Source organism: Jaculus jaculus, chromosome 7 (assembly GCF_020740685.1).
Source record: "Jaculus jaculus isolate mJacJac1 chromosome 7, mJacJac1.mat.Y.cur, whole genome shotgun sequence".
Lineage (NCBI taxonomy): Eukaryota > Metazoa > Chordata > Mammalia > Rodentia > Dipodidae > Jaculus > Jaculus jaculus.
In genome coordinates, this window is record NC_059108.1 from 152,401,784 (window position 1) to 152,545,962 (window position 144,179).

Genomic DNA, 144,179 nt, shown 5'->3' on the forward strand with positions numbered 1-144,179 from the left:
TTAGGGCAAGACAAGCCAGGGCGTGTCCTCTGGGGGGGTATGGTCTCTTCCAGTTGGTCATGCAGCATCGGAGCCTGTGTGTGTACGGATGGGGAGGGTCGTGTCCACTGGCCCCATCCAGGGTGGACATTGGCCAAGCTGGATAGAAGCCCAGGTGATGTGGCCACTTTTCTTTTAGGCTCCGCTTCTCGACCCTTTTCCCTCTCCCAGTGAGACTTTTATTCCCACTGCCTGCAGTACAGCCAGTGCTGACACTGAGTGAGGGTCTCTTTGTGCCAGGACATAGCTCATCACCGCCCAGAACCACCGTGATTAAAATTTAGAGTGGGAGCAATGGCAGCCCTTAGACAGAGGAAGAAATTGAGGCAGAGCAACTGAGCAATCACTACCTCCCAGCTTTCAGGCAGGGAAGCTCTAACCCCAGTCCTGCCTGGAATATGCATTTTCTGACTCCAAGGTCAGAAACGTTCCTTTTTCTTACTGTCTTTCAAGTGCAGCAACAAAACACAATTCGAATGAACCCTGAATAAAAGAGTAAAGGACACACCAGCTGTCCAGAGATGGAGCAGGGGACGCTGGTGGTCGGACCTGTGCCTGCTACAGAGGAGAGCACACGGCGCAACGACACCCTGCATGGGTCTCACGGGCTGTGCACGCTCTTCCCTCCCGTGACCTGCCCTCCACCACAAAGCACGCAAAATAGTTTCATATCTGCATTTGTTGTATGAGCACTATTCGGTATTACCGTCATTATGTATTTTATTTTTTATTCTTTTATGGGCTCCTAAAAGTCTGTAGGGGACTTGGGAGATGGCTTAGTGGTTGAGGCACTCGTCTGTGAAGCCTGGGGACCCAGGTTTAATTCTCCAGTACCGACATGAGCTGAATGCATAGGGTGGCGCATGCATCTGGAGTTTGTTTTCAGTGGCTGGAGGTCCTGGCATTCCCATTCTCCCCCCGACCCTTGCAAATAAATAAATAGATCAATAAAATAGTTTTTAGAAAGTCTCCTAGGCCCTGGGCTGAGTGACCTTCACCGTAGTCACCAGCCTTGCTGAGACCCTACTGTGTACGGACTACCTAAGGGAATTGAAATGGACCACTCAGTGATGCCTTCAAAGGATTCCCATGCCTCGAGGGAGGAAAGTTATGCCCTGAGCTGAAAAATGTAGCGCCGAATCCAGTCCCTCCACAAAAGCTTACTGGATGTGAGCTTATTGGCTGCAATCCCAGCACTCGGGAAACTGAGGCAGGAGGATTGCTGGTTCCAGGCTGTACTGGAACAAAGTAAGACCAGAAACGTAAGAGTTGAGAAGGATTCCTGGAGGCAAAGGCCACTGTAGCCCAGAGAGCCAGCAGCCGGAAGTGTCCGTGTCTCCTGGCCAGTCGAGCAGGAAAGGCGGAGGACAGACACACTTCCTGTGACTGCATCGCACTGAGCCACAAACAGTCGGGAGACAGGTTTGTCTTCTCTGCTGCCCTGTTAGAAGACTTAGAGGGGGAAAAAACTGTAACAAGAAGGAACGAAGGAAAGGAAAAAAGAATGGAAAGACAGAGAGGGGAACTTGTGCTGGCACGGTTATCACTCATGTTGATGTCAACATCTCCACGGAGACAGGCAGTGGGAAAATACGGCCCGGGAGCCATTGAGGACGCGCAGCAGGGCCCTGCAATTACCGTGGCCTAGTTATTTCTCTGCAAAGAGGAGAAAAGTCCAGCACCCGATCTGTGTTTTTTCTTTCTTTCTTTCTTTTCTTTTTTTTTTTTTCCTTAATAGGTGAAGTTGAACCTAAGCACTGTAATTTTAATCAAATCTTCCCCATCTGCGTGGAGCGTCCCTGAGACGTTGAAGATTTAAGTGTATGTTGTAGGGTTGGGGGAATTGTCGCAGCGGGGAGGGAAGAGGGCAGAGCGACGGTAATTATGCTACACTTAGAGGTATTTCGGTTGCCAGGGAAAGCTGTTCTTTTTTTTTTTTTTTAATTTCCTCTTTTGCTCATTGAGGGCTTGGATGATGTCATGGACAGAAAGGGAAAGGAAATAAATGAGTAGCCAACGGGTGAAATAACGGGGGACAGATGAAACGGCAGTTTCATTTGGGGTGAAGGTTGGGACAATGAAGAGAAGAGGGGTGCGGCACTCAGAAGGACATGTGGGAAGCGGTGATGGCCTGGTTTTTTTCCAGCACAAGCACACATGCACACAAGTGTTCAAACACAAATCCTCACGGTGCACTGGGCCTCTGCAGCCCACTCGCCACACAGCGACAAGGGAACTTACCCAAGGTCTTCATACACCAGCAGGTTATGCCAAGTAGTGCGTCTTCTCTGTGGGACGTAAGTTGCCATATACAGAGAATCCATCTTTTTAAAAACAATATTTATTTATCTGCACAGAGAGAGAGAGAGAGAGTGGAAAGGGAGAGAGAGAGAATGGGCACAATAGGGCCCCAAGCCTCTGTAAATGAACTCCAGATGCATGGTCCACTTTGGGCATCTGGCTTTACCTGGTTACTGGGGAATCGAACCTGGGTCCTTAGGCTTTGCAGGTAAGTGCCTTAACCGTTAAGCCATCTCTCCAGCCCAAGAGTCCATTTTTAATACTCATTGTGAAGTCCACAAAACTTAGATTTGCAGGTATGCCAGCCCAGCATGAAGCAGGGTCTTAGCCAAAGGTACATTTGATCGGTAAAGCCTCCACACAGCCAGTCTGGTAAGCTTCCAACCGCAGCACCAAAAAAATGCCTGTGTCCAGCCAGGCAGGCTAGAAGACACCAGTGTTCAGAGACACTAACACACACACACACACGAAAAAAAAACCTCTTCAAAAGAGGTAGGAGAGCTCGGGAATTGGCTCAGTGGCTAAGAAAAGCTGTTGTTCAAGCCTGACAACAAGAGTTCTGATCCCCAGAACCCACGAAAAACAAGGTGCAAGACGCAAGTGTGTCTGTAATCCCAACACCCCTATGGCCATGGGAGACAATGTCACCAGGGTCCTGAGCTTGAGGACAAGTTAGTCCGGTGTTCAGCAAGGCCACACAACCAGAGAGATCCTGTCTCAAAAACCACAGTCAGAGGCAAAGGAGACCCTGAGCTCCTCTCCCCGCGCATTGTGACGTGGGAGCACACACACACACATCGCGGACCAGGAAGGGTTGAGCACAGGGGCTCAGGCCCATTTAGGTGGCTCAAGTATCTCACCCGCAGTTCAGGTGTTTGTAAGGGTGGAGCCTGATTGGTTGCTGGGCCCAAGAGGACCGCTGACTGAGGAGGGCCAGCCCATAGGTGTGTGAAGCCAGGGAAAGGTTGAGGAAGAGGCAGAGAGCTGCTGCTGGGGAGTGTCGCTTGCTGCCATCTAGGATGAGACTGGATCAGACACAGAGCCTAGTCCCGCCAGAGCAGGCAGGGGGCATCCACGGTTCTATGGGCCAGTCCCTAGCTAACTACCTACCAGCAGAAAGGCTGCCTCACTCCTAAACTGCATCATTACACACACACACACACACACACACACACACACACACACACGAAACAAGAATCTCCTGAGGGACCTTTTTCAGACCAAAACCATCTTCCCACACATGCATAACCCCAGCAGATCCACTGATCTGCCCTCTGGCTTCCTTCCCACTGCACACCGGAACGCTAACTGAGGAGAAACCGCAGTCACGAAGCCTCGGGGAAGCACAGCACGCGAGCTGAGGCCGCTGCGCCTGAGGTGGGAGAGGAGGCTCTGCCCCACCTTCCCACCTTCTGGAACCGAGAGGACTGAGGACATCCAGGCACCAGGGGGTCAGTGAATTGGCCCAAGACACACAGTGAGTCCTCAGCAACGCAGGCGCGCACATTCCGGGTTCGTAGTCTGTGAATTGGACCTCTCTCCTAGGCTGACTGAGGACTTGCGTGAGTCCTGAAGAAGAAAGAAAGCGGGCCCTGTGGGGAGAAGGGATTCTGGGGAAGGAAGTGGAGTAGGGACGGCAGCATGCTGCCTGGAAAGGAAGAGTCAGACCCAGGGTCTTGCTGGAGTCCATGGGCCTCGACCAAAACAGTGTCTACGGATTTGCGCCTTGGAACGGGCAAAATCAGAGCTCCAGGCTGGGACCTGGCCTTGCATTGCCCACAGCAAGCAAGTGGGAGCCCCCGGGACAGCACTCATCCCCCCACAGCCACAGGGTCCCGGCAAGACACGGCGCTTAGCGAGCTCTGAAGAGTTCTGTCCGAAACCTACCGGAGGTGTTGGGTCAAAGCCCAATTGACCACATACTCCAATAGGAAAAAAAAAAAAAACATTATTTTAGGGATGGAGAGATGGCTTATCAGTTAAGGCACTCGCCTGCAAAGCCTAAGGACCCAGGTTTGATTCGCCAGGACCCACATAAGCCAGATGCATTAGGAGGCACATGTGTGTCTTGGCATGCCCATTCTCTCTCCCTGCCTTTCTCTCTCTTTGTTCTCCCTCCTTCTATCTGTATCTCAAATAAATAAACAAATAAAGTATTTTTTAAAATTATTTTAAAAGAATTATAGAAGAGTAGGGAGATGCCTTAGTGGATTATGAAGACCTGAGTTTGGATCCCCGGGAACTGTGTCAATGCCAGGCAAGTATGGTGCCCACCTGTCACCACAGTGCTGGGAAGACAGACGCAGGGGACCTCGGGGGCAAGCTATCTAGCCAGACTCGCCACACCATAAAGCTTTGGGCTCAGTGAGAGAATCTATCTCAGGAAATGAAAAGGAGAGGATGTGAGGAAGACACCTGGTGTCAACCTCAGGCTCCAGGCACACATCCTCACACACATGTGCAACCCACACTCAAACACATATGTGTATACATGCACCCACACACACACTCAAAAATTATAGATAAAATGATTATTTTCTTAAAACATCCCTTCCATGGAATAGCCAATGCAGAGAAAAGGCCGTCCATGACTTCCCAGCAAATTGATAGAAACTTTCTCACCATTGACAGGGCACACAGCTGGCCCATTGTCTGTCTCCTTATAAAATCCAATATTTCCCCTTCTGTTATGCTTGGCACGAAGACAAGAAATGAAGAAATAAAAGTTCCCCTCTTTGATGAAGCTGTTGAGGGTCCTTTTCTTTATATATATATCAGAACTGACATGACCATTACCGTTTAGACTCCAGTTCTGACACAAGAGTCCCCTAGCAACATGGTCTCTCCATGGCAACCCCCACCCTTCTCACACAAAGGCCATCTTGACAGTTTAGCATTCAATAAAAAAGTAATTTTAATTAAAAGATGACTAAGAACTGGCAGCACAAAAAAAAAAATATTGAACACATATCTTCAACTAGTGTTTGTGGTCGCTTATAAAGGGAACAGCCTCCGAGGCGTCTTATGAAAGGAAGGTCACAGGCCTTGGATGAGGTGGGGAGAGGGCCCAGGAGTCCACCAAATGAAGGCATATCACATTCCACGGGCCTCTCACTAAGTGCTCTCCAAAGGCACGGTCCTCTCCCTGGTCCTAAGGGTGAATGTTTAAAGGAGGCCTTGACATTGGACTCTGAACATCGGAGCAAGGAAATCATAACCATCAGTGCCATCTAGAGAGGGCTCACCATGCGCTGCCCATCGCGCTGAGCCTGCCCCTCACAGCCTGCCTCCCAGAATCCCCCAACAGCTGTCACCGCCCTCATCTTGTGCACATGAAACTTAAGACAAGACACGATCCACAGTCTGCCCCAGGTCACGCACGGGAGCCCGGGCTGCCCCTGGGCATGAGCCCAGTGGTTGGCACTTCCAGAGTGCTGCTGCTCAGCCATCTGTCTCTTGAAGAAGAAAGAAGCCCAGGGAAGCAAGGTACCATGTCCAAGGCCTCCGACAGCCATGCTGGGGGCAGGCACCCAGCATACGTGTACCTGAGGGCATCTTCGGTGAGACAGGAAAGGTGGTAACTCAGCACAGAGGGTCCTCTTGGCTCCCCCAGGACCTATCTAAGTTTAGACAAGTACTCCCTCCTGATAACAGTCACCCCCAGCATGTGAGTTGCATGACTGTAGTCTATCTGGGTGACTTAGGGTGGTGCTGGTGCTCTGGAAGTAGGTCAGCACCCCTGTTACCTTAGCTACTAACCTCCACCCACAATGGTTTCGAAGACCTAATAATATCCTGGTCAAATTAAGAAATAAAGTGAAACCAGGCATCGTGACACGTTCCTATAAAGCCAGTCCTTAGGAAGCTGAGGCAGGAGAATAGTAAGTGTCGGCTCTATGGGTTAGCCTGAGCTACACAGAAACACCCCTTATTAAGTAAAAGAGGGCTGGGGGTGCACGACCTTGTATTCTATCCCCAGTGTGAAATTAATAATAATAATAACAACAGCAACGACAATTTGAATCGCTCATTTAAACTTTTCTTCTGACCCCAGGGTTTTTTGTTTGCTTGCTTGAACCCCCTCGTCCACACTGGGCTCAGGGTCAGGTTGCTCTGAAGTAAGTTCTCTGTCTTTGAACAGGGTCAACGTTCTAGGTGAGAGGAGCTGAGAATCCTTTTCTTTCTACATCCGGTGCAGGATTGGCCACTGGGATACAACAGAACCCATGAGCACCGCAGGTAGCTCGGGGAGGACCGCACGTTCCCAGGGTGCTCCTCGGTGAGGCCCGCAGCACGACTGCCCTGGCTCCTCCCATCCAGTTGGTTGGTGTGGGGATCTTCCTTGAGGGTCAGTGTGACCGGTCACAGGGTCACTGTCTGTGAGGGCATGTCTGGATATGAGGGAGACCCATCTGGATGAATGGACTGAGTCACGTGTGGATGGGCAGACCTCTTTCAATCTGTTGAAGGCCAGAAGAAAATAATTAGGCTGAGTCAGAGAGTCCTCTCCCTTTGCCCGACTGACTGACAGCTGGACGCTGCTCTGCAGTCTGTGGACTGGGGCTCATGCCACTGCCCGTCCTGGGTTTTCAGATTGCTGGCTATACATTTTCAATGCACAGTCATCATCAGGATTTCTTGTGGCTCTCTCTCTCTCTCTCTCTGACACACACACACACACACACACACACACACACACACACACATACACACCCTGGATGTATGTTTCATTGGAGACCCTGGTGTTAGCACAATCATATGTGTATATATAGCACTATGCTGTCTAGAGTTGACTCTTCTATAAAACCATACACTGCCCAGAATCATATAGATAAAAAGAAAAAAAAAAGGTGTTTATTAACTTTCCTTATTGTTGTGATGAAAGCAACATAAAGAAAGAAAAAAGTCATCTTGGCTTACACTTCAAAGAGACACGGTCCATCATCATGGTGGGAAGGCGTGGGCAGCTGGAGCGTGAGACCACTGGGCCCCACTGCATCTGAGGTCAGGAAGCAGAGGGATGGCTGCTGGCGTTCAGACCCCTCTCCCATTGTCATTCAGCCCAGGAGCCCAGCTCATAGGGTGATGCCTCCACAGTCAGGTCTCTTCCTACCTCAATTAACCTAATCTGGAAGCTCCTGACCGACATGCCAAGAAGAGGCTTGTCCCCACAGCGATTCTAAATGCCATCAAGTTGACAGTTTAGATTAACCATTACAATAGATGTTGTGGTGCCAAGAGTATTCAAGTCGCACACTTACAAACCTCATCATTGAGTCATGTTGAGGAGACTGGCCCATTCAGAGGACAAGAGTGTTTGACACTCAATTTAGGTGAATGGTTGCATAGCATGGGACCAGATTCAATGTCACAGAATATTACACTTTAAAATGGCTAATGGTATGTTCTATGAATATCCCTTTAAGTTTTCAAAAAAAGAGAATTTTTGAAAAATGCTAGTATGGCTTAGATACATTCAATCCTTTGAAAATACATAAACATGACAACAGCGTTGATGCTTTGCCAAGATGCAGGCCTGAGGCTCTACGGAAAGTGGACGTTGGAACGGTCACTGTCTAGGACTTAGCTGTGCGGTGATGGGGAGGGATGAATTGGAATGTGTCCTTGAGTCAGATGTGGGTGGACATGATTCTTATGCCCAGAGTAAACTGAGGCAGCTGGTAGATGTCTGACCTCAGCTCTGCCCTTAGAGATGCGGCAGAGTACCCACTAGCTCCTGGTGTGCCTCTTGGGGATGAAATGGCATACGACCTTGGCTTCAGGTGTCTCTGGTGTTTCTAAAAGAAACATCAAAGCAAGAGTGACTGTATAGTTTTCCTTAATAATCACCACAAAGCGTTTGACCAAGGCGGAGACTGGAGGCCGGGGAAGTCCTCTAGCACATGCAGCCGCACACGTAGGAGCACGTGCACACACCCAAGTGCCTCTGCAGGGTCATACCCCAAGTTCTCCCACACAGCCACGTTCAGAAGTGGCACTTTGGGGGAAGTGTTTGGATCATGAGCGCTCATCAGAGGCTTGACCCATTGGAGGAGTCATAATCTGATGGGGCTTTATTGCAATGTGATGGAAAGTCAGAGGTAGGACCTAGTTGAAGGGAGTGGGTCCTTGGGGGAGTGACCTTGGAGCTCTATCTTGTCCCGACCTCTCCCCGCTCGGCGCTCTCTGCCATGGGACTCTGCCTCCTCTTGGGCCCTGAAGCAACAATTACCTTGGATGGAAACCTCAGAAGTCATGAGCCAAACCAAACCTTTCTTCCTCCTTCAAGTGATAGATCTCAGGTGCCTTGTCACGGTGAGGGAAAGCCAAGGGCTTTCTGGTTTCTCGGCTGTCACCGTTCCTTCCCTACTGCTGCCTCACTGGACATACCAGATGGATGAAGCACAGCTCTGGGCTCTCGTCAGGAAACTGGGCCCCTACCTGGCTCCACCCATATCAAGGGAAGGAAAACGAACACCTGCTTAGTCCCCGTTGAGCTGGACAGCCAGCCTAAGTTCCTTTGTGTCCTGAGGACCCAATTATCATGATGCCTACAGAGATGAGGAGGGTGGTCTCAGAGAGGTGACTGCCCTCCCCTAAGTAACACGCAAGCTGTGTCAGAAGCCAGGTTGAAATCAGGTCCTAGAAGTCTGCATGTTTGGAGGAGGTCTGTGGGTTTGCTCTCGGACATCCCCTCAGGCCATGACTACACTCTGATATCCCTAAACTCACATGGCCTTTATCTTCCTTCCACAGGGCAGTGTCCCCAGGGCACAGCAGCTCAGTATGTCGGTCTCAATTAGGAGCAACAGCCCGGAGGCCAGGCTTGAACCTGCACCTTCCTTCCAGGCAGGAGACAGGCCTTCACCCTGCCCTTCCAATCAAGAGCAGCTGTCCGCTCCTCAGGGCGCCACAGCATAACTGACTATGGTTGGAGAGCATAGCCTTTATTGCCTTTAACGGCCCATCGCCACTGATCACCCCGCGCTGATGGCTAATTTAATTTCTGTCAATACAGCGCTGAGTGGCTTTAAAAGAGCCATTACCCACCAGGGCAGTGCTTGCGGGATGTGAGCGATGGACACACAGCCCCAGCTCGCAGATTTAGGTCATAGCATGTTCAACACTGCCTGACCTCAGAGGTGACATGACCACCCACTCCATCTGCAGCTGTCTCTGGTGGACCCTAGGCTCCAGGCTCCCCTGAAAGGCTCCCTGTATGGGGCATCCCGTCCTGCTATGATGAATGCTGGTTCCTCCAGACCCTTCATCCCTGCTGGGCTTACAGGCACCTGTGGAAAGTTCCTGCTTAGCAACCCTTAGTACTTCCAGATGCACAAGACGCAGGGCAGCCTGCAGGAGGAACCCTCATCCTCATGCCCTACCTGCCCCTACCTTCTCCCTCTACCTCTCCTGCCCCTGAGGCCCAAGCAAAGGGAGTGGTTGGTGGGTTGACTATGATACTCCCTGCGGTGGCTTGATTCAGGTGTCCCCCATAAACTTAGGCATTCTTAATGCTAGGTTCCCAGCTGATAGAGATTTGGGAATTGACACATCCTAGAGACAGTGCATTGTTGGGGGCAGGCTTATGGGTGTTATAGCCAGCATCCCCATGCTAGTGTTTTTCTTTAATTCTTTTTTATTCAGTTTTTATTGTTTATTTATTTGAGAGCAACAGACAGAGAGAGAAAGGCAGAAAGAGAGAGAGAGAGAGAGAGAGGGAGGGAGAATGGGTGTGCCAGGGCCTCCGACCACTGCAAACGAACTCCAAATGCATGAGCCCCCTTGTGCATCTGGCTAAAGTGGGTCCTGGGGAATCGAGCCTCGAATCTGTGTCCTTATGCTTCACAGGCAAGCACTTAACCACTAATCCATTTCTCCAGTCCCACACCCTCCTGTTGCCGCTGTCTACCCCATGTTAGTAAGGTGGTGTCCACCCTCTGCTCATGCCATCGTTTTCCCTTGCCATCAAGGAGCTTCCCCTCGAGTCTGTAAACCAAAATAAACTTTTCTTTCCCCACAATCTGCTCTTGGTGTGGCGATTTCTGCCAGCAATGCAAACCTGGCTGCAACATTCCCTTAGGTCTCTTGCACCCCACACCTCCTACGCCTTCTCTCTGCGGAGTCCTTGTTACTCAGCTAGTCTGCGCATGCTCCATGGACCCTTCAGCAGCCCCATTCACTGCATTCATTCGTTCATTCAGTCAACCCACTGTTGTCTACCACTGGGAACCTAGCCCTCTGCCAGACACTGGAATTGGTGCTGGGAGTAAAATGGCCAGCAAAGACAGACAGGGCCTGAAGATGTACACAGAGAGCAAACAGAACAAGAGTATGGTTGCAAGTGTGCAAAGATGTCTGAAGAAGAAACGGCCAAGACAGTCAGCAGTGGGGGTCCCAGCCCCTGCGCCTCTTCTCCCATGACCACTTGTGCCTGCTAGCTAAGTTGCTTCTGATCATACGTGAGCAGAGCCGTGGCCACAGACCCAGAGCCCATGGCTCAGGAAGGGCTTTTGACTTGAATGGGAGCTGTCTCTTCTTCATTGACACATCATCCAAATTGACAAGGACAATAATCAATGGCAAGATCAGTGGAGGCTTGTAGGCAGGACAGCTAGGAAAGTCATTCCCAACAATTGTAGCCTCCCTCAGAACTTGTCCAGGTTTGCCAGCAGCCTGCCATCCATACGTCCGCCATTCTTCCTTCCCTTCATTCTTTCTTTCTGCCATCCACTCATTCACTCATTAGTTTCTCTATCCATTCATTTAGCTACTCAACTACTCATCTCTTATCCACCCCGCGGCCCATCCATTCATCCATCCACACGTGTATGCATCCCTTCCAGCTTCTCATCCATTCCTTTAGCTACCCACTATCCGTCTTTTTAGTGTGAATTCATTGGTCCCTCACTTTATAACAAGCATGTGTTAGATGCTAGGAAAAGTAGAGATGAGAGCTAGAGAGACTGATTAGTGGTTAAAGCACTTGTCTATGAAGCCTAAGGATAAAGGTTCAATTCCCCAGGACCCATGTAAGCCAGATGCACAAGGTGGCACATGCTTCTGGAGTTGGTTTGCAATGGATAGAGGTTCTGGTTCACCCATTCTCTCTCTCTCTTTCCCTCAATAAATAAATAGTAAAATACTAAAAGAAAAGCAAATGTAGAGGTGAATCTTAAGTGGCTTCCCACTAGCTCCCTCTTTCTTGACCTCCAATTTCCCTCAGGGCACCCTTCCAGCAATCTCCCCTCGCTGCTGTGGCAAGGTTAAGTCTCCTATTCCCTCATCTCTGTGCCAAAGACTGCAGCTTGCATTCCTCACCTTGGCTCGTCCCCCCCACCGCAAGCCACAAGCCCCGCCCCTCCGTGTCTTCACTCCATTCCCACCCATGGGGTTTTATGCCTGAATGAAAAGCTGAGAGACAAAATTAGAGAAAGGAGCGGAGCCTCAGTCAGAACACACACACACACAGCACTAGAGCGTTAAGGGAGGGTGTATTCAGACGCTGAGGCTTGAAGCCCAAGGGAAGACCGCAGGGGTCTGCAGTGCTGGGGGATCGCAGCTCAGGGAAGGCCCAGCGCAGGGACGGGGTCACAGGACGCCCAGACTGGGAAGCTGAGCCCAGCTCTGGTACTCAAGAAGGTCGGTGACACACGGGCGAACATGTCCTCCAGCAAGCCAATGGCCTTGCCTTTTTTAAAATATATTTTTATTTATTTATTTGCAAGCAGAGAGGGAGAGAGAGATAGAAGAGAGACAGACAGAGATAACAGGCGCACCAGGGCCTCCAGCCACTGCAAATGAACTCCAGACACGTGTGCCACTTTGTGCATCTGGCTTTACATGGGGGAACTGTACCCATGTTGTTAGGTTTTAAAGGCAAGTGCTTTAACCACTGAGCAATCTCTCCAGACAGGTTTTGTCTTTTTACACAGCCAATTGCTTTTTAAAATCTCAGTTATGAGCCCAATTCTGTAGGAGGTTAAATGGGATGGTAAATAATTCATATTTATGATATATCTTATTTTTCATCTTATGTCAATTTTTATGATATAGATTCTTGAGAGGAAGCGAACAGTGAAAGTTATTTTGACTGACAAAAACCTGAGAGTGGATCTTATACATCAGTCTTTCATACATCTGCTCCCACCATCCACAGCTGAGAAAAACAAACCAATTCACACCACATAGGTGCAAATAGCTGTGGGCTGTTTGCAACTTCGGCATCTTGCCTCACCCACAGAGGATACTTCACTACATGGACCCTAAAGGCTCAATGAAGAGTAATGAGGCCTTTTTGTTTCAAAGCTGGACCACAGTCACTTGACACGAAAAGTTTTGGCTCACCGGGCTCTTGGTGTCGTGAGTGGGCTGGCTACCTGAGGCACACACTGGGTTGCTAGGCGAACAAAAGATTTGGAGGGCAGAGCTCTGGGCAGCATGGTGCCGACAGCTTGTCAGGCAAGAAACAGCTCCCAGGTTTCATGAAGATCTATGGCACAAACATTCCTTCCAGAGCTTTATCTCTAGGAAAACACAGTTTCAAGGTCAAGCCCTAAAGTCCAACTTATATAAAAACCTGTCTTATCACATGTGCTGAACATCCCTGTGCTCCCCCACACTCGGGAAGCTGAGGCAGGGGAGTTGTGAGTTTGAGGTCAGCCTAGGCTCCATAGCGAGACTCTGCCCTCCGTCTGAAGCCCGAGCCATGAGGTGGGGGAAGGAGGGCTGCGCTGGTTCAAGATTGTTGGAGTTCCTGCGAGCATTCAACCATCAGGTGAGTATGTCGGAGTCAATTACCACCTGCAGGTGGGTCTGGAGCTCAGGTGGGACAGGGCAATGGGCATTGAGGTTTGACAGTTTCTGGGTCAAAGATGTTGGAAGTAGATGATGCCAACCTGGGAAAGTTTCCTGTGAAACAAATGTGTGAGGACAGAATATCAGGGCAGGCCGGGGAGACACACCGCACCGTGTGTCCACAGCCACCCCACCGCGCTGTCTCCCCTGATCACACACGCCAGCCTGGGCCAGGCCAGCCGTCACCTGGCACATTGTCTCTTAGGACTACAGCTACACAAACGGGCACCTAAAGTGAGAAGGATTTTACAGCAACCAAGGTAGGGAACCAGCTTGACAACCATCAGTGGATGGACGGATGGATAATGGCAATGGGGAATGTAGGGGTGTGTGCGTGTGTGTGTGTGTGTGTGTGTGCGCGCGCGCGTGTGTGTGCGCACGCGTGTGTGTGTGTGTGCGTGTGTTCATCAGTAAACAAGAATGGAACTTGTAGGTACACAGCTAGCACTGGTGATAATCATGTGAAGCAAAATAAGTCAGACTCTTATGTGTTCTCTCACAGATGTGATCTACATTAAAAAGGGAAATAGCATGGAAGAAGAGAGACCAGGAAAGAAACAAGGGGACACTAGGAAGGGGAATGTGAGAAAGCAATAGGGATGAATCAGATCAAAGTAAACAATATTTATCTGTGATGATGTTACAATGGAGCCAGTTTTGTACAATTAACACACCTGTGAAAATGTTTAATTTTATTATTTATTGATTGATTGATTGATTATTTGATTTTTTTTTTTTTTTTTTTGGTTTTTTGAGGTAGGAGTCTCACTCTGGTCCAGACTGACCTAGAATTTACTATGTAGTCTTGAGCTCACGGAGATCCTCCTACCTCTGCCTCCTGAGTGCTGGGCTTAAAGGTGTGCGCCACCACGCCTGGCCTGAAAATGTTTTAAGCCTAAGCACTTATTCTCAAAGTTCTAGGGGTCACAAGCCCAAAGCCACAGTGTGGGTTTCTAAGGTCTAGGGAAGGATCCTTTCTCATCTCTCCCAGCTGCCGGAAACACCACGGGCTTGTTGCTATCCCCCCTGCCTCAACCCCTGTCCTTACAAGACCTGTACCCCATGTCTCTCCTTCATGTCTCTCTAGAGCTCAGCTCTCCTCCTTTATTTTATAAGGTCACCAGCCCCTGGATTTAGGGTACCCTTCAAATCTACACTGACCTCATCTTAAAACCTCAGCTCAGTCACAGCTGCAGATCCTCTGTCTCTGTCTCCTACTCAGACGGCACTTGGACCTCAGGTTCTGGTGATGGGCTGAGGGCTTGAGCCTGCTTCTCAGGGGTCATGATGAATCCAGTAAAGCCAGCGACTCCCAGACGGGTGGCTGAGCACACGGAGAGGGGCCGGAGGGGTGGGCTGTGACTGGGCCAATCCTAGTTTGACAACCCTTTTGGTCTGCCAGACACCTTCTTTCCAGACTCGCTTCTTGTGGAGTAAGCAAATTGGGACTTGGCTTTCACCCACATACTTCCTTCCTGCTATGGGGACTCTTGCAGGGAAACGAGGCGTTCGGTGGCAGTCATGTTGCAATCATGAGGTGAGACTGCGAGATGGAAGGAGAGTCCGTTACGGAGTCCAAGATGACATCACCGCACACCAGCACAGTGTCTGCCTCGCTCGCCTTCAGCTGTCCCCATCACTGAGCCGCTGCCGGATGAATACCCTTGGTTGCATGCCTAGGAGCTCTGAATCCCAAACAAAAGGGTCATAGACCAGCTGAATAAACAGAGAGCCTATCTTAGGACAAAGGAGAAAGGACTATTCCAGAAGCCAAGGGAAAACAGACCATGGAGGAGGAGGTCAGAGGCTCCGTGGAGAGACACCTATCAAGTGAGTCACTGTGCCCTGGCTATTACAATGGGAGGGAGAGGGGAGGGTGTGGGAGGTTGTAAGAACACCCAGCCCAGACTGGAGAGATGGCTTAGTGGTTAAGGTGACTGCCTGTGAAGCCTAAGGACCCAGTTTCCATGCCCCAGAACCCACATAAGCCAGATGCACATGGTAGCGCATGCATCTGGAATTCATTTGCAGTAGCTACAGGCCCTAGCATTCCCTCTCTCTCTCTCTCTCATTCTCTCTCTCTCTCTCACTCTCTCTCACTCTCTCTCTCATAAATAAATAAGTGAAAATGAAGCATTTTAAAACAAAAGGAAATAATGCCCCACCCACTGGAGTGACTGCTGGGACACTTCCACCAGCAATTCAGAGACACCATATATAATGGAGAGAATGAAGCCAGTCCTAAAAGAAGAATGAAGAAGACAGGATTGAAGGGGTTTGGGAGAGCTGCTTCCCAGGTGCACAAAGGTACCATGGCAGGGGCCCGAGGTAGTCTGCCCCTGGAGCAGGCACATCAGCCTTCACTTCTCCCTGTTTCCAGTACGCAGGTGCCAAGTAGAGTTTACATCCCCCTTTGTACCAACTTCTTGTCAGCAACTAACTATGTTTATATCTCCTGCACAGAGAAAGCAACATCACCCGGCGACTGACGTGTGTTATGACACATATCTTCACAGAGTGAGAGGGAGGAGAGCTCAGCAGTGACAGAGACCATCTCAATACCCCGTCTTTTCTCACAACTGAAGAAGGGTGTCATAACAGAGAATCAGCCATGGCCTTACGTCCGTGCGTGCAAACCCGCCATTCAGTGAGGCAGAAACTTTATAGATAACGGTTATGAAAAATAAAAGTGCTAGTGAGGGGAATTCTGCTGTCAGCACCGTTATGTACGGGGGGATGTTTGTCAAGGGGAAGTATCACCTGGAAACATCTCCTGTCTGATTATATATTGGCTATGTCTGTGGCTCTGGCGAACAAGGATGTCTTATTTATGTGCATGCATGTGCATGTATGTTTAATATTTCAGAGTCCAGAGGGGGACATGCCACCTCGAGATCACAGTCTGCTTTTTCATTGCAGACTGAGGAGCCACCGTGACCTGAAGCTTGATGGCGTTTCTTTTCCATTCCTTCCCCTCCACCAAGACACAGGGTAACAAATCATCCTGCAGGGAGGGGTGGGTCCCGGTGTGGCAGGATGGAGATGTACAACCAGGCAGCTCGGGGCTCCTAGGACAGTAATTTCCCGTGGCATGTGTGAGCCCTCATCAGCCTTCACTGAGAGTATCTGGGCAAGGAAGGAGGAAGCCAGTGACCTTGAGGGGGTGTGGGGGGCATTAGCATCCCATCCAGGCCCAGGTGGGAAGATGGAGAAAGTGAGTGGTCTTGGGTTTTGATGGCTTCACAGGACATGGCATCTTCTGTAGGCCTCTGAGAAGCCATCAGCCTGTTTTGTGTGGCCACCAGGATTGTTCAGGATTGTTCTCTTGGAGTGACCTGATCCAATGCAGCAGGTCCCTCACTAACCTGGAAATGGGCTTCCTACCTAATGCTCACAAAGTGTGAGACTCATCCATCCAATGTGGATTCTGTCACGCTCTGGAAGTTCCTGTTTGAGCCGAGAAGGAAGGCAGGCAGGGCTTCCCTGTGAAGCCTTGATGTGAAGCCATGGGGCTGGGAAATAAGGGCAACCCACTGTCTTAGGAAGTGCCAACCCCAAGCTCAGAAAACCAAGTTCCCCATGCTTAGGCAAGTGGGGCATCCAAAGATACCCCTCCTCCAAGGTGGGGCAGTGGAGAAGTAGGCAGCCTGGAGAACAGCTCGATTAGCCACAAAGACTTGAATGGGCCGGAAAGGTTGTGGGCATGCACACATGTGTCCTTCCACCTGGACATTCAAAGGCATCCACTTAAATTCACTCAACCGCCTGACAGCCCACCTCAGTGAATACCTGAACCACATCAGACCAAGTAGCTACGTAACATGGTACCCTGACAGCCAACTTAGTATACAGTACCATCATATTTGTTTGTATTATTTCTAGAAAGGATTTCAATTGGCTTATTTTAAATGGCATACAAATGGAGAGGGCTTGAGAGAAGGCTGGTCATACCAAGGGCAGAGAATTGCAGTAAAAATCTAGAACAAGTATGGCACAATGCACCAAACTCATGTGAGTGTTTCCTAGCAGTCAAGGCAAAGGGGGAAATAAGTCATAAAAGCTTTATGATCTGACAAAAGTTTCAGTACAGCCTTCAGTAGGAAAAAGAATTTTTTCTTCTTCTCTTTGGCTTGAATTCTTAGAACTGCAGGATCTTTTTTCTTTTCTGCTAAAGGCAGTTCACTGAATACTATCTTCAATAGAAGTCTCATGGACAACGTGAGAATGTGTTCCTCCCTCCATTAGAAGCTCAGAGAAGAGTCTCCGCTCTGTGAAAGCATTTCAGTGGGTAGCCTCTCTCCTGTGGCCGTGAACTGCTAGTTGATGGCTCTGCTGTGTCACTCTGACACACCTGTTGCTGAGCTGTACTTGTCTGGACGTGGCCTCTTCTGTCTTCGCTGTCAAGGTACTGTGAGTTTTCACGCTCAGATTTCTGGCCTTCGGCCCGCACAGTCTGTCGCGCAGCCGGCACGTCCTGGCAGATGCCGGGTGCTTAGAGAGCTCACAGCCCAGGAATGGCGGTGCTTCGCTGGCCGTCTCTTAGTCTGGCTGACCAGTCCTCCACAGGGGTATTCCCTGTCAACCAGCACCCACATCCCCTGGGGAGCTTTCAACACACAACACCCTGAACACTGTTCCAACTGCTTGGATCTATGGTGCCCCCGTTTCTAATATGTTCAAAACGAATGGCTGCTTAGCTGGCCTTCCTTTCTGTGACCCCTCTTCAAAACTTCTAAGATGTTGTTCCATTTTAAAAATACGTATTGGGGTGGAGAGATAGCCTAGTGGTTAAGGTGCTTGGCTGCAAAGCCTAAGGACTCAGGCCCCAGGTAGCCAGATGCACAATGACACAAGTGTGCAATGTCACACATGTGCACAAGGGAGCACACACATCTGGAGTTTGTTCACAGCAGCCGAAGGTCCTGGCATGCTCATTCTCTTCTCTCTCTCTCTCTCTTTCTCTCTTTCTCTATCAAAATAAATTTTAAAAATAATTTCTTTGTATTGACAAATAAACTTATTATCCTGTGTAATTAATATACTTTGATCATACCCCACCCTGTTACCCTCCTTGGGCCTCCCTTCCCCTATGGCCCTTTCCCAGTCCTCTTCCCTTAATAGCCTCCTTCTGCTATAGCACACATCATCTATTTTTTTTCTCCTAGATCCCACGTATGAAAGAAAACACAAGGGCTGGAGAGATTGCTCAGTGGTTAAAGGTGGTTGCTTGCAAAGTGGTTGCTTGAAGGCCTGGGTTCCATTTCTTAGTACCTAAATAAAGCCAGACACACAAAGCAGCGCATGTGTCTGGACTTTACAGTGGCACCAGTCCCTGGTGTGTCCTTTCTCATTCTCTCACTCTCTCTGCCTCTCTACCTGAAAATAAATAAATAAGCTTATTATTTTTAAAATTTTATTTATTATTTACTTGAGAGAGAGAGAGAGAGAAAGAGGCAGAGAGAGAGAGAGAGAGATTGAGAATGGGCATGCCAGGGCTTCCAGCCACTGTAAGCAAACTCCAGATACATGCACCCCTTTGTGCATCTGGCTTAGGTGGGTCTTGGTGAATCACTAAGCCATTTCCCCAGCCCAACATATTTTTTAAAAAAGAAAAGATGTAGCCGGGAGTGGTGGTGCATGCCTTTAATCCCAGCACTAGGGAGGCAGAGGTAGGAGGATCACCATGAGTTCAAGACCACCCTGAGAATACATAGTGAATTCCAGGTCAGCCTGGGCTAGAGTAAGACCCTACCTCTAAAAACAAAACAAAACAAAAGATGTGATACTTGCCTTTGTGGGTCTGACTTATTGCATTTAGCATAGCATTCTCAGTTCTATCCATTTTCATGCAAATAACATGATTTCCTTCTTTATGGCTGAATAAAACCTATTGAGTCCATATATGGCACTGTCTGCATCCGTGCACCCATTGACTTCCTCCACACTGGCTATTGTGAGTAGTGTTGTTAAACAGCTGGGCACTCAAGTGTCCATTGGCCTCCATTCACCTCATGTGAAGTGTCCAAGCACTTGACTTTTCCCATGGGGCCAGCTTCTGCGGTTGGACAGAGGCTACATGGCCCAGATGCTCACAGGATGCTAGTGCATGCTCACCTGAGGCAGGGAGTGGGGGCCTTGCTGTGGTTCTGTTGTTTGGGTGAGCTCCCCGGGTTGCTGGGCAATGACTGAGCCTTCCCACAGAGGATGCCACACAATAGCACACAGGCATCCTGCATGGGCTCTCAGAGCACTTATCTGCAGATATCAGAAGCACATTGGGATTCCCAGGTTCTTATGTCCAAGAGCAAGTCACTGAACAGGGACACAAGGATAGAGGTAGAAGCAGAGATGGTGCTCCCAAGGGAGGAGGGGGTGCAGAGCTGGGAGAGAGGGCAGAAACTCAGTGGTAGCCCTGCCTAGAAGACTGGAACCTTGGGGATCACTTGCTCAGTGTGACTCTTTTCTGCACGCCCTGTATCACATGGTAGCCTCGGTGGGGTGGGGGGGGGGGCTTTCAGCCTCCTCTCAGCCAGCTCCTCACTGTGACCTCTCTCTGTCCCGAGCTCCTGCCACACTGGCCTCCTTTCCTTCCAGCTCTGCAGCCAGACATTCCCCAGCAGCTTGAAACCTGCCAATGGGGTTGGGAGTGTGGACACCACAGGAAGCCACAGCCATTGTCCACCAGATTCCTGAGGCCTCTGTCCTCTACAAAGAGCCAGCTTGAAGCTGGAGAGATTGTTTCGTAGTTAAGGCACTTGTCTGAAAAGCCAAAAGACCCAGGTTCAATTCCCCAATGCCCATGTAAGCCAGATGCACAAGGTGGAGCATGTGTCTGGAGTTCATCTGCAGTGGCTAGAGACCCTGGAGCACCCATTATCTCTCCCTCTCAAATAAAGATAATTAAAAAAAAACAACTGGCTCAGTACACCACAGAGGATCAGGGGAAGAAACTGAACAGAGCAGTAGAGACTCAGCTCACGGGGCCTCTTCTCAGTCTTCCTGCAGATCTCCTCAGCTTTCACCTACCCACCTGGCCAACAGCTATAAAGGGCCCAGCCAGTTTTCCTAAAGGGCCAGTGATCACACATGTTAGCCTTGGCCAGGAACACAGTCCTGTCTCAACTGTTTCACCCTGTGATTGGATTGAGAACGATATGCCCACCAGTGCCCTGCCTATGTTCAATACAACTGCATTCATGAGCACAGACAGGCCAACTTTGCACCACAGGCATGGTCTGCTGACCCCAATCTAATACCTGAGCCTGATCCCTCGGGGTGACCCTCAAGGAGCCCTGGCATCTTTTCTTCATGTCACTCCATTGTCCAAGGAACATGAATATGAGAAAACTCACCTACCTCATCTGCCAGACTTACCAATTCCATCGCTCTGTCCCTCCAACAGAAAATCCACTCTTACGATTCCTTCAAGAACTCTTGCTGTCCCTCAGGCTCCCATAAGGCCGTCCTCCAGGTGCTGCGTTGGTCTCTACATCACCTTCTCCACACAGAGACCGTCTCCTTCCCCCATGAACTCCACATCCCCAGCCAGGCATCCAGTCAATCTCTTCTGCTTTGTGCCTAAATGTGTGATGTAGCCAATCCAGCCTCACCTCTGCAGTGTCGGTGTTGTGGCTGCTGGGCTGAGTGACCTCTGCATGCTGGTCCCAGCATCCGTGGGCACAGAACAGGTGCCCGGAATTGCATGGAAAATAAACTGAGATCACGTTGTTACATCGTAGATGTCCTTCCTAAGAGCAGCTTGGCAGCGAGCTGTCCCACAAGCTGTCCTTGGCACCTTGTTTTCTAATCAGCTCTGAGCCTGTCTTGGTCAACCTCTCATTTCTGGGACAAAATACCTGACAAAAATCAGTTTCAGGAGAAAGGAGTACCTTTCAGCTTATGGGTCCGGGTCACAGTCCGTGGCAGCAGGGAAGACGTGGCGGCGGGGGCTGGAGGCAGCTGCTCACGTTCAGACCACAGTCAGGAAGCAGAGAGATGAAGGCTGCTGCTCAGCCCTCTCTCTCTCCTTTTACACAGCCCAGGACCCCAGCCCGTCAAACACTGCTGCCCTCAGCTGAGGCTGGTCTTTTCATTTCAATTAATCAAATGTAGGTGATTCTAGATTATTGTTGTAATTACCTCTGTGTTGCAAGGATGGAGCACCTGACTACTAGCAGCTGGTGGGGGGAGAGGGTTTAATTTTGTTTACAGTCTCCATGGGAAGCTTTATGATGGCAGGAGAAAGCATGGTGTTGTAATTAACTTCACACTGGGGGGCTCAAAGCACCTGACCAAAAGAAGCTTATGGGAGGAAAGGGATTATTTTGGCTCAGAGACTCAAGGAGAAGCTCCATGATGGCAAGGAAAACATGGCATGAGCAGAGGCTGGACATCACCTCCTGGCCAATAACAGGTGGACAGAAGCAGAAGGAAAGTGTGCCAAACACTGGTAAGGAGAGGGTGACTGTAACACCCATAGGCCTGCCCCCAACAAAACACCTTCTCCAGCAAGGCTCCAATTCCCAAATTGCCATCAGCTAGAGATCAAACTTTCAAAGTACCTGAGTTTATGAGGGACAATTAGCTCAAACCACCACCTTCTGTTCCTCGGCCCCCAAAACTGATAACCATCTATATAACAGAAAACATCATGCATTTGGTCCAACTTTGAAAGTCCCCATAGTTTTTTTTTTTTTTTTATTTATTTTTTTTGTCAATCTCAATATTGCTGAAACATTCCCATAGCCAAAGGTCTCTTAACTGTGAGCTGTAAAACCAAAAGACATAATGACACAGAATAAACATTCACACTGCAAAAGATGACATTGGGCATATCAAGGAAGGACACCGAACCAATACAAGATCTAAAACAAACAGTGAAAACATCAAGTTCCATAGCTCCAAGTCTAACATCTCTAAACAGTAGAGGTCTAGAGTTCCAATTCCTGACCCCACAGACAAGTTGGGCTGTTCCCCGTGGACCATCAGTTCTTGCTACAGAATGTGGCAGATAGCAGCAACCAGTGAGATGAACTCTGGTAAGGGGGAGCTGGCTAAAACTCTCCAAAGCCTGATCCCAGAAACACACCTCCACCAGCAAAGCTCCACTTCCCAAACTGCCACCAGCTGGAGACCAACAATTTACAAGCACACGATGGAACATCGGATTCAAACCACAGCAGTCGTGACAAATCGACAATCAGTCAACCCTTTCACACTTCCCCAAGCCTGCCACCCACCACTGGGAGCCTCATACTGCACTAGTCATGCCACCCACCCGCTGCGAACTTCACTTGTTTGAACCCAAATAAAGATATATATAAAGTCTCTGGAATCCATTTGTGGTGTTACCTCTCTACTTTGACTCCATCAGTGGAAGCCATGGCCGCCTTCCAGCCTTCCAGTGCTGGCCCTTCACACTGTACCCTGTTGGCATTGTTGAGTCCAATACATTGCCTGACAACAAAGGTTATTACAAACATACCATTGCTATGTTTCCATAATACACATATCCAGCAATCTGTTAAATTGCAGATCAAACTGAGTTTCACCTGTGATAGTAGAAATGTCATGGCCTTTTTTATTTTCTTTACAGTTTGGGTTGGTTGCTCTTTCTAGAATTGTAGAACATTGAGATGATTTAAGGCCACGTCCTCGGGGCTCCTTTCAAGAAAGAAAGAAGATAATACACTTCCTCAAAACCGCGAGCTGACTCATGAGTTAGATTTCCAGTCGGATACCAACCCTGCACTACATAGTTTCTGCCAGCTGTGCTTTTTTTTTTTTAATGCTCATAAATCCAGAGGTTATAAATCCCTCTAGCTCCCTTTTCTAAATAAAATTTCCATGTTAAGGTCATTTTTCAGATAGGATTTTAAACTCTGTAGACAGGCAATACTGATGCTTGCAGTCACAACAATTTTTTTTCCAGTCAAGAATTCAGTAAAATTCAGACCAACTCATAACTTGATAGTCATATCAATGTATGTAAAGAGCAAAATAAAAGTGGCATTTGTTGAAACAGGCCGGGTGCTGGGTATGTGTTGGTGTGTACTTCCAGCACCAAATCCAGGCAGGGTGAGATGCTTCCTCATCTGGTGAGATGGCTGTGGGTGTTTTGGGGGGGGGGGGGGTCTGCTGACACTGTGCTCAGCCAGAAAACGCCCAGCTCTGCTCCACGTGTGAATTCCAGCAGCAGGGCGGGGTCATCCCCATCACAGGGAAAGCTGGTTGAAGGGCGGAGTCAGCTCCTCACAGGCCTGAGTGTTACCCTCCTCAAAGCACCCAGGGCTGTCGTTTCCCTTCTCTGCCCCTCCAACAGCCTCCTGGAAGAAGTGGTGTGCAGTGGAACGCTGTTTGTATCAGTCCCACTGGGCCAGTTAAATGAAAATCTAGATGGCCTCAAAAAAAATTTTTTTTTCTGTCTTTTTTCCTCTCTGTCCACCACTTAAAAACAAGTGTTAAGGACAACAGAGTTGGACCTGTGTGTAGCTGGGAAAGCAAAGGCAAAATCCACTAGAGGGTACGGAGATGCTTTAAATTTATGAAACCCCTCCCAGCCATCTTATTGTGTTTTATCAAAAAAAAAAAAAGAGAGCCCACAGGTATTGCGACAGGAGACCACACCTGGCACCCAGCAGACCACGGTCCGGCAGCTCTCGGAGTGCCAGGTGTGGCCCAGCTCTGGCACACTCGGAGAAGTGAAAACCTCCCACCAGAAGCATCCGTCCTTCTCCTTGTATATGTCAAAATGTAATTGGCAACGGTTGGGGTTTGTTGCTTTTATTGCTTTTAATAGCTGTATAGCCACTGATTGCCCGAGCTGATGGTTAATTTAATTTCTGTCAATACAATATTGGGGCTGTCTGCATATTCAGGCTGTGATTAACTGCTACCGAGTCCATAACACTGGTGTTATTATTACTGCATTTAACTACCTCTCGGGAGAAGACAAATTAAATTATGTTGAAAATGCTGTTGATTATCATTACGGACTTATTTGTAGAGCACAATTACTGATGTGTTGTAAAATAAATCAAATTTTTTTATCATCTTGGTATAAATTAACTTTACTGTAGGAGAATGGAGAGAGGAGCCTGCAAGGGGGCTGGCCACCTAGTGCTGGCCACAAATGCAATATTATATTTTAATGACGAGCTACTTCATGACCAACAGGGTCCTGTAGATCACAGGATCTCAGCCATAACGCAGCAAGCTCCAGTTGGGTCGTGGTCTGTTGACTTAATCTCAGGTTGAGGCCTGGGGACGAATTATTCCTGGGCTATGACTCTAATTCTATCTGAAATTACCACCTTGCTCATCTAAGGATGATGGTTTTAAGAACACAATTACATTAATATCTTACATGGGATCATCACTTAGCTCTTGCCATGTTACCATGCAAGTCAGGCCAGATCCACGGGATCAATAAGCCATAGCCCGTCACCTCTGTAACCCCAAAGAGGACCATAGACACTAGGCTGTTGGGTCGAGGGCCTTCCGTCTCATCACCACAGCACTGATCTCTAGCTTGGAGGCTGATCTCAAACTAGCCATTAAGTGCCAGTGAAAGGGGATAGAGAGACGGCTCAGTTAGTAAAGTTCTTGCCTCCCAAGCATGGTGACACAAGTTCCATTCCTAACGCTCATATGAACTGCCAGAAGTGTTGGCACATCCTGTCATCCCGGTGCTGGGGAGGCAGAGACGGGGGAGTCCCTGGGGCTTGCTGGCCAGTCAGTCTAGCAGAACTGGTGAATGCCAGGCCAATGAGAGACCCTGTGTCAATGGGGACATTCCTGAGGATGACATCTGAGGTGGCCTTCTGACTTACACACACACGCACACACACATACACACACACACACTGAGCTTGCATCCACCACACATGCACAGTGTGGGAAGAGCCAGTGAGGACAGTAGTATCTCATGCTTTTCTTTCTCTGGCATTTTGAGCAGCTCGTGCACATTTAAACAACTGAGTGGATCAATGACTGGGTAATTTGAATAAGAAACACATACCATATGTACCACAAGTTCCTTATGAGCGCAGGACTGCGGGACACACACAGTGATTCCCTGACAGCCATGTGGGATTCTGTCCCCACCTGCCCTACCATGAGCAGGTGGGTCTTGGGATGGGCCTCAGATTTCTTCTTGCAAATGGGGTGTTTCACTTTCATAGTTTACCTAACGGTGTCTCCATGACAATTACCACAGACTGCATGGCTTAAGGCAGGCTTATTTATTGGCCCATAGCCCCATAGGTCAGCAATCTTTTGGGCACATCTGCATTCTCTCTTTATACTTAAAAAAAAAAAAAAACCTTGAAGCCAGTGGGACTTTATTGGAGGTGGTGGGGAAACGTCTCCTAAGCTCAGTCAGCTTTGAATGTCTTTGCCTCGTTCCCTGTCACCAGCCCTTGGCCACTGGAGGCCACTTGGAAGTTTTGGTTCCCTCAGAAGGAGCAGTCACTTGTGAAGGGTTTGTGCTTGGGGCTCCTGACTTCCCCCTTAATCAGCCATAGAAAACAGATGAGTGGCTTTGAGTGCTGTGAGACTGGAGAAGCCCACCCAGAGTAGCTCGCTGTTATAAAGTCAAGTGATCATTAATGACATCTGCAGATGCTCTTTTGCTAAGTAAGGTGACATAATCACTGACTGGTGTGACCTGTTAAGAAGGGGACTGCAATGCTATGTGGGAAGCCATCTCAGGACCCAGTCTGCCCGACCACATTCTTATGGTTTCTTATTTTAAACTAAGTGCTATCAGTTTCTTTAATTCTAACAGGGCAGTCATTCTGATTTGGAGCTGGTCTGGGCTCTCTGTAATAATCACGGGAATAATAATTGTGAGCAGCCAGTATTTACAGAGCAGGGACTATTCCTGACCCCAGTGGACTGTGGAGAAGAAGCAGATTCCACAGACAATAGTCTGATGAAGCAAGCTGTAACTGATCTTACCTGTCCCAGGTGAACACTGAGGCTCACAGTACAGAAGCTGCTTGACAAAGCTTACGTGGTCTGTCGTGAGACCCTTGTTCTTATTCCTCAAACCACTTATGAAGACATGCCCATTCCCCATGACAACCTTACATCTACAGGCTCTGTAAGGTCACCCTCCAGAAAAGACTCACCCCCTCAGACAGCACTTGGGAACCCTGCTTTGATTTCTGATCTTTCTTTCAAATAGGGGTGCCCTCCTCTCTGTTTTGCTTTAGATCTGCTTAACTGCACATGAGTCCCTTCATTCATGAAAAACATATCTTAAAAGTTCAGCAACGTTTCAAAGGAACTTACCCTCTTAAGACAGAGCCAACAACTCAGACTTAGTTCACATGCAGGTGGCTCCTCAGGCCACTCAAGGACCAGGGTTCTTTCTGCAAGTGACTGTCTAGCATCTAGCCAAAGTGGCCTGTTCTCTTGGTTATGGGAGCTATCATTTACCTTCATTTGCAGTAAGTTTAATCACAGTTCACAAACATGAGGCTGGAGACATGGATTAGCTATTAAGGTGCTTGTCTGCAAAGCCAAAGGACCTCAGTTTTACTCCCCAGTACCCATGCAAGCCAGATGTACATGGTGGTGCATGCATCTGGAGTTTGTATGTAGTGGCTGGAAGCCCTGGCACACCCATTCTCCCTCTCTCTCTCTCTCTCTCTGTCTCTCTCACTCTGCCTCTTTCACTTTCTCTAATAAATAAATAAATAAATAAAAGTAAAATATTTTTTAAAAAGTTCACAAACATGCATGTGAAAAATAACCCATGCACTAAACAGTAAAGCCAACACTAGAGAGGGCCGGTGTGTCCTTTGATTGAGCTCTGTAAGTTATCACACAGACTTGTGAAATTTCCACTGGGACGGTTATGAAGAAGAGAAGCAAGGAGTCATGTGACACATGACAATGGGGTGGTCACGTGATGATATTCTGGAATTTCATACACCAGGGAAGTCCTGGTTGTTCCTCTAAAGAAGCTAAGTAGCTGTGAGTTCAGAGCTGAGGTTGGAGTAGGAATATGTCCATGTGGGTGCACTGTGGGAAGGATCAAGGCACACATGCATGGGGGGCAAACAGGAAGTGAGGGGAAGAAGGAAGGAAGAAGCTGGAGAGGGCATGGTTCCTTACAAGCCTGTAAGTCTCTTCTAGAAAACAGAAGAGACCTTAGTGTATCAAGTGACTCCGGCTGCACCAGGAAGGTTGGAATGGGCAGGATATCTGGTGGGAGACCAAAGCCAGTGCCCGGAAGATAAAGCTGCTTGGATGGGGCAGTGCATGGGACAAATGGAGAGAAAGGGGCAGATTTCATCTGCAGGAAGGAGCACTGGAGTTAGTAAACTCAGGGTAGGGGGCGTTTGTACTGGTTATGAAGGGACAACGGGAACATCTCGGGAAATAGAAACATTTGGTATTCTTATCTGGGTGGTAGTTACACTCTGTGCCAAAGTACAAAATCTCCTTCCTACACAGTTTCTACATGCTACCACATTCAGTAAACCTCAGTTTAAGAAATCCAAATAGCCCATGGTAGTCAGTTGACTCTTAGCAGATAGAAAGACTGACGGTTTAGGACCCCCTGGGGTTTCTGGATTACATTCATCTGAGGAGACCGGAAGTCCTGGGGAAAGAAGCAAGTTTGACAAAACAGTCTTCTCTCAGGTCCTCCCTATAGGAGGACCACAGTTGTCCATTACAAAGGACAACTTGGTTAACATGAGCAGAAAAGAGAGATTCACAAAGTTAATAAGCCAGCAGAGGCAGGCACAAACCTGGAAAGGAAGATACCACTAATACTTTGTAGGTAGCTAGTGAAGTTAAAATTTTTTTTTTCATATGCTATTGGCCATTTGTAGTTCATTTTTCAGTCCCATCTGTTCATTTAATTTCCCCAACTATTGATTGGGTTATTTGATTTCTTGTTCTTTGTATATTGTAGATCAAAGTGTCTATCCTTATGGTATTGAGACATGATGTAATCATCTACAAATATGTTCATAGCTGGCTGAGATACATGTGGCCTTCAGGCCTCATGTTAGACATTCCTGTTTTAGGTGTTGATCCTCTATCAGATTAATAGAGCTCAGAGTTTTAGGTACTTGCCCATAAAGCCTAACAACTGGAGTTCACCCATGTAAAAGCCAGATGCACAAAGTGGCACATGTATTTGGAGTTCATTTGCAGTGACTATTGGCCCTGGAAGGCCCATTCTCTCTCTCTCTGTGGGGCATGGTGATGCACACTTTTAATCCCAACACTTGAGATACTGAGGTAGTAGGATCGCTATGAGTTCAAGGCCAGCCTGAGACTACATATTAAATTCCAGGTCTAGCCTGAGCTAGAACAAGATCCTACCTCAAAAAAGCAAGACAAAAATATGTTTTCTCCCATTTTGTGGGTTGTCTTTTTCACTCAGTCAACCATTGCCTTTACTGTTCAGGAGCTTTTCAGTTTCAGGAAGCCCCATTTGACCATTATTGGGCTCATTTCCAGAGTGACTGAACCTTACTCAGATAACACTTGCTTTGCCTATGTCTCGAAATGTTTTCCCTCTCAGTTTCAAAATTTCACATTTGGCATTAAAGTCTTTGACCCATTTGTAGTTTTTTTTTTCTTTTGCATATATGTATGTGTGTATGTGTGTTACTCGTTTACACATGTATGTGTATAAACATGCATGAATGTGTATATGTGTGTGTAGGGGATATGTTGATTTGGGATGTTTTCCTTAATCACTTCATCACTCTCACCTTATTTTTTGTTGACAGGTCTGTCACTGGACCTAGTGCTAACCAATTTGTCTGGAGTAGCTAACCAAAAGTCTCATATACCCTGCTATGACTCCCTCCTGAGCACAGAAACTATGAGCACTTGTAACCACATCAGGCAGATTACACAGACACTGATTTGTGCATGTTGAACCATCCTAAATGCAAAATAAGATTATCTCTATCACACCTTCTAAGACTCAGGGAACACTGCAGAAGAGAGAGTGAAATGAGTGTAAGAGCCACAGGATGAGGATGGATGCTTTGAAAAGCTGCCCTTTGGATAGGAAGTGGTCATTGCCTTTATGACCCTGCAGTGACTGTCATTACTTACACCAGCCTGCATCATTTCATCTATGCTGGCATTTCATCATAGATGATGGAGGGAGGAAGATAAAAAAGATATTGAAATAGAAGAAAGATTAGCTGGAAAAAAAAAAGAGATTCAATGAAAGGAAGATATAGGAATGGTAACGAAAAAAGGTAATGGTCAAGGATTATGACCAAAATACATTATGTACATGCATGAAAATTGTCAAAGCAAGCATTTCTTTTAATTGGAACAAATAGCTTTGCTGAGTATTATGGTCTGAGTCAATAGCTATTGTCTTACAGAACTTGAAATATTCCATTCCAAGCTCCCCTTTTTTTTTCCTCTTGAGAAATATGCAATTATTCAGATAGGACTACATTTATATGTGACTTACTGTTTCTCTCTTGAAGCTTTCAATATACATTCTCTGGTCTGCATGCTTAGTGTTTTAAAAACAATATGATATATATGAGGAGGTTCATTTCTGGTCTTGTCTGGCTGATATTCTAAATGTCTCCTATACCTGCATAATTTTATTGAAAATATTTTCTATGCCTTTAGTATGAAATCTTCTCTTTTTATGCCCATGATTTGTAATTATAGTCGTCTCACACTGTCCTATAGACCTTGAATGTTCTGTTCATGCATTCTTCTCAGTTAACATTAGCCAAGTCGTCCAATTCCTCCTCCACCTGGTCTTCAAGCCCTAATATGCTGTCTTTCTCATGATGCTTTCTACCAGAAAGGCTTTCTTCAGAGCTTTTTATTTCACTAACTGACTTTTTCATCTTCAATATTTTGTTTGGCTTCTCTTCATTATTTCTATCTCTTTGTTCAATTCCCATCTTTGTTTTTTCAAGCTTTTATTGACAACTTCCACAAATACAGACAATATACCATGATCATAATCCCCTCCCATGACTCTCCCTTTTTCCCCAACATCACCTCTACTGCAAATCTTTCAGGGTCTACTACTGGTTAAGACCATTGATTACTTTTATTCCCCAACAGGCTACATAGCTCTTTAGAGCATTCTGACAACTAGTCAACAGGGAGGAGGCCTCCAGCTCAACTCCAGCTTGATTTCTCAGTGACTTGCATCCCAAATATGTGGAGTCTTCAGCTATAGAGTCATATCATCTAGTTCTGGTGAGAAACCAAGAACCTAGACAATATTCTGAAATATTTTGGTGGGCATCAGGGGCCTCACTAGCCAACAGCTCACTAGAAAATATTCCACCATGAAAACAGGAATTTTTCTAATAACAGCCTATGGCTTCTAGGCATACCATTATCCACCTCCATAGGATACTTCTGCCCAAAGTCTCTCTCTCTTTTTAACATATATAGTATTAGCTAAAAAGGAAATAGGTTTGCTTATAGCTTATTCATAATAACATATAACCGTCTTATTTCATTTAATTGTTTGCTTGTGTTATCTTAGATTCATGCAAGAGTGTGTATCTTCTTCGTTTTCTTTGGATATATTTGTAATTATTCTTTTGATTTTGGGGGGCAGGAGTTTTGTCTCAGTCACTCTCACTGCTGTGGGATTGGTAGTTGGGGCTCCATGGTTTCTCACTTCTTTTGTGTTTTTGCATTTTACTTGCACCTCTGGTGTTATGTCATTAGTTGAATTTTCAAGTTAAATCACCCTTATTCTTTTGGTGGAGGTGTTTACATTGTCCAAGAGGGCCTCAATTGTAGTAGAGTTGAAATGTCATTTTCCTCTGCTAGACTGACCTTCAGCTGATCAGACTTGATTTCAAGTAGTCCCCTGAGAGTACTGTCTTCACAAACAACTGCTTCCAAGGGCAGACCCACTGTTCAAATGCAGTAATAGTAAGATAAAGCAACCTCATAAGCATCAATCTTACTTACTTTAGGAAGAAAAGAGGCACAGACTGCATTGTGTTCCCATGTGCGTGGTATGTTAGCAGCTAGCTTAACTATCGACCTTGTCGCTATGTCTTCCTCTACTCCCGGAAACCTGTCACACCCTTGGGCATGCTTTGGCCATACAGGGTCACAGACGGTAGTCACATTTGTTTCAGGGGTTATGTTGGAATGTTGTTCTGGTCTCTGGACCTCAGTAGATTGAGTTGCAGCAGAAACCATTGCAGCCAATACACAGAGCTTCACAGATCATGCTCTGATACTGTTCTTGCCTCTGAGATTCTCCTTCAGAAATCTGACTGAATACTGACCCCACCCCTGTGGAATCCTCCCCAACATCTGACAAGCTGCCTGGAGTTGTTTCTAAGCTCCCAGGAAGACCAGGTTCCCAGCTCATTGAATACTGTATGACTGTAGCTCAAACTGTCTTCCTCAGAGTCTAGCTGTTCTCAAGGAGCCTTTTAACAGCCCTGCAGCTGCCAAGTGCTTATGGCTCTCCTTGATTTTTATTACATTTTGAACTCTTTCCGAAATCAATTTTATTTATTTATTTGAGAGAGAGAAATAAAGAGGGAGAGAGAATGGGTGCACCAGAGCCTCAAGCCACTGCAAACTAACTCCACCTTATACATCGGCCTTACGTGAGTACTGGAGAATCAAACTTGGGTCCTTAGGCAAGCACCTTAACTGCTAACCCATTTTTCCAGCCCACATTTTGAACTTTTACTTAAAAAAAAAATCTTTTATTACTAGTATTTATTTTGAGAGAGAGAGAGAAAAAAAAAGAGGCAGAGAGAGAGAGAATGGTTATACCGGAGCCTTCAGTTGCTGCAAATGAACTCCAGACGTGTGCATCCCCTTGTGTGCATGTGCGACATTGCACACTTGTGTCACTATGTACCATTTTTCCCACCTGACCAGGACTTTCCAGTAACCCACTGGCTCCTCTTACCACCAATCATCTGACCTTGGCTTGCCCAGTGAGAGAAATAGCCTGAGACCGTGACGTTAGCTTTGACCACTAACGAACAACCTATGAACTTGACCCTGACTTGGCCACTGAGGAATGTCCTGAGATTGTGACCTTTTCTTGGACACAGGATCAGCCTGAGTTGGTCACCAAGGCTTAGATATTAAAGGACAAGCTGAGATCATGAACTTGGCTTGACTACTGAGGAGCAGCTCGAGTTCATGGAACAGAAGCCCCAAACCTGCAGCTTAAAGGATGTGTCTGCCCGAAGGAACAAGTTATCCCACACACAAAGTTGGCCTACTTGAGCTCACATGGGCCATGAACATTTTATCCAGGCAGGGTCAGAAGACAGCCTATTCCCAGAGCTGCAGACAGCCTAGCTCTAGCCCCGAGGCAATGACCAGGCGACATTTGTGCTATTATGTTCTGGGATGTGATCTGAGTGGCCTTGTAAGGACTGGAGCCAGATTAATTTAGCTCCCTGTCACAAATTGGAACTGACACATCATCTGTGTGAGAGTCATACATGGTAAAGATTTCATTTGGCAAAGCCAAGTGTGATGTGCAATATTGCTTTTTTTTTTTTTTTTCCCTCAAAGGAAAGCTGCATTCATCACTCCAGTTGCCCCAGGTGTTGATGGGCCTTAAGCTTGGGAAAGGAGGTGTGACGTATTACGTAACCTACTGTTGCTAAACTGCAGAGCACTTGCCCTGGGAGAGGAGCTCCGGGGGCGGCGGGGGTGGAGAGAACCCTTGTTCAGAACTCTGATGTCCATCCCCAGTACTGTGAGAGAAAGAGAGAGAGAGAGAAGAGGATGAAAGGGAGGGATAAAGGAAGGAAGGAAGGAAGGAAGGAAGGAAGGAAGGAAGGAAGGAAGGAAGGAAGGAAGGAAGGAAGGAAGGGAGGAAAAAAGAAACAAATAAACAAGAAGGGAAGGAAGGAAGGCAGACAGACACACAAAGTACTTGGTTCTGGAACCATCGAAAAATAGATCCAATCTACTACTTTCTCTTGGAGCCCAGAACTAAGAAGGAGCTGAGCTAAGACTGTGGGTGCCTGCATTCTAGCCTTGAGTGGCTCCATGGCCCAAGTCTTCTTTCTTGGTCCCCCAAATACCTCTTTCTTGTCTGTCACCATGACCTGTTTGATTTCTTTGACCTGGTTGATGCCAATGCACCTCGAAGCATTGGCACAGGCATTCTGTCTTCGGCAGCACCTCTCGGATACACAAAGGCAGGGTGAGGGCTCCCTAGCCCCTCTGGCCCAGGCGCCCGGTCCGGCCCTCCCAGTCTCCCTCTCCCGGCACCCACAACACCACCGCCATGGCCAGCTCGCCAGCTGATCGTAGCAACTGTATGTGAGCTGCTGCGCTCCCTGCCATAGCCCGCGCAGAGGAACGACCCTGCCCAGAGCTCTCAGCTGGGAGCACAGTCAGAGACCCCAGCCCTGGCGACTCAGGCATCCACTCCAGGTATCTCTGTTCTCCCTCTGTAAGAGAAACACTTAACGGGAGACTGCCCTTGACCCACTGCCCAGAATCCCGATGCCTGCTCCCAAGCTCTCCAGCCCTGGCAGTGAAATATCAGCTGTTCACCTGACCCCAGGCTCCTCCCGCAAGGTCTCTTCTGCCTCTCAGGAGAATGCGCTTATACCTGGTTGCTAAGAAACCCAATCCCAAAGTGACAGGATGATGAGGGACTCTTCACGGATGATGGGGACAGCCCAGAAGTCCAGCAGCTCCAAGCAGGCTTCTTTTTTTTTTTTTTAATTTTTGTTTATTTATTTATTTGAGAGCGACAGACACAGAGAGAAAGACAGATAGAGGGAGAGAGAGAGAATGGGCGCGCCAGGGCCTCCAGCCTCTGCAAACGAACTCCAGACACGTGCGCCCCCTTGTGCATCTGGCTAACGTGGGACCTGGGGAGCCGAGCCTCGAACCGGGGTCCTTAGGCTTCACAGGCAAGTGCTTAACCGCTAAGCCATCTCTCCAGCCCCAAGCAGGCTTCTTTTTTTTTTTTTTTTTTAATTTTTTTTGGTTTATTTTTATTTATTTATTTGAGAGCAACAGACAGAGAACGAGGCAGAGAGAGAGAGAGAGAGAGAGAATGGGCACGCCAGGGCCTCCAGCCACTGCAAACGAACTCCAGACGCGTGTGCCCCCTTGTGCATCTGGCTAACGTGGGACCTGGGGAACCGAGCCTCGAACCGGGGTCCTTAGGCTTCACAGGCAAGCGCTTAACCGCTAAACCATCTCTCCAGCCCCCAAGCAGGCTTCTTAAGGATCACTTACTGACGTATGGCTGGCGAAGCAAGGTGTCAGGAGCTTCCAGTGACCGCTGAGGTGTTCAACGGCCCCAGACAAACCTGGAAGACCGACCCTGCTCCTCTGTCCGTGCAGAGGTGGGCAGCACTCCAAAGCACTGTCTGAGCCTCTCATTCCTGATGAATTCTATGATGATCTCAAGATGAAAATTTTACTTTAAGAGGAAAAAATACACAAAAAAAGAATCCAGTTCTTTCCTGGAATTTATGAATGAGCACTCTTTTTTCATGAAATTCTAAGTGCTACACAGGCCCCTCACACCAAATTCCCAATGAGTCTTTTATTTATTTATTTATTTTTATTTGAGAGAGAGAGAGACAGAAAGAAAGAAAGGGAGAGAAAGAAAGAGAGAGAGTATATGGGTGCCCCAGAGCCTCCTGCCACTGTAAACGAACTCCAGATACATGTGCCACTTTGTACATCAGGCTTTACATGGGTACTGGGGAATCAAATACTGGATATCAGGCTTTGCAAACAAGAGCCTTTAACTCCTAAGCCATCTCTGAGCCCCAAAGAGTCTTTACAGGCATAGTTCAAACAGAAAGTTGTTCTCCACAAAAATAGACCACAATTAAAAAAAAAAAAAAAAGCAGGGGTGGAGAGATGACTCAGCAGTTAAGGTACTTGCCTGCAAAACCTCAGGACCTGAGTTTGATTTACCCATGCAAAGCCATTGTACTAAGTGGCGCATGCTTCCAGAGTTTATTTGCAGTAGCAGGAAGCCCATATTCTCTCTCTCTCTCTTTCTATCTGCCTCTCTTTCACTCTCTTTCAAATAAATAAATAAAATTTTAAAAAAGAAGAAAAGAGCTGAACCACATATGACCATTTAAAGGCAAGGGATAATCTTTCACTCTTAGGAATTCTAGAGCCACATGGCCAGTGACAATGGATTAAAGCTAGAAATTGATTTCTGCTCTTGGGTTGACTTGTTATTTCTTGCTACTGGGTATTAAGCAGAAATACAGATACGCAAAGCGAGAGTGGGAGACTGAAGGGCTTTTTCCACGACAAGCCACACCAAGTGTCAGTCAGTATCTGCTTGATGCTAAACTCCAACGTCTTGCTTCTCATTTCTTCATTCAAAACCTTCTGAGTTGCACAATGGATTTGAGCAAAGTATAGATTAAAAGAGGACTTTGAGCCGTGTGTAGAAGCTTAAATTGGATGTCTTTATGATTTAGGATATGTTAGGTTATTCATAATTCATCAAGCACATCTTCAGTTATTTAGGAAAACCAGTACCACCCAAACCTCCTCTACATGGTGCAGAAAAAAAAAACATCCTGTCGTCTAAGGATGAGAGGAGGGAAGAGCTTGTGGGGCTTGCGTATGTGCATTTCTATACGTATCCGCATGTGTGGGCAGGCGTCACAAATGTCCCAACCCTCCAAATCCTGTCAGAATCAGTATGGGCGGAAGCAAAGGTGAGAGTTCACATTCTTCTCCGTAAATGTTCAAAACAAGATTCACACATGGTCATTTGCTTCCTTTTTTCATTATTTTATTTTTATTTATTCATTTATTTGACAGAGAAAGAGAGAGAGAGAGAGAATGAGAGTACTGGGGCCTCCAGCCTGTGTAAAAGAACTCCAAACACGTGCGTCCCCTTGTGCACCTGGCTAACATGGGTCCTGGGCAATTGAAGCAGGATCCTTTGGCTTTGCAGAGCCATCCCTCCAGCCCTGATTATTTGTTTTCTTAGGACAAGGAGCAGGGTATTGTGGGGTGCTTGGTGGCTTTGAGCCCATAATGGGTCTGATTCACCCTGTGGATGGAGAATCTGAAAGGCAGAGAGGAAAACAGCTTTCCCGGAGAAGCCGTCCCGTGTTCTCTCAATGTACCCTGGCACGTTTCTGAGATGCCTCTCAGGACCTGTACTTTTAGCTGTTAGCGACGTGTCGTTTTCACCCATGGAGCCTTTGACTCTGCCGCCCCCGCCCCTCGGCACCAGTCATGTCTGCGAGCAGCTCTACCTTCCTGTGGCAAAGCCCGGGTCTTTGCTGGGCCACGCAGTGTGGGTGTGCCTAGCACGTCCGCCGTTCTAGTCTGCTGCCTTGATTCTTAAGTGACTTGCCCCTATTTTCTGGCTGCGCTAACAATCCTGGCTTGTACCAGCATTTCCTTCTCGTTCCGGAGCTACTCCACTCTGAGCACCAGATCAACGCATCCACGTCTCCTGGGTTTGAACGGGGTTCCGTTAACAAAGAGAGACAGCATGGGAGCATCCCAGTGCAGAAGGAAAGAGGACAGAAGCCAGGGTATGTCTCTGTCCGGACAGCACTGCTGCGGTGACCACCGTGCTCATAGCCCGAGGCCACAGCTCTAGCTCTCTGCCAAGTCCCCGCTACACGGCCAGGCCAAAGCTAACAGCTCCCCACTACTCTGTTCACCTGTGTCCCTGCCTCCCGCTGCCTCCTTCACCGTTCTCAGAACTGTTTGTCAAGCTCTCAAGCTCTCCCTCCTTGGCCCTAGGGAGGAACACGCCTCCTGATTCCCTCACCATCCAGGAGACCATGGGAATGTTTTGTGGCACAGCTGTTGTCAATTGCAGGTAAGTACAAAACTTCTTTCTCTTGACCATTGGCATCTTATGGACAAGTTGCTCCATTCCCTAGCTTGGACTCCAAGAAGTAGGCAGGAAATGAAATCGGGAGCAAAACATGGAGTATTGACTAAACACAAGCAGGTAGTGAGCTGTGCTTTGGGGGCTGATGGAAGCGTGATTTCCACTCTCAGCCTGATTGGATTGAGAGACACCCGGAGCTGGGCTTGGGAGACACCTGCTTGCAGAGAATACTGCCTGGGGATTGGTTCCCCGGGACCCACACAAAGCCCAATGCACAAAGCAGGGCATGAGTCTGGACTTTGTTTTCAGAGTAAGAGGCCCTGGTGTACCTATTTCCTATAAATAAATAGATAAAGTAAATAAGGGTTTTTTTTTGTTGTTTTTTTTTAAGAGACACCTAGAGCTTTAGTGAGGTACAGCTTAGGATATGTATGCTAGGGTGTTTCCAAAGAGGACTCAATCAGCATCATCCCACGGAATAGGGTCCTAGACTGAATAAAAAGCAAGTTCAGAAAGCCAGCTGAGCACGCCCAGACAGGCCCCTGCCTCTGCTGCCTTGTCCACAGAGCTGTCAGCGAGCGGCCGCAAGCCCCTGCTGTCACAGTGAAGAGGCACTGCCCCGCCCCACGCCTGGCACACCTACTGGGCTTCCATCCTCTCGAAACATGAGCCAAAGAAACCCTTCCTGACCGAGTTGTTGTGGTTATTGTTGCTGTTTTCCTTTGTCAGGTGTTTGGCCACAGTGACAAGGAAGGTAGCTAACACAGGGGGCCTGGTTTCTTCTGTCATCCAGCCTGTCCTTGCTGAAGAGCTGCCCTTGGCCCTGAACCATGCACTGAACACTCTTCAGTCATCCTCTGAGAACAGCATCTGTTTCCTGCTGAGACTCTGTGTGATAATGGCTCATTTTGGGAGATTTGAAAAGTACAGAAAGTTATACATAAGCAAATAAGATAATCATAGTTCTACTCTCAGACATAACTAAATATGTTGGCATCCTTCCTTCCCAAGATCTCTCTCTCTCTCTGTCTGTCTGCTGAAAGGGGAAATGTGCATATGTTTCCATAAATAAATGAGACCAATGATAATTAATTTCCTCCCAATTTCTTTCAATGAGGTGAAAATTTAGAAAAGCAATGACAATAAGCTTCGCCAACAGGGCTTTGACCTTGTTTAATTGAATGGACTGGTGCCCCAGAGACAGATCACCAAGCAGGGCCAAACCACACAGTGATCTGATGGCCATTTCACCGAAGCCTGCATTTTTGCCAGGCTCTTACAGCAGGGGAAAAGAGTGGCAGAGGCCTTGCCAAAGGAAAATAAAACATGGGGCCCCAGGGGCAGCAGCACAATGGCCGCCCTGGTATGGAGCAAACCACGCGATGTCAACGACCAGAAAATGAATGGGGCTGTCAGGAAGCTGGAATTTGGGGAGTTCTGCTTTCCAGACACTTTATGGTGGCAGTGGAGGGCAAGGATGATTCACCGCACCCTGTTTGGTGGCTGCTCTCCACACAGCAGGTCTGCTCTGGCACAGCAGGGCGCCTAAGGCAGGCCAGCATTGCCTAGAGCCTGGGCAGCCAGCCTCGCCTTGCCCAGCAAGAGCTACTTGCTGGTTCTGAATGTTTGCGCCCTCCCCAGATTGCTAGGTGGGAAGCTTAATGCCCCAATGTGATGGTATTTAGAAAAGGGTCACCTGGAATGGTGGCTCCTGAGGTTTGAGTCCTTGTCACTTTGATTAATAGCCTCAGAAAAGAGGCTCCAGACAGCTCTCTCACCCTGTCAGCCAGATGAGGACAAACGGACGCAGGAAGGCACCATTCGTGAACCAGGGGATAGGCCCCCAACAGATATCAGACCAGATCTCGACTCCAGAGTCATGAACTATACACTGCCATTGTTGATATGGCATTTGCTGTAGAAGCTTGAGCAGACTAAGGAAGGCGGCTGTGGGCTACATGAAGCAAGTGCTGCATCAGAGTCCTACTCTGTTTAAAGGACTAATAAGAAAACTCACAGAATATCAAAGGATGAATGAAATGCAAGCTCATTCTCTCCAATTCCAAATCCGTGTTTCTTCAACGGGCCGTGAGGACCTGGAGACAGGGTAAGACTCTGCCTCAGAGAGTGAAGCTCACTTTCAGTGAACCACCTCATCCTTCCTCTTCTTCCTGGGAACGAGGAAGGCTGTATTTCCCAGTTTCCATTGCAGTTCCACGGTGGTCACATGACAATTCAGCTAATGGAAAGTGCCAGAAGGAAATATCTGTGCTTTAGAATTTCTCACTGGGAAACGCTCTTCTGGGTCACAGAACTATGTGATATCAGCATTTTGTTTTGGTTTTTGCCACTGTAACAAAGTGCCCAAGGTCAAGTATTTCATACCGAAAGGTGGTTTGTTTAGTTCACGGTTCTGGAGGGACAAGAGCATGGTGGATCTCAGCCCCGGGAGAGTCTTCTACCCACATCACACTGTAGTGGACGGCCTCCAGCCGGCAATGCACTGGACAGAAAAAGATCATATGGTAAGGCAGGAAGTGGGAAAGAGTCCAGGAATAAGCTTTAAAAAATAATAATAATAGCCTGTTTCAGTAGACTCTAACAAGGGTTCCAAAGTAAGTGCACTCATCTCTCCTAAGGGTGAAAGTTCCTTGACATAGGTACCTTGTATGAGATTCCACTTTTTTGTTTTTTGCAGTGGTTTTGAGAATTTTATTGATCTTTGTTTCCTTCCTTCATTTTTTTCTTTCCTTCCTTCCTTCTCTCTTTATATTTTTAGGGGATTTTTCAAGGAAGGGTCTTGCTCTAACCCAAGTGTACCTGAAATGTACTATGTTACAGTCTTAGGCTGGCCTCAAACTCACAGCTATTTTCTTCCTCCTCCTCCTCCTGAGTTGTGGGATTAAACACGTGAGCCACCATACCTGGCTTAAAACACACACACACACACACACACACACACACACACATATATATATATACATATATATATATATATATATATATATATATATATATATGATAGAGAAAGAGAGAGGGAGAGGGAGAGAATAAGTGCACCAGGGCCTCTAGCCACTGTAGACAAACTCCAGACATATGCGCCCCTTGTGCATCAGGCTAAGGTGGGTCCTGGGGAACCTAACCTGAGTCCTTTGGCTTTGCAGGCAAACATCATCTTAACTACTAAGCCCAAATTTTTAAATTTATTTCTTTTTAATGAAATGATTCTACCCTTTAGACCCCTCTTCCCAATTCTGCTGAGGTCTTTGGTGGGGTTACTGGTATTCACTGAGGGGACCAGGAGGCCTCAGTCAGTCTCTGCAGGGATGAGGGAAACATGGTCTCAGGCTAGTCCCACCACCCCGAGGCTCTTCCAGTCCTTCTGCCCCCTCTTCCACAATGTTCACTGAGCCTTGGCAGGCAAGACAGGGATCTGGTTTAGTGTTGGTTTCTCTGTAGCCTCGCCTCTGGATCTCCATTTTGACGTGGTCTGAGTAACCACAGTGCCTGTCACCATTTTCCTGAAGCTGGTTTTCAGACAACAGCGAGAGCAGCATTCGTGTCTCCGCTTCCCCTGTAATCACCTCTGGGGCATGGCCAGGTGAGGTGGCGGTGACCCGTCTCCTGGTAGGCAACTGGCTCTGTTCTTGATGTATTGTTCATATTCCCTTCCATCCCACACGTGCACCAGGCCCTACCCTGAGACTCAGGTTTTTTTTTTAATTTCTTAAATACATTTGTTTATTTATTTGCTCTTTCAATCTTTTTGCCCCCTCTTCTGCACAATTCCCTGAGCCATGGTGAGTGAGTTTTGAGTCTACTTCAGTGATGGGCTCTTGGGAGCCTCTGGATCTCTGCTTCGGTGGGCGTTGAGGGTCCTCAGGGTCTGTTTCCTTCACCCTGTGCTGAGCGTCAGGTTCAGCATGGAACCAGCACTTGTGTTCGTCTCCCCAGCTCTTCTCTGGATTCAGCTGGGCTTGGCTGAAGTGCGAGGGGTGGCTTATCTCCTCTGGTCTTGCTACCTTCTGAAAAAGAAAAACAGGTTTTCCAATATAGAGTCAGCATAGTTTAAATGGGATAAGCATTATTAATCTAGGGAGAATTTGAGGTATGTGGCACCTCTTTGGGCCAAAAACTAATGAGAGCTTGATACAGGAGAACAAAATCTTTGTCTCCATAGAACTTTGACCTGGTTCCCAATTCCAGATATGGGCTCCTTTATACTGAGTGGATCGCTTAGCCAATCAGAAAGCTATTAGTTACCTGCTAAGGCTGTGCACCACTACTGCAGAGGCGTGAACATCGTGTCAGGGTGTTTGCTTCTGAGTGCATTGGACCTCTAGTTGCTCAGGTAGTTGTTGGCCATTTCCCCCTAGTAGCTCATGCAGCACTTTCCACACTAGACGGGCTAACTATCTGGGGACTGGTTTTCGTCGAGTTTTCAGCCAGGTCTCTCCATGCTCTATGTCAGCAACAACAAGGTCTTATTTTTTGGTAGTCAAGTGCTTTGACAGAAGTCTGTCTGGTTTTGGGGACCTCATGGATCTCTCTGATCAACAGCTTATTGTGGGTAGCAATTGAGTTCTGATACTGGGAGTTACAAGCCAAAGACAAAAAAAAAAAAAAAAAGAAAGAAAAAGAAAAAGAATAAGCTTGGGCTTCATCCCACCTCTCCAGGGCCATTCTTGTCAGGTGGGCTATCTTACTCCTCTTTAGAGTTGTATCTTTCAGTCTATCTTCAAAGATAAAGGTTTTTATGGCACCAGTTCGTTTTGGATTTAGTTTGGTGTTTGTTTGCCCCACCTTCCTCTTCCTCTCCCCGCAAGCCCTGCCATCCCTATTGACTGGGCCTTGAGTTGCCTATTAGACATGTCAGCAACTCAAGCTGGTCCAGGTTAGGAACCGCAGATGAGTGAGACCATGTGGCGATTGTCTTTCTGTGATTGTGTGTGTTTGCTGAATATGATCTATTCCAAGGCCATCCATTTTTCTACAGATTTCATTGTATCATTTTTTTCTTACTGCTGAGTAAAATTCCACTATGTAAATGTACCACAACTTTGTTATCCATTCTTTCAATGATGGACACCTGGGTTGATTCAAGTTCTTAGCTATTATGAATTGAGAAGCTATAATCATGTTTAAGTAAATATTTCTGTAATGAAGTATGGAGCATTTAGGGTAAATGCCCAGTGAGGGAATAACTGGGTCTGTTGGTAGCTCTATATTCATCTTTTTCAGGAATTCCCATATTGATTTCCATAGTGGTTATATAAGTTTACTTTCCTACCAACAGTGAATAAGGGTTCCTCTTTGCCACATCCTAGCCAGCATTTGTTATCATTTGAGTTTTTAATGATGGCCGTCCTTACTGGGGTAAGGTGGAATCTCATAGTTGTTTTAATTTGCATTTCCCTAATGGTTAGAGATGTTGAACATTTTCTTAAGTGTGTGTTAGCCATTTGTGTTTCTTCCTCTGGGAACTTCCTATTCAGTTCTCTGCCTCATTTTTGGAGTGGGTTGTTTGATTTTTCATTTGCAAGTAGAGAGAGATAAATAGAGAGAAGAGAGGATGGGCATGCCAGGGCCTCCAGCCACAGCAAACAAACTCCAGATGCATGTGCCACTTGGTGTGTCTGGCTTTACTCCGTAACCAATGAACCAGCTTTCCAGGTGAGACTCTGCTTTTGAAAGTTCTCACTACCTCTCAGCGGCACCACAGGGGACCAAGCTTGGATCCTATAGATGTTTGGGACATGCAAGGAAAGTTTATCCCACAAAACCAGTCATGTAAAGGAAAAAACATCCAGATGCCTACATGTAACGGAAAACATCTGGATGCCTGTGTGTGACACCACACCTGGATACCCTCACAGAACAGAACCATGTGGATACCTGCACTGCTGGGAAGAAGGGGCCCAGGGAAAGCCACTGGATGCACACAGAGCTGGGAAATGAATGGGCAATCAATATAATAAGCAACTAGATTTTTGTTACGTCAGACTTTTGTGATTGTTTATCATCACATACTTCATGTGTTGCCTTCACTATTGTGGCTTGGCACCTAAGCCATTCACAGTAAATGTGTCTTTCACAGTGACAATATGTATGAATGGAGCTATAGGCCAGGAACATTCACATCCTATCCAGGAAGACTGGGAAGAAAGACATCTGTTGTGCCCCCCACACACTCTGAGTCCTGCAGAATGTCTTCATACTTGAACATCCTCTCATTGAAAGGGATATTTTGGAGTGTCTGCATGTAGAAGTTATCATCTCCCAAACTGGGGGCTACTTATTCAGCAGATAGTCATGAAGTCTCTACCATGGACAAGGCACCTCTCTTCGATGGGAGATGAGAAGTGGTGCGATTGAACCCCAACTGTGATTGAGATGTGTGAGGAACATGGTCGCAAGAGACACACACTCAATTAAACTGGATAGCGCGGGCAGTTACTAGAGAGTGAGGTATTCAAGTTGCAGGCCTATCTGCCCGGATTCCCAAATGGCTAGGGGGAGCACATGGTCCCCTACCAGGCACACCTCAGGTTGTCCTCAGTGCAAAAAATAAACTACTGCATTGGCTCGTTACATGGTCAGGGTCTAGCTTGAGCTTGTGAACATAATAATGTCAGTTAGAATAAAGAACTGAGAATTCATGGGGTTGAAGACGCAGATATCTTTGGACCAGAAAGTTCACCTACATGTGTTGTAGGATGACACTCCTTTATGTGCCAAGAAGGTCTGAGGATCCTCACCCATCACTTTAAAAGCAAATATGGAAAACAATCCCTCAACAAGGGACTGTATAAATATGCTGTGATAAGTCCCATTGGAAAATCCATCTTTCTATGTGTGCATAGTTGTGTTTATATGTGTATCCGTCATATACATACATGCTGCCGGGTGTCATATGTTCTCTTCTGAAAGCTGTTGTGTTCTCAACAGTGTGTTCTGTGATTCATTCTGGCTAAGGAAAATAGCTGCATTGTAATAAAACTCCTTGCCATGGAGAATTCTATTGTGCGCCCATGTCTGTGTGCATGCATGAATCTCAATACAACTATCAGAAAAACATGAGTTTCAGAAGAATTCTCCTCATGTAAATTTCAAAAGTATGCAAAGCTGGAACTCCATATGTTTCAAGGAATAATCGGGAAGAAGACAGTGGAAGCAAAAAAGGAGATTCAGCACAGTTTAGTTCGTGTCTTTGAGGAGGGAGAAGCACTGATTTGGGAGCAGCGAGAGCACGGGCGGGTTCTACAGGTAGTAGTGATGTTCTAACACTTAACCTCAGACCATGTGTTCAGCGGTGTTGCTTTTCCCATTCCTCTGGCAGGAAACATATAACCTTGCAGGAAATAATCCTGCCCAATATTGGAGAGAGCCAAGGGCTATACAAGCTAGGAGACCTTGGTCCTCGAGAGGAAGATGGCTAGACACAGCAAGCAGATCTATTTAGGAATGTCTAGAGGTAAATGTGGCAGGGGTTGCCAACAGGATGGACGTGGGGGCAACCATGTCTTACGAGTCTAGCATGTTCCCTCAGATGACCTTCAGTGTGACTTACTGCCCTAGACAAGATCTGGACAGAGTGGACTGTGGTGGATGTGGAGGATGAGAAGAATGCCGGCCATGAAGGCCTTCGCCAAACATTCCTTCACCATCTCTCTCGGGGAGAACAGCAAATCCTGCTGAGGGTAGGCCATAAGAGATTTAGCTTTAGTTTTTTCTTAAAGAAGAGAATGAGGTGAGGGTGGTCTCTGAGCAGAAGTGTGCCTCAACTTGTGAGGTTTGAGATCCAAGAAAATAGCAGGCAAAGCCGGGCCTGGTGGCACACGCCTTGAGTCCCAGCACTCGAGAGGCTGAGGTAGGAGGGTCATTGTGAGTTCGAGACCACCCTGAGACTACAGATAACTCCAGGTCATCCTGAGCTAGAGCAAGATCCTACCTTGAAACACCAAACAATAAAAATAAAAAAAGAAGAATCACAGACAACAGTTGCAAGGGGCAAGGTTAAGGAGGGAGAGGAAGATGAAAGATAAGGGGGCCAATCCAGGCTGACACAGGAGGCAAAGAAGGGAGGAGAGAAGAGGTGAGGTTAGGTGTGAGGAGGCCTGCAGAGGAGCATCTCCAGAGGTCATCAGAACAGCGGGTGGGCGTGGGGAGTACCTGGGCCAAGCAGAAAGCAGCGGAGAGCAGCTCCTGCAAGGGTGGGGTATGAGGGCTGGAGAGATGGCTTAGCAGTTAAGCGCTTGCCTGTGAAGCCTAAGGACCCGGTTCGAGGCTCGATTCCCCAGGACCCACGTTAGCCAGATGCACAAGAGGGCACACGCATCTGGAGTTCGTTTGCAGTGGCTGGAGGCCCTGGCGCACCCATTCTCTCTCTTTCTCTCTTTCTCTCTTTCTCTGTCTGTCACTCTCAAATAACTAAAAATAAACAAGAGTGGAGTATGAGGTGTGGGGATACAGACATGGGCCACTCTCCAGCCAACTTAAGCATGAGCTCCCTGGTGGGCATTTGCTCAAGAGTCTGGAAGGACAGAGGTAGAACAGTTTTAGCAAAACTAGCGGCCACACAGCTTGGCTCACATGGCTGGAGAGACAGACCACTGGTGGATGGCTACCGTGTCTGGAGTTTAACCTGCCAACAGCTCACTTCTGTGCTCCGTGGCCTCGAAGGAGCCTGCTTCGGAGGTACGGCGGGTCTAGGTCCCCGGTGCCTGGAACGCCTCTCTGAGAGGACACAGCGATAAAAGAAGAGGGTTCGTGGAACTCGCGTTCTCATCGCACAGGAATCCACCTACCTTCTCACGGTCTCAGCTCAGTGAGGAGGCTGGTCTAGTTCTGCCGAGCAGAGACAGACGTGAGCCGGCCTGACTGCAACCGGCCTCGCGGAAAGTTTCTACACAACAGAGCGAGCGGTTTCGCTGAGCAAGTCAGGCGGGCGCTGCCTGCACTGTCTGGAAGGCGCGCGAGGCAGCTGTCGCTCTATTTTGACGCTCCATCCCAGAATGCCCTTCTGTCATCCTGCCACCTCCGCGATTCCGGAGACGCTGACATTTATATTTTTAAACCCTTTTTGTCAGAATTAATGCTATCATTCTCAGGTGCAGAGAGGAGCACCTGCAATAAATTGTAAACAAAAAAAAAAAATCCTGCTATTACATAAGACATTAAAATTGGAACAAAAACTTGAATTTAAACCAGTTCAGCTCCATCTTTAATAGCAAAGGCTGAACAATGTGGAAACCTTTTCTCTATTCAGAGTCTTCCAAGAACAAAGGAAATTGTCCCCAAATAAAGCAATAACCTAATACCATATTAATAATAACCTTGCATTTGTAGAACCTTCTTCTTTTTACAAAGCGTTTTCACATCTGCCATCTTGTGGGGAGGTGACTTCAGGCACAATTGTAGTTATTAAACAAAACCAAGAGTTTATTATAAGGCTATATTTGAACAACCCCCAATCTGCCTTCCATGCTACCGCCACAGTCAAATTCTCTCAAAGGCAGTTCTGTTGAGATCACTTCTGGGTCATAGAGCCTTTGAATCCTCGCCATGGGAGGAAGTTGGAAGATCCTAATGTGCTTGGAATATGCTGTGACCTGACCTCGAACACTTTCTCAACCCATTCTCTTCTTGTGTTGCCAGGAGGTTAGGAAAAGTCCTGTGGCCCGAGGACAGAGCATGCCTCTGGATCTTCTGGGCCCTTCCTACCCTTTCCAGCTGAGTTGGGTCTTTCCCTCATGCCTTGATTATTCACCCAGAACAAGGCAAATGCAATGCGAAGTCCGGAAGGAAGTAGCTACTTTTGGTAGGCACTGGCCTCCTGCAGCCAGGCTTGGCAGGAAGCTGAAACGTGGGCGGGGGGGGGGGGGGAAGGAGGTAGAAATAATCGCATCCATGAGCCAAAGTGCTGAGCCCGAAGTTCCTCCACGGACCATCTCGCACACGCACCTAGCAGCCTCTGTGGCCATTTCGTTGAGGAAATAGACCCAGAACGAGGAAGGAATTGGCTGAGGTCCCCAGGCTAGTGAGCGTGGGCAGTGACACTTGAACCACACTCTGCCCACACTCAGTGCTGTCGCCGCCCACATACCTGCATCGAGGAGCGTTCAAATAGCACGTGTGTGTGCACCTGCACACATGTGCACATGCTCATGCGTGTACACAATGCCCACCCTCACCTAATGCACTACACACATCCATTCTCCAAGGGAGAAGTTTGAGCCAGGGACGTGGCAGGCCCAGAGCTTAAGTGTCTATCACTGGAAAGCTGGGAGAATTATTTTCCAAGGAGTTCAAGTCTTAGTCTACAGGAGGCTGGAGCATCCTGAGGTAGCCTCTGGGGTGACAGGACTGTGGGTCAGGAAAAAAATGCAGCACCTGCTTCCAGTCCCTTGTGTAGTGTAAGGATTCACTTGTAGCTCAGGACAGCTCTTTGTGGAAGGCAGAGTTATTCCAGGAGTTCTCTTAGAAAAGGGATGCTGAAGGCTAGAGAGATGGCTTAGCCATTATGGTGTTTGCTTGCAAAGCCAAAGGATCCTGGTTCAACTCTCTAGGACCCACATAAGCCAGATGCACAAGGGGATGCATGCATCTGGAGTTCGTCTGCAGTAGCTGGAGTCCCTGGCGTGCCCATTCTCTTTCTCTCTCTCTCTCTTCCTCTTTCTATCTCTCAAATAAATAAATAAAATCTATTTTTTAAAAAAGAAGAAAGATCATTAAACAAAGAAAAGAAAAGCAATGCTGAGGACAAGAGATCTGAAGAAGGCAGACATGTGGACCTAGTTAGGATGTGGAGGGACCCAAGCATCACAGAACACATCTTATATCCAAAGGAAGTTGGATACAGCACTGGTTCCCAAGCTCTTGGATCCTGGGGCACGATAATGCACTCATTCACCCAGTGTTTCTTCCCAAGAGCCAATGTCCCTGTCTGCATGCCAGACAAAGAAGGGATAGAGGCTAGGGGAAGATAGGCAGAGGAGGATGGCCATGAAGCGAGCAAGGAAAGCTATCGCAGAGCCTTGCAAAACCCAGGAAAAGAGTGGCTCCCCTCTCAGAGCTTAGGAGCCTCTTCTGCAAGGGAAGTAGCACCCACCACAGGAGCCCAGAAGGTGCAAATGAAACCAGAAGAAACAGGCACACAGTGAACACCAGACTTTCTCTAAGCCAGGCCAGAGATCCTCACGGAGCCCAGTGTAGTCTGGGGATCCAAGTGAAAGCACACCACCAGCCACAGTTCACATAACCTTGGCATCTGCCCATCCTGGAGCCGCTGTGGTATTTGTGTGCTCTCAGCCTTACTGATGAGAAGAGGGGAGCAGAGAGGCGAGAAGGTTGTTGCTTAACCCACCGCCACTGGTAACTGATACAGGCAGAAATGAAAACCCAGCCCTGTGTTAAATGAATGATTGTCTTTGGGATAATTTCAGATATACAGAATGGTTATAGAGACTGTACAAAGACTTTCCTGGCTCACTTTCCCCACTGTTAACACCTCTCATTGCACAGTGCATTTGTCAAAGCAGCAACTGCCATCCTCACATCGATATTAACAAACTTCACACTGTATTTGGGTTCTGCCAGGTTCCCTGTCCCACGGTCTGCCCACTCCCATGTTGTATTCACTTGTTCTATCTGTGTGGTCTCCTCTGGTCTGTGATAGTTTCACCTTCTGCCCTTGTTTTCTGGTGCAAAGTACTAACCTGACTCTAAAGAATGAAGTACTCCTCGAAACATCAGCAGCCACTCTGCAACCAGAAGAGAAAACAAAAGCAGATAGAAGGAGACTTGGCCTCTGGTTAGGTCATTAACCTACTATTGAATTACTTGTCCCTAGTTTTCTTATCTAATGTATACACAAAAAATTATTAGGCAGAGTTTTATTTATTTAAAAATATTTTAGTTATTTATTTATTAAAGAGAGAGAGAAAGAGCCAGGGCCCCTTGCAGCTGAAATTGAACTCCAAATGCATGTGCCATTTTGTGCATCTGGCTTTACATGATTTTCAGGCAAGTGCTTTTAACCACTGAGCTATCTTCCCAGCCCATTATCAGACAGACATTTCTATTCCTAGGATTAGCAAATGTCTGTTCTTTTCTAAGCTTACAAGGAAAATGTTTAATGACAGTACTCTGAGATTAAGAAGTATTTTTAATCGCTTTGTCATAGGCCAACCTCCCCCCCTGCAGGGGTGTTATGGTTTCAATGTGAAAAGTCTCTGTAGGGTCATGAGTGTGACCACTTGGTGTCATTACCTTCTCATTGTTGGGACAAAATCCTCAACCAGAAGCAGCTCACAACAGGAAAGGGTCTGTGTCCATCTTGTAGCTTTAAGGGGAGTTTCATCGTGGTGGGGAAAGCATGGCAGGAGCAGACAGCTGGGCATCACATATCCTCCCCAGCAGGCAGAAGGTAGTGACCGTGAGCCCTGAACACACAGTGGGACTGGATTAATAAGCCTCAAGGCCCACTCCCAGCGACAGACCTCTTCCAGCAAGGCTGTACCTCCCACAGGCTCTGCCAGCTTTGATTAAGTAGGAGGCTTAATCACAAAGACATGATGCTATGGGGGGACATTTTCCAAGCCACCACGCTTGGTCCCCAGCTAGTAGTGTTGTTTGGGGAAGTGATAGAAGAACTTTTAGGAGTTGAGGCCAACCTGGAGGATGTGGGGTACAGGGTTTGAGGGTGATAGTCTGGTCCCACTTCCACAAGGGATGTGGGGAAGTCCCAGCTACACACTTCTGCAGCCATGGATGCTGCATTCTTGAACCATGAACTGAAGTAAACACTTCCTCCCATAAGTTGTTTCAGTCATGTATTCTGTCTTAGTGAGAAGAAAAAGTAATTAATATAGGGGCTTATCAGTAAGAGAACATACTCAGAAGAGACTCTCATAAGATCATCAGCAAATTAATTGGTGGAATGGGAAAATAAACGCTCTTAATTCCCAAATCTGCACTCATTTAACTCATTTCAGCAAATATCTCCCAACACCTACCACCTTGGCTGGCTCCTCTTCTTCCAGCTTCTAAGTTGGATCCAGCTTGCAAGCGAAATAGAAGCCTAAGATCCCCAGGTCCCACAGAGCCACTGTATGCAGTATCCACTTCCTGCACAGCAGTGCAGTTGCATCCATACTCTTTTGTTCCCTGAGGGGAATTTGAACTTGACACTTCTTTATCTGCCCTAACAGGAAAAGCAAAGCCCCTGCCATTTACAAGCACAGGAGATCATTTGCAAAATCATGAAGACAGACTTTCGAGTCCTTCAGAGTATCTCCTCCTGTAGAATATTAATTTGGCCTACTTTGTTGGCAAGAGAGCTTTGGAAGGGTGCCAAAAATGTATGGCAATTAATCAACAGGAAATAAAATAAACACAAATTGCAGATTCTTGTCAGAAAAGTGTATGCCCTGACGTCTTGCTTTTCAAAGAAAAACTTGCTTTGTTAGCCAAATGGGTAGTCCTAGCTCCCGAGGGTCAATTCCAGCAACATAAGTCACAGTAAGTGGACAACCAGTAAAGGGAAGCAGGCAATGAGAAAAGCCCCATTGGAGTTGGAGAAGTGAGGGCTCTGACCTGGATGTCATGGTCACGCTGGATGCTGGGTGCTGTCTGCATTGGAGACCTCACTGGAGCGTCAGATCAAGGCGCCCCAGAATCTGCAGCCCAGTTCCTTCAAGTCCATTTCCACTGTGGACATTCAGGTCTTGCCCAGCCCCAAAGTCATCCCCACTTGGCAAGAGGCATTAGATGTCACGAGACATCAGGTCCACTGTTCTAGTCCCTAGGTCAGGAACTTGGGAAATACTGTAATTGTACTAGATTTGGATTCAAGGGAGCAGCAGCTATCTAGTGATCTCACCTGTGATATTTGCATTCATTTTCTAGGGCAACCATCACAAATTAACACAAACTTGACCACTTAAAATATGTATCCTTTCCAGATTCTGAAGGCTAGAGGTCCAAAAGGTGGCAGAGCTACACACTCTCTGCAGGGTCCTGGAGATACTGCTCCTTGAATTCCCCAGCTTCGGGGAGCTGTCAGTAGTGCTAGGGGATGGCTGCCTCATTCCATCCAGCCTTTGCCTCTGACTTCACCAGGGTGCTCCCTCAACAGTCTGTGTGCTCTGTGTGAGTTTCACAAGGCACCTGTCATTCAATTCAGGCTGCCCATATAACACAAGATTATCTCATCACAAGCTCCTTAACTTAAAATTACACTTGCTCTCGCTGTTTTCTTCTTGTTGCTGGGACAAAACACCAGGCCAGAAGTAGCTTATGGAAGGAAAGGATTCATTTTATTCTACAGTTTCAAGGGCAAGCCTCATTATGGTGGGGAAAAGCATGGCAGGAGTGGGTAGCAGACATTATATCTTCACTTCAACAATAAGGAAGCAGCCAGCAGCAAACAACCTATCGTGATGCTCACACAAGTGCAATAGTGGTGCACAGCTATGGTGGGAAACCAACTGTTCTTGATTTGGCTAACTGATCTGCTCAGTGGAAAAGAACCCATAGCTGGAGCTGTGAAACAAGCCAGAACCATATCCAAAAATGATCCTGCTCTCCACTATCAAGCTCCCACCAATCGTGGGCTACAAGAGGGCCTACACCTATTAAATTATCTCTAAAATAATAATGGTTATCCCATTTATCTGCTGCAGACTTCACTCTCCATTAGAGAATGTGCTCATCTTTTGCAGATGGACGCAGGTCCTAATGAGACAACCAGCCCATCTCACCTCACCAGGGCCCTGGCTGAAACCAAGAGTAACTGAGGAAATGAACAAGAGTGCTGCTTTCTTGGTGAACCTGGTACCAGCACAAAGAATACTCAACTCCTACCAAACCAGAGATCCAGAGACAGAGTCTCCCAAGATCTCATCACTGAAGCAGACCTAAAATGAACCCAATATGATTCAGGGAAATTGTGGAAGACAGGGCAGAAAGAATGTCAGAGCCAAAGGTTGGGTCATTATTCACAGAAACATTGCCTTTTACCCACAACTGATGGATAACCCCACAATGAATGACCCATATTCCCCAACGAGGAGGGTCCCTATGGAAGGGGGAGGGTAGGGAGGAGGCTAACGATGGTATCAACATAATTGTATATGCACTGTGTACATAACTAATAAAAAATGTTTGAAAAAATAAGGAAGGAGCAAGAGCAAGCTAAGTGCAACAAGTGGGACTGGTCTATAACACCCCACGGCCCGCCCCCAGTGACACACCTCCCCAAGGAGTACTCTACCTACTACAGGCTCCACAAACTTCCCAAACAGTGCCACCAGCTGGCCACCAGGTATTCAGACACTTGGGACTATGGGGGACATTTCCCATGGAAACCACCCACACTTGTTCAGACTCTTTTGTTCAAATAACCACAGGTCCCCAGAATTTGAAATTATACTATGTCCATGAGATCTTTCGATGGTCTACATTACTCCTCTCTTCTGTGTTGGGAATAAGACTGAGCTCTAATGAGCCAAGCTAGTGATCTGAAAGCAGGAGCCCACCCTCTTCCTGACTGCATCACAGGTATACACAAGAGAAAACCTTCAATGACGGATCTCCAGCCAGCTGTGTACAAACAACATATCCTTCAGACCAACGGGGATCTAACTAGATTCTTGGTCTAATTTGGAGATCTTCCTTGAAATAATTTTATCTAAAGATTCTTTCCTGTTTTCTATGGCCAGTCCAGGACTGCATTGGACATAGTCTTCATTCTCAAAGTGGTCCCTAGTTCCCAACCGTGGGAGTAAGACTTGCTGGTTGACATTCTGATTTCTCACATACCCCTTTAAAATTACTTAAGACCAACAAGTTTAGGGAAACATGAGGAATACAAAATGAATTTTGACTGTTTTGGGTAAGTGCCAGGACTAAAATAGACACAACCTAATAGTACTTGTTTTTCCCTATTGTTTAATATAATATCTAATGTATGCGCATGGTGGCTGTTTGTGGGGTCTTTGCAAGAATCATTCTCTTAGCTTGGAAGTCTCTTTTCTCTCCCCTCACAGGACATTGTTCTCCTCTTTATGGCCCTACTTTATGTATCTACTCTACGTTGACACATGTTCCATTGATATATAGAGTTAACTACCTCCTTTTCTCCCACATGTGTATGCATTTTAGTGTTTTCCTCCATCTCCTCTGGGATTATTTTAAGTTTCTGAATACTGGTGTTTGTGTAACTCACTAGAACTTCAGCTCTGTGCAGTCAGGAACTACTGTTCCAGTGGCTGATACTTGACCTGAGCCATACAGTAGTAGCAAGGGAATGGGCAGACAGGTGGAGTAGTGGATGGTTAGATGATGGACATGTGGAAGGACAGGCAATCATTTGACAGTTCAGGAAGTCTGAGGGCACTAGCAGGTCCAGATGAGAATCACAACAGTGTCTCAAATCCAGCCTTCTCCTAATGTCCTTATGTGATAGCTAATGGGCCTCACAGAGGGCAAGGCCTGGACTTTGGCTTAATTGACATGGAAAGGCAAGCTGCAGAGAGAGAGAGAGAGAGACAGACAGAGAGAGAGAGAGAGAGAGAGAGGACAGAACTATTAAGGCTGGGACCTGCTGTACTGCATGGCCCACAAGGGAGCTGTGGAGGGAGGTGGAAGAACAAGGTTGGGCACTGTATCCTCACCAACCTTGAAGTTGGTCTGAGTGTTCTGCCTGTATGCTTTAGAAAAAGTTATCTAGGGCTAGATGGATTGACTAGTGGTTAAGGCACTAGCCTGAAAACCTACAGGATCTAGGTTCAATTTCCCAGGACCCAAGCAAGGTGGCACATGCATCAAGAGTTCGTTTTCAGTGGCTGGAGGCCTTGACACACTCCTTCTCTCTCTCTTTCTCTCTCTCTCTCTCTCTCTCTCTCTGCCTCTTTCTCTCTAAAATGTAAGTAAAAATAAAATATAAAAAGTTATTTAGTTGTGTGCACATTATGCCCTGATTGTCCAAGTGCATGCGATTTATGACGGGACCACTTGAATGCATAGTTAATGAGGCCGCAGGCATTTGTACCCCAAATCAATAGCGTCAGTGTGTTTTCTTGAAGAGACGGCAACGTCTCTTGGCAGTGTTCGTGCACCCTCAGCCTGGGGCTTGGCAGAAGGCTTGGTGGGCACAGGGCTTGTTGAGAAGCTGAGTTCAGACCCCCAGCACCTGCGTAAAAGCTGGGCACAGTAGTTGTCCCCCTGTAATCTCCACTCTGGGGAGGTCGAGGCAGGAGGATCCGCAGGGCTTTCTGGCTTGCTAGTTTAGCCAAATCAGTGAACCCCGGTTCAATGAGAGACCCTGTGTCAAAATAAATAAATAAATAAGTAAGTAAGTAAGAGGGAGAATGACTGAAGGAGACACCTGGAGTGGAACTCTGGTCTCCGCATGCATGTGTGCACACACACGCCCAGGCGCCCACACACATATAAACATGTATACATACATTCAAGCACATCACACTCACATACACATACAAAGAAAAAAAAAATACTTCAGAGTACAGTGATAGAAACAGGCTTGTGACAGCACTCGAATCACAGGTAGAAGCAGAGATGCTTCAGACAGCTAAGAGAAAAAAGGCAAGAAAGGTGAGTGTAGAAGGAAGCAAGGAAACAGTGCACGTAAAACATCATCTCTATCGTGACGGTAGTGGCGGCATCAATGAGAAATCAACATGTGCATGATTTCTTTGGGCCCAATCTCGTTCTACACACATTGCATGCACTTGATCCCTGTGACACCTCAGAGTGGTTGAGCCTGAGGCCACGATAGGCCTAAAAGCAAGTAGGCTGAGTTCAAAGCCAAAGCTATTGCCCATTGCTTATGGATACAGAGGTATCTTGAATGAACTTGATTCAAATTTCTGTTTTCCTTGGGGAGGACTGAATGACCATAGCAGACAGCCAATCACAGTCCTGCACAAGTGTGAAGACATTAGTAGGACAATGCTCCCCAAGACTCCCCTTCTCTCCAGAAAGGGTCATGACTACCTAGCACCCACTGACCAGAAAAGCCAAGTGTGACATCCAGCATGGGTGAGAAGTAGATGTCTCTTCATGTTCTTTCTTCACTGTTGTGGCCCCTGGGAAAATGCAAGCGCTCCCTGTTCTACAAGCAAACATTTGGAAAATGGATTAGTTATTTTTATCATTGCTGTAACCAACCACCTGACAAGAAGCAACTTAAGAGAGGAAGGGTTTCATTTGGGTCACAGTTCAAGGGCATGCTCTGCGTCACATAGAGCAGGCATGGTGGCAGGAGAAGGAAGCAGCTGGCTACATGGCATCCACAGTCAGGAAGCAGAGAGTGATGAATGCTGGGGCTGTTTGCTTGCTTCCCCAGGGGCTCAAACCCATGGAATGTGCTGCCTGCAGTTAAGATGAGTCTTCCCACCTCAGTGAGCCTAATCTAGAATCTCCCTCACAGACATGTGCAGAATTTATCTCCCAGCGGATTCCAGATCCAATCAAGCTGGCAGCTGAGATGGACCATCACAGGAGGTTAAGCCATCAGTAGTACGAGGCCTAGTCATCATAGCAGCAAGCACAGTACTTGTGGGTCTCATTGCTGACCCTTTGCTTATGGTTTACATTTTCTACCTCTCCCAGGAATGAGCGAAGGATGAGTACCCCAAAGAGCTACCATCAGAATAGAATCTTCTACATGGAATCACAATTGGGTTGGACTATGTGCTCTGTGGGGTGAGGGTCAGAGGGGACATATGTCCTCATAATGTTAAAAGCACGTAAGAAGACATTAACTACTGGACTCCAGATTACAGAAAACACTTGTAACTGGCAGACACTATTGCATTTACTTTTTTTTTTTTTTACACCGAATACAGACAACTTGGTTTCAGTTCACTTTGGGTTTGAAGCGACCTATCCAAGTCAGCTTTATTTATCTAATGAAACATATGAACACACTTCTTATTACACCCAGGGTCTGTTACATCCAAAGCAATGGCTGGGTTGGGTTTCTGTTCCCATTCGACTCTGGGATCCAACGCACAAGCAGATGGCACCCGGCTCCCTTCTGGCCCTACGCTGAGAAGTAGGAAAAATGGGGAGGATTTTTTTCCTTGAGCCTTGAAGGAAGTGTCTGTGCCACCCACCATGGCTGCAGCCTGGCATTACCGGGGACCCAGGTTCTGTTCTCAAAGGTGAAGCAGGTGGCATTTCAAACATGTGTCCATGATTCTCAGGCAGAGAGACTTTGCTCAAGCCAAGAGCTAATGAGAGAAAAGGCATCATAGACACGTCTGTAGCCTAACAGAGTTGACTTACAAATAAAGAGCTCTGATAGGGAGGACGTTGTCATCTGTCCATTTATTCATTGACTGAACATTTGAGCAGCTGCTACTGCACTCCTCAGGTTCATTTGACGATTTCAAAGTTTTGACTAAATAAATAAATAAAAACATAAATCGACACTGACATGAAGTTGTGAAAATATTGCAGAGAAGTTCTGGGGGTGTCCTTCCGCTTGCTTCTCCCTAGGGTGATGTCTCCTCCAATTATGTACATCAAAAGCAGGAAATGTGTGTTGGCACAATCTATACATCTGACTCAGATCTCGTTAGTTTTTTTTTTTAAATCCATACTTGTGTGCCTGTGTGTATATGGGTATATGTGCATGCGTATGTGTGTGTGTACGTTATTTTCTCACATATGCACTTTTGTGTAGCTATCCACACCAGGCCTTTGGCTTCCATCGCATTCTGAGATGTATTCACATTCATTAGAGCAAGTGCTGAGAAACAGCAGAACCATCCTGGTGTTGCCTCTGAGTGGGGACCATGCCTCTTATCTGCATGCATTTCTTCCCGAGGTCTGTGAGTGGCTTTGTGATGTCTTGTGTGATGTTTTGCTGTTGCTAAGGTCCTTGAGCACCTACTATGGGATAGTTTTCAGCATCATTTGTTACCTTTGTACACCATGTAAGCCCCTGGAAGGGTTGGTGAGTCAGGGACAGGGATCTCTGCTGTGTACAAGACAAGATAAGTGACTAGCCCAGAGTCACAGCTTTCATGGAGAGAGCCCTGGTAGGACTTTGTAACCCTCTTCCCCACTCCAGCTCCTGGCTGCTCCCCAGTTTCTTCCAGCACTGCAAAGTCAAGGGGAAAGCCTGCAGACGCGTCATTCCATCAGTTCAGCTCAAAGTCATGTATAACAGTGAACCCAATGGCCATGTCTGGAGGAGAACACAACTTAGGTCTTGCCAGGTTACTGACCAACACCACACACCGCATAAGAGGTCTAGAAATTTCTGTCTAGAAATCCATCTGCTTCTCCACATCTCAGTTCAATATGTACTGCCAGACCAGAGAAGGCAGCAAGAAAGCCTTCCGGAGCCCACATCCCTCAGTTCCCACGCCTGTGTCCATGGAAACTTGGTCACAAACACTTGTCCTTACCCGTCTGGGATGAGGCTTGGCACCTTCTTTGCTGAGAACACCAGGCAGCCGCTCTCACACCCTCCACTCCCTAGCTTGGCATCCCAGCTGAAAGGTGTCCTTGCTCCCAACACGGTGCCATCCTGACCTTATCCATGTCATATGGCTCTAGGGAGGGACAAGACATGGGCTAGGTTCCACTTAAGTGTGCCTCGATGGCTTTCCATGGAGAAGAAAAATAGTCTTTAGTCTGTTATTTGTACAATTAAGAATCTTATAAAGGCACATATGAAAATTTGAGCAGAACCTTAGCAAATCAAAGAGCAGAATTTCAATAAGGGCACTGCATTTACTCTGAGCTGGTAAGAGCTTATAATAAAAGTACAGTAATGAGCAAGCTTTATGATAAAATTAATGTAATTAATTAGTGTTTGTAAAGGACTTCAGGATCACAGGGTGAAAGGTGCCAGCTAGAGAAAAAGTCATCTCAGAAATTACCACTATTATCATCTTAAGACACGGCATACATTATGCACTATGTGAGCATTTTCAAGCATATATTCATGTCCCAGCTATAACTACGTTAATTTATAGTAATTTGCAAATCAGGTCTCTGATAAGCCCTGGGAACCCTTTCTGGATCTCTAAGTGGATGAGGTTATGACTCGAGTGGTATTTTAAACCCTATCGTGTGATAACCTATTAGAGACAGCAGCCCCAGACCCCCACACGTGCTCAAGTTAGCGATTCAAATTTCAGCTGACATGCGTGAGCCCTGGTTGCCTTCCTGCCCTCTGGGCCATGTCTTCTGGGGTTTGGCTGGGTTTTATTAAAAATAAGACTATGAGCATGTCTTTCGTCCTTACTTTTCCAACTTTCCAGGAGTCAGACATTATTGTCTCTCTCTGATCCGATAACTTTCTATGAGATCAGGACCATCCATGTATTGACATTGTATCCTCAAAAGTCATACTGCTGAGCCTGGCATACTGAATATTCTGGGGACTTTGGGCTGATGGGAAAGGCTCACCTCAAAGGTTGCAAGTCCACAACAGACCTTTTATTTATAGCAATAGACACTTCCACTTGAAACTGAAGTACTGTATTTATTAAATGAACCACACAAGTTCTCTTGGGCTGTTGGGTACATTAAAGAAAAGCTGAGCTATTTGTTAGGTGGCAAAATCAAACCAAGAAGGAGTTTGGAAAATAAAGAGAAAAATAGACATTGCAGTGGTTGCTGCTTCTGGGCATCTTTGCTGCAGCACTGCCCTTCCAGCAGAGGGCATACACCAGTGTGAGTACACGGAGGAGCCCAGAGATGCATACGCAGGTTTGAGTACACGGAGGAGCCCAGAGGCGCATACACAGGTTTGAGTACACGGAGGGGCCCAGAGGCGCATACACAGGTGTGAGTACACGGAGGGGCCCAAAGGCGCATACACAGGTGTGAGTACACGGAGGAGCCCAGAGACATTTTGGTGGCAAGGAAATGGCTCTTCTTCAGTCACACATAGAGGTGGCAGTAAGTTAGCAAGTGCTCTATTGGCAGGGCTACTGAATCCAGGTTCTGATTCTGTCACCACCAGAATGAGCCTGGGAAAGTCACATTCTTTTTATCCATCTGCTTCCTCACTTGTCACAGGACAGTGGGGAAAAATGGACAAAGTTTGTACCAGATTAGAGATAACAAGTATGTGGCCCACGTGATGGTAACACACCCCTCAACCCATGGCAACACACACACACACCCTGCCTGAGTGTGCCATGCAGACATCACCAACCCATCACAGATCCCCTCACACTGAGCTCAAACGCAGCCTCAGACCCCTGCATATCCCCTGGCCCACACAACCTTAACCAGATTTGCCAGTTGAGTAGAAGCCCAAGTTCCCCTAGGCTGCAAAGATGTAAATTGTGCTGGAATTTTGCAAAATATCATTTCCAATAATGTTGTGAAAAGCATCAAAATCTAAGTAAATACATTTTTTTCTATGAAAGCTTTTCTGGCTGCCAGATTTATGAAACTTTATAGGAATTCTAATAACTTCAAAAAACAAGTAAAATCATTATTAGAGTGTTCAATTAGAAATGCAAACACACTTTGCTAAACAATCTCTAAATGTAATTGTTTCATAACAAAATATAAACTTAAAAAAAAAAATACGAAACAAGATGCCCAGGGAACAAGTCATGTTCTTGTACAGCTGGTGAAAGCAGAGAGTGTGTCTGGTGATTCGGACGCACTCTGGGGTGGCTCATCCTCTGCCTTTAGGTCCCCTGTGACACAAGGACCAGACCCCAGCTAAGCCATCTTTGAATCTCTTCTCAGCTATCAGCATTAGCATTTCATTTTGGAAAACTCTGATCTCAAAGGGGAAGCCAGTATGCTTCGTAGTTCTCACTGGTCCGTAGCATTTGGCTGTTTATGAAGAGATGGTATCATCACAACTTCTCTCACTAACCCTGCCTATAGTTGCAAGATGGGCTCTACGGGGCAACAAATCCCAGGCACAAGTCTGCTGACGGGTGAGTATGGGACTAGGATGGAAGCCAGGTTGCCTCACTGTACCAGATTATGAAGTCAGGACATGAATCTCAGGCCCTGAGCAGCCTCCTCCCTGTGAAAACACCATCTCCCCTGCTGTGCAGAAAGCAAACTTAGACTGAAAAGATCCCATGCAAGAATCAGTTTACTGAGCTGTATCCATCACTACTGAGCAATAGCTAAGCTGACCTGGAAGGAAATGACCAGTGCCGGAAGCAGAGGCACGCTAGAGAGGGCGAGAACTGGGAGGAAGTGCCCGGACAGTGCTCTTGAGGGAACTGCACTCCTGCCAGGGTGGCAGAGATGGGTCACGGGGGCAGGGTCTGCGTGGCCCTCAAGCCTCACATCTTTACCAACTACGAGTTTACATGCAGTTTGTAAACCCACGGGGAGAGAGTCTGAAGCCAGGGCTCCTTCCCGGCTCAGCTCAGCTTCAACTGTGAAGTGTGAGCCAAGGCAAGGCACCTCTGCTCCCAGGGCCAAACGCTTTATGTCTTTGTAGGGTCTTCTCTACCTCTCCATGACCCCCACATTTAACACTGCATCCATGCTCTTGCCCTGGTGTAGAGCACTGGTTGAAAAATTGATGATGGAGAACTCCACAAGTAGTTAGATAAATTATAGAATGTGGCCACATTCATACAAATTCCAGAAGCTTATATGTTATTGGAAGGGGGATTTTTGGCAAGATCAAAGTTTTGGAGAAATGTGAAAATTCCCCACCTTTCCAGTGGAAAAGAGATTGATAAAAAATGTCCACATTGTCTGCTTTGATGCCTGAAAGCATTATCTACGCTGTACAACCCAGACAGCTGTGGTCAAGAGCACGGGGCAAACCCGAGCGTGTAGGGGCTCTGGGACTTTCGGCCTACTGGTGTCCTGAGCCTGCCACACACCTGTCCTGCTCTGACCGATGCCGTCCACACAGTGCCAGACATACTTTCCACAATGGAATCAACCTGACCTCTCCAAAAATCGCTATTTTCCCCACATGATGCCGCACATCTTTAACCCCAGCATTCTGGAGGTAGAGGATCACTATGAGTTTGAGGCCAGCCTGAGACTACAGAGTGAATGTCATGTCAGTCTGGGCTAGAGTGAGACCCTACCTCAAAAAAAAAAAAAAATATTGTCGGGCATGGTGGCGCACGCCTTTAATCCCAGCACTCAGAAAGCAGAGGTGGAAGGATTGCTGTGAGTTCGAGGCCACCCTGAAACTCCATAGTGAATACCAGATCAGCCTGGGCAAGAGATCCTACCTCAAAACACCAAGAAAAAAAAAAACATTATTTGAAGTGGGCTACTGACTTCTGCCACTGAACTAGTGCCCCCCCCAAAAATGCATGCATACAGAGATGCTCTCCCAAACGCCCACAGTGCATTCACCAACACACAGCAACCAACCTCTCCTACGTGCTCTGCTCAAGATTGGTACTGAACAGGGTGGGACAGGAGACAAGGATCCAGGTGCCTTAAAGTTCATTGTCCAATGGAAGAAACAGAGGGGGAACTGCAAAGCCACAGGTGAAGATGTGTACAGAAAAGGGTGCTGATCACAGCATGAATGAGCTCCTGCTCTTCCACCCCCAGTAACATTGCCACCTTGCCCAGCAAGTCCTGACCACAGCTTCCTCAAGATCCTCCCAACTGCAGCTGAAAGAAACTAATCAGAAGCCAAGCCCTGGGGGAAGATGAAAGAATTGGTGGCCATATTTAATACCACAGATTTAGGAACACAGTACCTGTAAGCCCAGCTGCCTGGGTTCAAATCCCATCCTTCCACTCATTTACCATAGCTCTTCAGGGATTCATTTCTCTCCCTCTGCTTCATTTTCTATTAAGGGAGACAGTAAGGTGGGGAGATGCCTCAACTGGTAAAGTTCTTACCTCACAAGTGTAGGGCCTAAGCTTGATCACCAGTGCCCAAGTGAAAATGCCAGGCACGATGGTGCCTCTCTGTAACCCCAGGGCTAGAGAGGCAGAGTCAGCAGGATGCCCAGGGCTCGCTGGCCAGCCAGTCTAGACTAACTGGCAAGTTCCAGGCCAATGAGAGAGTCTGTTTCAAAAAGGTGGCTCATATTCTGGAAGATAACACCTTCTGACCTCCACACACAGGTACAAACAACCCCATCTGCACACACATACACAACACACACACACACACACACACACACACACACACAAATGAGAGAGTAGGGCTAGAGAGATGGCTTAGCAGTTAAGGGCTTGCCTGTGACACCTAAGGACCCAGGTTCAAGGGTTGATTCCCCAGGACCCACGTTAGCCAGATGCACAAGGGGGGGCATGCATCTGGAGTTCATTTGCAGTAGCTGGAGGCCCTGGTGTGCCCATACTCTCTCTCTTTCTCTTTCTCTTTCTCTCTCTCTCTCTCTCTCGCAGTCTCTCTCTATATCAGTCTCATTCTATCTTTGTCTGTCACTCTCAAATAAATAAATAAAACAAAGCAAAATGAGAGAGTAATGGCTGCTGCTTCTCTGAAGTGGTGAGAACTGATTAAGTAGTATTTTCCCATCAGAACCTCCGATTGTGTTCGCTCTGAGTGGACGCGGGCATGCGCTGGGCAAGGTGTCGTGAAGCAAGGCACCAGGGACTAGAAAACATATCCTCGTTCGTCAAGACACCCTTGGCTGAAACACAGATATGCAGAAACGTAACTCTCATTTCTTGTCTTATTTGATTTTTCAGAAGGTAAAGCTGAGTGACTTTCTCCAAAAGGTAGTTTATTTGCCAATCAGGACAATAGCTGGTGTCAAGACTCATAGCCCAGAGCTCACACACAGCCCCTCCCTACCTCTCTAGCTTTGGGGTCCTGGATCTCACCCCCTTCTCCACTGTGCGACTATGTCTATTTCGAGAAAGACTGCAAGGTTAAATAAAGACATATATTTTAGGAATGTTCATATATTTTATTCATACTATAATATTCTGCATATTATAATTGATCTACACATTCACATTTAAGATTCATAATTATTTAAATCATGTCTTGGGATGACCGTTTTATTGCATTTAAAAATGTTGCAGGTTACCCAAAATAGATGTCATTTTGACATAAACTTCCTGATTTCTAAATCTTGCTTCCATAAGGCTCCAGGCAAAAAATTTCATCTAAATATTATTGAATTCCAGTGCGACATTAGCATGCAGAGATATTTACAATAACAGAGCCATTACAACTCAATCAAAAGCTGGTTTCAGCCAGAATTATGCAGAATTAAATCTTGCAGGATTCAAATTATTAAAAATCAGAGACTCAATAAAGTGTGGTCTGGAAGTCCCATTTATCAAGGGCGCCGAAGTGCCTCCACAGTTCCAGTGACTTCTTCATACACATTCTGCAAGAATTTGCATGCATTTTAAAAGATCAGAGTTTAATTCTATGGAATTCAAGTAACTATGCTATATTTATAAGGCAATGGGAGCCAGCTCCGAAAGTGTTCTCTCTGTTTCCTTTCCCTGGCTCGCATTTAAAATGCACTGGGTTTTATTTCTGGTTCCCACTGGGTAGGGTGATGCACAGTGCAGCCTCAGATCTAGGGAAGGCTTGACTCTGGTGAGGGCCAAAGCCGGATGGCAGAAGAAGGAGCTGAAGGAAATGCAAGCCTGTTTATAAAGTTTCCTATGCAACGACACGTCGGAAGCACTCTTCTTTCCCTGTGAATGAGTGAACCAAGACTTAATACATGTAATATATATATATATATATATATATATATATATATATATATATATATCCTCCCTTTCAGAACATTTCCTCAGAACAGAAACAAGAAGAGAGTGAGGTAGAGACAGAGAGTCAGAGGAAAGGAGAAGGGAGGGAGGAAGCGGGCAAGGGAGAGAAGTCATCACAGAGCCTTAACCACCAAGCACACTGGAAGCCCTAAGTCCAGAGAATGAACACCATGGCTTGGTTGCAGGTCCACAGACCAAGGTGCAAAGGAAAAACACACCAGCAAATGCAGCTGGGGTGTAACAGGGCTTGGAGGCGTATGTCTGTTGCCCCAGCACTCAGGAGGCTGAGACAGAAGAATCACAAGTTCAGTGACTGCCTGGACTACAAAGTGAGTTCAAGGCCAGCTTGGGCAATTTATGGAGACGCTTTCTTAAAATTAAAAAGTGTGCTGAAGATGTGGCTCAGCATTTTCCTAGTACGTGTGAAACCCTAGTTTCAATCCTTATCACTGCAAAAATAGACAGACGATAGATAAATAGATGATAGGTAGGTAGGTAGATAGATAAGTAGATAGATAGATAGATAGATAGATAGATAGATGAAATATGGAAAATAGATATTTAGATGATAGAGAGATAGGTGATATATAGTTAGATAATAGGCAGACAGGTAGATGGAGCCCATGAAGGAACTTCTCTGATGAGGGTTCCAAACCCATCTGCCACCAGGAAGCTGACTGCTTGTGAAAACTAGCTGGAAAGTGAAGCCAAGGCAGAGCCCATGTGGGCCATCCCAGTGTCACAAGCCAGTGTGAGATATCTCAGCATCACAAACCCACATGGGCCATCTCAGCATCGCAAGGTCACAAGCTCTTGAGGCCCCAGAGTTCTAACAGTAGGACCCACAGGTGAGAACGTCTTTCAAGTCCACCTGTAGTTTATAAAAAGCTGCCTGCAATAAAACCTAAGAGATAATCGATTTTAGATAGAAAAGAAAAGAGGAGGAAGGAAGGAAACAAGGGAGGAAGAGAGAAAGAGAGGGATAGAGGAAGGAAGGAAGGGAGGGAGGGGGGAGGAAATGAATCCTTTAGAATTGCAAAATGACCTTCAATGGCTCCCCCACTCCTGTGTGCGCACACATCCTCTAAACACCCTCTAACCTCACTTACAAGGTTCTGGTTATCTGAAACTAAGCCTGCTCTCAACTTGTGATCCTAAGGCATTATGGCCTCCTCTATTTATAGCAGTGTCTGGGGTTTTTTTGTTTGTTTTTTTTTTTTTTACAAGGTTTGAATTTTCTGTCTGCACAAACAGTCACTGACTTGCCTTCTGCAGGTGTGACATTCCGAAGTTGATGGCTCTTAAACACAACCCTTCAGGTGACTTCTGTCACAGTGAGAGCAGATTAAATTATGAGCTGGATAGTTCCAGTATATTTTGTTGTATTAGACTCCTTTGAAAACTGGTAATTCATGCATGGCATATGTGAGAGTTCTCTATTATCCAGAGTACTTGATTAATGAGCCGGGTGTGGGCTTCCATCATGTTGAGTAGCTGACAGCGCCCCACCTGCGCAGAGGCAGCAACAAGAGCTCCCCTTCTTCTCTGTCTCTCATTTTGCTTCAGAGGCTGCGGCCTTCCCATGTCCCCCTCCAACAAATTGCACGGAATGTGGAGTCAGAAGACTGCCTGGCAGGCCCAGTTCTGAATCTGTGATTCTAGACAAACGTCCACTACCGTGTTAGATGTTTGAGTGGACAGAGTGCCATGACACGAGGGAAGGCCTGAGGAGACAGCTCAAGGAGTACTTGCTCCTCAAGCATGAGTTCCTGAGCTCGATCCCCAGTGACCACATAAAATGCCAAGTACAGTGGCAGGTTCCTGTAATCCCAGGCAAAGACAGGCCGACCACTGGAGCTCAGAAGTCTAGCCTGATTGGTGAGCCCCAGGCCAATCAGATAGCCTGTCTCGAAGGAGCGCTTGCACATGCGCACGCATGATACAAGTCGTCAAGTCAGGTCAGGGGGCCCTAGCATCCTGGATGAATTGAAGCTTCCTCTCTCTACTTCCGTGGGACTCGGCAGGACCCCAATAGTTCTGCTGAAACCCCATGGCAAACGTCCGCATCATGGGAGCTCCTTGTGCGCTGAGCTGCCCCCCGCACCCCCTCCATCTCTGGCCGTTCCCGTCTCTGTGCTTGACGTCCGGTGCTAAGAGCTTCTGCTCACGCAGCAGCACGTGCCAGCAGAGCGCAAGAAGGAAAGAGTTCCCATTAGCAGAACCAAGAAAGGAGCTCTGGTGAGGGAAGGCTGGAGAGGTGAAAGGGCCAGCCGTGAAAATGGCAGAAAGCTGGCGGGAACTCTCCTGCCGGATGGCAGTGGCTGTGAGAAGGGAAACCTGGGGCGGGGGTTGGGGGGCTTGGGGGTCCTCTCTGCTGCTAATTTGTGGTCCTTGAGGATGTGTGAGTATAAGAGAAACAACCTCACTGGAGCTGGAGAGAAGGCTCAGCAGTTAAGACACTTGCCTATAAAGCCTAACAACCCAGTTCGATTTCCTAGCACCCATATAAAGCCAGTTGCGTAAAGTGGCACATGCATCTGGAGTTCCTTTGCAGCTACTGGAGGCCCTGATAGACCATTCTCTCTACCTGTCTCTATCTCTCTGTGCTTGTAAATAAATAAAAGGAAGAAGAAAGAAAGGAAGGAAGGAAGGAAGGAAGGAAGGAAGGAAGGAAGGAAGGAAGGAAGGAAGGAAGGAGAAGGATGGAAGGAAAGAAGGAAGGAACCAAGGAAAGAAGGGAGGGAAGGAAGGAGGGAGAACAAAAGAAAGAGCCTCACTCCCCTGCAGGAGCACAGAGAGAAGGAGGAGTATGAAATGATGCCACAGTCAGTGTTCAGAGGATGGAGCATCTTTCCACCAAAACTTTGCAAAATGAACACTTGATGGAACGCACCTGCACTCCTCTTTCCAAGCAAACGTTACAGGGCTGCAATAATGACAACCAAGGCAAGGACAGAGACAGCAGCTCCATGTCCGTCTTAGCTCTCCTGGCTCCTCAGGAGAGTGGGAGAACAGAGTCCACGTGAGCATGTGTACAGTGGCAGGAAGTGAGGGAGAGGTTTGCTCAATGTTGCACAGAAGTTGATAGGTATTAAACAGCAATTGTGACTGAATCTAGTTATGGATACAAACTCTCAATGGCACGGACTTAAGGGAATCAAAGTGTCATCTTTCATGGAGGACCGATCTAGGACACAAACTCCTGTCCACTCTCACCTCTGTCTTCAATGCAATGTCACCTGATGTGCACAACAGGCAGAGGCTGGAACCGCAAGAGAGCTGACAGAGAAGACACTCTCGGGGCTCATTCTCAGTCCCCTGGGGTCCATGTTCTTCAGGTTTCTTTTCTATTTCCCTCCATATGTCACTGGCCAGATGTGTCTCAAGAAAGGTTGAAAAACCTTGCTCTGTACTCTGAGGCAAATGTGCCTAGCTTAAAACTGACATCCTGGAGCTGGGGAGATGGTATAACAGCTAAAGATATTTGCTTGCAAAACCTGCCAGCCTGGGCTCAATTCCCCAGCACCCACATGAAACCAATGCGCAGTGTGCCTCCAATGATGGCAGGTGGAACCAGGAGAATCTGAAGGCTGTTGTGGCCCAGCTATCCTGACAGTTTGCAGTCTGGAAGTTGGTTTTCAATGCCAAAAGACCCTGTCTCAAAAAAGGTGGAGCATGGACACCTCCAAGTTACAATGTGACATATACATTCTGCACCTCCTGCCAAATAAGTAGGTAAAATTTTAATTTCAAAACAAGTGAGCTCCTGTGCCTAAGTAGGAAAGGCAAGCCGGGTCTAATGACGAAGGTCTGCCGTCCCAGCTACTCAGAGACGGAGGAAGGAGGCTGGTGAGTTCAGAGCCAACTTGGACTAAAGAGTGGGCTCTAGGCAAGTCTGGAAAACTTAGTAAGGCCCTAGCTCAATAAATAAATAAAACTGGGGCTACTGTGCAGCCGTGCAGTGGCAGAGCACTGGCTTAGTGTATGCCAAGCCCTGGGGTCCAGGAAGGGAGGGGGAAAGGCAAAGAGTGGAATCTGCCAGGCACTATGTGGGCATAGGCCACCTGGCATGGGCCCATGGAGGATGGTTAGGCATCACTGGGCCGTCAACACTGTTAGAAGGTTATAAGCATGTAGCTGGGCTCAAGCTTGGTCCCACACTGTGCGTGGCCATCTGTGTTGTAGACACTGCACTAGACAGGCTCTTGTAATGCATTCCCTGCAGTCCGACACAGCCTCCTAGGTGGGTCCACTCTCCCATTTTGAGGATGAGAACATTGAGGCTGGGGCAAGGCTGTGATTTACGGCAGGAGCTCCATGGGGTCTCTACCTTATCAGGGTCCCCAAGCAACCATCCTCCCTACCTCTCCAGCAAAGGCAAGGTCATGTCCAGATACATGTTGAGTCTCTTTCCCACCTCCAATGCTGGCCTGTGCATCCCAACAATGTTGTCACCAGGATTCCAGACTCAGACACAATGGCCAGGACACAGAGAGCTCTTTGCAAGGAAAACCCCGGGGCTCAGATTCTGTGCATGAGAACGATCATGCGATCAAGGGATGCAGTTGTGAGCAGTGTGACCAAACTGGAACACTTGTCACTGACATTCAGCTTGCCACGCCCAGAGCATTTGTAAGAGCCGAAAGGCAAGCAGAAGCTCCCGGATGCTTGACCAGACATAAAACTGAAAGAGGGAAGAAGAAAAATGAATTGAGGCCACAAATCCCACAAGCGTTCCAGGTCTTTCTGTGGAAGCAAATGTACTTCTGATTGAGTTATCACAGCAAACCCAAACCAGCACGCCCATCCTTCCTGCTGCTGGAAGTTTCCAAGGCGCCCTCCCAGAGGTAAAACTGTTCATTTTCCCTGCACCACGGGTGTGTTTTTAAGGAAACAAGCTCTCAGAAGATAATTTTGCGGAAAAAATATAAAATCCATATAACATCCAGTTACCTTTTCTTAAAGGAAGACGAACGATCCGAGGGAGGGATAAATTGTATTTGCTATGAAAATTTGAATTTCAAGAAGTAGATGATGTCCTCCGGTATCCTCAATGAAAAGAAAATTATTTCTTTCTTGGGGAATACACTTCTATGGCATTTTAACTTTTATGACATTTCTGATTTGGAGGGATGAGCTCCTCCGCAGAAATGATTCAAACTTCCATTTTTGTAGCACGCATGTCCTTATAAATTATACTACCAGGGAAGACGAGGAGAGTGGCTTCCTGAAGTGGCAATGACTTCTCCGCCAACAAACTTCCTCCCCACTGCTGGGTGGTAGTTGCTGGTGGAGGAGTCGGAGACAAGGGAAATGAATTCCTCTCCATCGCCAGTCGCACGCACATCAGCTGAAACTCGTGTCGGTTCTTTTCTATGGGCAAGATCATTTCCCCTTATAAATAATGAACAAAAACACGTTTTACCAGATGGAACTAAATGTAATTGTGAGGGCCTATTGAGATATGATCCAGCCCTCACCTTGCGGGGCAGGCCCCGAGATGCTAACTACAATGGCCAAATACACCTCTTACCCACACAGAGGAGAGAAACTGCTCCATTGTGTTTCCTGAGCATGAAACACTGCGATCCAAGGGAAACTTGAAGCGATGATGTTTATTTAGAATTAGAATCGATTTTCATTTTACATAACACCTTTCATTTTCAAGGCTCCCAAAGTACTTCACAAAGCAATAAGCTCCCCAGCAGCATTGCTGGAGACGAGTGTAACCGTCATTACGCTCTCTGTAATAGCTTGCAGGCTTGGAAATTAGAAATCAAGGGAGAGAGATGGAGAGACAGATAAAGAGGCAGCCAGGGACGCAGGGAGGAGCTGGGGGAAACGTCCAGAGGGTAGGGTGGGAAAACCTGAAGAGGGCTCCGAGCAGGGAGAGAGGGGAAGATGGCAGGGAGCTCAGGACGGGCGTTCTATTCCTGCTTCGTTTGGAACTGCTGGAAGTTTCCCTCTCAGCCTCACCTCAAGAAAGGGACAAGATGGCCTTGGCTCTGATGCTCCCTTCACTAACATATCCCAGAAGAGTAAGCCTCGTCATTAGACAGCTTGGGACTCGTCTTCCTTGGTGACTTGTTGGACCTCTGGGAACTCTTGGGGGTCATGGAACCTACCCCCCAGCACAGGGGACAGGAGCCAGCGCTCACAGAAGGCTCAGGGCGGGAGCAGCCCTCAGTGGAAGGTGACGAGGCTTGTTGCAGTCCTTCCTCCCCAGAGCCCGGCTGGAGCCCAGGACGCGGTACCACTTCATAACCCGGCCTCATGTGTTGCCAGCTGCAGAGCCTGTGGCCTCACCTGACAAATGGAGCCAATCCAGCAGAAACAGAAGCATGACCACACCCTTGTCAGCCCCCCTCCCAGCCCTGTGACAACCTTGAGAGTTTATTGTCACTGTTCCCACTGCTCAGTCAAGATCGGGGCTCAGGGAAGGGTGGGGGTCCTCCAGGCGTCTCTGCGAGCCGTCCGAGTCCAGGCCAGAGGCCCGTCCGGCAGGTCACCCAGGCTGCTGCTGCATGAGTGAGGTCCCCTTGTTTCCGCCACCCTCCTATGCTGCCCTGAGAAGTGGCCAGAGTTGTTTTTGAAAACAGAAGACGGTCATTCCTCACAGCCACCAAAGCTTTCTGTCAGCACAGGGAACGTTTTCAGTCTGAAATATGGTTTTAACACAGCAGGACAAGTGCTCTTCCTCGAGTCCTCACAGGCAGGGTGGGGGCACCTGCAACAGATGCGTGTGATGTGTGTGCAGGAGTCACACACACTCACACACTCACACACACTCAGTGGCTGGTGCCATGTTGGGTTAGAACCCAGGAGCTGACATTGGAAGGATATATAGGCATTAAGTGGTCTGCTCTAGAGGTACCTGGGGAATGGATCCCACCATCCTTAGGGGAGGATGATGGATCAGGATGAGGGAAGAAAGGCTCCTATGATACAGAAGACCTGGAGGGGCTGTGGAAAAGTCCAGAAAAAATAAGATGACGGTGTTGGAGAAAAGACCCACGTGAGAGAGGTGTTGAACACAAAAGCAGCCTCACAGCCTGTGTACAGGTGGGAAGAGAAGGACGGGAAGACAAGATTTCATCCTCAGTATCAGACAAATGGAAACAAGATAGAACACCGGTCAGCACCACCCACCCATCCCAGTGTCTACTGGTCTCTAGCTCTCCTTTGCTAGAGTCCAACCCAGGCCCCTGTCCTAGGGGGAAACACCGCATTGCATGATATGTTACTTATTTTAATCAAATACGATTTTTTTTCTAATTGTCATGGTGCCGGCAGCCTCACGGGGGCTGGTCTGACTGGTGTACAGCCGTGACAGGGGAAGCGGCTCGGCAGCTGCTTGCGCCGCCCGCCCGTGTACGGCACCTCTCCCGTCTTGTCACTCACAGCTCCCCTAATTACAGAACATCTGCTTTCTGTGGCCATTAACACTCCGCCACCAGCTTGTCTAGTTTAATACCAATGACTCCTGACCTCCCCCAAGGAAGGCGCTTTCTGTCAAAATTTTCCCCCAAAGAAGCCAATTCTCCAAGCAAAATTTGCACTTTTTTTTTTATGCTACCTTACTAAAAGGAGTCCGTAAGGAAATGGGTTTGATTAGGTGTCACTGGTGGGGGTGGGGAGCACACATAGCAACTGGAAACCTGTCCCCACACCATTTTGTTTGCTGTGGCTTCTTTAAAAATTAAAACACGGAATGCTTTTTAAGGATCGGGAATGTAAATGTGTGTGGTCCCCAATCGACTCGCCTTTGGCCCCCATTCCTCATTCTTCCAGTTAGGGGATGGTAGGGTGTCACCTGTCTACCAACATACAGGCCAGCACAGTACATTCCAACTGTCTTTATTATTATTATCATCATCATTATTATTATTATTTTAGCCACAGGCTTCCACAGTGGTGGTTCTGCTCCCTGGCTCTCATAGAATCTTCAAATGTAGGACAAGAGATTCCCATCGTCCGGGTATGATTCCCAAGCAGCCTGCTCCTCGGGAAACACCCGAGGGTATTTACAATAGTCCGGAGCCTCAAAAACACAATGGGAACTCCAGGAAGAACCATGGGAGCAGTATTTCCTTGGAAGCATAACAAGCTGATCCCAGCCAAGGGCTGGCTCGGAAGATTTGCCCAAGTGACAGTTCCCATCCGAGGTTACGGTATAGCCACAGTGGTGACGACGAAATAGCCGTCCGTAAAGATATGCAGGCTAGTCCAGTAAAAATGGGAGTTGGGAAAGAGGTGTTTTCTTTTTTAAGTTTACCAAGCTTGATTTATGAATGGATATGGTTTTTTAATTGTTTCTCCCTGTTTTGTTTGTCAGTGGCCAATGCTCTTTCAAGTGGGCGCCTCACACGGCTTCTGCAAAGCGTGTTCACGGAGCACGCCGTGTCTCACAAAGCAATCGCAGGGCGCTTCCCAGATGGAAGGGACTGGAACAGCACTTGCTAGGGGAAGCTCTGCGCAGAGCAGAGCCGTCTTGAGGAGGAGGCGAGTGAAGATGGGAGGTGGGGCAGCTGAGGTGAGGGTTGGTTTGTATTTTTCACCAAGAGTCAGAAGTGATCACTGACCCACACGTGAGTGAAGTCCACTGACAACAAAGTAATTAAGAAAGAATCATCTAGAGTGTCAGTGCATTGCCCCACTACAAAACTAACAAGCAAAGCACACCCACTTGACCTCAGGGAATTTTCTCGGGCATCACCCCGGCACTGAGCATGGCTTCTCAGGAGATTGAACAGTCGAAGAGCAACGCAAGAGAGGAAGGTGAAGAGATAAATTGGTTAAAAAAAAAATTGGAGAAGAATACCTACAAATACATCTTTTAAGATGTGCATTTCCAGTATACAACACCATCTTAATTGTCGCCCCCTTCAAAGCAGCCATTGGAGAAAACGGTTTAACGAGGGGAGAAATGATCTTGTAATCTCCACAATAAAAGCGTTTCCATCCTTTGTATATGCTGACTTACAAAAAAAGTGCTTTCAACCAACAAAAGATGGAGCAGTAATTACATAAATCTCCTCATTCTTGATGAAGACACAATGAAATAGGAGCCAATCAATAGCACCGCCGCTGTAATTCTTGTTTTTATTATGAGACCAATGCAAACTTGTTAAAATTGAATCCTGCTTCTTGTGTATAAAAAAAAAATAGAATTTGCACAAATCCGAAGGAAAAGAACACATGTTCTGTAAATGTTTAATTTTTTCCCGTGCTACTTGGGAGATTTATGATAAAGCAAATCAGATTCAGAAATGAATGTGACACCAGTAATGTAACGTGGCTGCCTCGATCCCGAAAAAAAAGAGATGTGCCACCTTCCGACATCTCATTTTAGCTGCTGCACTGTGCGCGTTCAGAACGCCCAGAAATTACCTCTTCAATTTTTAATCCACGATTAAATAAACTAAATGTACCCTAAAGTCAAATATCTCCAACTTACTGCCAATAAATTGGCCGTAATGATTTTTCCCCACAACTTTCATTTATAAGATTTCTCATTCAAGAATAAGTAATTTTGTTGATTTTTTCCAAAGAAAAGGTGAAAAGTATTGCATTTAAAAATAATTAATAGATGGGCCTGCATACCTCAGAATTAAATTAAAGGAAAAATATTTCTTTTTTGTAGAGATGATTGCATTCATATCCTGTTTGGTGTGAAGAGTAGATTCCAAAAAGCTTTTAACTAATTTGTTCAATTTGTTTGAAAGCCAACATGAATAGGCTTGGTGCAAATTCAGATTCATTAAAACTTAATTAATATGCATCATTATGCAAATGAGGTTGCAGTTAATGAGTTCTTAAAAGAAGCTTTCTTTAATTAGTTCAGTTTTAATGGCATCATCATTTATCTGACTTGTTTTTAAAGCCACATGACATACAAAAAGTGACCAGCCTCCACAATGGGCTATCTAATTGTGTTTCAACCTAATTATTTAATGTCGAAACTTTGCAAAAGTTAAAAATGTTTTGATATTAACTTCTATTAAATGGCTTTCACAAACTTTTCCATTCTGGTAAAGATGTTCTCCCACTCCTCAGCAATTTTTTTGTGACTGTTATTTTTAATTATTATAATTTTTTGACTTTGCCATTTTGATCACACAAACATGACGCTCATGTGGGGGACATTCCCACCAAGGAAGTGGTCCACACAGGTACATGAGTGAGGCTATGGATACAATCACGAGACAAGCATGCCTGATTGTCACGTGCATGCATTAGAGTGGATTGTTATACTTATGTACTTGAAAAATTAAAACGGGCCTTTCTTGAGGCCATCTGCTAACTTCAGGAAGCTTGGTAACATGTTTTAACAGGCGATTTTGAAATGTAGCAATTTCACAAGAATTACAGCCACTACCGCCAAGGACTGCATCAGAGATGCCTGCCTGGGAGATAAGAATGCTTAATAATTATTGGGAAATATGGAAATCAGAAAGAAAAAAAAAAAAGGCAGGCTTAGCACAGGAAAAAAAAAATACTACCCAGAAAATGACTCTCTGGAAGCTTTGGAAATACAATGGGTTTTTAAATATTTTCAGATTTATGAAAGATTGGGCTACACAATTACAACTGTGTTTTGACATGTGGTGCCGAGGTAATTCTTTGGGGGGGGGCAGGGAGTTCTTTCACACCATCCTAGAGAGGAACTCAGCCAGCCGTGTTACACGTTTTTACACCACTGTCAGGAGTTCCATAACTGAGACAGACAAAGTACTTGCCTTTGGAGCTCACAATTCCAGATCTGTGCTTCACGTTGCTTGAAGGGAAGTTTTGGGTTCGTCTGGGCAGAGGCTAGGCTGTGTGCACACGACCCTAATTAATAAAGACAGCCACAGACTATATTGTCTAGCACACATAGAAAAAAAGAAAGAAAAAAATGCCCCAACCCCTTCTTGAACATTTGGCCTTTAGAATACCACCAAGAATCTACCAATTAAATAAGTGGGGGGAAAATACACCCCCCGGAGGAGAGAGTGGACACCTCGTTCTTGGGGAGGATGGTTATAATGAGGGTGTGCCGTTCATTGGCTGGGAAGAAGGCTTCCTTTCTTTAGAGTCGGCTGGTTTCAACAATGCGATCGGCATGGCACCGCCATATGGTGATTGAGACCTTATTAATAGAATTACACGAACATCGACGGGGGGGGGGGGGGGGGGGCTCTGCTCCCAAATACGGCACCGTGTGAGAGAGCGGAGCCAGGCCGCCGCGGGACGTCTCTGAACAACAGGGTTACTCCAGGCTTTCCTGTTCCCGGCCAAGGTGGCGACATCACCTTACCTTAATAAAACAGAAAGTGTAAGGGAAAGACTGGAAAAAAAAAAACACTTTTTTTTAGCTTATTAAATTGAAAATGCAACTCTTAAGGGTAGGGTGATCAATCTCACACTGTGTGCAGAGGGGAGTGAGCAGGGAGAGCGATGGAGGGGCTCACAAAACGTTCACGTGAAGGAATCCCCTCAACCCGGTCAGAGTTCTCTGACAAACCCTTTCTCTAACATGTTACCATAAAACTGAGCCTTCGCAGGAAAACAAAAAAATCATGGAAAAAGCGTAAATACATACAACCCTGAATTCCACAGTGGAACCATGAAGTAAAACATTTCTATTCCAGAGAAAATAAAAATCAACCTTCGGGTTGTTGCTGTGCCTCAATTTGTAGAACTATTTTTGCGTACTAATTTCTTTGTGATTTTCATGACATCCCTTTGAAATGGACAGTAACATCTTTTGTTGTTTTTAAACAAGGGTAAAGATCAGCTCTCTCTCAGGGAGGGGGCTTTGCTCAGGGACACAGGACAGGAAGCCGACGTCCCACAGAGCCCGGCCCGGTTCAGGCGCGCTTTCCCCTGCCGGGCAGGAGCTTGCAGGAGGTCCGCTGGGTCCAAGAGCAAAGAGCGCAGAGCCCCAGGCCAGTCCAGAAGGGCCTGGAGGCAGCACGGCTGTCTCAGCTCCCAGCTAGGACTCCTAATAGAGAGGATAAATGATCCAAATCTTCGGTGCCAAGAAGCACTTGCTGGAGTTTAGGGCTTTTAGGGATAATATTCAAAATTCAAGATAACGCTAGTGACCATCAATCATAATTATTTTAAAATTCAATAAACATTTAGTGAGTGCTTTCTTTGTGGCAGGGCATGGTGCCAGGTGCTGAAAAAGCTTTCCTTGATGTAATCCTGTCAACGCTGCTGTTCGAGAGAGGCCTTCGTGTTTGGAGGTGTGGGAGCTGGGAGAGGGGTGAGGCCAGGGCAAGAGGCCAGATGCCTCCATGGGCTTGCAAGTACGATGCTCCTCTGATTATGGCCTGGGGGTGGGGAGGGAAAGCCCGGTGCATTCATTTAAAATCGATTAAGGGACTGGGGAGATGGCCTGGAGGATAAAGCGCTTGTCACACCACTTTGAGTACCTGAGTTCGGATCCCCAGGCCCCATGTAACCGTCAGAAGCTGCAGTAGACAAGAAGGGGGACAGAGGCCAGAGGACGCCCTGGAAGCTTGGGAAAGGAGACCCTGCCTCAAACTAGGCGGGAAGCAAAAACTGCCTTGAAAGTTGTACTCGGACTTTCCAACTCACACGGCGGCGTGTCTGCACCCACATTCACACACTCGGACATGCATGAACACACTGAACAAAGCTAAAAGGAAACATTAAAAATGATTAAGGGGGGCTGGAGAGATGGCTTAGCGGTTAAGCGCTTGCCTGTGAAGCCTAAGGACCCCGGTTCGAGGCTCGGTTCCCCAGGTCCCACGTTAGCCAGATGCACAAGGGGGCGCACACGTCTGGAGTTCGTTTGCAGTGGCTGGAAGCCCTGGCGTGCCCATTCTCTCTCTCTGCCTCTATCTGTCTTTCTCTCTGTGTCTGTCACTCTCAAATAAATAAATAAAAAATGAACCAAAAAAAAAAGGTGTGCGCTAATATTATTAAAAAAAAATGATTAAGGGAAGCCGGGAGTGGTGGCGCACGGCCTTTAATCCCAGCACTGGGGGGCAGAGGTAAGAGGAGCACTCTGAGTCCAAGGCCAGCCTGAGACTACATACTGAGTTCCACATCAGCCTGGACTAGAGCAAGACCCACCTCTATATATACACACACACACATATATAATATTATATTATATATTATATTTATTATATATAATATAAATATATATAATTTTATAAACATAAAATTATATATATAAATTGATTGAGTGGCAGACATATAAGCAAATGGCATTTATGAAATAGAAAATCCGCTTCATGTAAAGAAGGGGCCATTCTTCCATACATACACACAGTGCACCCTGATCATAATCCCCTCTTACCACCCTGTTTTGTGAATTAGAGCATCAGGCAGAGGCTGCTTTGTGGCAGCAGCGGCAGATCGTCCCTTCAGCTGGGCAAACGACAGTGGTTACTGCAAACAGCACAGGCCAGCCCCTGACTGCAAGCCGGTCAGTGCTGGGTCTTTTCCCCTGTCGCGCTCTCACACAATCCTCTGGGCAGTTAAGGAGTGACCACTAATGACCCATTCCATGGGTCACAGAGACAAGCCCCGATGTGACAAAGCACATGACCCAAGGCTGAGCGTCAGAGACACCGCGTGATGGCTTCCCTACAAGCCAGAGGAAAGTATTGGCTCTCAACCTCTGTGGACCACGTCTTTGCTGAAGCACGGTCATTCTTTTTATAATTGATTCACATTTGTATCTTGGTTTACAAACACATTTATCTCAGAAGAAACATGTCTTTTTGTTGTCTTCTCCAAATGCACAATCATAAGATCATGATGGTGTGGCACATGCCACCCCATATCCTCATCTTGGGGCAAACACAGTTGGTGTTATAAACCCCAAGGCAGACAGGAGTAGTCAGCGCCCCATCAACTGACCACTCCTGCGAGATCTCCTGATGGGGTATTGGTAGAAGTTCTTGGGAGCCTTCAGTGAGTACCACAGAAACCACAGTGGCACTGGCAGCATGAGGCATGCCTTAAATCTTAGCACAGCGGAGACAGAGACAGGAGGACAGTGAATTTGAAACCAGTCTGTGTTATGCTGAGAGTCCCTGCCTGGACCGGCTAGGGTTTACAGGAACTCTGAAGAAAAGTAAGAGAGAAAGAAAAAAGAGAGAGGGAAAGAAAGAGAGAAGGAAAGAGAGGGAGAGGGAGGGAGGAGAGAAAGAAAGGAAAAAAGAAAGGAAGAAAAGGGAAATTAAGGAAGGAATACACAAACAAGAGAGCTCACTTCTTCTCAACACTTTGACCAGCCCTACTGCTCTGCATTAACCTCTGTCCACCAGAAAAAGAAACTCTGTTATCAAGGCTAAAAGAGCATTAATTTACAGGTTGAAACATAAACACTTAGAAGGACAGCTTCAAAAACATGCTTTCAATAATATTTAGTGTTCTAGTCATCATAAAATAATTGACTTTCCATTTCTGATAGGTAACACAAAACGTGGAAGAAAGGAAGGGAGAAAAAGAAAATCAAAATGCCCTGTGATCTCAACACCTAGATATCACCCTCCAATGTATAATGAATACATTGCTTATTCTTCTAGATTGCCGCATCATATGAAGAGAGAGAAGAGCTGTGTGTGACAACCGGAGACCACTGTGGAACCAGCCCACTGTCTGTCCCCAGTGAGCAATATAGCGCCAGCACTTGTCACCCCCTTAAATCTCCTTAAAACTACGAAACTGAAGGAGTTATTTTAAGCAAGGCACTTAGGACCATGCCTGGCACACAGCAGGTGCTCGATAAATGTTGGAACATAGCTCCCATCATTATTATGAGCTATTATTATCCTCTGAAAACTTAATGTTTAATAACAGTATGATATTTGATGATATAGATATTCAGCAATTAATTTCAAATGCCTCGTGTGGTTGGGCTTGCAGGCTGTTTTTAATTTTTTATTCCCATAAACAATCCCTCAATGACTTTCCACATGTATGTATTTATGTCTGTATGTGTGCACATGTGCATGCAAATGTGTAGGAATGTGATTGAAAAGTTCCTTGACATCAGCCTCTGACTTCAACATGCATGCACACACATGCATGCATGCACATACAAATGCATACCCACACACATATATAAGATTTGCATGCTTGCTGCCTGGCTACTTCCAAGAGCTTACAGGACAGCCAACTGAACTGGAGGCTAACCATAGTGAGTGAGGGGCCTCATTATGTTCTGACCAGCTCTAGAGATAGCCCTCACCCGGGCTGGAGAGATGGCTAAGCAGTTAAGGCATTTGCCTGCAAAGCCAAAGGATCCTGGTTCAACTCTCCAGGACCCACGCAAACCAGATGCTCAAGCGGCACATTCATATGGAATTCCTTTGCAGTGGCTCAAGGCCCTGGCATGCCCATTCATTCCTCCACCCCCCCCTCAAGTAAATAAATAATATATATTAAATAAGATAGCTCTCACCCTAGCTTGAGTACCAAAAATGTTCAATAAGTTTAGTAGCAGCAGCATGACTCAATATTTATCAAGCACTTATGAAGAGGCAAGCAAACTCTCTTAAACCAGAAAACAAGGCTATAAGAGGAGACTTGGATTATCCCTGTTCTACAGATGGGAAAGCCGGGCTTAGATATCTGGAATCCATTAATGGCAATATTGAGATATAAACCTAAGCCATTTTGTTCCCCGTGTTCCCCAACATGACACCCTTGGGCTCTTCAGCAAGAAAGTCCCTTTGTTCAGATCAGTGCCAAGCTGTGAAGCAATGGTTCACATGTCTTCCCTGCCTTGATCTTTCTGGACTCTGCATGAGGCTGCTGAGGGCTGCGTGTTGAATAAAAGAAGAGAGAGGGAAGGCAACATTGCTTCTCAAATGAAAAGTTGAGGTAAGGATATTTTGAGGACACTGGATCACAGACCATGACCCATCACCACAAGTCACCCCATGCACTGAGCTTCCCATAACAGTAGGCACAGGACATTCCCAACAGATGAGGCTCAGAGATGAGAGAAACTAAAGGCTTTGCCCAGCAGGACGGGGATGATTAATTAGAACACCTGGCCTGAGGCCCCATCATCAGAATGAGCTTGTGGCTCTAGACAAGAGAGCAAAATGGTGGAGGCAGGAGGCCTGGCCCTCCAGGCGCTCAGAGCTGAGGAGGAGAGCATTGCCACTCACAGCACAGAGGAGGAACCCAAGGAAGGGTGAGTGTAGAGGCAGGTAGATCAGAAAATCCTTCCCAGGTCATGTTTCTTCTACCATACCACAATGCCACAGTCAAACCCAAATGGGGAGAGCTATTTGCTGGCTTCAGGAAGCCTTTCTGGAGCTGGGAAGATGGCTCGGTCATCTCACACAAGTGTGAGCATCAGAGTTTGATCCCCAGAACCTACATTAAAATGCTAGGTGTGGTAGTGTGTCTATAACTCCAGAGCTGGGGTTCACTGACCACCCAATCTGGCCTAATTGGTGACCTCCAGGCCAATGAGACCCTGTTTCAAAAAATAAAGAAAAGTAGATGGCATTTCTGACAAATGACAGCTGCGATTGTCCTCTGGCTTCCACATACACCTATACACACATTTATACACACATGCACACACGTGCACATGAATTACAACAAGCCTTTATGATGGATTGATCATGCTATTCTGAGCCTTGGGAGCCCTCACTCTTCACTTACCATTGAGCCATCTAGTCACCTATCTACTAATCAGTCAGTCCATTTGCTCATCCATCCACCCATCTGCCCACCCAACCACCCATCCATCCATCCACACACCCATCTACCCCGATGTGTATTTTTTTCATTCCCTCATCTCATAGCTCATTCATTCCTTCATTGATTTGTAAAACATACATTAAGTTCCCACTGTAGCAGAAATTGGTTTAGACACCAGGGAAAATGTATAACGAAAATTAACATTTAAACAAAATGAATTCCAATATAAAAAGTTCCTGTCGGCTCCTGATATACATGGCACAACTCTCTCACTATTCCATCCAGGAAATTAAGACTAACGTGATTTCAGACACCATAGCTAAATCAAATCAAAGAAGTGTTGGCCCAGCAAATTTTCTCATCAAATGACCTCCAAATGTTAACGGTAGTTCCATGCCCCACTCTCACTTTCTTTGATGCATGTGGCATTCAATTGCTTAAACCTTTCAGGGGCCTTGATACAGTGGGCAGTGTACAAACATATTTTACAAATAAATGTTGATGACCCACCAATTTATGAATATTTAACATGAGGGGTTACCATGTTTTAGATAATATGTCATAACATAAATAAGAGTATTTTGAGGTTGAGTTTCATTGCTCTTACATTCATCTTGGCACACACCAGCATTAAACTGGGTTTTTCTAATTTGAGGAAGGAAGAAAAGGTTCAAAAATCTCTGATACTCCCTCTCAACATAAATTGAGAGGAAAATGGTGTATCATCCACTTTTAATTGATATCTCGTCCCTCACTTAAATTACATGTCAGAATGAACTGTCAATTGTAAGGGGGATATTGATATTTTATTCCCATCACTTTTTTTTTTTTTTACCTGTGGAAGGAATAAAACATTAAAACAGTGATTATATATGAATCACATCTTATACATTGGAGGTAGAATATAATTAGAAAACTAAGTTTTACCTCTTGTAATCCAGTCTTACAAAACAGTTCCTTCTTGCACGGGAGGCTGTGTTTAAATCAAATAACTCAACTTGATGATTTGTGGAAGAGAAGCAGGAGAATTCACCTCCACAATTTCCAGGAAACTCACTTCTCATGGCAACTCCAAGTTGAGCACAACATCCACACTCACCTCCACCCCGCTGTCCCTGGGCTTTCGCCATGACGGGCAAGAGGTGGGTCAGCCAGAGGCTTGGTAAAATTCCCTGGGGCCAGGGGAACCCTGGAGAGGGTTTGGGATGAATGGAAAGAAAAGAGCTCCCTACTGGGGTACCATCTCTCTTTTTTTTTTTTTTTTTTTTTTTTTTTTGAAGCCACATAGGAGGAAAAGTAAATGTAAGAGATGCGGTTGCCATAGTGATTAGACCCCCTCCCATTCACTGCTCAAATTGGTCATCCGCCACTGCCCCATGAAACTGGTGTGCCTGGATCTTCTGGGATTCCCGTGGTAGCTACCTCACTGTCCTGCAGGAGATGAGCAGTCGGCCTATGAGGAGAGCTTCTCTGAGGCCACCACCACCAAGCAGCATAGGCTGAGTAGCTCTGCCAGCAAAAGGGTCCAGAGGTACAGCCATGGAGGGCTGAAGTCAGCAGGGGTCTGTGAGGTCGGCCACGAGGGGATCTTCTATCCAGGCTTCCGGGGTTATGGCAACCTTTGGCCTTCTTGACTTACACAAGTGACCACAGCCTCCATCTTTACATAGTGTCCTTTCCTTTCCTTTTCTTTTGTCAAAAGCTTGGGTCTGGGGGTGCAGACTGTGGAGGGCCAGAGGACAACCTCAGTGTCATTCCTCAGCAACCACATCCATGTAACTTTTCTTTGTTGAGGCAGGGGTCTCTCAATGGCCCAGAGCTCACCAACTAAACAAGACTGGCTGACCTACAAGCTGCAGGCATTCTCCTGGGTCTGCCTCCTCAGTGCTGGGATTCTAAGTGTGCGCTGCCACACCCAGCATCTTCACGTGAGTTCTGGGGGCTGAGCTCAGGTTCTCACCATGCAAGATAAGCACTTTATAGATATTGAGCTATCTCCCAGGCCCTCTGTGTCTTCAGGCCTGCCTTCAAACGTTCTCTTTCTTTTTTATTCTTTTTTTTTTTTTTTCGAGATAGGGTCTCACACTAGTCCAGGCTGACCTGGAGTACACTCTGTCATCTCAGGGTGGCCTTGAACTCACAGCAATCTTCCTACCTCTGCCTCCCAAGTGCTGGGATTAAAGGTGTGCGCCGCCATGCCCAGCCAAATGTCCTCTTTCAATGAGGACATTAGTCGACATGGAGTACTCCCACCTATACCATGGCCTCACTTTAGCTGGAATATCTTTCAAAGATCCCATTTCTAAATAGTCACATTCGGGGCAAACATGGCTGAGGTATGCGCATATGAGCTTGGGGCAAGGGGGCAAATACTGGAATGACACTTCTGTGAAACAGTCCTCCGCTTTAACTCTCTTTGGCAGTGAAATGACCCCACTTTAATCAGATTTGCCAGAGATTTCTTCTAATGACACAATAGTTCTAACATTCATCTGTACACATGAATACTCTAGAATATAACACAAAGTTAAGGAAAATAAAGGACTAAAGAAGAATTATGATTCTCCTTTTTCAGGCAAGGTCTCATACTAACTCAGGTTGATCTGGTATTCACCTTGTAGCCCAATCTGGCCTCAAACCCAAAGAAATTTTCCACCTCAGCCTCCAGAGTGGAAAGTTGGAAATAAAGGTGTGAACCACCACATCCAGCTCATCTATTTTTTTTTTATCATAAAACTTCAGTATCCAAAACTATCATCCAGGGCCAGAGAAAGAAATCATTGAGGAGTAGAGAACTGAGAAATCCAGAGCAACCCAAGGACAAGTGCTAATTTTCACCCAGGAAAGGTGACTACATTCTAAGGAAGAGGAGACTGGAGCCTTGGATGGGCATGGTGGTGCATGCTTGGGATCCCAGAACTCTAGAATGTACATGAGGATCAGGAGTTCAAGGCCAACCTGAGCTACATGAGACCCTGTCTCAAAAACTAATATATATATATGTATATATACACACATACACATACACACACACACATATATATACACTTTCCTACCTCCAAGGGCCTATGCCAGGCCTTCTACTGATTCCCCTCAGCAACCAGTCCAGTCCCTCTGAGCAAGCCCAGCAGTGCCCGAGACTCTAACCTCACATTTGTGATAGGTGTATTTTTTTGGGGGGGGGTACTTTTTTGAGGTAGGGTCTCTCTCTAGCCCAGGTGGTCCTGGAATTAACTATGTAGTCTCAGGGTGATCCTCCTACTTCTGCCTCCCAGAGCGTAGGAATTAAAGGTGAACACCATCACTCCCCAGCACATTTGTGATAGTTTAATTCCTATTGTGAGCTCACCTACGTCAGTGTGGGCCTTAGCATGACAAATGCCCTCCCCTGTCCTATGCCTGAATGGGAGCTGGTGGCACTGTTTCGAAGGTTGTGAAATCTTGGGAAGCTAGGGTCTACTTGGAGGAAGTAGGTCACTGGGGAGGGAGAGTTGAGGTTTGTAGCCCTGCCCTGTCTCCTCCCCCAACCCTGCTTTCCTGATGTCCCAAGGTGTGACCCAAATAGCCTCACATTCCACCCACCCACCCACCAACCCGCCGTGACCTCCCCACCACCCCCACGATCACCATGATAAACGGCATCCTCAAACCATGAGCCAAAGTTGACTCTTTTTTCCTTGCGTCGTTTACCAGATGTTAGATCACCGTATTCAGATAAGCAGCTAATGCAATCCCACTGCGCCCTGCGCTGACCCCACACCGCGGCCAGGTCTCCTGAGCGTCTAGGGCTCCTGGGCATTGTTGGGCCAGCTCCTTCCTTGACCTGTTGGGGTTTCTGTCACTGTCATCCAGCAGCGTCATGGTGACACCTAGCCTGCCTGTCTGAAGGTTGTAGTGAGAATCCAGTGAGGACAGCAAGCATGTGAAAACACTCGACATGACAACGGGTGCCACAGCGCTTTCTTCCAGGGCCTCTTCTCGCTGTTCCCACCGGAAGCCCTCTCCCCAGCACAGGGCCTCGCATAATGAAGGTAAGCAACAAATGTTTGTTGAATTTAGTTGGCTAAAGATTGGATTGAATTGCAAAACCTTCAAAGGATGCAGATTTATGCTTTCTTTTCATTCAGTTTTTATACCTCCCATCAAAAGACAGGCTTACTGCATATTAAGTTCCTACACCACAGGCTAGGAGGTGCTGGGAATGGGGGATGTCAGTTCTCGCCTGACTTCCCTGTGGCTCTTAGTCTGTTGTAGAAGGCAGATGGTGTGGCAGGGACGGTTCATGAAGGGCAAGCAGGGCATGTAAGAGTCAAGGTTCAGCCAATTCCTTCCCCAACCTCCTCCACCCAGGACCAGCCTGAGAGTCCACTGCCACACTGACCTCATTGCTGCTCTCAAGGGCACAAGTAAGAAGTCACCTCAGGGCCTTTGCCTCTGTCATTTCCATGCCTGAACCCTCACCTCCTCGGTCTATTTGATATGCAAACATGGCTGTGTTCAAGTGGCACAGACATCTGACCAAACATTATCCTGTGTGTATTTTTTGGATGTTTCTGGAAGAGAGTAGGGTAACATTTGCATCATCATCATAACACAGGGTGGGAGAGAGAGATTTGAGCCTGTCTATCCAGGGCGATTGCCTCCCTAGGGTGGGTGAGCCTCATCTGGTGGAAGAGAATAGAAGCAGAGGTGAAATGCCTCTGTCTCACCTAGGCTGGACCTTGTCCCTCCAACTTTTAGACTCAAGACCTGGACAGCATAACCCATCCATTAGAGGCTCCTGGGTCTCCACTTGCTGACTGCTGATCTTGGACTTGACCTCTGTCGTCACGTGGACACTTTGCTTAGGCACTTGCTTTGTTCTCTCCCTCTCTCTCCATACATACAAATGGCCTTCAAATTCCAGTGGTCTAACTGACTATTCTTTGGCTGTGTCATAGCACCAAATAGAAACTCATTCAAGCAGAAACCATCCTTTGAACTCCTAGGGAGAGCGCTATGTGGCCCATCCTTTCTCAGGGTGCTGGACAGTGGGTGACTACAGCTCTCGGCCCGCAGTCACTGGGGTTAATGCTGGACACTCTCCATCATGCTGCGGGACTAAGCAACGATGCTTGGTAGGACGGGGCAAGCACCTCCCCTCACTTCAGCTCACAATGGGTTTTATAGGGATGTGAACGTAATGATCAGCAAGGACTGTGTCTAGTCCTACAGCTACACCTGTGTGTCTGAGTTCCTGCCTCGTGGGCTGTTTCTATACAGCTCAGGACAATACCCTCCTTCATTCCAGTCTCTGTGGGACCTCACAATGGGTTTATAGGGGAGCAAATGTAGGATCCGCAAGGAGTATCTGTCTATTCCAAAGCTACACCTGTATCTTCATGTCCTGTCCTACAGGCTGTTGCCCCACCACACCCCCCTTCATTCAGGGCTCTGTGGGGCCCCATGCTATGGGAATGGCGGCTCCTTCCGGGGTCTGCCCTTGCGCATGCGTTGTTTATCAGCCACTGTCTGGGGCTCCCACTGCAGTATCAGCTTCCTGAAAGCGGGTCTTTGTTTGGCTCATTGATATGTTTACCGCCCTCTATCATCCCACTGCACACGTTCACACGCATTGGATGGATGGATGAATGAATCAGTGGGTAACTGAACAGATGAGCTGGTACAGTGAGAGCTGCGACCCAAAGCTTCTTTCTCAGTTTAGGGTACAAAGGCCATGTGAGGAGGACGAGGTCTCTGGCAGTGACTCACCTAGCAAGGCTTGTTCCTCGGCCATAAAGGAGGGTACGGCACTTGGAGACATGCTTCCTCCTGTCCTTAGAAGCTACAGGAGTTGCTCATTGAGCATGCCTCAGGACTCTAGAATGGCTGAACACAGAAGAAGGGAAGAGAGCAGAAGACACCCTCTACCTACCCAGCCTCCACTGGACCCTCTCAGCATTTCCTTGGGATAAACCCAGCGGGCAGTGTGGGCGTCTTATATACACCCACCAGCTAACAAGACTCTAAGCTAAGAAGAAGCTCAAAAGAGGCCTTGACAGTTGGATTGTGGAGAATGGGCTCAATCATGGAAGCTTGACTCTTGGGAGAGTGAGGCTCAGAGACCTCATCCAGGCTTGGCTTGTTGGCACCCTTGCAGGGCCTGGGAAGAAAGCGTTCTTGATGGAGTAGGAGGCCTTTCGCATCCTAATTCTGACTTCTAGCTGCCACCATCTCCTCACTCACAGCTTTGGGACTTATGAGCTCCCCTCACACGCAGGGTTCCATGGGACCTTTCATTTGGTACCTCTGAGTTTGACACTGTTCCTTTGGAAGGACATGTCCTTCACAATATCAGGGTTAATCCTTCCTTCGACACACTCAGCACAGTCCTCCATTTCCCCCAGGCAGCCTCTGCCATATCCAGAGATTGTTCATATCAGTCTGCCCCCCGTACACGGGGACTGGTGGTCATGCCGGGTCTGCCTCCCGTACACGGGGACTGGTGGTCATGCCAGGTCTGCTTCCCTGTACATGGGGACTGTCCACACAGGATCTGCTTCTCTGTGTAGAGGAATTATTTATACTCAATCTACCTCCCTATGTACAGGGGTTGGTCACAATGGGCCGTCTATGTTCTGTTTTCTGCAACAGAAATTATCCCTCTGGCGTGCCTGCCTCCTTCCCCATCCCTGCTCCATCACAGACTACAAGCTTCTAAAAGCAGGCTGTGTCCAGTTAGCCATGCCCTCTTCCAGGCCACTTAGAGCAATGACTTCTCATGCCTGTGAGCGCTTGCTTAATGCCTGTGGAAGGCATTCAGTGGGATGAAAAAATTACATTTTAATAACTTGGCCATGCTCACTGGACGAAATTGCCCAAGTTTTTATTTAATGTAATTATGAAATAACACCTTCAACCAATTTAGCATATAAGAAGTTCTGGTGGGGACATTTGTCTTCATTTATGTGTTCCTTAAATATTACTTGTCCCGCTTCTGGAAGAAAAATATTCAGACGCATGCATGTTTTTGTGTTGAATATGAGATGGAACTCCTAAAGACTAATTTTCCAGATTACTTATTTTATATTTAGTGTCATTAATTCCACATGTGTGAAAAACATGTAATTATAGCCACCCTATTAGTACTGAATAAGATCCTGCATTTTTCAAATGCAGTAATAGAGAAGTTGGCACTATGCTCATATGCACAAATGAGGTTTCTAAACTTCAGTGAGACTTCAGTGATCTCACTTAGCACTAGAAGCACCCAGTGACATGCCAAGGCTCTGGATGTGCTAAATACCCCCTTTATTCCAGTAAAGCACCCATAGGAAAAGTCTCTGTGGCCCAGGACCTTTCTGTAACTCGTGAGAGATGTGTTTCTTCTGTTACAAGGACTGAATGACAGCAGAGGGGGATTTCCAAATGCTGTTCCAAGGAACCCCAGTGATCATCTTGAGAAAAGACCTTTAAGGCCAAGCAGGGTTTGGTCCGAAGCCTGCGCTTGGAACCTCCCAAGGCGTGTAAACATGCTAACAGCTCGGAGAAGAGCTGCTGCAAAGGAGACCAGAGGATTCCTCCCAGCCAGCTTTCCTCACGCTCTCTAACTACGGGGCTGTGCTACCGTCAACAGGGTTTGAGTGACTTTGCCCCTCACAAGGTGATACTAGCTCAGCCTTGGCCTCAGCTGACACAGAGCAACCTATGGCTTCTGGAATTTCTCCATCTCCTCCTATGTTATTTCTCAGATGACTAAGAGTGTGATTCATCCATCTGTCAGTCTGTCTATCCTGGGAGGCACTTCAAGGATCCTGTGAGGAGCTCTTCTAGCCTACCGGCATAGGACAGTTTATCATGTGTTTTCTTCTGCTGTGAAAATAGATAATGATCTATTTCTTGAGCTCTCCTCCTGGGCCAGAGGGTGCTGATTTCCATGGTAGCAGGCTCCCACCTTCTGCTCTTGAATTCAGAGAAACCACCCCCAGCCCTGTGTGCCCCAGCACACCTCCTCTTTCTCACTCTCAGTAAAGCTTCCCCAGAAGAAAGAAGAACAATCCCACCGCAGGCTGCCACAGGGCGGTGACAGAGTCAGATGTGGCCAGAAGCGCTGTCCAGAGCTCACAGCTCTCTGGCAAGGAAGGCTTTGGGCTATCAAGACCACAGCATATAACATAAGGAAACCCCAGAGAGAGCCCACCCCACACCCGGGCAGCCAGAGGTGTTTTCTCCTGCCAGGCCACCCTCACTGGGCCTGAATCTCAATGGAAATGAGAAATGTCCTCATGGCTTTGATCCTGTAGGGACAGTGGGGTGGAGGAACACCCAGAGGGAGGAAAATGGCCCAGGACCACTGGCAAATCACTTTTCTGTGGCTGGGTCACCCATTGCTCCTGGATGGGCGAAGTTGCCGTCATAGGAGGAGACACTTGGAATACTGCAAAGTGTGTGACGCAGCCAGGTGCGGGTGCGGGTGCGGGTGCGGGTGCGGGTGCGGGTGCGGGGACGGGGCGTTGGCAGGAGAAGGCTTCACTGCGGCTGCCAACATCACTCCTCTCGCTCTCACTTCCCTCTGTCCCAGATGAATCTTGCCCACAGTTTGAGCTTCAGAAAGGGGAAAATAGGGCAGGGACCAGTGGGAAAGGATGAGTCCAACCCACAGAAGGCACACCATAATTAACTTGGCATGGCAAGTGGGGACTACCTATAACCTGAATATTTTCTGTCCCCTCATCCACAGCGGTCAGTGGTCTGCTGTGTACACTCCTAGGAGCTAGGAAGTGGGTGCTGGGATCCAGGCTCTTGAGCTGGAGCAGATGCTCTGACGTGAGAGTGGGTGGAAAACGAAGAAGATGGGGCCCTCGAGGGTGTGATCCATCTTTGCTGGATCAAAGAGAAAGGAGTTCGTGTTTCTTGGGGAAGCTTTTGTTCCCCCTACTACAAGATCTGTAAATCTGGACAACATTCTCCCACTGTGGTTGAAAAGTAATCCCTGGCAGTTTCATCTCCCTCCACAGAGCAGCACTCTGAGGTTGGCCAGACTTGTGAGGGCCAGTGCTTGGGAACCCCTCGCTGTTCCAAGTCCCTACTGACCCAGTTCTGCGGCCCTCTGACCTCATCCCCTATGCTGATGCCCAACTTCCTGCCCATCACTCACCACCTCTTACTCAGCAGCTGGCTCCTGGAATGTTCCAGATGGGGCCTCGTCAGCAATTAGTGTGCAGTCTTTGGTCCTGCTTCCTCCCTCCATGCCCTCAGCCTCCCCCTTGCTCTGGCTGCCTCTGATACCCAGTGAGCGAGAGAGAGGGAACGAGAGAGAGGGAAAGAAGGCAGTCTGACAACGCTCTGGATTGAAAGGAAGGAGAGGAGGGACCCAGAGGTAACCCCAACCAGGAACCAGAAGCACCCAACCAAGCTGAAGGCCAAGACATCTCATTAAAATCCTAAAATTTTCATGGACCAGGTCAGAAACCTGAACAATAACAATAGACTTTTTTTCCCAGAACATAATCAACTGTTGGTTGCCTCCAATAACAGAATAAGGCTGGTGTGGTGAAAGGGAGGCTTATTCTGAACAGGAGGGAAATAAAATTCATCGGTGTTCTCCATCCTCTTCTTGCAGATTATTTGAGATACAAAAAAAAAAGAAAGAAAGAGAGAGAAAAAAATGCTCAAATGTAAAAGCTTCTGAAAATTATTCCAAGGCTTTTTGTGCTTCCACTCAAAAAATAGTTATACCATGCCATATATCTTCCAAGTACTGTAATATTCATAGTCACCTGTGGTTCTGGGCATGGCGGGTACTGGAGGAAGGTGGGTCACATAGCCACAAACAGTAATTATTATGAATGCCACCTACTGTAAAACAGTCTTTACCACTGAAGTAGCACCATGGAAAAATGAGACATCACATCTATTAGCACAAGACTCAAAGCATAGCATGATTCAGGTGAGTCTAAAGACCCAATTTTGGGGGGGGAGGGTTTGAGATAGGGTTTTATTCTAGCCCAGGCTGACCTAGAATTCACTTTGTAGTCTCAGGGTGTCCTCAAACTAATGACAATCCTACCTCTGCCTCCCAAGTGATGGGATTAAAGGCATGCGCCACCAGGCTCGGCACAACCCAATTCATTTTTTTATTGACAACTTCCATGATTGTAAACAATATTCCATGGTAATTCCCTCCCTCCACTTTCACCTTTGAAACTCCACTCTCTATTATATCCCTTCCCCCTCTCAATCAGTCTCTCTTTTATTTTGATATCATTGTCTTTTCTTCCTACCATGATGGTCTTGTGTAGGTAGTATCAGGCACTGTGAGGTCATGAATATCTAGGTCATTTTGTGTCTGGAAGAGCACATTGTAAGGAGTCCTACCCACCCCTTTGGCTCTTACATTCTTTCTATCACTTCTTCCACAATGGACCCCAAGCCTTGGAAGGTGTGATAGAGATATTTCAGTGCTGAACACTCCTCCATCACTTCTCAGCACCATGGTGCCTTCTGAGTCATCCCAAGGTTACTGCCATCTGAAAAGAGAACCTTCTCTATCCCAAAGTTAGAGTAGCATTAATACATAGGTGTGAACATTAATAGAAGTACTTACTGGGCAGTTTTGTGAGCATAGTATATACATTTAGCCAGATAGCAGCAGATGTTATGCCCTTAGGGCTCTTAACTTCCCCTGTTGTAGTTTTCAGTATCAGGGATGTATTCCTTCCCATGGAATGGGTCTCCAGTCAAATTAGAGGGTGATTTGTTTCCCCCATAACAGACATGCCACTATTGCACCCGTTGGCTCATTTGGCCTGGCTGGCCAAATATAAGGCTTGCAGTGTCCACTGTTGAGTATCTTCACTGGTGATTTCTCTCTCTACCATTGAACTGCATGCAGTGTGGCTTTTTCCAGCTTTCTGTCAACTGGTCTACATGGAGCAGGTTTTCAACTCAGCTCCAGCAGGGTTTCTTAGTGGCCTTGCAATCCAAGCATGTGGAGTCTTCAGCAATAGGGTCTTACCATCTATTCCTGGTGGGAAACCAAGGACCTTAGCAATGGCCTGTAATGTTTTGGAGGCAACAGGGATTTAATGAAACGTTTTTCATTCCATGGATTTCTTATTCTGATATTGACCTATAACCTCAGTGGCCTCAGGCCCAGTGACCACCCTGCAAGACTTCCAAAGCACTTGGATGATCAGCTTGGAAGATGGCTCAGTTGGTAAAGTGCTTGCCACACGGGCAGGAAGACCTGAGCTCACATCCCTAGAACCCACTTACATTACAGATGCAGAGGAACACGTGTGTAACCCTAATGGTGGGGGTCCCTAGGACTCACTGGCCAGCTAGTCTAGCCAACTCCATTAATGCTAGCTTCAGCAAGAGACTGTAAAGTGGAGTGTGACTGAGGAAGAAGACACCCAGCGTCAACTCCTGGCCCCAACACTCACACTCACTCACACACTCACATACACACACTCACACACACTCACACACACATGCATGCATACCACATACACATTCACACATGTGCATATGCATCTACACACACATATGTATCTACATAAACACATGCAAAATAAAAAAAAAATAAAAGAGAAAGTTGAATGCAAAGCTTCCAGAAAGTTCTGTGAGAAAAACTAAAAGAAGTTTGAGTTTTGGTCACATGTTCTAAGCATGGAAGATAATAGCAGGAAAATGAACACAAATCCTATAAGAAGCTTAAAAAAGATCCAAGAGGCAGACTCCATGCCTCTGACCAGCTCACCCTTCCCTGTTAGAGGGGAGCCCCTTCCGGCCAGTGCACTGAGAGCTAGCATACCTGTCTGCTTCCTGGCCCTAAGTGTGGTTTTGTTGTGAGTCCACAAGGCCAGAATTTATTCACCAGCAGCTGGTCTCCAATGCTTGTCCATGGGTGTATTAGTTTTCTCTGGCTCATAACACAAGTCACTCCTTAAGATAACACAAATGTAATACTTTATAGTTCTGAAAGTGGTAAGTCAACCCTAAGTCTCATGTGGCTTAAAATCAAGGTGTCAACAAAATCATAGCCCTTTGGGGCTCTAGGGATAAATGTATCCCATGCCTTTTCCCGAAGACTCTCTACTGGCCTTGGTTTCAGGCTACATTCTTATTTGGGGTTTTTTTTTTTATTTTGGTTTGGTTTTTTTTTTTTTTTTTTTTTTTTTGGTTGTCGAGGTAGGGTCTCACTCTAGCTCAGGCTGACCTGGAATTCACTATGTAATGTCAGGGTGGCCTCAAACTCACAGCGATCCCCCCACCTCTGCCTCCTGAGTGCTGGGATTAAACACGTGCACCACCACACCCGGCTTTAGGCTACATTCTTGCACCTGTGTTTTGCCCTCACATCTCCTCCTCAGACTACCTTCCCACTTGCAGAGATCCTGTGACCTCACTTGATCCTGAGGATCACCCAGGACTCCCTCTCCATCTCCAGTTCCTTCACTCACTCTGGCCATGCAAGGTGGCTAGCTCACAGGCTTAGGAAACCAAGATGGGGGCATCTTATGGTGAAATGTAATCATATTTTCCAGACCACAATGGAGAAGGAAAAGGAGCTAGATCTCTTGCTCCTAGAGGTCCACCCTTCTTTCTGCTATCCATCACACAAGCAGACCTTGAACTGTCCCCCATGTTCTCTCTATGACCCCGGCACTTCCTCTTGTAATCTATGGGCCTCTTGCACTTGGGTGAAGAAATGTGACTGGTTGTGTCCAATGAACCGTACACAGAATAATATACTTTACTCCCTGAGATCTTCCTGAGCCCTGTTCTTCCACTACCTGGTGCCCATGTGACTGGAGCCCCATGAAGGCCATGGCCCATCAAATACACCATGTCCAGTTCCATCTGCATTTCAGGAAAAAAAAAAACAAAAAACAGTTGCAAATGTTGCATGGGCATACTCATAATGCAAAACATGTGTTTCTCTGAAACACAAATGTAACTTGAGTTTGCTCTGCTCGGCACCTCTGAGATAAGGGGTCGCCTGTCGCCATGCTGGGGCCCCGGCCTCCCTTCCTCATGGCAGCTGGCCTTGCTCATAGGCTCACTAGAACTGTGGTGACTGACAGCGTAGTGAGGAAGTCATGAGAAGGCGGCAAAGGGTGAGATGTCCTCAGCCCTTCACTTTCCAAAGAGGCAGTCACCTACTCAGTGACCGGGTTGGCAGATCCAGGCGCTAAGGTCCATCAGTGATATGCTTGCCTCACTTTACAGGGACAAGGGAGATGGGGGAGCATGCTCGGCACTCAGCATTTCTTCCACCCTTTGTACTAAACCCTCAGCTGCTCAGGGTGACTTGGCCGTGCTGGAATCACACAGAAGACTGAATGCAGTTTAGTGCAAGGGGATAGACCATTTACTATATCAATATTTGGTGGCGTGTGCAAGAAAGCCCAGAATCGTGTTTTAAATCTAAGAGTCCTTTTATATGCACGACGTGACAAGCCCTCTCAGCGAGAGGGATGGTGGGGCATGCTTGTCATAAAGTGCTCCAGAACAGCCACCAGCATGCCATCTGGCCTTTAACCAAGTTAAGTTACAGCAGTTGTGGCAAAAAGTAAGCATGCCACAACTGGGTGTGGATGGCAAGTTTGTCTGCTATTCATTTACCTGGAACTCAGAATGAGGTCCACCAAGCATTCTTACTCAAACCATAAAGCCCCACGTGCATGTCTGGAAGGCCTCTCATTCAAGCCATATGCAATGATTTTTTTTCCCCAATAAATGGGTCAGTTCTGAAAGAGGATGTGTGGCCAGCAGTCATGGAGGACGAGAGTCCAGTTAACAAGCACGAAGAAGCAGGAGGACCTTGCAGGGTGTGGCCAGCAGCTGTGCGGGACTGCCCATTGCATTGGTGCCTCGCTTAGTCTTTGAATGTAAAGAAAGCGGGTGTCAGAGGCCCCTGAAGCCCCTCTCCAAGCCTCGGTTATAGAAAATGGACTGTATCCATCTAGAGCAAAGGGCTTTCACTAGCATCATGCAGGCCATTTGTGACAGCAAATGAGATGTTTGACAATAATCCTCTCTGGGACCTAGCGTGAGGCAAATGGTGCAGCGTCACGTTCTGTCCCCATCAAGACAGTGTGCAAGGAGAGCCGGGAGGATGCTCACTGGGATAAAGTACTTGCCGTAGAAGTGAGTGAGTTTGGATCCCAGAATCCCCATGAAGCTGTGCTTCAGCACCCGTAATCCCAGCACACACGTGCCAAGAATGGAGACTCCCCCAGACGTCATGAGGCAGGTAGCCTGGCAAACTCAGCGGTATGCAGTGAGAGCTCCTAAATTATCCTCTGAACAAGAGTTTCTCATCACATATGTAGTTGCCCATGTCTTTTTGGCCAACTCTCTTTCCCCAGTTAATCAGAGATAGGCTGCATCTGTAGTGGAGCATCAGGGGAAATAAGTAGACTGCAGATTCGGATAGAGTTTGGATTCCAGGTCTGCCAGCTTGACACATAGGGGGGATGTTTGCATGGGTGTCTGTTTCCATTTCTCCATTGCTGAAGCTCACGTGGTACTGCCTAAGTTACAGCTAGTACAACAGTTTAACGAGACCATGCATGAAGAGACGCAGGGTGTAAGCAAGTCTGGTATTTGATGTCATACCACTCTGCACATTCAGTCCTACTAGGGACATCTCTTCAGGACAGATAAAATGGCACTAACTTTCCCAGACACAGCCCAGCACAGCTGTGCTCTTGGACCAGATTCTCCTTTTCTCTGCAGTTGTTTCTTGAGTGTTTTTCTCACTTTTTTTTTTTTTTTAGAGAATGAGAGAAAGAATTGGCACACTAGGGCCTCAGCCATTGCAATCAAACTCCAGACGCATGTGCCACCTTGTGCACATGTGCAACCTTGCACACTTGCATCGCCTGTGTATCTGGTTTACATGGGACCTGGAGAGTCAAACATGGGTACTTAGCTGCTAATCCATCTCTCCAGCCCAGGTATGGGTACTTTTAAGTGTACACATGCAGTGATTCTGATAAGCCAGAGTAGAGACCCTCTCCCCCCGACCACAGCACTTCCATTCATACAGGCTCTGCCCTTCCTGTGAGGATCACACTGGGCCTGCAGTCAGAGGTCAGATGGAGAAAGAGATAACCCAAAAACTAAGGTCCTAGAATGGCTTGATAAATATATCTGCATAAACAAACAGAAGTTTATCCAGTCTCATTAAAATACAGTCACATGCTGTGTTTATAACGACAGAGTTGCCAAAAAAAATGGGCGTCAGTAAAACAAATCGTATTGTCACAATGGTTATTATTACTGTAACAAAACTTGAACATTTCTTACCCTTCTGCCAATGCCGTCACAATGCATAATGCATTTGCAATCACGTCCAGCTGTCTTCCACTCTGTGAACGGGGCACATTGGTACACACAGCATTCAGAAACCTTGCACACTTGTATGAGAAGCAGCCATCTCCCTGTTCATAAGGGGAGGCTCCTATAGGGAGTCCTAGGTAACTGGACCTTTGTTGGCCACAGTGGCCTCACAGTTGGAAGGGAGCCTTTCTTCCTGAGCCTGACTGGTCTACATTCTTGCATGACATGTGAGGCATAAACCAAAGCATAAAAGATGTCAACTCTGAAGACCTTGTCTCAAGTTCTTGTTATGCTGCCCAGGTCCTAGAAAGCTCAGAAAGCTGTGCCCTCCCTTGCAGTAGCTAGAACTGTCCTGACTATACTGAGTAAACTGAGGTCCCAAGGAAACAGTGCTCAAATATGAGTCATACCATAACAGAGAACTTCAGCAACGGGGGGCGGGGTACAGTCAGATGCCAAAAATGTCACTATCAGTAGTGACAACAGGCATATTTCTACCGTAGAGAAGGGAAAGTATCTATGTGAAGAATCTTTATATTTTCCTGTTCTTTATCAAAAGCAAAAGAGTTGGGTGAATGAACGGGTAGAGGTAGGGTTGGGTGGATGAATAAGTGAAGAAGATGGGGAGATGGATGGATGGTTGAGCAAGTGGACATGTGGGCAGACACATGGATGGGAAGGTGGGCGGACAGCAAGGTGGGCGGATGCATGGGTGCAGGCGAGATGATGGGTGGGTGAGTGATGGGTGGACACAAAACAATCTAGGCATCTTGGCATGCACCCTGCTTCCCAGCCTAACCTCTCAGCCTCCCATGGTTCTAAGCCAGTGATCGGAATGCCTTCCTGCTCTAGTACAGACACTCAGTCTGCCCTATGATGCCTTGCTTGTCATCAAAGCTATCCTTTTGTCCTCACTTCTGTTGATTCTGCATGCTTTCACAGTGCCCCATGCCCTGCGCCTTCCTACCCTGTTCCTCAGCTCTTACTTTTGTTGGCGCCGTGAGTCTAGGTACCAAGTCCAACTCGCGTCACTTCCGCTATTTTAATCATCCAGATGGATTCATCCTTCCCATCATAGCCGTCTACCTTACAGAACGTATCTCTTCCCACATCTGCAATTGTGCTCCTTTTTAAATGGACAGGGACAGGTTAGTATTCATTCACCATCTACCTGCCCACTTTCATGTCATCCTAATATGTCCTACCCAGTGTGGGATATGTTATTGTCTTGGCTTAGCCAAAAGTAATACAGGCTCGTAAAGGGGGCTCACTTCCCCGAGGCCTCCCAGGGGTGGGACTGTCACTTGAACCCACATCTTGTCCTCTGACTCCGCCTCTGTGGGCATTAGGAACTGTCCACACCCAAGGGCACTGTGTATGCTGTTGTTCGTTCATGTAAACATGGGGTCCTTCCAGGGATGGGGCCACACAAGCTGAGAGGAATAGCTGTCCAGTGCTTCTTCTTGGAATCCATGTTACCCTTGCGTGTCTTGGACCCTTGCCAGGCCAATGCCCTTCCTAGGATAAGCCACCAACAGAAGCTAAGCATTATAAATTTGGAAATTCAGGTCAAAGTCCTGTGATGTGATTGTGCTGTGACAACTCCCTCGTCAGGAGAGCCTGTGAACGTACACAGCAGTGCAGGCCTCCCCAGCATCACCAGTGGGAACGTAGTATGTGTCTTGACTTACCAAACGTTTGCTCCAAGACCCTCAGCTTTGCTTTCAGAGTGGAGGACACCCTCATCTGATTTCCATAAATGCCGCCATCCTTAGTCTCTGTGGCGCCCAGCCTGGCTTTCTTTCAGGGGGAGCTAGCACATGAAGACACTCAGCCAGCCACCAGCCCAGGGCCATTCTCCCGAAGCCTTCAGCAACCCCTGGTTCACACCGCTCCTGCCCTCCCTCATCCGCTGAGAGCCTTCAGCTTGAGTTTCCCCCAAAGCACTTTTTCTTTGGCTCACTCGAGATGTGTAGGGTTTAATTAAATAGCTCGTGGCAAGAACCGGCACCCCTGGAGCTAGGAGGATTGAGATGAAACTCTGGGTAGGCAAACACATCCCCTGGTGAGGTGTGGGAACAGAGGTGACAGCCCCGGCCAGAGCGGTTGGAGCCCTCTGCAGCTGCTGAGGTGTTTACGTGACAGAGAACATGACCAGAATCCAGTCAGTGGGGAACAGTTAACAAAGCAGCACCTGTAATTTATTGGCATGCAAAAGAAATAGCGCTGGCTTTAGATTTCTTTAATTCCACCAGAAAGTGCTGATGCAAAAAAACAGCATGTTGGGGCTAGAGAGGAAGTTTAGCAGTTAAAGGCACTTGTTTGCAAAGCCTGGTGACCCAGGTTTGATTCCTCAATACTCATGTGAAGCCAACTGTACAAAGTGGCACATGTGTCTAGAGTTCATTTACAGTGGCAGGAGGCCGTGGCATTTCTATTCTTTCTCTCCCCCTCTTTCTCCTTCCTCTCTCTCTCTCTCTTTGTTTCTCAAATAAATTACTAAATATTTATTAGTAAACAAAAATAGAGTCTACAGAGATGAGTTAGTGGTTAAGGCTCTTGCTTCCAAAGCCAAGGGACCCAAGCTCAATTCCCCAGTATCCAGATAAAGCCAGATGCACAAGGTGGTTCATGCATCTGGAGTTTGTTTGCAGTGGCTAGAGGCCCTGGCATGCCCATTCTCTCACGATCTGCCTCTCTCTCTCTCTCTCTCTTTCTCAAATAAATAAAATAAACTTTAAAAAATATGACTGGAAATGGAATTTCAAAGGGGAAAGGGGGGGGGGAGGAAATTACCATGGTATTTTTTTTATAATCATGGAAAATGCTAATAAAAATTTTAAAAAAATATGACTGAAAAGATGACTTAGTGGTTAAAGGCATTTGCTTGCAAAGTCTGAGAGCCTGGGTTTGATTCCCCAGATGCACAAAGTGACACATGAATTTAGAGTTCATTTGCAGTGGCAGGAGGCCCTGGCATGCATACACTCAGTCTCTTTCTGTCTCTTTCTCTCTGTCTGTCTATCTGTCTCTCTCTCTCATAAACAAATGAATATATGTATATTTAAAAAAAAAAAAGAAAGAAAATAGGACACCAGACATAGAAAGAGACCCACTTGAGCAGTCTGGGTTGCTATCTCTAACCCATCACTTAATAGCTGTGTGACCTTGAGCCAGCAAAGATCAAAATGGAGATATCAACAACCTCGTCAAGCTTCCAAAACGTCTGGATGATGCAGAGGAGGTGCCGAGAGCCTGGTGAAGCCAAGGCTTTGCTCCTCTGGCTCGTGATACCTTCTTTCTTTCAGCGGGTTGAGATGGAAGCTTCAGCTCTCTCCCTCCTTCCTCCCACGCTAAGATTTCTTGGAACACCCTTTTCAAAATTGGCATTTACAAACTCCACAGATCCTTAAAAAAAAAAAAAAAAAAACTGAGTTACCATGTTCCCTGTTTGCACTTGCAAATAGTTTTCCTTTGATATTCCAAAGAAATCGAAGGAAATGCTCACAAGCACACAAGTCCACTGTTAGGACCTGTTACCACGTACAAAGGGAAGGTCAAACTCCAGCACCCTTCTTGGTTTAGGGCAACACATTCCAATTTCAATTGCAAATCCACTGGCCTCTTTTGTGTATTGCATTTGGTCTTTAAAGGAAAAGAAGTGTGAAAGTCACAAGAGCATTGATGTGAGCCACGTCCGGGGGACATTTGCTGGGCACATAACTTGATCCAACCAAATAAGTGGTGAAAACCACTCTGAAACCTTCAATAAGATCTAAATTACAATTGTTCTAATATTCATGATTTGTAGAATTTCTTAGCCTAAATCACACCAAAGTGCATTTTCCTTGTGCTTCATTTTGGCAGAAACAGAGAGTGGCTTGCCGCTTCACCTTATAAAAGATGTTTGACTGCAGCAAGTTGTAATAAAATATGCCAGATATGTACTTAATAAAAAGTAACACCTCTGCTATAAATTGCTTCATTGAAATAAAGAAGCACATTATAAGCCATAAAACACATACAAGAAATGCAATGAGATGTGTTGTCTTTATTGTCACTTTCTATTTCTGAAATGGTCTAATATTGAAGATAATGATGACTCATGGAAACAGAAAAAAAAAAAAAAAACTTCATCAAATTCAGTCCCAACATTGTTGGTGGCATTTCTGACTCATGGGTGGATTTGTGGTACTGGAGAGGTGCCTAGACAATGTAATTCACAAGAATTATAATTAACAAGGAAAAAAAAACTTACTCATTTATTTACATTCCCTTTTGAACATCAGATAAATTATTTGCTAAAAACCCCTTAATGATCCCAAAGTACGTAATTATCTAGTATATTAGTCCTACTTTCAAAGGATAGATACTATAGCAAAATGACTTTTTCCTCCCAAAACTATTCCTTTACAACTCCTGCTAGACATTTCTTTTATGGCTTTTAAAAGTTATATTGGTTTTTTTTTAAATATCAAAATATTTTATGCAAAATATTTCATTTAAAAAAATTCACTCTCGCTCTTGGGCGAGTGTACGTGCGATTGTTAAAGATGTACTTACTGCAGATTGCAATAAATTCTGAAATTAACACTGAATATATTTTCATATTATGTTTACATATGGGTAGGTTTTTTTTAGACTCCCTATCTTTTTTAGATTTATGAGATTCTCTACAATAAGATTTTGTGTGAGTATATTTAAATTTCTTATGTGTATATATTTATACACACAGAAAGCAAGATTACATACTTGCTTTAATTTCTTCCAGTCTTAAAAGCTCATAAAATATTTAAGCTGTTTCTGAACCAGAATAGAAATGCCCCAAACTGTTGTTTAAAATTACACCCAACCTCCACCTGCCTATGCTAATGAATGGGGCCAGGAACCATGAGTATCAATCAAAGGCAATCGATGGGTAACCCTGTGATCTGCCCACTCCCACCCCTCCCCATCCTTTGACCTTAACTACAACTGCTGAGCAAATGACTCATTGGTCTCTGTCCACATAGCCCATGTCCCACTGCTGAAATCTCCGGTCCAGAGTCAAATGAACAAAGGGTGAATAGAACAGAACAAACTCGTAAAAGCTCAAAGGTTCCTCTGGCTTCATTCATTCACTTGCTCAACAAATATTTATTGGAAACTTACTATGCAGTGCTATACGAGCCCTGATCAGGACAGGGACAAAAGTGAACATTTTCTCTGCTCTTATGGAGTCCAAGTATAAGGAGGGCGCTAACACATGGCTGCGGGGTGAGCTAGCCACAGCATCAAGAACAATGCAGGGGCCCCACTCTGGCCTTTGTTAGGGGCCGGGGGGGTCATCGAACATCATCCCCAGGAAGTGACCCTTTGCTGAGTAAAACAGGTAGTGACTGAAAGCAGAGGGTTCACAGGTAAGAGAAATATTATTGTGGAGGCCCTCAAAGCAAAGGGCCACTGGCTGACTGGTGGTGGGTAGATAACCAGACAAAGAGATAAGTCATGTCTCGTGAGGGAGGGGGACAAGGCAGCTGGATGAGGAATCTGTTGGAATTACTTATTTTGAGAATTTTGTTTTGTACTTTCAGACTGAAAGGGAGTAAATCCATAGATAGCAAAACCACAAGTAAGGGTGTGCAGTAGTGGTGACTGAGTGAAATTAAGTCCGTAGAACAGTCACCTTCTCATTGCTGGGACAAATCACCTGACCAAAAGTAGCTTATGTGAGTAAAGGATTTATTTTAGGCTCACAGTTTTGGGAGGAAGCTGGCTCATTTCATCACACATCCACAGCAGAGAGAACCAGCGCGAACTGGCTCTGAACACACAGGAGGTCTGGAATCAAGGTCCACCCCAATGACACGCCTGCTGTAGCAGGAGACTAAGTAGGAAGCTTAAATACAAACACTGGGGACTGTGGGGACATTTACATTCAAACCACAACAGCAATCTCTTAGGGTGGGATCTAATCCGGTCTGGTATCCTTAGAATATTCAGGCAGACAGACAGATGTCAGGGGAGCATGTGCACAGGGAGGGAACCACAGAAGAGGTGACTGGAAGTCAAGTGTCTGCAAGCTAAGGAAAAGAGCCAGGAGGAAACCAACCCACAGGCACTTGGTTTTGACCTTCCAGCCTTCCAGAACTGTGAGCAAATCAATGTGTCTTGGTTAAGCCCTGAGCTGTACCACTCTGTGGTAGCAGCCTCAGCAGCCACGCAGCAGAGTACCCGAGCAGAAGGTACAGTGAGAGTCAGAACACAGGGCAGTGAGGAACATGGCTCCACACACAGTCCCATGCAGGATAATAAAAGCGTGCTTATCAAGGCTGTGGCCTTTCAAATATAAACACCTGGGATCAACTGTCTTTTGCTTGTGCGTATGCGTGTGCGTGTGTGTGTGTGTGTGCATGTGTGTGTGTGTATGTGTGTACGGATGCTTGTGTATAGCACATGATTATGCAAAGGTGTGCTTGCATGTGTGTGCATGTTGAGGCCATGGGTGGACAGAGGGTATCTTTCTCCATTGCTCTCCCTCTTCTCTTTACGTCTCACTGAGCCTGGAGCTCACTGGTTCAGCTAGACTGGCTAGCCAGCAAGCCTCTAGTGTCCTCCTGTCTCTGCCTGTCCCGCACTGGAATTAGATGCACCCAGTGTCACACTTGGCTTCTACATGTGGGACGGGGATACAGACTCAGATCCTCAGGCTTACACAGCAAGTGTTTTATCAACCAAGCCTACTCCCCAACTCCAGCGGCTGGGGTGTCCATAGTAACCTATGAAGATATTATAAAGGGGCCCTGACCAGTGAGCTAGTGGGGCAAGTTCTCTGCATAAAATACTAACTAAGAGGAACCACAAGGAAATACTGGCATGGCTGGGGATCTGGAGGAGAGCTGAAGGAAATGCAGCCTGCTGTGCGGGCTCCACAGACCTGCTGCAGCAGTTTACTTTCTCAATGTTGAAGTGGAACACTCAGTCAGGGGCAGCTTACGGAAGGAGAAGAAGTCTTCTCAGCCTAAAGTTTACAGAGGATGTTCCCTGGTGCAAAAGAAAGCATGGCAAGAGCAGACAACCAAGTGTCACATCTCCACCCCTAAGCAGGGAGGAAGCAGGGAGAGAGAGTTGAGTATGACAAGCAGGGCTGGGCTCTAGCGCCCCAAGGTCCACTCCTAGTAACACTGACCCACCTCCCCCAGAAAGGCTCACCTCCTAAAGGCTCTACTGCCTGGGGATTCAGTATGAGGCTTAGCCACAAACACGTGAGGCTATGGGGAACGTTTCATACCTACACCATCTCGTCTACCCACTGGGCTAAAGAATGGTTTCACCTGCCAGCATCTTCGTGGACAGAAGGGGGCAGAAATAAGTGATTAACACAGAAGTCAGATCTACACTGTGTTGCGTATTTACTCATTTATCCATCCCTCTGTCCACCTGCCAGTCTTCTGAACCTTCTGCTGTTGTGCCACGCAAATGACACTGTAGCTCTCCATGCTTTTTGTCTCCATTCCTTCTTCATTGCTGCAAACAAAAACCCGACCAGAAGCAACTTATGGAAGGGAAGAGTTTCTTCTGACTTACAGTTCCAGAGGATGGAGTGCATTATGGCAGGGAAGTCATGGCAGGTGTGGAAAGACAGCTAGTCATCTCATCGAGCAGAAAGCCAGAGAAATAACAGGAAGCAGGGACTCCCTCCAGTGGCTCACTTCCTCCAGCAAGGTTTCATTTCCTAAAGGTTCCACAACCTTCCCCAGCAGCACCACCAGCTGGGGACCAAGTGTCCAAACACATGAGCCATGAGAAATATTTTACATTCAGACCACAATATGCTTCACCCCTGAAAGAATAGCCTGATCTAGCCTAGTTGAAGCATCAGTATTTACTTTGGGTTCATTTTTTTGTAGATGAAGTTTACATATGATAAAATGAAGAAACATTTAAAATTTTTAAATGCCTTAGATTGAAGTAACATTATCATGTAAAAATATATTTAAAGGCTGGGCATGGTGATACATACCTTTAACCCCAGTGCATGGGTAGTACAGAGGCAGGAGGATCTCTGTGAATTCAAGACCAGCCCGAGACTACATAGTAAACTACAGGTCAGCCTGGGCTAAAAAATAAATTACTTAACTGCAAGCCTTATATTTTGCCAGCCAGGCCAGATGAGCCAACAGGTGAAAGAGTGACACATCTGTCATGGTGGAAACCAACTGCCCTCTAATTGGATAGGAGACCCATTCCATGGGAGGGAATACATCCTTGATACTGAAAAACCTAAAACAGGGCCAGTGGGTATAACATCTGCTGTTGTCTGGCTAAATGCATATACTATGCTCATAAACTGTCCAGTGAGCACTTCTCTTAATATCCATACCTATATATTAATGCTACTCTTTCTTTTGGTAGAGAACCTTCTCTTTTAAGATAGCAGTGACCTTGGGATGACTCAGAAGGCATAATGCTGCTGGAAAGAAGTGACAGGAGTGCTCAGCACTGTAATTTCTCTATCATGCCTTCCAAGGCTCAGGGTCCATTGTGGAAGAAGTGGCAGAAAGAATGTAAGAGCCAACAACATGCTTCTCCAGACACAAAATGGCCTGGATATCCATGACCTCACAGTGCCTGACACTACCTATACAAGACCATCATAACAGGAGGAAAAGATCATGACATCAAAATAAAATAGAGACAGAGAGAATGAGGGGGTATGGCAGAGAGTGGAGTTTCAAAGGGGAAAGTTGGGGGGGGACATTACCATGGGATATTGTTTATAATCATGGAAGTTGCTAATAAAAAATAAATAAATAAATATTTAAACATATGGCATGCAGTCTCAGTTGTATATATCTGTATGTTTTTATAGGGATATACAGTCATGAGACTCTGTGTAACATGATCAAGATAATGAACTCCCAGAGGATCCTTGTGCTCAATTCTTCCTCCCCACCCTCCCTGTTTATGTTTGCTTTTATTTTTTAGATTTTTATATCAATGGGACCATGTGTTAGTCTGGCTATATGTTTGATTCAGCATAATTATTTGAAAATTCAAAACACTTGAATTTACAAATTAAATTTTAACATATTGGTTTTTCAAATTTTACTATAGCACATAGATTTAAACAAAATTATCTTTGCAATTTCAAATAACTTTGAAAGTGCATTTATATGTCACCAGCATCATGCAATGTTGTGATTATTTTTGTTTAAGCATTCAAATAGCTTTTAAAATATACTTAGGTCATAAGAAACATATAACCTGGCCATGTAAATCTGTAAGCCCCTCAATTTCTCATGCTGTTTAATCCTGAACACTGACCTATACTTCTATGTCCTCTCACCTCTTCCTCCTCTTCTTTGACAACACAATTTCACAGCTGCTAAAAGTCTCACAGCTCCTATCACTTTGCTATTTATTTTTTAATTCTTCATTTTTCTTAATGGTTGTTTTGGTAATTTTTATTGCTATGCCTTCAAGTTTTCTTCTCTTTTGTTCTCTTTTTAAAATCTGATTTATTTATGTGCATGTGTACGGCAGGGGACACACTAAGGTCTCTTGCTGCTACAGACACACACCAGACACATGCACCACATTTTTTGCATCTGGCTTTATGTGGGAGCTGGGGAGTTAAACCCAGCCTGGTGGATTTTGCAAGCAAGTATCTTTAACCTCTGAAATCACTCAACTATCTCCTCATCCTCTTATTTTATATGTTTTCTTAATGGAGACATTGAATACCATCCATTAATCTCATCACATGTATTTTCTAACTTACGCATTACAGTTTTCATCTTCTACCCTTACAAGGTCAGTTTGGGTCTTCATGCACTTCCACAACTCCCCTAAACAAGTTGGAACAATTTGGCCATTTGGAAGCACCTGGAATTCAGCTGTAATAATTCTTTTCAAGCCCTTCCTGACTCCCTTTGTCAATTCTCAGTACAGTTTCCATTGTCTCATCTTCCCCCTCATTATGAATGGCATTTTCCTGTTTGTTCACATGCCTAGTAATCTTTGATTGCATACTAAACATTTTGAATTTTATCCTTTTTGATGCTGGGTCACTTCAATATTCTTTTAAGTATCTTGATTTTGTCATGGGGTACATTTTGGCACAATGGAACCTTTGAAACACTGCTTTAAGATTTCCACCACTGGGTCATAACAGTGCTCAGCACTATTTTCCTCTACAAAGACATAACTCTTCTAGGTGCTCTATCTAATCTTGGGAATTGTGAGGGTGTTCAACTTGGCAGGTGGGAACAGCTACTGTTACCATCCTTGTAGGAGAATCAAACACCCTCTCTTCTATGCCAGTCAGGTGTTTCTTTACTTGATCACGCGGATTCCATCACACCCTTTCGCTGATCGCTCTTGAATGGCTTACTAGGAAGGGGCTCCCTTCTTGTCTCGTCCTTACAGTTTGATTCCTGTGCCCATCTCTTCTCCAGGCTGAAGACTATGGTCATTCTGTCCACCGCACCCTCATCATTATTACCTTAATTCAAGGTCTTTGCCAAGTTTTGGATTGGCCCTCCCTCACTGCACTGCCACCCGCAACCTTTCCCAGGAGAGTAAGCTGAGTCATAAGGCTCTTCTCATTGCTTCCTGACTCTCATTATTATCTTTCATTGCCTATTGCCTAATGTCTAACCAGTTTTTCTTTTTCTGCATTTTATTTACGCATTGTTTAAGGTGATTCTTGTCTGCCAGTCTAACTAGGCTAGAAGTGATGGTTTGAAATATATAAGTCTTAGGATAATTTATAAAATTAACCCATGAAACTCAAGCTGTGTGAGTCAGCATTCTCTCCAGAAAGTCCCCTCAGATTCCTTCCAGATGAACCTGTCCCAGCCCCAGGAAGAACACTACTCTGGTTTTTCCCATCAATTGATTGATTGGCCTTGCCTATTCCAAAGCTTCCTGTAACGAAACCATGTCATTTCGCTTTGACCAGGCATAATGGGTTTTAGATTGTCCATGGTTTGTTGGTGGTGGTGTTGTTTGTTTGTTTGTTTTTGGTAACTCGTGTTCTTCTATATTTCCAAGTGGTATTTTAGCCCATAAATCCCCCACAATTTGTATATTCATTTTCCCATGCTGAAGAAAGTCACTATGAACAACCTTCTTGGTAGGTCTTTATGGATGCGGTTTCAGTGAACACCTCAGAACAACGTGGCTGGGAAGAAAATGAAGGCATTTGTTCAGTCCTAGGAAACACATTCATCCACCCAGATGGTCATTCTACCTTACACTCACTCCCAACCCAGAATACAAGAAAGGTTTAGTCCCTCTTCACCCTTGATAACACTGGGTAATTATTAATCTTTTTAATGGAACCATTCTAAGCAGCATGTTGTGGTAACTCATTGTGGTTTTAACTGTGTTTCCCTAATGACTAATGATGCAAGCCATTGATCATGTGCTTATTGGCCATTCATGGAACAGACTTTGTGAAGGATCTGTTTGAATTTTTGTCCTCATTGTGGTCACTTCTAATTTTCAAAGTTTCCTGAAAACACTGAGATGGAAACCAGTGGCTGTATCCAATTGTGTAGCTGCATGCACGGGATTGTGTTCAAGAAGCTGCCCCTGAGCCCACAGAGACAGAGCAGGAGGCCAGCCCCTTCTGCTGCATCTAAAATTATGCAACTCACCTCATCCAGAAGACCATAGCTCACATTTCCTAAATATGTTATTGGTGACATTTTCAATGTTCACAAAACCAGGAAGGCGGAATTAATCCCAGTGTAGCTATCCTTCAACCTGAATAGTTACCAGAATTTTCCTGGTCATGGTTCCCTTATGCCATGCCTTTGTATTTTGGTTTTTTTGTTGGGGAATCAAACCCAGGGCAATGCTCATTCTAAGCACATGCTGCTCCGCTCAGCTCCATCCCCAGCCCTCCTTTCTCCGAGTCAGGGTCTACTTGTTTCCCTCATGTTGGCTTAAAAGTCACAATCCTATTGTTTGAACCTCTGACAGGGTCTATATCACCACACCTGGCCAACCTTTGCTTTTTCTAGAATATTCTAAACAAATCCCAGACATCATATAATTTGGCAAACACATGTATCACCACTTATAAGAATAGGATTTAAGACACTTATTTGGGATCTGTGTTTATTTAGAAGTGCAGGACTAAGAGCTCTTAATGCAGAAAGGTCCAGCATTGCTCTGGTTATAAGAAAGAATATCACAAATACATTCTTTTTGAAAAATAAAAAAAGCCTATCTAAAATCTAGTTGAGACCCAAGGATTACTTAGTTTACTTCAAGGATGGTAACAGATGTCATTCTTTGTACCTCTATATGTAACTAAAACTTTGGAGTTTTATATGGTTAGATCTTAGGAGAACAAGAGTATCCAATGATCTTGCGAGCACCAAACAGAGGCTGCCTCTCTAAAGAGACTCAAAAGGAGAAGGCCTGATGGATGTGTCTTCTTTCCTCATAGCAGAAGGTCACAACCTCAGCCCTGTGGATACGGATCCTCGTGGCTCTTTTTATGCAGAACCATTCTGTACATGGCAAGACTTTAATATTTTATTTTTAACTAATACATGAAACCATCCCAGTTATGCATATTAATGGGGCACTATGTAATGTTTCAGTATACGCCCATACTAATCATGTTTGAGTCAGATTCGACTTATCCATCCGTGCATCATTCATCACTTCTTTATGGTAACACTGTAGGACGTTTGCAGCATCCCTGGCTTCTATCTTCTACAACCCGGATTCCCAGCAGTAACAACTCGGTGTCACCAGATATCGCCAATGTCCCCATGTGAGTAAGGGAACATAATCACCCCCACCCCAGGGAAGAGCTCTTGACATATAGAGTGAAGTCAGCCACTTGGATGAATGTCTGTATCTCAAAGCCTCAGCCTTCTGGCCTGGGAAGTGAGGCTGATAAGGAGGACCGCATGCTCTGAAGCGTAAGAGCTAAATGATCACGGGTGGCCGAGACAAAGCCCCAGCTCTCCGCAGGACGGGAGCAGCCCGATGTGGGACAGCAGTGAGAAGGACTGCGTCCAGTGTGCTCACAATGGGCAGGCAATTAAAGGGTTTGGCCAGCACCACTCATTCAGCACTGGGCCAAGACCTGGAGGGCCTTACGGGTGTCAGCCGCTGCTCAGGAACCATCAAAGATGGGGGTGGGTACCCAGGTATGCGAAGGCAGCTAGCCCAGTGAGCACCTTGCGCAGAGCAGGCGCTCACCACGTCTAATAGTAAAACTTGGAATAAAAGTGCATACATGGTTCGTGTCCTTAGACAGGAGGAAAAGCTTGTGCTATTGGTGTGAGACGCTGGTGGGAGGAAGGAAGGACAGTGGAGGAGGCTGTGCCAATATCAGAGAAAATAAGATTTGTAGTCAAGGCCCGTGTCTACACCTTATTGCCTGTGTGGCTTTGGGCAACTCACTAAACCTCTCTGAGCTTTGTATGTATATATACATGCTTATATACATTCATACCTACATACACACGCATATATGCATTCCTAGTTATTAGATTATTATGACATGGTACAAGTACCATGATGTGTAGCTTTGCTTAGAACATAAGCATCCCCAAATATTTTCTAATAGTATTTATTCATATAATTATCACCTCAAACAACCTCATAGGTGTTAAAATGATGCAAATTTAGTGATTGGCACATCGTCTTTGATAATTAGGAAATGAATGAGAATATAGGAATGGGGAAAGAAACAGAGAGAGAGAGAGAGAGAGAAGAGGGAAAGAGGGCCAACTCTACCCTCTATCCTGAAGAAAGTGAATGCTCACTAGAACAGGCCAGGTTAGGAGAGAGAAGTTATATCACCTGGAATAAAGACATGGGGGCTTCAGAACAATAGAATGCAGCATGGTCAACCCAGGCTTAGCTGTAGCGCAGATTTGAAACTCAAGGCTGTGGGAAGTCCAGGGACACACGTAATGAAATGAATCCTGCTTCCTCCCCCAGACCTCTCATGTCTGCCTCATGGGGTCCCTCTGTTCCATTTGGGCCCTTTAGGAGATCCCCTGCAAGTCCAGTCTTGCATTTCCCTACATTAGTCTGCACATAGCCTCTTGGAACCTGCAGCTATTAGTAAATTACCAAGGCAACTCCTCTTCTGAAGTGGGCATCACCTCTATAGGCTGTAAATACCAAGCAATTAGCTTCTCGAGTGCTGCATTATAAAATGTATGCAGGACACCTAGGCGGACACACAGACGGTTGGATGTCAACTCTGGGGATAGAGCCTTTTTTAAGGTTGATTTTTTAATAGCTTGAGGGAGATATTAGTCCCTAAGTAGCAAAACACTTTTCAGTCAGCAAATCTGGACATCATTCTAACCATCTTCTCCAATCTCCCAATCCTTGGTTCGCTAAAGAGCTACTTTGCACCACACCAACCCAGGTCAAAGTTGCCCAAAAGGAGCACTTTACCTACTGAGCCCCCTACTTAGTGGTCACAAGCCTCCTTCAAATGAATCATCACCAAAATGGACTAAAGTTGGAATGGCCTCTTCATGTTATAGATGGTGAGGCTGAGTCTCTAAGAGTAACACATCTAATAGCCCCATCCCTACTGACCTCACTTGAAAATTCTCTCTGACGTGTCTAGATTTGGAGTCAGGGGAGCCTGGTCTAGTGAAGGCACTTAGTAAACGGATTTTAAACAGTGTTCTAGCTCCATGTGACCCCACTGCTTTCTGGAGCTGAGTCCCCTTCTGCTCCACATGAAGCTAGGAGTGCTGGGACCCTTTAGTCCACGGAGGTCAAGACTACCGGTGTGACATTGACCAACTTCACAGACTGGGTCACAGAATGACCACCCAACTTCTGCTTCATTCACCAGAGGGCTCACGACCCAAGTGCTGGACACAAGAAGCCGGACCACTTTAAGCCCACCATGCTCCGAGGAAGCCCGGGCCTCCCTGAGGAAGCCACAGGTGCTGATGCTTGGATGGACACTGCAGCGATGCTCTGACTCCAGCTCTTCCAGCCCTCATTCCACATGCTGAAGGAGAGAAGCTTCCAGCCCTGCAGTGACCCTTCTCAACTGATGCTCTGAGACCACGGAGTGCAGAGGTCTCTTCCACCAAGCTCTGCGCTCACAGAACATTTCACGAACGTGAAATGGACAGTATGTTGGCATGCAGCAGTACACAACCAGAATGCAGCCTGGCACTAAGTCCTGAAGGACCCTGTGACACCAAGTAATTAATGGTCTTCATGGATCTTAGCCCCACCACTCTGGAATGCATGTGTGTAAAAACACCTTATGAGGGCTGGAGAGATGACTTAGCGGTTAAGCACTTGCCTGTGAAGACTAAGGACCCCGGTTCAAAGCTCGATTCCCCAGGACCCATGTTAGCCAAATGCACAAGGGGGCGCACGCGTCTGGAGTTCGTTTGCAGTGGCTGGAGGCCCTGGTGCGCCCATTCTCCTCTCTCACTAACTGCCTCTTTCTCTCTCTTTCTCTCTGTCTGTCACTTGCAAATAAGTAAATGAAATTTTTTTAAAAAACACCTTATGAACTGCGCGACACTGTTGAGATGCAAGGTTGTCTTGAAGGAACTACTTAAAGACAAACAATTTTCCTTATGACTCATAACGTTTGCATGGGAGACAGAGCTGGAAAGGAACCACTGTGCCTTCAGGGGCTAAACCTATAGAGAGACAAGAATGTTCCCGGCATACTCACTTCCTGTCTAATTTGGATTCCAGAGCCACGTTGAGATCCTGGTACTGAATGTCCTCTGCAGATGACAGGAGAGGTGGAGTTTGTCAGCGCTGTCGTAGTCTGTCCCCTGTTGTAGACAGTAATTTGGCATCTGGCAAAGAGAGGGCACCTTGTCGAGCAAATGCACACATAAATTTCACCAGCTAATTATGATCACAACAGAAAGCTAATAAGCTGGCATACTTCTTTGCAAGTCTATTCTTTGTTCCCTGCATGGGCAAGGGTCAAGTTGGCAGGGCCCATTGTCTACCCGGGCCCATAAACAGAAGAGAAAGGCCTTGGAGCAAACAGTCCCGGCAGCCTCTGAACCACTGCTTACGGCCCAGCGCTTGCTCTCACTCGGCTGCTGCCGCCAGCCCTGCCGCTGGGTCTCTCGGAAGGAAGAAGACAGAGGCCGACAGGAAGACGCAGACCCCGCCTTAGCTAAGTGGCAGGGCCAGCATTCGGATTCACCTTTTCTTGTTTTCCAAATGGACTATAAAACGAGTGTATATTCCATTAATAGTGAAAAGCAAAGGTTGATTCAAAAGTGTTTCATATTCAAGAAAGTCTTGCAACAGCAGAAAAACCAGTGTTTCGGGCAGGGAGGGCAGCCTGGCTGTAGAGCCCATGCCTGGCATATGAAAGGCCCTGGGTTCCATCACTAGCCTGGAAGAAAAGAAGAAGAAAGAGGAAAGAATTGTTTTCAGTGAAAAGAAAAATGTGCTCTTGGACTCACAAGCTGACAAATGTCAGTCTCGTGGCAGTCCTCGGCTCAAGATGATTCGACTCACTGTTCAGCCTCACAAAAGGGAGAAAGCGATGCCCAGGCAGTGCAAACTGCACTTTGAATTTTGATCTTTGAGCTCCTCCTGGGCTAGCCATAGGCAAGAGCCACAGTGACCACAGCCTCTGGTCAGACACCAGATTGTGAAGAGCAATGACCAATAAACCAATAATTACTCTACAATAAACTGTGAGCCCAAGGGAGGACATTCAGTAAGCTGGGTGTATTGAAATACTTTTGACTTGGGATATTTTCAACTTATGAAGGATTTCCCAAATACAGGAACCTGTTTTCCCCAGGGTCCTTGTGTGCGGGTGGGTGGTCCAGCTGTGTACCGTGATGGATGCCTGGGTGAGGAGGCTGGAAGCCACCCATTTTCCTTGCAAACTTCTTCACCCCAGCCTGGGGCCAAGTCTGCCTGAGGGAACACATTTTTCTAATTTACATCAAGTCTCCATAGATGGTCCTGCTGCTATGTGACTTCCTTTCTGTTCTGGAACATTCTCCACCCTGTGCTGCACTCAGGGGCACATTGCACGCTAGTAGGTGTGTGGAATAAGGTGTGCAGACATGGAATGTCAGGGAAAGGATAAAAGAAGTTACTAGAATAGAATCATGACTACAGAGCAGATTTTTCCACACCAGGAGTCTGGATACCAGTAAGAGAATCCCAAGCAAATGTCCAGTACGAGCAGAGACAGAGAAGCTGTGTGACTGCCCAGTGAGTGCCCTCCCCCCTGGATGATGAGGAGCCAGTGGTACAACCAGGAGACAAACGAGAGAGATAGAGTATGGCTCTCTGAGGTTCTGCTTGGGCCACATTCACAGGCGTTAGAAGGAGCTATTCAGGCAATGGGTGGGGTCACATTCCAAAAGGAAACAGAAGGACAAAGTGACCTACAGCCACAGACTGGCCACAAAGCACTTTGACAGCAGAGTGGCAAGTGCAGCCTTGAGTCCATGTCACAAAGGCCATTGGTTTCCAGGAGATTACATTGCCATAGACTTCATCGGATGTGTGTCACGATGTAACAGGAATGTTATTCATTAATTCACTTGGAAGATGGTTTAAAGAGAATTTACTGTATGCCAAGCTCGAAAACCTGAGTTGAGGGAAGGTATGCTCCACTCTACATTGAAGCCCTGAAAGTCAGGAAACTTCTAGAATGTGAAATGCAGAACCAGAAGCCTTTCCCAAAGTGGTGTCTAGGGAGGGAGGGAGAGGGTTCAAACCACAGTGGGACCACCGTCTCTAATACACCACCGTCTCCACTGTCCAGAGTACTTGCTCCCCTTGGAGTAAGGAATCTACCCTTGATTTCAACTCTCAGTTTTGAGACTTCTTGTATCTTTACCTTAATATTGCAAAAATCTATATTCGGATGTTAGAGAGAAAAAAAAAAAACTAGGTTGGATGGGAAAATAGGCAAGATATAAAATAGTTACTAATTTTAACACATTTTTTATAATGAAGGCACTGCTTTGAAAGTCTTCTGTTTCCACATATGTGGATGATTTAACTTGACTTATTAACTCCAGTAGAACTGAGAGATGTTTCTACCCCTGACAGCTCCCATACTCTGAGCATGACACTGCGCAGCCCTCGCCACGTGACCAGAAAAGGTGCTGTACTGGGTGGGTTTACTCCTAAACTTCCGGAAGGTGTGAAAGAGGGTTCACAGGCTCAACTGTGGAACTCCCCAGTTTGTCTGATGATCCCTCACCTCCCGCCATCCTGCCCACAGCGACACAACAAGGTTTTGCTGAAATGCATAGCCCCTGACTCCAGGACATGAAAGAAAAACAGAGCCTCATAGATCTGGCTTGTGTGTCAAAAATTTCGGTATCAGTTGAGCCTTTTGAAACCTTGTGGGGTCTAGCCTTGCTTTAGGAGCTGCAGCCAAGTTACACTGGGGCGGGGGAGAAAAGGTAATTTCAAAACAAACTTTTAACCATACTTCGGTTAAATTCCACTCCCAGAAGCTCTCTGGGAGAAGTAATCAAAGGAGATACTGCCATTTCATGTCTCATCATAAGCCCGCAGGATCCACCTCCAGCATTCTCCCAAGGAGAAGTTTACAGCAGAGTTGAGACCGACAACGGTTTGATTGACATCCATTTCCTCCGGCTCCGAATCCTGCCTGCCGCTGACATTTTGCTGGAGCCTGGAGTCGTTAGTAATCCATCCCTGACCTTGAGGAAGGCAACAGAATTCTAAACTGGAGGAAAGTATTGGCCAGCTCTTGGCCTTGGGTCTTCAGTTAGGCACCCCTTTGGGAACGTTGAGGATTCCAGGGAGGGAAAAGCGGCCTATCGCTGGCTGAGCCCAAGCCTGGGGTGACCTCCACAGCCCCTCTTCAGGCTGCTAGTCCTGTAACTCAGAAGGAGCACACCTCCCAGGCCAGGGAGCTGCTGAGGCCCCCTCTCTCTGTGTACAGTAAGTCCCCGAGGCCCCCTCTCCTTGCTTGGGTCCACATGATATCTCTGCTTCAATAATCCAAAAACAGCAATTAGGTCCAGAACTCTCTCTCCTCATTGAGGTCACACAGTGGTCCTCGATACCCAAGAGACAAGAGGACACACTGACCAAAGAATACCAAAGCCAGACTTGGGTCAGTTACACAAGTGGAGCAGGCGGAGCCCGTCCTGCCCTGTCCTCTCTTTACTCAGCGTCCTGCCCTCCCGTGTGGAAACAGCGGAGTGTCTTTCTGGCTGTACATTCAACCAGTCGCGTCACAGCTAGTCACGTGCACAGGACACTTGCTTTCTACAGCTGGAACTAGGGCTGGGGGAGGGGCTCTGCCATCTGGAATCACAGTGGACTTCTCTAAGGAGAATCTAGTATCTAGAGACCCAAGTCTAGAACTCAATGAAACAGGCACAATTATGCCAAGTCAGCTACTTGTCCAGGGCTAAATGTCGCACCTCTGCCTCCGTGAGCTAACTAGAAACCCCTGCAAAGAAGGCCCAGGAGCGCGGGCTTTCTACTACCCCTGCAGGAAGAAAGCGCAGGTGATGAGAAGCTTTGGAAAGATACAGCTCTTTCAACACAGAATGGGGACTTCTGGGTTCCAATTTAGGTGCCAGGTGGGTTCCAAGAGTGCTGGATCTGTCACTGGGAGGTGTGCTCCCACACAGGACAGGCTGTGTGAGCTAGAAACCCAAGGTGCACATAAACTCTACAAAGAAAAGTATATCAGGGGCTGGAGAGATGCCTTAGCAGTTAAGATGTTTGCCTGCAAACCCAAAGGACCCAAGTTCAATTCCCCAGGACCGGCATAAGCCAGATACACAAGGTAGCACATGCATGTGGAGCTCTTTTGCAGTGGCTGAGGGGCCCATTCCCTCTCTCTCTCTATCTGCCTTTCTCTCTCTCGCTCAAATAAATAATACAAATTTAAAAAAATTTAAAGCCAGAGTATTTCCAAAAGGACTTCAAAGAAAGAAAGAAAGAAAGAAAGAAAGAAAGAAAGAAAGAAAGAAAGAAAGAAAGAAAGAAAGAAAGAAAGAAAGAAGCTGGGTGTGGTGGCACTTGGGAGGCAGCGGTAGGAGGATCGCCATGAGTTTGAGGCCACTCTGAGACTACATAGTGAATTCCAGGTCAGCCTGAACCTGAACTAGAGTGAGACCCTACACTGAAAAACCAATATATGTGTGTGTGTGTGTGTGTGTGTGTGTATACACTTATATACTTATATGTATATACATATACATATACATATACATATATATATATATATATATATATATAGAGAGAGAGAGAGAGAGAGAGAGAGAGAGAGAGAGAGAAAAGAAAAGGTTCACCTCAAAAAGTTCAGATGAGTGTAAGTGAGGAAGTTGATACACAGCCCATGGATCTAAACTAAAACTCAGACGTGACACACTCCAAGGAGAAGGACTCAGCATATAATCCCAGGGGTACTGCTGGGAGCACGAGATACAGCCCACCAAGAAGCACAGGTAGGTTGAATGTCAAAAGTGCCCTCTACCCTCAGAATTTGGTTAGCCCTTGTCACCGCAGGGACCCCAGTAGAAGCTGGAAAACCAGTTGCTGGGAGCTTGTGGGAGAGCTTTTAAATGAACTGAAAAATCCCTTCTACGATATGCCAACTTTATTGAGTTGCCTTACCCCAGACGTTATTCTAAGAGCATATAACTAATGACATTTTAATTCTAAAATTAGCCCTAGGTGAACTTTATCACCTTCCCCAGAGAAATGACTCAGTCTCTCTAGATGAGAATAAAGACTAAGGTTTAGCAAAGTTTTCAGTCACCGAGAGATCAAATGTGGCTCCTCCCCAGAGAAAGGCAGAGGGAGAGGCAAGCTGGCGACAGAGGCCAGCCCAGGCAGCGTGTGGTGTACAGACCAAGAGTCATTCAAAGTCAGTGAGGGTGCGTTGGGAGCAGGTGTATGTTTGGGAAGATGTGTGTGTGTGTGTATATATATGTATATGTATACACTTATATACATATATGTATATACACATATAGAGAGGAAAAAAAAAGATGTTTCTGACTGCAGATGCGGCCCGAAGCAAACTGTGCCAAAAGACCTGGAGGGCTGATATGGCAGGATCTTTCTTTCTTTTCACTTTCTGCTCACTGCAGGAAGCCCTGCCTGTGCGGCATGTGTTTCAGCATTGAGTGATACAGGGAAAATGCCCGTTTTCACTCGTCTTTACTCTGAGCACAGCCCCCGCCCCCGCCTCCTTGCCACTGAACAGCTTGCTCGCTTCTTGTTCACCTCCAATGGCCCTGCTCCACCCAGCAGTTTAGCAAGAAATGCACTTCCCGCCGCCAGGGCAAAGTCTCGAAGGGTCTGGCCCTCTCCAGCCTCCTTTCAAAGCTCTCCCATAAGCTCCTAGCAACTGGTTTTCCACCTTCAACTGGGGCCCTGGCAGTGACAAGGGCTAGGTAAGCTCCCGTGGCCCTTCAATACCATGCCTTGGCATCAAGTCCGTGTCTTTGGAAACCTCAGCTGGGAACGCGACCCACCTGGGAGTCTGTGTCTGTCGTCTCTCTTAGCATGCTCCTCAACTGTCTTCCAGAGACGTGTCCTTCCCCGGAATGTCACTCTCATAGCTCTTATCCCAACTATCGTGTTAGGCAGCTCTGTAGGTAGGTAAGGTGTGTTCTCCCACCCATGAGAACATGCACCCCGTCAGAACACGGACTTCAGTCATCACGTGCGTCTAGTCTGCATCACAGTACTTGGCCATGGCGGATGGATTGGTCTGTTTTCATGACTATAACAAATGACTCAGGCAGGCTACCTTTATTTTTTTTTAATAAGAGGGCTATTTAATCATAGCCTAAAAATCCAAAACCAGGTGGCCTTGTGAGTTCTGCCTCTGGTGGATAACATCATGATGGAAGGCCACAAACCAGGCAGGAAGCCAGGGAGTCTGCCACCGCCAATCCTTGCCGAGGGCATGTCTCTCTATGACCTAAGAACTTCTCAGTAGACCTCTTAAGGTCTCATCACCTGCCCACACCACCAGCTCAGACAGGCTGAGACACTCCCCAGGAATATACCTGTATTGAGGTAAAGTCTGCTTCTCTCTTTTTAAATTTATTTTCTTTATTTTACAAAGAGAGAGAGATAATGAGCACACCAGGGCCTTCAGCCACTGTAAACGAATCCCAGACGCATGCGCCACCTTGTGCATCTGGCTTACATGAATCCTGGGAAATCAAACCTGGGACCTTTGGTTTCTCAGGAAAATGCCTTAACCACTAAGCCAATAAGCCCTGTTTCTTTAAACAAATTTTCATCATTTTCTTCCATAAAGCCATCCATATTTTATCAAACTGATTCCTTAAATCTTTATAATTTTATGCTATCAATAGATTTTTGCTAATATTTTCTAATAGCTTTTTCTACTTATTGTGAACAAAATACTTTTTAATTTTTTACTTATTTATTTATCTGAGAGAGAGAGAGATCGAGAGAGAAAGAGAGAGATAGCCACCTTGTGCATCTGGCTTACATGGGTCCTTGGGAATTGAACCTAGGTCCTTTGGCTTTGTAGGCAAGCACCTTAACTGCTCAGCCATCTCTCCAGCCCAAGAAAATACTTTTGATATTGGGTCTAACCCCATAGATTGTGCTAAATTTCTAATTAATTCTCATGATTTATTTGTAGATTCTCTGGAGTTTTCTATGCAGATCTGATGCTGGCTTCAAGTAGCAACAGTGTCTCTTACTTCCTGAACTTCTATCCTAAAATTTCTTCTCCTTCACTTTTGCATGCATGGTGTGCATGTGTTTATGTGTGTGAGGAGTGTTTCCATGTGTGTTTGGAGATAGAGGTTGATGCTAGGCATCTTTCTCCATTGCTCTGTATCTGACTTACTGGGGCAAGATCTCTCACGTGAACCCAGAGCTCACTGATTAAGCTAGCCCAGCTAACTAGCTTGGCCTGGGGAGCCCCGTCTCTATCTCCAGAATACTGAGGTTACAGGGGACTCTCCACACTCACCCAGCATGGGAGCTGGGATCTGAACTCTGGTCTTCACACTTGCTCAACAAGAGCTTCACCCACTGAGCCCTCTCCCCAGCCCCCCACCCACCCTTCCTTCCTATGGATAACAGTATCAGTGCAAGGGTCCGGCCCCCTCCTCCTCCCTCCCAGGTCCAGACTGACAGAGATCGCTCCCAGCTTTAACCCTTATGTGACATGCTTTAAGGTTCTGACATCATTTATCACATTAAGAAAGTTCCCCTGTGATTCAAATTTCGTTACTTTTTTTTTATCTTTGTGAAGCAGTGTAGAATTTTTTCTATATCTCCCGAGATCATTACAGGGTCTTCCCTTTTATTTGATTAATGAAGTAATTCATTGATTTTTCCCAACGGAAGACTGACCTCACTTTCCTGGAGGAAAACCCAGCTTGTCATGATGCATTCAATATTTTCTTTGTTACCGGACCCTATTTTGTTAATACTTTCACAGCATTTTTATATCTCTCTCTGTGCATGAGAAAATGGTAAGTGCATGCAATATGTCATTTTTCCTTCTTGTTCCTGCTCTGGCTTGGGTGTAAAAGTGAGGACAGTTTCTTGACCAGAGCGGAAAATTCTTTTTGAAGAGCAAGCGGGAGTGCTGGGTGGAGCTCCCTTACAAAAATCATTTGGTCTTACTGCTTTCTTTGTGAAAAGATTTTTAAGCTCAGATTCAATTTCCTTAATGGCTTGTGAACCACTTCCTCTTCAGTCGGTTGTGATAAGTTAAATTTTTCCTTGTATTTTATTCATTTAATTGAAGACTTCAAATTTATTGGCATGCATGTTTTATTCATAATATGCTCATCAATTTAACCTCTGCACTATCTTGTTTCTACAATCATTTTGTGTCTCCTTTCCCTATTTTTCTTGAGTTGTGTCTATTTGATTAGTGATCTAAAGAACATTACAACTCTTGACTCTCTCCCCGTATTTTGTTTCTCCTATTTCATCGATAGTTTTATTTGCTTTCTTTCTGCCAGCTTCCTAGAACTTAACCTGCTCCTCACTTTCTGTTTTCTTGTTAGTTTCTCATTAAGTTGCCTTTTCTTTTTTTCCAGTCAAAGTAGGTCTCTATGTGCATCTTTAGCTTACATCTGTATGCATATTTGTCATCGAAAAGTTCTAACCAGTTTATTATTTTTCTTTCATTTATTATTGTTCCATAAACTATTAAGAGTAAGTTTACATTGCCAACCCCATGTGTTTTCCTAGTTGTACGTCGAATGAATAGCAGTGCTCTCTGCAATGCTGACCGTCTTGGGCCTCTGGCATCTCTTCAAGCTACTTTAACGAGGCACAGTGGTCCCCAATCTGGCCTCCATGTTAGACCTGCTGTGGTGGACCTTAAAAGTCTCTTGTGTCCTGGCATTCCACTTATGTCAGAATGCTGGCATTGTTTAGTTTGCAAACACCCCAGGTGAATTTCATCATAAGGAGTGCCCATGTGAGAATCGGTGGCAGGTGGGAGGTGACAAGGGTGCTTACAACCTGGTGCTACCTTGTTTCTAAGTGGCAGAGTGCACGCTGCGGTGGAATGTGCTCTTTGTAACGCGAACTTTGCCATTGGCTCTCAGATCTGACCAGCTGTCTCTGGGGGTAATATTGTAGTTGAGTTTCATCTCCGGTGCTGCCTGTCAGTCGTAAATATGTAACTGTCCCCTTCTCATCAAACTCCTTTCATGTCTGATTGTCGGATTGGTGTTAGTTCCACATACAGACTAGAACTTTAAAATCTGCCTTTGAAAGAACGTCCTAGAGTTCAGATTCTGCCCTAATCTGGACTAAGTTATTCCAGCCAAAAATATGATGTGATGCTGAGTGTGAGGTTCCAGAGCACGTGGTTTCCACCACCGTGTCAGCCTAGCATGAGGAAACGCACACGACTTTCATGACGTAACAACAGAAGATCCACTCTCGGCCTCTGATGGGCAAATGCATCAGAGGTCAGTTGCTGAGTTTCCGAACCTTTCCAAACAGCCTCGTTTTGATAAGCATTAGAAGAAATAGAGTCAACAGAGCCCTTGTTGGTTAAAAGACCGACAGGCTGCTGGTGACCTCCTCTGTGCAGGGAAGTGGCAGCCCTTGGGGACCTAGCTGGTCCTCATTTGTCCAGCTCCGGGCCACCTGCAGAAGGCTCAGCTGGATGTGCGAGCTTTTAGTCAGAGCAGGACTTCTCTCCGAGGGCGCAGTCGTGTGCTAACAGGCAAGACTGCGCTTAAGAAGTCAGAGTTCAGACAATTCGAACTTTAAAATGCTTTTACGTGCCGTCATTCAAACACTTCGTTTTTTTTTAAATGATTAATAAATTGTTTTCAGAGCACCTGTTGCCAATACGTAATTTTCATTGAGCGCTTTTCCAGAGAGCGTGGCCAAGTGTCAGCATATAGTTCCTGCTTGATGTTGCGTATAATTTTTGGGATATTCTGAATGGCATGTGCTAATTATTTAGTACAATAGCTAATTTTATGTCGCTGAAAGACTGTAACAGAAGGGCTGTAATTACTTATAATAGGAATGTCTCGTTTTTTGTTAAAACCAAAGTGTGGGAGGAAAAAAGAAAATAAAGGATAATTTTACACTCTCCTCCGAAGAATGAAATAGTTAATATTTTCAGGACTTTGTTACCAGTAACACTGGAGACTCACCATATGTCCTAGACTTCCAAGGAAAACATTGTAGCTTAGCGAAATTTACAGCAGTTTCTAAAGTACGTGTTTAGATTTTCTTCCCGAAAACATAAAAATCTTTTAAAATTGTGTCTTGTGCCACAGCCTCCAGCAGAGCTGGAGTTTGTCTCAAGAAAGCGGTGGGGACAAGTTGCCAGGTTTTCCTTAGCAAGGGGGCCTCGCTGGAGGCTCTCAGAAGTCACAACAAGGCAGTTGGCTCTGAGCGATGCCCACCCTGGTGGTATAGACACAGAGAATCCACACCCTTCTCAGAATAGCCAGAGAGACACAGAAAATAATAATAACAAAATTAAAATAAATAAGCAGGCTCCAAGGCCTTTGAGCAGACCACTAAGAGTTTGAAACATTCACACTTTTCCACTTAATAGTGTTGATTCTGGGGAGTCATAGCCCCCCACAATGAGAAAGGTGGCCTGTGACTCATGGATCAAACAACAGCATTTACCCCTGTCTTTTTATTATCAAGAAAAACAGGATGCTGTCTAAATATAGAGACGTGAAGAATTAAATCATGACACATCTCACCCAGGACTATGACACTGTCATTAACATTTGACTTTAACGAAGGGATCCACTCATGACTTAATAAGACTAAATAAAAAAAAAAAAACCAGAGAGATGTTTTTAAAATTATGTGAACAAAACAAAACAAAATACTCAGAAAAAAAATATACCAGGATGTTAACATTTATCTCTAGGTGGTGAGTTAACAAAGAATTTTATTTTTTTCTTATGCTTTCCTATATTTTTCAAATATTCTACAATAGATGTTTCTAGGTTCCTTTTGGGGTGGGGGTAGGGTCTTTTCCTTGCCCAGGCTGACCTGGAACTCACTATGTAGTCTCAGGCTGGCCTTGAACTCACAGTGATCTTCCTACCTCAACTTCCTGAGTGCTAGGATTAAAAGCATGCACCACTACACCCATGTATTTCTAGTTTTTAATAAGGAAACAGATAATTTTTAAATACGCACATCAAATAGTCATCCTGTAGTCAAAAGGAGCTAATCTTGACTCCCCAAGTCTTCCTGGGGCCTGTTTTGTCCAGCATCGTAACTCTGTGAACTTCCCCTTGGGGCCTGCCCTGACGTTCTAATGGGGTACTGGCACCAGCACCCCTTCTCCCCTAATGCCTTCCCACCTCCTGGCTCAGGGGCTCCGCCTACTCTGCCCCTTCTTTCCTAGCTCCCTGACCATTTCCCTTGACAAACAAATGTCACCCAGAGGGAGGTCCCAGATTCCAAGGCTCTATGAGAAGTGAGGGTCTCTCCTAAGGGCAACAGGCCCCTGAGGGTCAGACACCCCCCACACACCAAGAAGTCATCAGTGGCTCAAAGGTATTCCTCAGAGCTGCCAAGAACTGGGCTGGCCTCAGCTCACCTCTAGCAGTGTGCGGGAAGATGTCAAGGAAGAGGGTTTCTCCGCGGGGACTCTGGCTTGACTCACATCAAAAGCCAAAGAGGTGGGCTTGAGAGATGGCTTAGCGGTTAAGCGCTTGCCTGAGAAGCCTAAGGACCCCGGTTCAAGGCTCGGTTCCCCAGGTCCCACGTTAGCCAGATGCTCAAGGGGGCACACGTGTCTGGAGTTCGTTTGCAGAGGCTGGAAGCCCTGGCGCGCCCATTCTCTCTCTCTCCCTCTATCTGTCTTTCTCTCTGTGTCTGTCGCTCTCAAATAAATAAATAAATAATTTAAAAAGTATTTAAAAAAAAAAAAAGCCAAAGAGGTAAGTTTGGATGGGTCGTTGCGTGGAAGACAGACTCTCCACGTGTATGACAAGGGGCTTGATGAAGGACATTTTCCAGGTGCTCCTGGGGAACAGGAGTGAGTTCTCATAGAAGGGGCCCCGGAGAAAAGAAGCTGAGCAGGGAATGTTCAGGTTGGGAACAAAGACCAAACTCCGCCAGTTACGTGCTCGCTGAGGTTCCCTGAATGAGCCTCCAGTGGCTTCTGATCTCCGTCTCCTGATAGGAAAAGCAGAAAGCAATGCTCACAGTTTGCCCTGTAGAGCTCGGCCAGCATCTGAGGCGCAGAAGGGACAGAAGAGGCCAGGTCCCTGTGCTCACAGAGCTTGACACTGCAGAGAAAGAAATGGGCAATGGATGTGCCAGGTCCGCATGGGCTGGCATGGGCAGTGACAGGCACCAAGAACTGAAACAAGACAGGGCAATGAGGAACGTAGTCTATAGGACAGATGAAAGCCTTCTGGAACCCTCTCCATGGAGGCCCCGTAGGGCACAGACCCTGAACCACCTGGGGAGGGAGCAGAATGTGCTGGGCAGAGAACCTTCCAAGACAGGCACAGGGAGGGTCGACTTCCAGCAGTGGGGGTGTGCCTGGGCCTCCGGGCGGGGGTCACCCAGAGGCCAGACCTGCAGGTTTGAGACCAGGGCCAGTAGAGAAGCCGAGGAGCTCCAGGTGAGGGGCAGGACCTGAATGCCAGTCTTCACCTCCACTAATGCAGGGCACATAACTGTCAGTTTTAGCCCTCAAAAGAAAAGATAATTTGCTCAGTTTAAGTCAGTGTAACATAAAGAGACAGTTAGTACTAAAAATGAAAGAAAAAATGGAGAGGGCGATTAAGAAAAGAAGGGAAGGTGGGGATAGAGCTCAGTGCAGAAAGGAAGGGAGGGCCGGGGTGTAGCTCAGTGTGGGGGGCTGGCCTGGACTACATTCTGAAGAACCACAAAAACAAGGAAGCAAAAAGCTGGACCTACCAAAACCTATGAATCCCAGCTATTCAGAATACTGAGGCAGGAGGATTGCATGCTCAAAGACAGTCTGGGCTACTTAGCAAGGCTCTGAAAATAAAAAGCAAGAAAAGGGATAAGGATATGGCTGTGTAGTCCAGTGCTGGCCTAGAATGAGCAAGGCCAGCACTACAAAAAAAAAAAAAAAATACCAATGAAGCATCTCTAAGAGAACCTTTTTATTCCCTTCTCTGTGACCTCTGTCCTCCCTCTTATACAGCACAGAAAACCAACCCCGCAGCTGGCATGAAAATCCCGTCTGTAAGCACCGACATCTAGATTTCATTTTCCCTATCTTCCCCACAAATCACAACTCATTTGCCAGCAAAAATTACTCTGAAAACTTCAATTTTCTCCCTTGTTTATTCCTACCTGTGTTCTGAGGTTGCATCCCTTGTTGTTAATAAAAACAGTGAAACCATTCAGGGACCGTGTTGTTATCAATTGCCGTTTATCGTGAATAAGCTCTTGGTTATTATGTTATTTAAAAAAGCATTTGGTAATGCGCTTCTGAAAAAAGAAGGTCTACAAATAATTTATTGGTATATTAATTATATGACTTTTGAAGCCCCAAATGAATGTAAGGATAACATGAAATATGTTAGACTGTTTTGCCAAATGTATAAGCCTGGATGTTTCCCTGTCCTGTGTGCCAATAATATAAATAAGCTTGTTTTGTTAGGCAAGCATCTAAACTAGCATATTCACTTCCAAATAGCCTTAATATTTATTGTAATGCCAAAGTAATGTCAACATTATTTACAGATTATGAAAAATAATTTAAGGCTTGAGCAAACTTGCTGTTGGACTATAACAAGTTTCCTAATCACAGAAATATTTATTGTGGTTCAGTCAGCACACAGACTACTGTTTCCAGTAATGAGCAAACACGATTAAGTTTTAACTGTTTTAAGTCTTGTCAAAATATTTTCCGGTAGGACTGGGATCTTCCAATGTGCTGAGTAACACTATTGATTAGAGCGTGCTGGCGGCATAACCTCACCTTTTGTATCCAAAATTTTACGGTAAATTGTTAGCTTTCCGGAAGAGCAAATAAATCATTATACTAAATATAGGCTGTCAGGTTAGCGTAGTGCTTCCCACAACCTTAAAAATTAGGTGTCTTATCTGTGCTTTTTGTAGAATTACTACTTTATTTAGTAACACTTTAGAATAGAGCCCTTGCCATTGGCTCTGTAGGAAAGAAAAGATGTGAAGCCACATCCTAACATTTCTGAAAAGTCCCGTGCTGTCCATTAAACACATAAACATGTCTGAATCATGCCATCCATTAAACACATAAACATGTCTGAATAGCATAGCCTTTGGAGTCATGAGTCAAATAAAGGAAAAATTTGTCCTTATTTGGGAAAGCAGTCCAAGATAAGCTTAGCTTTGTCTCACCGACCTGTCATCCCAGCTGCTCCGGAGGCCGAAGCAGGAGGCTCTTGAATTCAAGCCCTCCCTGGGCTGCCTGGGGAGTTTAGGCTAGCCTGGGCAATTTAGTGGTTCCCTTGATCAAAATAAAAGTAAAAGTAATAACGACAATAATAAAAGGACTGGGGTGTCAGTGTGGTGGTAGGCCCTTTGCACAGCGTGTGTGCATTCCGGGGTTCAACCTCCAACACTGGAGAATAAAAATAAAACACTTAAGGTAACCACAAGAGGCCTCCAGCAGGCTCATTTCCAAAGTGGCCAGCCTATGACACAACATGTAGACTCTTTGATTTGCTCAAGGCCACAGCCCTGGCTTCCCTTCCATCCTTAATTCAACCAGAATCATCTTCCTGTCTGTTTATTATGCTTCGGCAAACCTCTCGAGTAGCATTCCTTAGCATATAGTTTTCATTCGGTTCAATTCTTCCTTAAGACACCCCAACCTGTTCAATTTTAAAGACGTCTTAATTAGTCTAATCCTGATTGGGCGCCGTCCAAGGCTCCTGTTGGCAGTCCGATTTCAATTAACACTCCACAGCCATGCTGCAAATGCCCTTGCTCACAGGGTTTTTTTCCTCTTGAACATGCTATGTGGATGCCGCCTTGCCTGGGCATCCCTCTGCCTCAGAAACCTGCTACTCAAAAGTACTAGCACAGAGAGAGAGCCACCACTCCCTTCCCAGACATCATCAAGAAACACAATTCTGTCGATCAGCTCCAGCTCTCTGCAACTATAAACTCCAGGAGATGAGGTTGGCTCCCAAAATCAAATGCAGGAGCTGGGGAGCTGGCTCAGTGGGAAAATGTGAGTCACTGAGTTTAACCCAGAACCCAAATGAAGCTGAGTGGGTGAAGCAGCAAGCTTCTGTAGTCCTAGCATGCCTATGATGAGACGGGAGGAGGAGATAGGAGAGTCTTCTGGAAGCTCTTGGGCCTCAAACAAGATGGGAAGATATTGGAGGTTGTCCTCAGATCTCCACACACATGCTGTGTTGCTCACACACACACGCGCGCGCACATGCACACACAACATACACACACTAAAAAAAAAAAGGTGCCAACCCATTCCTTCTGTGGGAGGCAGCTATGCTCCCCACCATACCACAGACGCCTCTCCCCTCTGCTTTATGGATGGAAGCGTGTGAGAACACAGGTTGGCCCAGGTTTAGAAAACATCTAGTTAGCAGCTATTGAGGGCCTTCCAATATGGTAAGGCACCAAGTTACCATACGGCTCCTATGAGCTGGGTGTTATCTGTGTCTATTTTACAGGTGAGGATCCCTAGAGGTTAGAGTGATTAACTGACTGGGCTTAGATGGCCTTCCATTTTACCATGACAATATGGCAAAGCAGAAAAAGAAAGACCAATCAATTTGCAGACAAATAGGTGGCACTGGGAATTATTATATTCAGCTAAGTCACCCAGACTCAGAAAGACAAAGGCCGCACACTTTCTCTCATATCCACATCCTAGACTTTAATTTGGGTATGGGTGTGCCATGATATTAGAAGAGGGATCACATGTGGGTGGAAGAGGTTTTCAGGGAGGTAAGGGAAAGAAGGAGACAGAATACAGGTGACAAAGGCAGAAGGAGACTATTGGCATGGCGAGGAGGGGGGTAAGCAGACGGATGGAATCTCAGGGAAGAGAGGAGGCGAGAGCAAAGTGTGTATGAAAATGCCACAGTGAAACCCATCGTTTTGTATGCTGATTCAAACAGTTAAACGTTTACAAAAAGAAATAAGGTAGTACTAAGCTGACTCTGCAACTACAGAGGGCTGAGGTGCTGGGTGTGAGCGCCACTGGACAACTTTGGCTGTTGAGGTGAACATCAAAGCCCTCCCCATGCAGCCACTTCGCGGCTCCCCTAATGAGTCAGTAGCATGAGCCGCTGTCTACAGCGTGAGCCTGGGCAGATGCTCTGGCCTCCCCAGGCCTCAGCTGATTCACTGGTGGCATGGGGATTGCTCCTTGCTTATCTCAGGGCTCTGCTGGTTGGGTCCAGTGGGACCTCACTGAGCTCGTCTCATGTGTCTGACACAGTGACCAGATGGACTCTTTCCTCCTTTTTATCATTTTTACAGTACTGAGTAACCAACCCAGGCCTCAAACATGCTAGGCAAGAGCTCTACTGCTGAGCTAACATGCCAGCCCTTCTATTAATTCCTTTGATTGAAACAGGGTCTCACTAAATTTCCCAGGCTAGCTTTAAATTTCCTCAGTAGCCCAGATAGGGCTTGAACTTCTGCTACTCTTGCCTAAGCCTCCTGATTAGATGTTACTAAAAGCCTGAAGTGAGGTTGGAGAAGAGATTGAGTAAAGGAAAGGTAGAGGGAAGCTAATCAAAATCTAAGAGGATATAAATAAGTCATATGGAAACCTACTTTTTTTTTGACAATGGAACACACAGGAGCCATAGATTGTCACTAGAAAATTTTCAGTTCCAGGGATGGGATACCTTCTAGTGAGTTATTGGCCAGGGAGGTCCCTGATGACCCCCCACCCAAAAATTACAGGCCATTGCCAAGGCCCTTGTTTTCCCACCAGGAAGAGATGGTAAGACCCTATTGCTAAAGAGTCCACATACTTGGGCTGCAAGACCACTGAGAAATTCTAATGGAACTGAGCTGAAAACTTCCTCCATGTAGACCAGCTGACAGAAAGCTGGAAAAAGCCACACTACATGCAGTTCTATGGGAGAGAGAGAAATCACCAGTGAAGATACTCAACAGTGAACACTGCAAGCCTTAAATTGGCCAGTCAGGCCAAATGAGCCAATGGGTGCAATAGTGGCTAGACTATTATGGGGCAAACCAACCCTCTGATTTGATTGGAGGCTTGTTCCATGGGAGGAAATACAACCCTGATACTGAAAACCTACAACAGGGGTAGTCACAAAACTTGGGGTATAACATTTGCTGCTGCCTGGCTAAAAGTATGTACTGTGCTCAACAAACTGCCCAGTAAGCACTTCTCTTAATGTTCATAGCCTTATATTAATGCTACTTTCACTTTTGGTAGAGAATCTTCTCTTTTAAGATGGCAGTGACCTTGAGATGACTAAAAAGACGTTATGGTGCTTGGAAGAAGTGACAGAGGAGTACTCAGCACTGCAATATCTCAATCACACCTTCCAAGGCTCAGGGTCCATTTAGGAAGAGGTGGTGGAAAGAATGTAAGAGCCAAAGGAAGGGTAGGACTTCTTACGGTGTGCTCCTCCAGACACAAAATGGCCTGGATATCCATGACCTCACAGTGCCTGACACAAGACCACCATAAAAGGAGGAAAATGTCATGATATCAAAATCAAAGAGACTGATTGAGAAAGGGAAGGGATAATATGGAGAGTCGAGTTTCAAAGGAGAAAGTTGTGGGGAGGAGTAGGGAGTTACCATGGGATATTGTTTACAATTATAGAAGTTGTCAATATTTTTTTTAAGCTTCAGGTAGCTGGTCTGTAACTAAACTCTAGTACAATTGTTGGCTGTGGACCACATGTCTCAGCCTCAGCACTACCGACAACCTGGGCTGGGTCAATCTTGGTCATTTCTATGTGCACATCTCTGGCCTTCACCAACTATGAGGCAGTAATGCCTTCTCCACATGTAGCGATCACATATCTCCAGGCATCACTAAACATCCTCAGCCTGACAAAGTAAATATCACCATGATGTGGTATCCCAAAGCTAGCCTGTCTGACAAACCATCTATGACCATAGAGTACTTGAAACATAGCAATGAATATTATTATGCATTGACATAATAATATGAATATTTTGGTCAAATCAAATGTTATTAAAAATTAATTTATTTCTCAAGGTTGTGAATCAACATCTAAAAATGATCCTTGTGCTGGCCTTATACTTCCATCCTAAGATTATTCCAGATTGTATCTCGAGCTCGGGCCTTTGTACTTGGCCACTGACATCTCCAGTGTTTGGACAACTCACTGTCAGAATAAACAAGACCACTGACAAACTCGTCTCCTTTCCTCAGCCAACAAACCCTCTAAAGTTTGCGCCCCTGCCGTCTTTCCTCACTCAGTACCTCTGCTTCACTTCGTATGTCCAGCCAATCTCCGAATTGTATTTCCAGGTCCATCTCAAGGTACCTGTATGTGAAAATGGGATGAGCATGTACAAAGAGGAACAGGAAAGAACCTAAACTCTGATGATGGGGCACCGAGAGTAACTCTCAGCCCGTGTCCACGATGTACACCCACGCAGCTCGTAGATTCACAGGAGAGAAGCTGGGCATGGTGGCACATGCCTTAATCCCAGCACTCAGGAGGCTGAAGTAGGAGGATAACCATGAGTTCGAGGCAAGCCTCTTAGCTATACAGTGAGTTCAAGGTCAGCCGAGGCTACTGGAAGATCTTATCCAAAAGGGACTCGAGAGATTACTCAGTGGTTAAAGCATTTGCCTGCAAAGCCCCCCAAAGACCTAGGTTTGGTTCTCAGGTACCCACATAAAACTGCATGCACAAAGTGGCATATGTATCAGGAGCTTGTTTGCAGTGACTAAAGGCCCTGGCATGCCCATTCTCCCTCCCCCCTTCCCACACATCCTAACCCTCCTCTTTCCCCCCTTGCAAATAAATAAATTAAAATATTTTAAAAATACAAAAAGAAAAATCACAGGAGAGAATATACAATAGCATGAAAAACTCCCCATGCACATTGAAAAGGCTGCAAACTAGGTCCCAGGGCAAAGCATATCTACTACGACAGAGACGGCTGGGAGAGAACAACGCAGTGCTGAGGAGACGGCTGAGCCGCAGAGCGCCGGCTTCACAAGCAGCTTCGATTGCTAACACCTGCGGAGATGTTGCATGTGGTAGTTTGTGCCTGTAATCCCGGCACTGGGTGGATGGAAGAATCCTGAGGGTTGCTGGCTGCCTGACCTAGTGTAACTGATGACCTTGTCTCCAAGGAGGTGGTCTTCCTGATGATAACTTCTGAGGTTGTCCTCTGCCTCCACACACAAATGCACAAATGTGTATGAACACACACACACACAAACACATGCCCACACCCACACAAATGTGTACACACTTTGTATGCAGAAAAGAAAAATATATATATAAGTAGAAGTTTGTTTATGGGTGGCAAAAACTCAAATAAATTGTTTAATTTTGCAGTTTAGCTTTGCTCCGAAATGTTCAGGAAGAGCACATATTCCTTCTGGAGTCACCAGGAAGGTGTGATGGTTCCTACTTAGTGTCAGCTTGACAGGACCCAGAGTCACCAGTGAGGGACTCTCTAGTTGAGGCTAGCCGTCTGCGGGGTCGGTGAGGGATTGTCTTGAGTGGGTTAACTGAGGTGGGAAGGTTCACTCTGACTCTGGGCCGCACCGTTCCGTGGGCTTCAGTCCTAGACGGTATGCAAGGAAACTGCGGCCGAGCAGCAGCGCTCATCTTTCTAAAATCTCCTGCCAGGATGGACTCCACCCTGTGATCTGACTGTGAGCTGAAATAAACCCTTCCTCCCCTGAACTGTTTTTTTCTTTAATTTTTGTTTACTTATTTATTAGAGAGCAGCAGAGAGAGAGAGAGAGAGAATGGGTGCGCCAGGACCTTCAGCCACTGCAAATGAACTCCAGACACATGCGCCCTGTTGTGCATCTGGCCAAGGTGGGTCCTGGAGAATCAAGCCTCGAACCGGTGTCCTTAGGCTTCACAGGCAAGCGCTTAACCACTAAGCCATCTCTCCAGCCCCTGAACTGGTTTTTGTTAGGCATTTTCTCTCACCAACAAGAAGGCAACTGATACAAAAGACGTGTGTCTTGTCTTCGTGGATGTTAACCATGATTCCTGGCTGGCTCATGTGGGAGATATAAAAGCCTGTAGAGATAGAACCCATCATCACCCAGACAGGGGCATGGTCAACAGTGATCTTGTCATGCAGGGCCCATGTGACAATGAGTGAGATAGACTGTGGTCACCCTTGGGGCAAGTATCACCAGCATGGGAAGATAAAGGCCAGAGATGAGGCTAGAGCTCCTACAGTGACCAGGGACACGCCCGAGCAAAGACGCCCCCAGGGCCGAGGTCGGGGCACAGTGACCTGCAGCACCTGCCCCGGGGGCCCCCGTTCCTTATGAGTGGAAGGTCCTGATGCAGTCCTCCAGGTGCCCCAGCCCGCATCTCACTGACACCAGCCCCGTCCCCCCCGAAAGAGAAATGTATTAGCTACTCATCATTGAGTCTCAAGAGCGACTTGCTGGAAGTAACAGAGTGCCCCTCAGGCGAGACTGAGACGGGAAGTAGGCAGCATTCACCTCCTCGCACTCGGCGGCGGTGTCTGGGCTCGCTGGGTGGCGGGGCGGGCAACGCCATCTGCCACGCGTGGCCCTGCTGGACCTGTTTTGTCAAGAGTCTACAGTTTTGAACACGGTTTGTCTGGCGCCCTTCACAAGCACTACATTATCTCAAGTTCATTTGAAATTCATCATTTCCAGAGAGATACAAGACACTGGAGGCTTGGCTTCCAGGATGTTAAATGTCAGCCATCCCACATGCACTGTGGGGACACAGCATCTGGAAGGGGGTGTTTCTGAAATCTATCTGCAAACAGGAACAGCTCCCTCGGAACACATACGACCAGGACCTGGGTGGGCTGCCCTCTCCCAACAGAACTGTGCAAGTTCAAAGGCGAGCGTGTGCTTCCGTACTGGGCTGCGACCAGGACGCACTTGTCTCTCCAGGATGCACATATTGAAACCCGGTCCCCCGTGTGACAGCAGTGAAGGGTGGCCTTTGGGAGCCGATAAGGTCATGAGGGTGCTGCCTTCACAAATGGGGTTGTCTTAATACCAAAGGCCTGAGGGGGGCTAGGGATGCCTGACCCCTTCCCTCATGTGAGGAGAAGGCGCCTTGTCTGAAGCAGAAAGCAAAACCCCCAGACACCAAACCTGCCACCATCTTGCGGCTGAGCGTCCCGGACACCAGCGCTGTAAGAACCCCTGTAGCTTCTTGGTGACACCATCTAAGCGGCAGCCCCAGTGGACTACGACTGAGTGGCCTCAAAACACTGTGACACCAGCTACCATGGAAATTCTCCTTCCATGCTCAAGGGAAAATTGAATGTCAGGTTGAAGCTGCCCTGTAGCAACCTCTTTTCTACTCTTCCAACGCACCTGGCACACTTCTAACTTGGGTCCTTGTTCTTGCGGTTTCTTCTGGAATATTCCTTCCCTGTGGTATCACTTGGTTCCTATCCAGAGCCCTTTATGGCTTTGCTTCTTCTGTGTCTTACCTTGCCTTTGGGTAATGAATTGGTCCATTCTTAGGTCTACTCTATGCCTGTGATGGGTTATAGTGACCAAAAACAGGATCTGGCCTCACTTAGGAAACTAGCCTCTGGGCATGCCTTTGAGGAATTATCTTGACTAGGTTAGCTGAGATGGGAAGCTCCACCTTAACTGTGGGCAGCACCATTCCATGAGCTGCGGTCCTGGACTGGCTAACGGGAACAGCTGTATCCGTCACTCTGCTTCATGGTGATGGGTGCTATGTGATCAGCTCTGCCCCATGCGCCCACTGCCATGTCTTCCATGTCACAATCGGCTAACCTCAGACCGTCAGCTGAAATAAGCCACTTCTTAAGTTGCTTCTGGCCAGGTATCTTGATCACAAGAAAGTAGCATACAATGCCGTAGCTCAGTGCTTTCCACCCCCTTGCCCTGACCTGATATTCTTGTCTGTAACACACCACCCAGTCCTTCACTCCTCACATTATTGTCTCTTCCTCCATGCAGAAGTAGGTTGGGTTACTCACTGGATCGTAAGTGATGAAAGGTGCCTAGGAATTTACTGAGCACCTTCTCTGTGATCAGTGTTCTTCCCCAGGCTGGCATTGGAGACAGTGGCAATGCCTGTCCCTGTGTTAAAGGGCAATACAACCTGAACAGACAAATGAAACTGTCTAGGATACAAGGTAGCTACAGAGAAGCCTCGGCTGGCTGGAGCTCGATTGTGTTTACTGTAGTCAAACAGCATCTCACCCGTGGAATGTGACTACCAGTTGGAAGACTCTGGTTCTGTGGTCAGGCAGTGCCTCACCAGTGGGACCAGGCCACCAGGATAACAACTCCTTGACTCTATAAGATGCTGTAGGAGTGACAGGAGGAGGCACAGGCATGCGGCTGCAGCCAAGTGTGCATGCAGTCATGTTGGATGCTCCACCCTGGGAAGCACCCCGTGAACATCTGCACCCCCACCAAGGCTTGATCATCCATACCTCCCCCCCACACACACATCTCTTCCACCTCTGTGCCTCGGCACACACTGCTGTCAAGAACAGAAACACAGAATCCCACGTGAGTCCCACCATTACCACTGCCCTGGGGCTACATGGCATATGGATCTACATGGATACAAACATACCTAACCCATAATCATGGGGAAGATGTGCCCAGAATAATTTCCTTCAACATGGTGGAAAGCCAAGACCACTTCCTTAGTGGAAGAAGAATGTATCCAGAGCCGGAAAGTCACAGGGCTGGAGTGGAAGCAGAAGCCAACCTTCTGAGAATCAGTTCATTAGATGAGAAGAAAGCCAAGTGTGGTGGTGCATGCCTTTAATCCCAGCACTTGGGAGGCAGAGGTAGGAGGATCACTGTGAGTTCAAGGCCACCCTAAGACTACATAGTGAATTCCAACCTGGCCTAGAGTGAGACCCTACCTCAAAAAATTAATTAAGATGGGAAGTAAAACAGAGGTGACATATTAGTCTTTAGTAAGGTTTCAAGGAGCTAACACATGTTAACAGACCAGCTCACAGTCACACTGCAAATGATATTCCTACTGTAACATACTCTGATGGAAGGCCACCATAAGAAGCAAAAAGAAGACCAATTTCTAGGAGAAATAATCAAGCAAGCATAAAAGAATTGATGATAAGAAGATAAATGGTTTTGAACAAATTTATGAATGGATTGAATACATGCATGTATGTGTATATGTGTGTGAATATTTTCATGGTTATAGTTGAATATGTGTGTAGATAGACATGTGTAGGATGACATTCTACAAATAGCTTATATATGTAAAACTTTTTAACTAGTGTATACATATATACATATATATATATGTATATATATATATATTATGTGTATATTTATAACTTTCAAAGGCATTTGAAGCAGCTTGTAAGGAAGACACACATAGAATAGAACAAGATAATTAAAACAGAATAAGAAGTTTCTGTTTTTAGAAAAAAACATCAACATGCCAGGAAGCTCCCCTTTCCAGTGACAGTACATGTTTCAGAGCTTCTTACTGGCCGCAGTGGTTAAAAAGACCAACTGTGTCACTAAGTCTCATTGCCCCACCAGTAATCCCAAATTAATCTGACAGAATCAATGTTATCTTGAAAACATCTAGAAGTGCCTAGAACTCTGATCCTCCCACAAAGGGCATTTTGGAGGAAATGGTAAACTACACCAACAATAACAGCTTGAAACAATACAAAATTAGTGTATCACTTGCTTTCTGGTTACAATGAACAAATACCTGACCATCTTAGGGAAGGAAAGAGTTCGTTTTTGCTTACAGTTCTAGAAGGCAGAGTCCATCATGGTATGGGAAGCCTGGCAGGAGCAGGAAGCTGGTGTTATACTGTCACATCACCAAGGAATGAGTGGGGAAAGGGAGAATAGCAAGCAGGACCAGGCTGTGACAACTTAAGGCCCACCCCCAGCGACCCACTCCCTCCAGCACGGCTCCACCTCCCAACGGTTCCACAACCTTCTCAAACAGGGACACCAACTGGGGATTAAGTATTTGAATACTTGAGTCTCGAATCTTGGGGGGACATTTCACATTCAAGCTACCTCTGTCTGAGAATTGACTTCTTTTGTGTATCACTCTTCTATCAGAGTCAAAGATACAACATGACAAGAATGCTCAGCCTGAGCCTTACCCAGCCCCCAGCTGTGACTGGTGGCCCCCAGAGGGTGGAGAATGGAGGAGAGGAATGGGGGCCAGATGATCAGGGAATGTTAAGTTACAGTCGGGCATAGTAAGGTGCTGTGGTCTATAACTATAAATTATAGAAATGACAAGGGTTTGCGGAAATGGGTACTTCACTGGCCTACACATTATATAAGATACATACCTGACCATCAGTTGATAACCCACTAATATGTATGATGTTTATGCTTTTATATCACTGGGTAAAAAGTCAGTGTGGGTGCTGAGGAGCTGGCCCAGTTGATAAAATGTTTGTCTAGCAAACAAAGCCTGAGTTTGATCCTCAGCACCTATGTTTACACTTTAAACGCAGAGTGCGGTGACATGTGCCTGTAATCCCAGCACTGAGGATGTGGAGACAGGACGGGCCCTGGGCTCACTGGCCAGCCAGTGTAGCCTACTTGGCAAGATCCAGGACAATGAGAGATTTTATCCCAAAAAGAGGTAATGGTGCCAAAGGAATGGCACTCAAGGTTGTTCTCTGGTCTCTACATACACTCACATACACACACATAGAATCATGCAAACATATGCACACACACTGCAGACATATATATATATATATATATATATCCACACACGTGTGTGTGTGTGTGTGTGTGTGTGTGTGTGTGTGTGTGTGAAAATGTTAAATTTAATTTTAAAGAAGGAACAAGTCCTGAATTGGATCCATTTTACTTCTCCGCTACTGGGATTTTGGGATCCCTGGTTAGGGAGAAACACACTCACACCACTGACATTAACTGAGCCCAAACTGAAGTCCTGGAGTTCGCAGGGCCACACAGCATCCCCGCGGCAAGTCTGCACACACCAACACGCCCAGGGCAAAACACGCCAGCCCACACTTGACTGGGCGCCGTCCCTGACCTTCTGTCGATTGCAGAGTCTTTCATTGATCTGACGGGTCAGTAAACCTCGGAAAAGGTGACAGAGGCAGCGGGTGCCACGTGAGCCAGGGAGTAGCCTTGGTTGGGGCATAACACAGGGACTAGGATGACTACAGAGGCCCAGACAAAGCACCCAATTGCTTCCAGAGCAATCAAAGAAGACATTCCCCAAGGACCCGCCCAGCTCCCACGGCTGTGTTGACAGTAAGCTCACTCCACCTGCAGTCAGCCAGCAACGTCTCCAGAAGACAAAATGCCACTGTACGCTGTGTAATTAAAAGAAACGAAAGAAAAAAAAGACTCCCTCAAAAAACCAAACCCCAGACAGCATAGATAATGACAAGGAGTGTCTTTCAGACACCAGTGACAAGTGGAAAAGTTATGCTCCCAACAAAGGCGCCTCACAATGGCGAGCACCTCCGTGAATAGGGACCAGTATGTCTGACTTTGTGCAGAATGCCACAGACTGCCAAGTACCTGTGGGCGCTTAATACGTGCCTTTGAAGGATGATGAATGCTGTCATTATTACATCTGCCATTATGTTTTTTAGTGAATGAACCTTCCTTATCAATCTTTATAAGCACAATTTCAATAGTCTTAATTCAGCTCCTCCAATACCAACTGCTTTTCTAAATTCTAGTCTTCAAACCTTGTCAAAAAACAATGCACTTGATTTTTGCAATGTCACATGCCAGAATCAAAGGAAATTTAACTTATATGACACCCTCTCAAAGGCCCGAGGCATCAGGGGTTCAAAAAGAATACAAAAGAATTATTTTACCATTTCCGGTCGTAGGAATGCTTTAATTTTTCACGTGATGTTGAAGTCTTCTTTCAGAATGCTTTTTTATATAAAAATACATGATTTTAGAAAACAAAGAGCAATTGTTTCTATAAGTCAGTGCCTAAAAAATAAATAATTTAGACATTTATGGTGAAATACAATCATTTACATTTGATTTTAATAATCACTACTTAAGCCAAAGTGGGCACAAGACCCAGAAACACTTAGATTCAGGAGTCATTTGTAGACACAAAACAATGCCTTCCTCCGTCCTGCACTTCCTGTTACCTCTTCAGCCTTGAAGGTCAAGCTTAGGACCATTGTCTGTCCAGCGCCCCCCCCCCCAAATTTCTTTCTCCTCTGAAACTACAGTCTATTATTTCCAAAGCTCATCAAACAAGATGTGAGAAGCCACACCTCTTGCCCTGCCTCTCTCCCTCCTTCTCCTCAGACCAGAAGTTTAGCAGGTTGAGCAGAAGTAGACGGCTCAGCTGACAAAGCCTCACAGGAGAGACAGTGGTCAGTGGTCAGTGGCCAGCACCAAGGTGAAATCAGCTCAAAGGTGGGCATCAACACAAGTGGGCCAGAAAGGTGCAGAGAAACAAGGGTCGCAGAGGCCAGAGACCAGGGTCATCACCTTTGATGGTACTTATAGTAGGCGACAGGCCCAGAAGAGACTGTGCCTGAAGGACTAGAGGCAGCAATGTGGGGTGCACTCGGGAAGAGCGAGGAGCCTGGCTGAGAGCCACCAGCAAATAGACCCAAGGTGGGATCTGGTTAGGTTGGAAAGGCACACATCCCACACTGAGAGTCCAGGCTTGACTGCACGCACATGCACGGTGTGACTCACAGTAGGTGCTCACTGCTCAAGACCGTGAGAAGTCAGTAAGCCTGGTAAGTCCCACAGTGGCACAAATGGGGTAGATCCAGGTCTGCTGGGCACAAAACTTCAAATACCTGAAATCGCCTCTTTTTTAAAAAAATTAATTAAAAAAATATGTGAGCTGTGAACACATGGACAGGCTCAGGCAGGTGAATGGTCCTACAGCTCAAGGCCCTAGGTGTGACTGAGTGTGCCCTGCAACAAGAGATGCCAACAGGTGCCAGCAGGTGGATCGGGAAGGGGACAGGACCCCAGTTCTGAGCAGCAGGGCTCCTACTTGCATCACCACATCAAGGTCTCACATGGTTTTCTTGTCCCCTCACCGTTGTGGCAAGTGCATGGTAACATTTATGCCCCTTTTCTCTACTACAGGCCAGAGTATTGCCCCGTGTAAAGTCAGGGCTTGGCTAATGCCAGGCAACTGATTCAGCCTGACGTCTGACACTGATATCTCCATCCACAAACTGCCTCTCATTCTTTTTGAAACCTCAACTAAGCACGGAGGACGTGCCCAGCTCTAGGAACGGTATCCCACCAGGAGTCAAGGAAAGATCACACACTAAGGACCACGAAGATCTTGTAAAAATAAATAAATGATGTGTGGAGGGAGATGGCTCAGTGTATAAAGCACTCGCCGCCTAGGTATGACGAGCGGAGTTTGGATCCCCAGCTCCCATGTAAATGCCAGGAGGGCGCGGCAGCCCTCCGCTGAGCTCCACCCTGGGGTAGTGAAGCTGGGAGAGCTACAGGGTAAGCTGGCCAGTAGGACGAGCTGAGTCAGAGAGCTCTGGGTTCCAGTGAGAAGCCCGGACTCAGTAAATAGCGTGAGAATGATCGAGGAAGACACACAGCATCAAGCTCGGAACTGCACACACACACACACACACACACACACACACGTGAAAAACACACAGACATACACAAAATGGAAATTGGACTATACAGGACTCTCTCCCATTATGAAGCTCACAGTCCGTAAGAGGTAATGTCATGATGATAAAATTCAACACTTACTGTGTATTGCCAATCAATGTATCTCATTTCATTCCAGCAATGCAGAAGGTAGGACAACATACTATAACCTGGATTGTCCCAATGAGGTTACAGTGCTATTGAATGAGGGAACCTGGGATGTCTGACTGCAAAACCCATGACAGTAGACGATATTTAATAGCAGCATAAAATATGGTTACGGGAGCTGGGGCGATGGCTCAGTGGACAAAACACTTACCGAGCAAGAGTGACTGGTGGGCGTGACATGTGCCTGTAATCCCAGCACTTAGGAGCAGAAACAGAGGATCCCCAGTGCAAACGGACTAGCTAGCCAAATTGGTGAGTTCTGGGTTCCAGTGACAGACTCTGTCTCAATAAGTAAGATGGACAGCAATCGAAGAAGGCACCCAACATCAGCCTCTGCCTTCCACATGCACCTGCACACACACACACACACACACACACACACACACACTGTGGCTGTGGCCCAGGATGCTAAGTTCTAGGCAGGCAAAGGAAAGAGGCCAACTCCTGTGTGGTCAGGTTGCGAAGAACTGCAGGTGGGAAGAGGTGAGTCTTAGAGAAACAACAGGAGAACATTATAAGGATGACTAAGAGGAAGGAACATTCCAGATGGTGGGAAGAGCAAGTGCAAGGTCTGTAGTTGAGAGCTGCGGCACAGTCGTACCGGCGCCGTGCCTGAGAGGAGCGCGCGTGGGACGCCCTCCTTCCAAGGAGCAAGGGCTCAGAGCTCTAACGACAGCAGCGGCAGGGCCGAAGCTTCCTCGGAGAACAATCCCTCTGGAGTCCAAGGGAGGCTAACAAAAGAGAAATTAAACACCATGCTGGGTCACGCCCTTTGACATAAGTGTCAATTTAGAATTTCAAATAAAATTAGAAGATTCTTCTAATAATTATATAGGATGGCAAATAAGGTCTGGGGCAGGCGCGTGTGCCAAAAAGTGACTAATCGTATTTTGCAAAAGGCAACGGGGGCTGACCCTTCTCGGGATAACACTGCCGCGAAGTCAGAGAGGAGGAAAGGTTACCAGCAGTTAATGCTAAACAGTAATCCATCCGCCACGCACCCCCAGCCGCTCCTCCATATTCATAGGAAGCTACCATCCATCCATATTCATCACCATCCACCGAGTTTAAAAGCAGCAAATGGAAGCTCGGGATGCTTCAGTCTTAATAACGCCTCCCGCGATGGCCGCCACTGACTTCCCCCGCCCACCTCAAAATTAAAGTAAACTAATAAAGGAAAGTAAGCAGGTGGCAGGGCTGAGACCAGCCTGCTGCCCCCTCAGGAAGCCAAGTGTGCTTTCTGTCACAGGTCATCAGCTGGGTGCCACTCACCATGCATAGGAGCAGCCAGGTGATGGCCTGGCTTGGGATCCCAGCTCTCCGGAGCTCACAGAGCTAATCTCCATCACAGCTCTGACTCAGTTTCTCCTGTGTCAAGGGCCAGAACACACTGTTCCCCTCACCCTCAAATGAGATCATCCACAAAGAGTCACCTTTGGCCTTGCGCTTGGAGTGGCCAAATGCTGAGCTTGGTGTACGTCTCTGTAAGCTTGGTGGCCTCGTTGGGAATGAAAGGAGCTGTCACCTGCTTTCTGGAAGCAGAGGTGCCAGGGCCAGACTCAGGCTCCACTGAAGAGTTCGCTACATTTTCAAGGCCTTGGTCTTCCTCATAGAGACTCCCTTTGAAAAGGGCAGAGCAGTTAGGGAGCTGGGGAGATGCTCAGTGGGGCAAGCACGAAGAGCCGAGTTCAAACCCCTAGCATGCACATAAAACGCCTGTGGTCCCAGCGCTAGGAATGGCAGTGGGGAGGTAGAGATGGTGGGTCCCTACAGTTTCACTGATCAGCTAGTCTAGGCAAACTGATGAGCTTGGGTTCACTGGGAAATGATTCCTTTTAAAAAAAAAAAAAAAAAAAGTAAGATTGAGAGCAATTGAGGCAGACACCTGACATAGAGCCCACACACCCGTGCTCACACATCCATGAGCACGCACACATATGAACATACACGCACACCGCACACACACACATTCACTGAGAAAAAAGAAAAAAAATAAAGCCATTGGAATTTCTCCTGGAGCCAAGTGAAGTTCAAACAGGGTTTGGGGATGTGACTTAGGTGAGTCTGAAGCCCGTCAGGTTTTTCCACATTTGCTTGGGCTTGGCACTGAGCCTTGTCTCAGTCAGCGCGGTCAGGGAGCTTGCAAAGTGCTGGGGCTTTTGTATTTTCATTGTTTTCAACTCAACAAGGAGGAACCTGAAACAGCAAAAGGAATTTTGCTTTCAAAAGCAAGAGACTAACCAACCCAGGACTCTTGACTCCAGCCTGGGGTCGGGTGGGAGAGCCTGGGGAGATCCCAGGATGAGAGGTGGCAGTCAGCTCTAGCAGAAGACAAGCCAAGCTCTTTCCACCTCAGGACCAGTGGGGACCCCTGAGGGATGGTGTCCTTGACTGGAGGGCCCCTGGATTTCAGCAAGGGGCTGAAAGGTGGGGAGAGGCCACGGACCTTTAAAATGCAAGAGGGGCTGAGGGCCTTGGAGTGCCACGTAAGTGCAGGGGTGAAAAAGAGAGAGAGATCGTGTAAACGAGGGCTAGTGTGCTGCTGCCCCGGTAAAAGCTCTCCCCATCCCACCCCCGCCTGACTCCAGGAGCACAGCAAAGCTTCACTCGCTATCTGCCAAAGCTGAAACCTACCCAGGGCAGAGCCTGGGCACAGAGGGGTGTGACCCACCAGCCTCAGACAAGCGAGGAGGGGTTGAGGAGGGATCCAGATCAACGTGTCCCCCACCTGCGTGCCCGCCTGGCAGATCCCAGATCCGGGGAGACTGGGGCGGGGAGTGCTAGGCAGATTGGGAAAGGAAATTCAACAAGAACTAGAGAAGGAAATCAGCTAAGGAAGAAAAACACCTCGCTGGCAAGCCAAGCACACTCTCCGGAGCCTTGGGACACTGGGTCTCCCACCAGGCGTGTGGATCTGGGGTTAGGGCACCAAGTCTGGGGTCCTCCGGCTGCTGGCACCAACCACACCCCCGTCAGTAACTGGACAAGGACTCTGCTATGGATGGACAAGAAAACCAAATCTTGTTAATTTGGGGGGAAGAGAAAGTGGTGGTTGGGAAAGTTCATACTCGGGGTGGATTTCACGACGTGAACTGGGCACTTCTGCAGCAGGTGTCACCGGGGATGGCATGGGATGGCATGGAATGGGATGGCATGGGATGGCATGGGATGGGATGGGATGGGATGGGATGGGATGCATCCCAACTGCTGAGCGCTGTGACACGTGTTCGCTTTAACGAACAGAACCCAAGCTGGGGGGAGGAGGGGCGAGAACCCCTCGGATCCGAGGACGGGGGTCACACACGGCATCCACTGCCAGCTGGGCAGAGACTCCCCAAGACCAGGCGCCAGTGCGCAGCTCTGCAGGACCGCGCTCGGGGCAGGGGGTCACCACCACGCAGTCCAGGCCCTAGCAGATGGAAAAAAAAAAAAAGGAACCCTGTCTTTTTCTCCAGGCCAGCTTTCAGGGCCTGTCCCCTTGGAGACTGGGAATCTGCCAGATTTCCCGCCCTTTCTCTCTTGCCTGGTGGTGTCTTGTCTATCTCTCTCTCATGTTCAGCAACGGCTTACTGACTCGGGTTACCACCACCCTGTTTTGAACCCCCCTACACACACACACACACACACACACACACACACACACACACACACCATTACCCTCTGTCACTCAAGACAGCAGCACTGTTCCCAGCACTTGCTTTTCCTGTGACTTCCCCAGCTCTGTGGTCCCTCTGTTGTTCAGTCTAGGTGTGGTCCAGATTCCTGATGTGCTATAAAACCTTTACTTTGATTTACAAATATTCATAAAATTGTAAGGGTTCATTTTAATTTTAAAAAAATTAATGAAAGAATGCCAAGCAGATAAACTAAACAAAATAGCCATCTTGCACAGCCAATACAATGTCATAAAACTGCAGCTGCCTAAGTCATGAAAAGATTCCTAGTAAGAATAGAAACCGGGTGTGGCTGCACACATCTTTAAATCTCAGCTCTCAGCAGGCTGAGGTAGGAGGATCACCATGGGTCCAAGGCCACCCCGAGATTACATAGTGAATTCCAGGTTAGCCTGAGCTAGAGTGAAACCCTACCTGGAAAATATAAATTAATTAATTAGTTAAATAAAGAGATTTTAGTAAGAAAATACCCACTGTGTGCTTCAGGCCCATGCCGGCATAGCGAAATCACATAGGACCAGGTGAGGTGATGAGCCTTTTAACCTTGGTAGTGACATCATAGCCCCATGGGGCAGAGTAAGGTAAAAGTATCAGAAATCTAAACTGAGTCTTTGGTTGACTATGAATCCTGGATAACGTGTCCATACCAACACCCTAGTTCTCCCCACCCATGCTGGACAGACAGGAGAGGACAGCACTCAGTGCCTTTAGGACAAAGTAAAGCAAGGCTATGGAGACACTGACTAAGTCTGACCTTGACATGGTGCCCAGACCACAAGGCTGCCAGGTTCAGAGTATGAGGCACAATGCCCTATTCACAAAGTCTCATCCTTAGTCCCATCGTGGAGGTGAGAAGATGGAGCTCGGGAAAAGGTGAGTAACCTCACACAGCCCCGTGGGGTGCTCCAGGTCATGTTTGAGAAGTCTCCTCAGCTCCTCCCGTCATGGAACATGGGATGGTGTTCCAGTGTGCTGTGTGGTTCTGTTGCTAGAGCAGAACCCACCTCACCCTGGTGGAATTTTAAAATCCCTCTTCTGGGGCTGGAGAGATGTCTTGGTGGTTAAGGTGCTTGCCTGCAAAGTCGACTGACCCTGGTTTGATTCCCCAGGACCCACATAAGCCAGATGCCCAAGGGGGCACATGCGTCTGGAATTTGTTTGCAGTGGCTGGAGGCCCTGGCACACCCATTCTTTCTTTCTCTCTATCTGCCTCTCTCTTTCTCTCAAATAAATGAATAAATTT